Source organism: Lynx rufus, unplaced genomic scaffold (assembly GCF_022079265.1).
Source record: "Lynx rufus isolate CCGP_SWC_20201006 ecotype Redwood Valley unplaced genomic scaffold, mLynRuf1.p SCAF_4, whole genome shotgun sequence".
Classification (NCBI taxonomy): Eukaryota; Metazoa; Chordata; class Mammalia; order Carnivora; family Felidae; genus Lynx; species Lynx rufus.
Genome location: NW_025814856.1, coordinates 65,372,320 through 65,515,486, shown reverse-complemented (window position 1 = coordinate 65,515,486; position 143,167 = coordinate 65,372,320). Strand labels below are relative to the sequence as shown.

The window sequence follows — 143,167 nt, the reverse complement described above, 5'->3', positions numbered from 1 at the left end:
AGAAGGAGAACAAAAAGGCTTACTAAGACTCTCCTAAAATTCTACCCCAGTGGAGGCATCAAGATATAGATATATCTTCTAAGAAATAGAGAATTCAATATAGCATTTCCTTTATTGGAGTCAATGTGCTAATTTATATAAAACACAGGACACAGTTTATAATGTGCTAGAGAAAATATGACATTTAAAAACATCAGGGAAACAATCCCTGATAATTTGATAAATGATGTTATCAGCTTAAGATAGATGAGCTCTAAGATTAGCTATCAACTCAAAACAGGAGAAACCATATGCAAAGCTGAATTTTTCATGAGCAAACAGACCGACATACTTTCTGATGGAAACATGAGGTGCAGGCCCAGGGTCAAAATATAAAACAATTGGAATTGACTCTGTTGAGCATAAAGCTCTAGAAAATAAAATCCTAGGCACTAGAATTTAGGAATCTTAGTGTTCCTTGTCTCTTCTTTACATCCTCTGTGTTTTATGTCATGAGGATAATGTTTCCTGCATGAAATATCATGGTAAGAGGTCAATGAGAAATATGTATTTGGAATGATCAGGGACATGTCAAAACATTGTTTCTTTTCGTCCTTCCACGCTGCCTTCCTTTTTCCCCTGTATTTTTCTTCAAGTATTATATGAAACTTCTTGATTAGTATTTGGAGAAATAAAGTCTTCAGAGTCAGAAAACTTAGCTTTGCAAACATCACGAGACTCCAGTTAGTTTTCCTTATGGATCCCTTGTGATAATTCCCACATGGAATGGATCCCTGCAATAAATTCCAAGCTGGAATTCTCATCACCGATTTTCCCATTCCCAACCATTAGAGCAATCTTAAATTAAAAAAAAAAACACACATTGTAATGCACATAAGGAATTTAATTATTATAATATACGCTCCCTGACGAAAACTCAAGAAGTACACATCACGGGGAAGAGAACACACACAATTCCACCACCCAGAGTGTTTGGACACACTTCTCTCCTGGTCATTCCCTCCATGACACACAGAACACATTTTTATGTAGCTCAAATTGTACTGCAGACACAATTACCATTAAAATTTAACAACATGCTGTAGGCAGAACTCCACATACCTACAAACTCTTTGGGGTTGCGTAGTATTCCACCGAATGGATGCACAAGGCTTCATTCAACATTAGTCCTCTGATGTTGGCCTGTTGTGGAGGACAAGATTGTTGCGTTTTGAGAAAAGTCTGATAAGAACAGCAGTGAGCTGCTTAGACTTCAAAGAGGCTGACAACCTTAAGAAGAGACCCGGAAATGCATTCTCCTCAGCACCTGAGTTAGAGAATATGGCGTGTTTCCCATGAATCAGCAGCAGCAGTGTCACGGGGGGGGGGGGCACTCTAGACCCATTGAATAGAGTACCTGAAGTTTAACAAGCTCCCCAGGTGATTCACATTCATGGTTTGAGAAGCTATGGCTTAACCAACAGAGGAAATTATGTAACCGGGTGATGCTGGGAGATATTTTCAAATGACACACAGTTGCCTTTGAATAGGATTCTTGAAACCACTTCCAGTATATTGTTCACCAATATATCAGGCTAGATTGAAGAAATAGGGTTTGAGTTTTGAAATATCTCAAAGTTGGATATTATGATAGAAGGTCACTGGAAATTGATTTTTCATCCGTCAAATCTTTTAATTCTGTGTTTTGTGATTTATAACATAGCTTTGTATTTAGAAAGCCTCTTTCCAGACAGATATGGGATACTTTTCATAGATCTTATATTTATATGTACATTCTGAGTCAGAGGACCCAGCTGACCTGTGTCTACACTCCAGACCCATAGACTCTGTGTTATTTTGAGCTGTGAAGTTTGTGGTAATTTGTCAAAGAGACTCTGGCCTCTGGAAGTGGACTGTCACAAACACCTGTAAAGGGGGGGAGTGGATTTGGAAGGGGACCATGTGGGAGGTGGACAGAATTTTGAGGAGTATAATAAAGCCTGAATCACCTTGAACAGACTACCATGGGAGATATGGATTGGACATTGCCACTGGGGACTCCATGTCAATGGAAGTGAAGAACATGTTATTATGAACCAGAAGAGGGGGATCCTTGTTATGTTATGGCAGAAAGTTGAGCAAAATTATCTCCCAAAGTTCCATAGAAGGCAGGACTCATGAGTGACTGTGTAGCTAGAGGGATTTCCCAGCAAAGTGTGGGGAGGCCCACAGGGTAAGAAGAGAGGGAGGCCTCTGGTCAGCAGGGAACTGGAGGCCGCCACATAACTTCCCGAGAGGAACTGAATCTTGGCAATCATGTGAATGAGCTTGGAAGTGAATCGTCCCCCAGCTGAGCCTTCGCATGAGACCCCGGCCCCAACAAACTTGAACCTGTTCTTATGGGATACCTTGGGCCAGAAACCCCTGCTGAGCCACACCTGGATTCCTGAGCCCTAGAAACTGTTGGATAACAACTGTTTCCTGTGTGAGGCTAAGTCTGGGGATCGATTGTATGTAGCAATGGAAAACTAATAAAGCCAGTAAAATGACATTTCACATAGGCCGCCCGGGCCTTTGCGGAAAAGACATGCTACCACACCAACAGCAGCAGCAGAGGCAACAAATAGAAAATACAAACTGGAGAGTCCAGGGAGGAAGGGAGTCACTATTTCAGCTCAAGCAATAACTAGTGCCATCTCCATAATGCGCCTGAAGACGTCCCAGGCACGTGACTTGACACGCGAATATGGGCAAAGTTCTTTCTGTTAAGTTGTGGATTCGCTCTTGATTCACACCTCTCAGGATGGGCAAGGGCACTTGTCTATAGTTTCCAAGTTTAAAATGCTATAGAGATGTTTCGTGTAGGGCAAGGCATGTAATCAAACATGTGCAGACCGGCTCCCGGCGAAAACTCAGATGACGTCAATGTGGTAGAACAAGCACTTAGGTACCACGTTGGAAATCGTCTGCTGGGGAGACTGGATGATGAACTCTTTGCCCAGTGGTGCATAGAGCCGCCCTGCCAGTCAGCCACCCTCCCCGTGTGGCGATTTAGCGCTCAATTAAAATGAAATGAAATAAAACATTCCGTTCCTCAGTTGTGCTAACTCCATTTCAGTTGCTCAGTAGCGCCCGTGGCTGTGGATTCTACATTGGCCAGTGCAGAAGTAGAACGTTTCCATCACCACAGAAAGTTCTACGTGACAGGGCTAGCCTAGAGAATGCCGGGATCTGGGGGGGGGGAAAGAGGGAAGGAAGGGTAACACAGAATGTGAAAGGAGATATCACATGACACGGGGAATGCACCAGGTTTCTCTCAATATTGTTTTTTTTTTTTAATTTTTTGTTAAAGTTTATTTATTTATTTTGAGAGAGAGAGAGAGAAACAGCATGAGTGGGGGAGGGGCAGAGAGAAGGAGAGAGAGAGAGAATCCCAAGCAGACTCCACATTGTCAGCCCAGAGCCTGACCTGGGGCTCGAACTCACGAACTGTGAGATCATGACCTGAGTCCAAACCAAGAGTTGGACACTTAACCGACTGAGTTGCCCAGATGCCCCTTCTCTCAATACTGTTAAAGGTGACAATGGCGTTTAAATGGATTTTTTCAAATAACTCATGAATTATCTCCATAAAAGTTTTTGAACACTCTTTCTATACCACTGATATTTCGAATTCCTCCTTTATTAGTCTTGGGGGGCTTTGTGCAATCCCTACCCTTTGGCACTGGACTCCTGGCCTTTCACCATGAGACGATTTTTCTTTTTTGAGGACCGAATGGACTTTGAATGCTGCCCTGGGAACACGTGGCCCCACAAGCTGGGGTGGCTCTCGGCGCAAGAAGCACGTTTTGTATAGCAAGGATGAGACAAAGCGAAATAAAAACAAAGTAGAAGACAAAGCCTGAGATGATCTTTGCTTTTCCACCCTGTCCTCCGAGGACAGAAGAGTGCGCGAGCTCCCGCCTTGCGATGTCCCTCTTGGCGTAGAGCAGATGGTCCAGTGTTGGAAATTCCCTAGGATCTGGTCTAGCGTAAGGCATCAGTCTCCGGAACCATTCTGTTAAATACAGTGAAAAATGATGCTGGCTCCTTTCCAGAAGGAAGGCGGCCACCTAGCACGTGGGCTCTGGTCCCTCCCATAAGACCACAGCACATGAAGCCCCAGCCGCAGCGGTTGACAGGGGCCAACGGAGAGAAGCTGATGTGTGTCACATCCCTGCTGCTGGAGCTCGCTGGCCATAGGCTCCACGGGCCGTCCTGATGGCCCCGCCTCCTCGCACCCCATCTGTCTCCATGTTGCAGAAGCTGTTGACCTCAAAGCCCAGGATGCTTCCCCCCCGGTCCCTGATCCCGTTGCTCCTGGCCCCCAAAGGACCCTTCCCTGTGCCATAGAAGGTCTTTCTTCTCTGCCTGGGGAGGCTACGGAGGGAACAGTAACCCCCTTCAGGGCAAGCCTGCCCCCCAGACCCCCGGCCAGGCCGTGCTGGAGGCTGAGGGGTGGCTCGTCTCCCGCTCGTTTCGGGGTGCGTGTGCGGGGAGCGCTCCCACTGCTCCCAGAGCAAAAAGGAGGGTCTGCATCAGGGGACATTTCACCATCCACCCCAGAGGCAGGCGCTGCTGGTGTTTCCCGCTTCGCCGATGTCAGTGTAGAAAGTGCCCGTCACCCCTGCTGTGTCGGTAACAATTAGCTGCGTCATATTAGCTAATGTTTACTGGGTGCCTACGATGCTGTAGACACCTGCTAAGGAAGGTCCTTTGTGTGACTTGCTTGATTTAATCAGCACGACCACAGGCCGGTTCCATGAGTTGGAATGATTGTGTCAAGGCCTGCTTTTCAGAAAGTTGTGACATGACTGACGAATATTGTATTCGTCCCCAGGGCTGCCGTAACAAATACCACAGACTGCGGGGCTTAAAACAACAGAAGGCAGTCCCTCACCGCTCTGGAGGGCAGGTGTCTGAAACCAAGGTGTCCGCAGAGCCACGCCCCCTCCAAAGGCTCTAGAAGAGAATTCATTTCTTGCCCCTTCCAGGGTCTTGCGGCTCCCGGCGTGGGGTAGCAGCACCCCGCTGTCTGCCTCCTTCTCCACGTGGCCCTCCCCTCCGTGTCTGTGTGCCTCTCTGTGTCCCCTCCTCCTCCATAAGGACACCCCCGGTCTTTGAACTGAGGACCCACCCAAAACAGCGTGACTTCATCTCAAGATGCTCAATCACACCTGCCGAGACCCTATTTCCAAAGAAGCTCACATTCTGAGGTTCTGGTGGGGACAATATTCAACCCACTGCACAATCATAAGTCTGGACTTATCAAGGGATTGTTTGATCGATTGAGGGGATCAGAAGGGTGTGAAGCTGAGTCAAGGGGCATTTGAAAGGCTGAGGATACATATGTAGCCAGGAAAGGAAGGCTGCGGCAGGCTTGCTAGATTAGGAACAAAACTCGTTGGCACACCATCTTCCGTCTTCCGGCTTGCATCGTTTCTTTTTTGTTTTTAATTTTGTTAATGTTTCTATTTAGTTTTGAGAGAGAGACAGAGCACGAGCAGGGGAGGAGCAGAGAGGGAGGGAGACACAGAATCCAAGGCAGGCTCCAGGCTCTGAGCTGCCGGCACAGAGCCCGACGCGGGGCTCGAACTCACAAGCCAGGAGATCGCGACGTGAGCCGAAGTCGGACGCCCAACCGACTGAGCCACCCAGGTGCCCCTCGGCTTGCATTGTTTCTGATTAAAAACATATGTATTCATCTTTGGTCCTCTCTCTATAATATTTCTGTCTTTCTCTGGGTGCTTTTAAGATTTGTTTTTAAGGGGTGCCTGGGTGGCTCAGTTGGTTAAGTGTCTGACTTTGGCTCAGGTGATGATTGCACGGTTTGTGAGTTCAAGCTCCACATGGGGCTCTGTGCTGACAGTGCAGAGCCTGCTTGGGATTCTCTCTCCGTCTCTCTCTCTCTGCCCCTCCCCCACTTGTGCTCTCTCTCTCTCTCTCTCTCTCTCTGAGTGAATAAACTGAAAAATTTTTTTAAAAAGATTAAAAAAAAAGAGTTTAAGCAATTTGTTATTGTGTGTCTCAGTGTACATTTTATCATGATTCTTGTTGACCTATAAACCCTGTGGGTTTGTAATCTTCACCAAATTTGGACAATATTCAGTTGTTTTCTCTTTTCTACAATTTTGGCTCCCCCATCCCCCCCACCCCCCCCTTTCAAGGACTTCAACCAAATATGTAATAAGCTGCTGAAGTTTGGACTCTCTTCTTTGTATTTTAGTTTGTGTAGTTTCTGTTGCTATATTTTTAAGTCCACTAATCCTTTCTTGTGCAACGTGTAATCTGCCCTTAGTCCTAGCTAATTTTTTGGTTTTGTTTTTCTGTTTTTTGTTTTTGGGTGTGTGTGTGTGTGTGTGCGCGCGCGCGTGTGTGTTTATCCCACACATTGTAGTTTTCAGCTATCAAAGTTTTATTTGCATCTTTTTTGCAATATTGTAATTTTGTAATTGGCTGTGTCCACGGACACTGCACAGCAGGGGGCAGAACCAGGGTACCTGAGGTCAGAAGGCACCATCTGCTCTGGCCTAAGGATTATTTTGAGCCAAAGGCGATTGCGCAAAAGTAGCTCCAGGAGGAGCTGTCCGCCCTCCCCCACCCTCCCGGAAGCGGAGCAGAAATTCTCCGTGTGGAGGCGTCCTCCCCCTGCCTGAACAGAGAGCCCTTATCTGCCACCGCTTTCCCCCTGTATTTGCTGCCTTACAAATCACTGCCCCTGAAGTACGGTCTCCCTCCTTTGTCTTTCACTTTTCTTTAAATGTAGGTCCCGGGGCACCTGGGTGGCTCAGTCGGCTAAGCGTCCGACTTCAGCTCAGGTCATGATCTCAGGGTTTCATGAGTTTGAGCCCCGTGTCATGCTCTGCAATGACAGCTGGAGCCTGCTTAGGATTCTCTCTCTCTCTCTCTCTCTCTCTACCCCTCCCCGGCTCTCGCTTTGTCTCTCTCTCTCTCTCTCTCTCAAAAATGAACATAAAAAAACAAAATAAATGTATCTTCCTTTGTCTGAATGGCACAACCACCCACCCCCCAGCCTAGCCATTTTCTTCTTTTTTTTTCCATGCCATACAAACCTTCCAACACCAAATAAAATTCTACACCTTTTCTCCCGTTGCTCTATTGCCAGTTTATTCCTAGACCCAGCCGCTGAAACTAGGATGGCAGAGAGAAATGTTCTCTCCCCTGCAAGATTCAGCGATCTCGGCTCCAGGAACCTGAAGGCCAAGGGGTGAAGGGTCAGTGGGAAGAAAAATCATGGTCTGAGCTACATTTTTATTGAGTGTGAGCTTCTGAAGCTCCTCGCCCAGCTCAGGGCATAGCTCAACAGAGGTCAAGGTGGCTCACCAGGTAGACACAGGTTAAGAACATCTGTCAAGGTCAGCAGGGTCCTGGGCCAGAGCGAGGGCAAGGGAGATCGCTCCCCTCCGTGTTCACACAGTTTATGCAAGGATTGATTTCAGGAGGCATAATGGCTGAATAACAGATCTAATGGGTAATTTGAAAATCAATCCACAAGCAAAGGATGCTGATATTTATCTGGTAGCGGGCTGGTTCCCATTCTTTCCTGGCTGAGCAGGTGGGGTACGTTTCCTGCCCCAGGACTCAGCTTCTCTGTCCCACAGTCGGGGGAGATGGGCTGGGTGTGGAAGGGCTGTCCCCTGGCCCCAGCCTTACCTCCTCCTGGAGACAGAAAGAAGACTGTCCGTCCGCCCCCACATTTGTTCACCGCTAGATGGGGAACTTCTCCTAGCTTTCCCCCAGGGCTCCAGAAGTCCCTGGAGAAGGTAGTGCACATCCCTTTGAATTTAGATACCATTTTAAGGAATTATTTTTTCTGACGTCCAACTCAGACGTCAGAAAACATTCAGTTCATGAATTTGCTAAAACCTCAAATTTTGGGTTTCTTCACTTTTGTCTTTTTTTTTTTTTTTTTTTTTTTTTAGTGTACTGCCCTCAAAAAAAAAAGGTTAATTAATTGGACTTTCAAACTGCTCTGGCCTGTATTAATCGCTAGGAGATTTCCAGCAGAAACTTCACTGATGGTGCTTGTTCCTGCATAAACCGAAAGTGACTGGGGGTGTATGCAAGCGATCTCACTGGGTTTCTCCTTCTGAAACCAGTGCTACGCTGTATGTTCACTCACCTGAGTTTAAATACATGAATGTAAACAATAAAAAAGTAAATGGTAAGTGACCGGATCCCTTTTAAATAAGCTGTTCTTTCCTGGGTCAATGGGACTTGATGAATGGGCGGGGGGCGGGCGCAGGGGAGGGAGGGAAGCAGCTTCCTTGCAGCCTGCGTGCTCTCGGAACTTGTTACCTACGAAATTTCTATTCCCAAGTCCTGAGCGCAGAGATAAACACACACAAAGCGGCTGATTACCTCTAGAACCTCGTGCAAGTACTTTCTTCGCCTACCACATCTCACTGAATCCTTCCTTTTAGGAAGCGAGCTTTTTGAAGCTCTGGTTTGAAGCAGAGGAAGGTGAGACTGAGTTATTGACCGGTGGGTCCCACTGCAGCCCAGCGCACACAGAGGCTGGGATGAGGACGGCCTCGACTTCCTTTTTGTGGCCCTGCGTGTGTGACGGGCGTATACACAGCCTTGTATTTTGCAGCGGGGGCGCAGGGAAGAAGCCCCAGGTCAGGTGGAAACTTCCAGAGCTGCGTCCCGACAGTCCGGGGGAGGAGGAAGCGGATGATCTGAGCTGGCATGGGTCTTCAAGCCCAGACCAAGGATGGCTTGCCCTCCCGGGGACTGGAGCGGGGAGGGTCCCGAAACCCAAACGCCTCCCGGAGCCTGGCTGTGTGAATGTGTGGAAACAGCGGCTTTCACAAGGAACATTTCTCTGAGTGCAGAGGAAATGAGGCAAGCAGTTTATTTAGGAGAAGCAGAAGCAAGAGGAAAGTGATTTGCCTTCTTTTCCTCTTTTGCTCCTGGGAGGGGAATGATCCTGCAAGAATGTACCAGCAGGGTGTAGCAAGCCCTTCCCTATTTGCTGGAAATCCCTCCCTCCCTCCCAGGCTCCTCAGTTTCTGTTTTGCAGGTTGCTGCGCCTGCCCGCCTGCCTGGAGGGGACTGCAGGTCAGGGTGGCACCCTGCCAGGGCTCAGCCTGCAGCAGCACAGGGTGGGGGAATCAAGCGGGTCCGGCCTCCAAGGCACAGGGAGGGGTGGGGGGAGCCGTGGTCCCCACTTAGCCAACACCTTGGAGGCAGCCGGGAGCCTGCTTTTTACAAAGCACATGTCCTCAGGCAAATGTCATTTCCCTGGTGGCCAGAGTGGTCTCCAAAGGGGAAGTGAAAGTTGCTGCATAATTTGAATATTGAAGGCAGCCTTCAGGATTCGGTACCGAGGGCAGGCTTCATGGGGAACAAGCCAGGAGCGCCCGGTTTACTTGGGGAGGGAATCAATGTTTGTCAGGGACCACCCTGTTCTGGGTGCCTGGCTGGACGCTGGGCGGGGCGGGGTGGGGGTGGTGCTGTGGATCAAGGCTGGCCTGGGGGGGTCTCATCATCTGTCTGCAGTAGAGTTTCCATGGCGTGGGAAGGTTCCACACCCGCGCTGTCCAACACGGTAGCCATGGCCACATGTGGCTCATTGAACACATGGAATGTGGTTCTTGCCACTGAATTTTCCATTTTCTTAAATTCTAATGAATTTAAATTGAAGGAGAGCGTCTGAGTGGCCCAGTCGGTGAAGTGTCCGACTCTCGATCTCTGCCCAGGTCATGATCTCATGGTTTGTGAGTTCGCGCCCCGCCTTGGGCTCTGGGCTGACAGTGCGGAGCCTGCTTGGGATTCTCTCTCTCCCTCTCTCTCTCTCTCTGCCCCCCCCCCATTTTCTCTCTCTCAAAATGAATAAATAAATAAACTTTAGCCACGTGCCTAGTAGCTACTGTATGGAACAGCGGTGTTCCATGTAGAACCTTTGTTTGGGGACCGAAATAATTGGGCTGTGACGTAGGCTCCGACATCTCTAGCCAGTGGGGGTGCGGTCGGGGGGCTTGCGGGTACCCAGAGTGTCTGCCAGTGACCAGGTCACGGAGGGTAAGAAACGATTTGACTTTTGGTTGCTTCACATGCTTCTGTACATGAGTTCCAGCCCAGGTCATGGAGGTGTGGTGACAGGTGTGGCCCCCCGCCAGCCGGGGGACCCCAGGCGAGCAAGGTCCAGGGCCCCGTTTCATACAATCCCTAGGATAGGAGGTAATGACATCTTTGTCTACGGCCTGCTGTCCACACTGTCCCTGTGGCATTCTCTGCTCTGTGCATCTGGCACCCTTGGAAATATTCATTCAGCCCTGGTGTCTCTGTGTCTGCTCTCAGCCACCCAGGGGGAGGCCTGTTCTCACCCTTCGTGAGGAAGGCCTGGCACTGAGCCCCTGGGGTGCACTGGAGATGACGGCGGACTGTGGAGCACTGCCTTCTTCCCCCCCCCCCGGATAGCAGGGCAGCATGGAAGGTTCTCCATCCCGGCCTGTTTTCCTGCAACCCTTGGTCCTAAGAACGATTTAGATCAACAGAAATGCTGACATTAGAACGTGAAGCGAGTGTTTAGAATGATTTCACAAGCCTGCCTTGAGCCCCTACTGTGTGCTAAGTTAAACGTTCATTAGCCGCCCCCCTCCTCCGGGGGTTGGCAGGTGGTGTGGTCGGTTGTGGCTTGGTAAATGCACTTTTTAGCACTCAGAGATCTGCTCCGACTGGGGAGGTTTAGCTGTATCCTTAGGTTGGGCTAAGGATTTTGTGAGATTCTAAAACGCAGGGTATGTCGAGGAAATTCTCTCGGAACCCCAATTTGTCCGAGAGGGCCAGCTCTTGGCCCCTTGCGCTGGGCATCTGTTTATTTTTTAAGTTTTATTTTTTATTTACTGTGAGAGAGAGAGAGAGAGAGAGAGAGAGAGAGAGAGCAATGAGGGGAGGGGCAGAGAGAGGCAGACAGAATCCCAAGCAGGGTCTGTGCTGACAGTGAGGACAGATAACTTGGCTGAGACTGAAAATCATTACCTTGTATCGACAAGTGCACGGGATGCATCTTTTTTGTTCTGTGCAGATTTTTTTCCCCACTCAGTTCTCTACTACTTGTGATTCTCTTTCTGAATCATTAGTCTTTCTCAACACGTCTCCACTCCATCATTCAGATTCGGGCGCGCCCTGTGGATGTGAATTTTCAAGTTTCTTTATCATGTTTTTTCCCAAAACAGTTCCGTCTGCCTGCCCACTCCCTCCCAGCCTCCCAACATGCAGTGTTGTAAGCAAGATTTACATCACCCAAGTGAAACAATTTTCAGGGTTCTTCCTCATCATTGCTGGTTGCCAGAGGTGGGGGCGCAGGGTGAGGAAAATGGGAGAAGGGGATCAAAAGGTAGCAAATTCCAGTTATAAAATAAAGTAGCTACAGGGTTGCCCTGCACAGCATGGCGACCATAGTGATCAACGCTGTGCTGTATCGGGTATCTGAAAGTTCCCAAGATAGTAGGTTAAGCGACTGACTTCGGCTCAGGTCATGATCTTGCAGTTCAAGAGTTCGAGCCCTGCATCAGGCTCTGCTGACGGTTCGGAGCCTGCTTCAGATCTTTGGTCTCTCTGCCCCTCCCCTGCTCGTTCTCTCTCTCTCTCTCTCTCTCTCAAAAATAAATAAACATGAAAAAAATTTTAAAAAGAGAGATCTTACAAGTTCTCATCACAAGAAAAAAAAAGGTTAACTGTGTATGGTGATGGATAAAAAAATATGAGTCTGAACCAAAAAGGCTGTACTGAAAAACAGAAATACAAATAATACCTAAAAGGTGCCCGGTCGTGGGGAACTATTTGGAAAACAAAGAGTAATTGATTAGTGTAACTGATATCTTTCCTGGCCCTTAACATTCAGCATATTATGTTACTAAGAGGTTCTATAAACTCAGTGTTGGTGTATTGCTTTTATTTTGTTGCTGTAAATTGCGTTATCCTGGGTATTCGGGATCTGTGAACGCTGTGTGACGTGGAGAAAATGCCCTGTCCTGTCTGAGCCGTAAGGCTCCGTATCTGTCGGTGGGTGCAGTGGGACCTTGCAAGAATCACAAGAGAACCGTGCCTGGTTCTCAGGCACGGTCCCAACTCAGTGCATTTCTTTCCCTCTCTTTTTACCCCCAAGTGTTTTACAGTTCATGTAATGGTATTTTTCGCCCAGGCCTGAACCAGAAAACAAATACGGAAATGGTATACTCCTCCTTTTCAAATGCCCAAACCGATACAGGCCCTCAGTGTGTGCTGAATCACCCAGGCCCTAAATCAGGTCCTACTTTTCTTTTCTTTTCTTTTCTTTTCTTTTCTTTTCTTTTCTTTTCTTTTCTCTTCTTTTCTTTTCTTTTCTTTTCTTTTCTTTTTTCTTTTCTTTTCTTTTTTTCTTTTCTTTTTTTCCAAATTAAAAAAAAAATGTTTATTTATTCTTGGGAGAAAGAGAGACAGAGCACGAGCAGGGGAGGGGCAGAAAGAGAGAGAGACATAGAATCCAAAGCAGGCTCCAGGCTCTGAGCTGTCAGCATAGAGCCCGACACGGGGCTCAAACTCACAGACCACAAGATCATGACCTGAACCGAAGTCGGACGCTTAACCGACTGAGCCCCCCAGGTGCCCCATTTTTATCAAATTTTTAATGTTTACTTATTTATTTGAAAGAGAGTGCAAGCAGAGGAGGGGCAGAGAGAGAGAGAGAGAGAGAGAGAGAGAGAATCCCAAGCAGGCTGCATGCTATCAGCATGATGAGGTTTTGGGGTGATGGGGATTCAGAGCTGATGGCCAAGAAAGAATTCTTGACATCTTTGGTGCAAAAAAGTGATTTTATTAAAGTACGGGGACAGGACCCGTGGGCAGAAAGAGCTACATTGGGCTTGTGAGGAGTGACTGCTTATATACTAGGGAGTTGGGGGAGGTAAAGTCAAGAGGAGGTTTCTTAAAGGGATTTTCACCTGTTAAAGACTCACAGATCACTGGAGGCCTAGCTGTTGTCAGGCTAAAGTTGTTTTCCGTCTAGCAAAGCATTAGGGTTAAGCCAGTAGGGAACTCCCTGGGGCGCCTGGGTGGCTCACTTCTTCAGCTCAGGTCATGATCTCCTAGTTTGTGAGTTTGAGCCCCGCGTCGGGCTCTGTGCTGACAGCTCAGAGCCTGGAGCCTGCTTTGGATTCTGTGTCTCCCTCTGCCCCTCCCCTACTCATGCTCTGACTCTCTTTCAATAATACATAAACGTTAAAAGCAAATTAAAAAAATAAAACAGGCTATTGATAAGATGGCCCTTTGCTTTTGTAACTGTACTAAGATATCTGTAAACTGATAGAGGCTTTTATCAGTTAACCATTTCTTTTTTTGTCCTTTCCTTTGTCCTTGGGCAGCCAGCAGAGCCTGAGGAATCTCACACATATCCCACCTGTTGGGGGGGCGGGGGGACGGGGGTGCTAGCCTGTGCTTGGCTCTCAGCCTGCCTGCGGCTCCCTCTTCAAGCAGGGAGCTGATGCGAGGCTTGAACTCATGAACCGTGAGATCATGATCTGAGCGGAGATCAAGCCTCAGAAGCTGAACCAACTGGGCCACCCGGGCGCCCCAGGTCCTACGTTGCGGAGTCGGGTCGAAGCATAAGGAAGGGGAGGTAAGTAAGTGTCTTGCCTCTTTTTCCTGCCAGAAAGAGAATGAGACTTACTTATGTCCCCCGTGTCAACTCTGAAATGCCCCTGCTTGCTGGCTGTGGAAGACAAGTCCCTGAACCAATTCTGCTCTCATGGAAAGACCAGCTTCCAGAAGGCAGGAGACCGCCCATGAGAGCATCCTTGTGTGGCAAAGGCACCCACTGGTTCCACGGGGGGCTGGAGGAACATTGGGACCGGGGGCCTGTGTTCTCTACCAGGCCTGGGGACATCCCCGGGATGGGGACATCCACCAAGTCACGGAGCCACACCTGCGTCTCCATCCCTGGCACAGGGCCTGGCGCTGAGGGAATAGCCTTGCTGGGCAGCGTTTTGACCTCAGCACTGGGGCATGGCCAGAGGGGCAGGTCCTCGGGGCAGGGACGGCTGGGTGTGGTTCGCCAGGCCCTCCTAGAGTGACGTGCATAGCGGCAGTAAAAATGGGGCGGTGGGGATTTAGGGGAGTTAAATCCATTTTCAGGAATCCGGATTAAATACACTACGTTGCATTCTTCTTGGAGCCTTTCTGATGCTACCCTACAGCCTGACTCTCTGAAAAGCTCCAGGAGTGTGGGACTCTTCCGGAACCCCTCTGTCCCATTCTCCTTTTTATACTGTGCATAATGGGCTTTAGGAAATATGGCTGAAGGGTGACTCTCTGTGACCTTGAAAAAGGCCCTGGGCTTCCCTGGCCTTGGTTTCACTACCTGAAACCCGTGCTCACACCCATCTCTGCCCCTTCCTCCACAGCTGTCACTTAATGTTAAAGGTCCGGCAGCTCCGGGACCAGCATGGGGCTCACTTTGCACCCCTCTCCTGGCCCCTGCTTAGCTTTGACGATGAGGGGACCCTCCTCCGGCTCCACTTGGTCTTCCTGCTCCTGCTTATCCCCCAACCCGCACGGGGCTGGCCAGGGGTCGCAGGCCCAGAATGCCGTCCTGGGACAACTCAGCGGCACTGTGTTCCACACTCTGGCCTCTGCACCTGGACTCATGCTCTCCTTTGCCTTGGGCTTTCTTGCCTTCTCTCTTCACCCAAATAACCCTTCCAATCTTTCAGTGTCCCTGGGTCCACGCTGATTTTCTGCCGGCTGGATCTGCCCGGTTCTGAGAGCCCACAACTGCACGTGGGGACTCATCTCTTTCCCCTTGCATTTCTATCCACTTGGCCTCACGTATTTTGACGCCTTGTTGTTTGGCACATGCATACACATTAACGGTTATGTCTGCTTGGAGAACTGGCCCATTTATCATTATGTAAGCCCCCCCTCACCCCGCCTTTGTCTCTGATAACTGCCCTTGCTCCGAAGTCCGTTCTGTCTGAAATTTTAATACAGTGACTCCTGCTTTCTTTGGATTAGTGTTACTGTGGTGTCTTTTTCACCATATCTTCCTTTGTAGCTTATTGCCTACATCTATATCATCTATATCTAGGTCTAAGTCTGTGCCTATATCTATTATCTATATCACAATCATCTGTTTATTTTAGAGAGAAAGAGGGAGAGACTGCAACTGGGGGAGAGGAGCAGAGGGAGAGAGAGAGAGAGAGAGAGAATCTTCAGCAGGTTCCATGTTCAGCACAGAGCCCAATGCAGGGCTCGATCCCATGACCCTGAGATCATGACCTGAGCAGAAATCAAGAGTTGGATGCTCAACTGACCGAGCCACCCAGGCGCCCCACATGTCCTTATGTTAAAAAGGGCTTTTTGGTAGACAACATGCAGCTGGGGGCTTGCTTGTGGATCCACTCTGATAATCTCTGTACTTTAATCGCTGCATTTATCAGTGGCACTGAAAGTATTGGTACAGTTGGATTATTGTCTACCACACTCTTACTGTTTGTTATGTATTGGCTTTCTTTCTTCTTTCTTTCTTTCTTTCTTTCTTTCTTTCTTTCTTTCTTTCTTTTTCTCTGTCTCTCTTTTTCTTGTCTTCCACTCTTTCTGCCTCCTCTGGTTTTAACTGGATGTTTTGAATGATTCTGCTTCTTCTCTTTACCCTGGTCTCTCAAGACTTGACTGAGATGCACTTGGCCCAGGGGACCCTGGTAGGCCTGCCTTCCCTGCCCTCAGCCCCTCTCACTCCACATCAGTGGCATCCCCTCAGGAATGCTCAGCCTGTCCCCTGGATGAGACACCCCCGTGAGGCCCCCAATGCAGACAGGATCCTCCTGGAGAGCCTCAGGGAGCCGGGAAGCCTGGAACCCGGGTCCCACTGCCTCCTGCTTTTCTCCAGGGAGAGTGACACTGGCCCTGAAGCAGGTGGAAAGACGAGAGGGGGCTTCAGGAGGAGGAGTCATGGGCTGGGGGTCCCAGATCATCACTGAGGGCAAGGTCTGAAGGTCCACACCACAAACCATGCACCGTGTGCCACTCCCGGAGCTGCGAGGGCCTGACTCTGCTTACAGTTGGGGTGTGGGGGATGCACCCTCCAGAAGCTCACAGTCCGATGGAGGAGGCGGGCACTTAACACCCAGTACCAGGAGAGCCCCCAGCACCACCCCAACAAGGATTCCAGGAACACAGGGGCCTGGACTTGAGGCAGCTCCAAAGATCAGCTCAGGACAACGGGCTCAGTCTTGTCACACGTCTGGTTCGGCGGCGGCCACGTGGAGTCGGGTGCTGGTCAGGCTGGATGCTGGTCCAGAGAGTGTGGACTTGATGCCTAGCCCAGCCTCCCCGCTCCCACACGCTGGCAGCACTCTGGATGCCTGAACTCACGCTGGATGTAAACATGCAGTCAGTTTCCCTCTGGGTGGCACCCAGCAGTTTGTAAAGGCATCCCGATGCGTCCAGGGATAGGACCGGGGTGTGGGTAGGGGTGCCGCCATGGGCCTCATGAGGGGGCAGGGCCCAGAGAGGAGGAGGCCCTGAAAGGGGAATCAGATGAAGGCCCCAAAACCACAGACCCTCCTTGCTGTGGGGCCCAGCCCGCCCTCGCCCACAGGAAGCGGGAGGGAAATGTGTTGAGGAAGCTAAGGCAGGTGCCGGGAGGGCCGCGATGGCCCGGAGGTGATGCCGCCCCAGGGCAGGGCTGGGGGGGCCCTCCAAGGAGCCCGGGCCCGCCCTGCTGGGCGTGGGCGTGAGTGCCTGTGCCCGGGAACACCCAGGGAGGGGACCCCGGCGCGTGAGGCCTGGGGAAGTGCGGTGTGGATGGGAGGGGGCCCGGGGCGCACCCACGAAGGGACACACAGAACATCTCGGGACAATTCACACACTCAATGTCACATCTAGTTGGTTTGACAAAACATGGGAAAGAAGAAGTGAGATTTGTTAGCTGTACCCAGATCCATGCAGTTCACTTCAGGGGACAGTTTTGGTACCAAATTATCCTTGCTATGCAAATTTCCTCCCCAACCGGCTGGTTCCCGGTCGTGCAGGGGGACCTCGGTGGCTGCACCCGCTTCCCGCCGTGCCGATTCACCGGGCAGCCACAGCTCATCTGCTGGGCGGCCAGCACCCAGCTGCCGGGGAGGAGGGACCCTCCGGAAGGCTCCTGGCGCAGGGAGGGGACATTGGAGACGAGGGCGGCCAGGCTGCAGGGCTCAGGGTGGTCAGCCTGGTTCCTGTCCTTGGCCTTCCCAAAAAGTGGAAAAAGCAGGGGACCTCACCGTGCGGTCTGTTCCTTTCTCCCTAAGACAATACTGCCCAGAATTTGGCATTTTTAAAGCACTGGTCCAAGCTGAGGCCCAAGGAGCAGTGGATCCTCACTTCCCCTCCGTGAGGTGCTCCCTGAATGTCCCTGCGAGGGTCCTGGACCCTCCTCATTTCCTCTGCCTTCATCAGACCGGTTGGGGCCTCTCCTGCCCAGAGAAAATCTGGGATGCTGTACGCAGCTGGCTTTCCTTTTCTCAGCTCGTCAAAGCCCCTGCCCAGCCTCCCGGCTCCCTCCTCAGGCACGTGGCCCATCTGTCCCTTTCCTGACAGTCACCCATGTGCTGGTGACTCTCAGGTCTCGGACCTGTCCTTACAGCTGACCCGCTCTCCTCATCCAGCCGCTTAGATAAGAAGAAACCACGCCGCCCCTTCAAGCCCTCTGCCCTCTCCTCTTTCCTCCTAATGGCTCCTATAGGAGCTGAGACTTGGAGTGCATGCCTCATTATTCCTTCCGTGAGTGATGGATTAAATCATCCCAAATAGAGGATTGTGTAACCTGTGTTCATTGAGCACCGTCTCCATCCATGGGGCTGCCATAACCAGATGTCACAGGCTAAGAGGATTTAGAAACAACAGCAACTACTCCCCACCGTTCTGGAAGCTGCGGGTCTGAAATCAGGGTCGGACTGAGGGCCCTCTTTTGGGTCACGACGTCACGTTGTGTCCTCACCTGGGGACAGGAATCTCTCTGGGGTGTGAATCCCATTCCTGAAGGTTATTGTTCCAGCACCTCCCAAAGGCCCCGCCTCCTCACGCCGCCATCTTGGAGGCTGGAGTTTCAGGCCATGGACTTGAGGGGACGCCAACACTGAGTCCGCAGCAGCATGGAGTCTGGAACATTGATATTCCGGGTAATCCTGTTAATGCTGAGGATGTAGCAGTTAGTTAAAAAAAAAAAGAAAAAAAAATCCCAGGTGCTCCTGGGTGTCCTCAGTTGGTTAAGTGTCTTGAGCTCAGGTCATGATCTCGTGGTTTCGTGAGTTCGAGCCCCACATTGGGATTCTCTCTCTCCCTCTTTTTCTGCCCCTTCCCCACTTGCGCTGTGGCTGTCTCTCTCTCTCTCTCTCTCTCCAAAATAAATAAACTTAAAAAATTAAAAAAAAAAATCCCAAACCACCTAGTTCATGGAAATCACATTCTAGTGGCAAGAATCCAAGCCCTCCCCTCTTTGCTTTCCTCTTCTCTGGACTCTGTCCAGTGTCAGCACCTTGACCCCTGCCAGGTGACCACGTAGGTCCTCCCGTCCCTGGTTCCTACAGCATCTCCCTTCCGTGCCTCCAGTGGTTCCCTATCGGCTGCTTGGTCGCCTGTATGCACTCGTCCGGAGGCAGGAAGTGAGCACACCTCCTTTTGCTCTGCTGGGGTCCCCTGTGCCCTGTCCCACGGGGCAGGGGCTCTGTCCTTCCTGGGGTGCAGGAACTCAACTGCTGCCTGCATCCAGGGGACCAGTTGGTCTAATTCAGGGCAAGGGGGGGGTGCAGTGGCAAGACAGCCATGGTCAGGCACTGAAGCTGTGTCCTCTAATCTAGCTTTTATGGGAAACACAGCAATGTATTTTGGTTTTCCACTCTCTGATTCTTATCTCTGAGTTGTTTCAAACTCAAGAGGGGAAAAGACAGACATTCATTGTTCTTTCTTCCTAACAAAACAAACCCAAAACATAGGTTTGGGCTGAAGGAGAGGGTTAAGCTGTAACTACCTTAGGGAGAAACAGGATGGGGAACCAGCTTAGTCCGGTTTGGGGGTGCTGGTTCCACACCTGGGGGATAGACTCCACGCAGACCTCCGGCTCCAGAATGATCACGAGTGGGTCTGCGGAAACTGCGTTTTTAACAACGACCCAGGTGACTCCAAGTTACATTTGGGAATCAAGGTCAGGGGGGAATCCTTGGAAACACTGGCGCAGGGGGAAGGTGCAGGTGGGCAAGGAAGACTTGAGGCAGCTGGGGATTGGGAATTTGGGTTAAGCACAGGAGAGTGCAACAAGGGGACAGGAGCTTGGCTGTGGGGCGGAACTGTTATTCTCAGAGCCAAGGGTCTCCCTTGCCTCCTGTTAGAGGGCTGGAGGGGCGGGCTGTTTGGGGAAAGGCAGGTAAGAATGCCATCAAGCAGGTGACATCACTTTGGCTCCAGCCCTGCTGCTCCTGGTTCTGGGGCCGAGAAAGCCCAAAGGCAGAGCGGTGCCCTGGCCTGTGGAGGAACACGGGTTCCCTCGCTGGTGGCCCCAGAACCCCGCCCCGCGCGTCTTGTGCCGATCGCTAGGTTCCTTGAGTTTCCTCACTCTGCCTTTGGAGTTGGGGGGGGCGTGCACAAAACCCACGACTTATGGAAAAGCCGAAGGGATTCTGTTCCTTGAGAATCCACGTGCTTTTTGATGAGGACGCACGCTCCACCAAGGAGTCACGAAACGTCCAAGACATTTGATTTTGACAGAAAATATGACTATTTAGCAATGGGATCAGGGAGCACCCCCCAATCCTGATTTTCAGCTCCCCCCTTTTCACACTGACATTTAAAACATAGAAGTACCTGGGGGTCTCAGTCGGTTGAATGTATGACTCTTTGCAAAAAAAAAATTATTTATTTTTGGGAGAGCACAAGCAGGGGAGGGGCAGAGAGAGGGAGACAGAGGATTGGATGAGGGCTCTAGGCTGACAGGCTGACGGCAGTGAGCCTGACTCGGGGCTTGAACTCAAGAACTGGGAGATCATGACCTGAGCCAAAGTTGGATGCTCAACCGACCGAGCCTCCCAGGTGCCCCAAATGTCCAACTCTTGATTTTGGCTCAGGTCATGATCCCAGGGTCATGGGATCAAGCCCCACGTTGGGCTCTGCACTGAACATGAATCCTGCTTGGGATTCTCTCTTTCTCTGTGCACTCTCTAAAATAAAAAAAAAAAAAAAAAAAAAAAAAGCAATGCAAATTTTACATTCACAGCGCTCATCGGGAACAGAAGTGAAGTGCGCAAAAGCAGTAAGTTCTAGTGGGGAGTGATAAAATGCAGCCCCGGGGACTCCCCACAAAGACACAGAGGGCGGGGGACTCCAGGGCTGCCCTAGGTGTGCTGGGAACAAGGGCAGGGGCATCAGTGTTACATCCAAGCATCACTTCCACTCAGCTTCTTCTGGATTCTCTGCACCTGCTGCCAGCTCTTTGCACCTTGCTGCACCCCACCTGGAATCCGGTGTCCTCCAGGCAGACCCCACGAAGGGGGCACCCCGCCCTGGGTCAGCCTCTCCGGGGTCAGGAGGACTCGTCATTTGGGCCCATTGAGTGAATGCCGCCCACCCGTGGTGCGTGGGGACCAGGGGAGGACACATGGACACTCAAGTGTCAGTGCCAAAAGGATGTGCCGAGAGTAATCATTCTTACCACGGTCGGAATAAAGCGTCGTGAAAACCAAGAGACGGAGGCAATCACCCTGCTGGTAGCTCTTGAAATCGAGATTTGAAACCTCACCCTCACCCTGTGGCCACAACGGGGGCTCCAGGATAAGCCTGCAAGGTGTGCAAGCGAGGGCCGGGGAGGCCCGGGACGCATTAGTGCCACGGACGCCTTTCCTCTGGATTCCCGCAAGTTGTGTTCATTAGGCTTCCTAAGGACAAGAGCTGCACAGATGTGTGCAAATCTGTTCCTCATTCTTGATTCCCTGCATCTGTGATCACCAACAAGGCACGGCCGTAAAACAGTGGAACCGAGTGGTTCATGCTCTTGTGGCGACCTTGCCCGAGGAGGCTTCCTCAAGATGCTACCCTGTCAAGTGCTAGTTTTGAAGGTCTCCCTGGGGGACTGATGCCAGGGCCTGATGGGAAAGAGCACAATCTATTTCACTAAAGTTTCACCTTGTTTGGATTACACGTTCTACCGTTCTACCGTGTAGGCCTAGTTACCCCATCGTGTTTGCTAGGTCTGAGCCCATCTGATGTCGGGCTCTCTCTCTGAAAGGGGCAGATTTTCTCCCAGAGCATCTGCTGTAACTCAGTTCTGCTGCAAAGATCAGATGAGCCTTCTGGCACTGCCTGGCTCTGGCCTAAGGGTCAGAACTGTGACAGGTGGCCACCGATGGTCAGTCACTGTCCCCTTGTGCCTTCGTAGCCATGGGCCCACCCCCAAAGGCATTATGCAGCGGGCTGTGAAGAGCGGGGGGGTTGTGGTGGTGGTGGTGGTGGTGCCATATTTGTTGCCCACCATTTCCACCCGGCCTCAAATCCACATTCTGAAGCCAAAGACGGGGACTCAGCATCCCAGGCAGAGCGCAGCTGCAGACAGGAGGCAGACGCTGTGCTGAGCCTGCTCATCTGGGCTGCAAACACATCAGATGGCCATGATCCCATGGTTCCCAACTGGGGCTGCGGCCGCCTGCCTGCTCTGATGGGCCGAGCGTGTGGTTCCCGGCCGCTCCCAGGTCACGGGTTAGGACAGACAAAGTGTTTGTTGCATTTATTGTTCTACCACTACAGAAAAAAGCATTTCAAAATGTGTACAAAAGTATCCTCTATCCCTCCAGGGGCACGCCCCTTGTTCACAGCTAAACAGAAATAATTTAACATCACCAGAGAGGCGGATAGCAAATACAACAGCATTTTTTTCTCATTTACAGTCCTGTACACATATTTTCCAGAATGGTGGACGAAGACCCCAGGCAGCACTGGCTACACACACAACATCATAGAAAAGTGTATTAGAAAGTATTTAAAACAATATTGCATATTAATTTCTGGCTACGTCTGTTCACAGTGAATGCCACCACACCAAGACCACACCAACTGTGGATGTGCTTCCGTTTTCCCAAGACTGAACATCTTAAATAAATCTGAGTTTGGTTCATTTTTTAAGTAAAACACACACACACACACACACACACACACACACACACACTGAACTGAATATGACAGCTATCGGGATTTTTAGATAGAGCTGACCCTTCATTATTGCTGAAACTTAGGAAGTGCAGGATAGAGTAATACTTTGCTTCCCAACCTATGTAAGTCCATTAGATGTCGCTTTTGTTTTGGCAAGAGCATGAGGCTCATCAGGGTTACACAGTGATGAGAACAAACAAGAAAAAAAATCCCCACAAAAACAGAAAGAACCCCCCCTCCCCCCCCAAAAAAAGAACAAACTCGAATGCCCATAACAGTAGCTTTCTTTCTCAATGAAGACTCTAAGATTTCATGTGGTGGGTTCTACATTGAAAATGGAACACTCTGGTCTCTGAAGTGACAGGCATACGCCCCTTGGTGACGGATGAAGAAAAGTCACAATTCTTTTTTAGTGACTCTTTGGACAGGGCAGCGTGTGCTCTAAGGCATACGGCACAGAAGGGACCTGGATAAGGAGCAGGCGTCCAGGCTTTCGGTCCTCAGAAGCTCAGAGACAGAGGGGCAGCGATTTCTTACCATAACCCACACATCCACCCGCGAGAGCGGCGCTCTTGTCTCTGACGTTTATTTTCAAATGCGGGGGCACGAAGCCTAGGCACACTTCAGAACACAGCGGTTCTCGAGACACACATTCACACCATCCAGCAGCAGAACAGACCACAGAACAGAAAAGGCGTGAGGTCATGCACAATCCTACGTTGCTCGGCTAGAAGAAAAACGTGAACGGCTTTTGGTACAGAATATGACCACCTTCCTAACGTAACTTAGTTACCAGCTGACATTCTATGGGACCGTTACCTCCAACACAATAATCTGAAAGAAAAACGGTGTTAGCATAGAACACCACAAGAAAAGGTGTGTAAATAGATGGTTACATTGGCTAGAAAAGGCAGTGAGCGGAGGGGAAGCGCTTTAGAAAAGAACATTTGTAACTGCTATTTACAGTTCTGGGTTAAGCTTTGTTTGAAGCCACAGCGAGGAGCAGGAGTGAGAAGTTTTTTTGGGGGGGGGAGTTAACTCCTTTCAACCAACTGGCTCTGTGGGATGATGGAAGGGAACAGGGCGGGTCTGAGTGGCCCCAGCAAACAGGAAATTTGTGTCTCTCTCACTTTCTTTGTGGCTGCGTATGGAACCGCCCGTGCCCCCTATCTGTCTCTACAGCACTTTACCCAGGGCCTTTGCACGCCCCTGCGTCAATGCATGTTTCTTTCCAGTTTCAAAACACCGTCCCCGTCCTGTAAGCCAAGAAACGTGTGACTCAAGGATGGGTGTGGACTTCATCCTCTCAGCAAAACCCAAATGTGCACAGGAAGGTGGGATAAATTCATTTCTAGAATTTGCGATGAACACAGAGGAACACGGGGTCAGGGGCTACACGGCGGAGGGGGAAAATTCTTCCAGCGTGTTTCTCTTTGGAAGGCTTCCCCAGACCTTGGACTAGCTTAGAACGAGAGCAGCGGTTCTCGACTAGGGAGGATTTGCTCCCCAGGGGATATGTGGCAACATCTGGAGAGATTTTGGGGTGTCGAACGGGGATGCTACGGGTATCTGTTAGGTAGTGACCAGGAAGGATGCTAAGAACCCACAGGAGAATCCCCCACCACAAAGAACTGCCCAGCCCCAAATGTCAAGAGCACCGTGACTAAGAAACCTCGATTTAGACTAAATGCAGAGGGGCCAATGGACAATTTTTCCTCTGTTTTCTTTTTCCCCGTGTTCACCTTGGCTCAGTTTTGGCGAAGACACGTAAAGGTGTGAAACCGTGTGCTCTCATTTGCCTAGGTGGTTGGGGTCATTATCCTTAACGACAGGATGAACCTTGAGGGTGACCCCTCTGGGTTGGCATCTGAATCACCAAACACTTCAGCGGGGCTCCCGTCATGCCTGAGGAAGGTTCTCCCTCTGCCACCACCTGCCTCTTTCCCGTCAGATCCCGCTGGCTGGTTATGCGATCGCTCCTGACCGTTCCACATTCCCAGGGAGAAGGGACACGGGGCCACACATCATGTCCACGTGCAGGCACACAGGGACTGCTCTGTCCTCATGGGGGAGTCTCAGGCTGTTTCAAAGTTTGGTTTCCAAGGCGTGGGTCCTGTGTATGAACAACGTCTCCTGGGCCTTGCCTGTCACGTTCCCTTGCTCTGAAAATTAATGACCATCCTGAACCCTGCTTTCGTGGATTTTAAAACCTGAATGATGCAGAATGAGGGCAGGGAAAGAAACTTACTGACAAACAAAACAACGACATAGTTGAAGTGGGGTCTAGGTTGGGCCTCTGAAGGAAAGGCAGGCTTCTGCCTGTCAGGGGAACCAGCCAGGGAAGCAACGGGTGTAGAATTTGGAATCAAGCCTTGGTTTCGCGGTAATTTGACCCTTTGAGAGGTTCAGAGGAAGTAAGGTCCAAGTTTTGGGATGGATGTTAGAAACATAGTGATAGACTCTGGGCCATGAAAGGCACGGACTGGAGTAGGCAGAGGGCAGCGGTCTCCACACCTGCCTCCAGGAATACAGTGTTCAGACTCTTCTGCTCGCCCGCCAGCCTTGGAAGGCTACCTCGGTTTTGAAATTGAGAACCAGACCAACAGGCTCTCCGGCCCCTCCCTTTGTCCGAGGAGTCCAACTTTCCTCCAACAATTTGCCTTTTGTGCGGGCTGTGACTTACAACATCTCTTAGAAACTGCAGGCCTCCAGCCCTAGACGCACACGGCCAGAAGCTATGACTTGGGTTTCTAGACCCTGCTGCGTTGGGAGGGGGGGGGGGGCGCCTGGAGGTCTGCTCCCCGGCTCATTCCTTCCTGGGCTCTGACCTGTTTGTATCAAACTTTCTCTGAAAGTGATGAGTCTTGTGGAGGGGGGCGGGCGGGGGGCTTCCAGGAAGCCACAGCTAGAGGGGACTTCAGCTCGCAGTCTATGGCAAACATCTAGGAAGAGAGCGGTTTGGGGGGGGGGTGCTCCAAACGTAACCCTGCAACTAACCATAAAAAAAAAAAAATCACCTCGTGTTCCAAAGCAAATCAAACGCCAACCGACTGAAAACTACAAAACAAAACAAGAGAACCACCGAGAAATCAAAAGCACAAGGTTCTGGTCCAGTCCGTGCTGCTGGCGGGAGGGCCTGTCCGCCCCTCCCCTCCCCTCCCCCCACCCCCACCCCCACCCCCACCCCCGCGTGCTTCCTCTGCGGGCCGGCAGCCGCGCGCGGGGTTTAGCTCATGTGGAAGCGGTGCTCGCCCCGGGTGATGTGGGACGAGAACTCGTAGCGGTCCTGGCTGTGGTAGCCGCACATGTTGCACTCAAAAGGATCACGGAAGCCGTGACAGCCCATGTGGATGGTGTACATGACGTGGTCCAGGAAGAGCACCCTGCAGTGTTCGCACTTGTACACCTTCATGGGCTCCCCGCCCGCGCCGATCACGCGGCAGGCGTCCTGGGAGCCGTCGGAGGCCGCCCGCAGCACGTCGTAGGCCGCGTGCTCCTCCTTGATGGACAGGCCGTTGCGCGCGTGGGGTGTGATGTGGTTGGTCAGGTAGATGAGGCCGCCCCGCTGCTCCTCGGCGTTGCTCTCGGTGTCCGTCGAGTCTTGGCAGCTGTTGTTCGGGGACGCCTCCCTCTCGGAGGACACGGACTTGGCCTTGGAGAGCAGCAGCAGGTTCTCCACGGCGCTGTCCTGGGCCGCGTGGTTGGACCTCGGGGGGCCCTCCGCGTGGGGCTTGTGGAGCTGGTACATGGGGCTGATGCCCGGGACGACCTCCGAGCTGCCCGGGGGCGTCTGCACCAGCGGGCGCAGGGACTCTGCCCCCAGGTAGCTGATGGCGTTGTTGATGGCTTGGTCCATCACGTGGGTCTGCATCATCTCGTTTTCCTTCTCGTAGCTGGCGCCGCCGTCGTAGGGCATGTCCGACAGACACTTGTCCCCTGTGGGAGGCGGGCGACAGTCAGTGAGGCCACGTTACCTCTGCGCACCACGGGGGCGGCTGAGATCTACAGCAAGGGGGCGCTCCCCCCCCCCCCGGGCACCGCCCCCCCTCCCCCGCACATCTGGGTGTCCTGGCGCTCAGGGGGACGCGCGACTCAGACACCTCCCAGATGGACAAGGTGGAGGCCTGTCTGTGGTCACCCAGCTCAGGGCCCTGCTTGGAGTCAGCCCTTAAACGCACGCCACCCACCACACGAACCCGTGAACCCAAGTCGGCGCACGTCAACAGAAACAGCAGAAACCGTCCAACTAAATACTAAACCAGCACTTGGGTCTTTTACTATGAACGTCACCATATTCAGTTTAAGATGAAAACTTAAATGACGTATTTTTGATACAGTGTTCTAAGTGATTTGCAATAGCTGGTTAATTTCTCATAAATTTATGTAATTACCATAGGCGAGTGTATCATTATTCACAAGCGTGTGTGATATGCTTGCTTAAAACAGTGTTATGGGACGGGGTTCTGAATTCATAACTTCAATACTCAGAATAAAATTTGATCAAAAGGTAAGATTTCTGGTAAGATCTATAGAAAGCTGACTTCTGGCTCGGAGAGGAAATGGACGCTCAGAGTCCGGTGTCCACATCCTCCCTGGTCCCGGTTCCACTCGCCTGTCTGTCACTGGCAGGACTAGAGCCGTGTGCCACATGGGTATGTGCGGGGAAGCTGGGCACACAGCAGGGGAGTAAAGGGGAGGGGGTGTGCCATTCGCCTGTTCTTTCCAAAAATTTCCGAGCATGAACGATGCTCAAGGAACCACTGCCGAGGACTCTGGGTGTGCGAGCGTCCCCTCAAGAAACTTCCAGTCTGAGAGCGAGCTCCCTCCCTGGGGATGGTGAACCCTGAGATGAGCTTGGGCTTCCGAGCAAACATTATCATGAAGAAGTAAAACGAACTGCCTTGAAGATGCACCTTCTCAACACACTGGTTATAGGTTCAGTACGAAACCGTGGCATAATGAGCAAAGTCGCTGTCTGCACTCTGTCAGGGCTACTGATTTGCTTTCCGTTTGCGTGCAGATTTATGGATAAATCAAAGCACCGGAGGCATGCCTGAATTGTTTACATTTTACCCCTCATTCTGTTTCTTTTCTTCCTCCAACACATCTATGCTGAGCATTGAGTGTCTACTGGACTGGACAGGAGGGGCAGACAGGGGAGCTAGTAAAAAGGGTCCCCATCCTCAACATCTAACAGGGGACACAGATATTAAAACACGGCTGCAAAAATGGTGTATCCCAGGCAGAGAAGTTCTAGGAAGCAAATAGAAGGCTTGGGTCCTGAGGGCTTCTGACCTAGAGTTGGCCGGGTGAGTGGGGCTCTTGTCCCACATGGGGGGCAGCCAGGGGTCCTGGCCAGAGCCTGGGTGTGGGGCAGGGCGGGGGCGGTATCTACCAAGCAGAGGCTTTGTCTAGAGGAAAATGAGAAGCCCCTGAAGGGTCTGAAGGAAGGGCCCTTCTCAGTAATGGACAGGAGTACAGGTTGTGAGGGGCAAAGGTAAGTGAACTCAGAGACTCCCTTAAGAGCCCAGGGAATGGCTGCTGATGGCCCGTGAGGGCGGTGGCGGGGGAGGATCCCACACCTCCCACACTGACACCTGACATCAAGGTCTCCTGCTCATTCTTAGCAACAGGACAATAAACCACTTAGTAGTTCAAAACCTTAACTAATCTTTCTTAAAAACATTTTCCGACCACGGATGATTGTCCAGGGATATCCCCCATCATGCTGTAGAGTATCTTGGGGTCTCATTTCTTGCTTGCAAAAGAGACTTATCATAAAACAGCCCGCCTGCATTCATTCTAATCTACTGGCGGTCAGGAGAGACACGTGGCCTGATCGTGGTGAAGTGCGATCCTCAGATTACAGAAGGAAAATTTGCTGGTGGCCGGTCACACCCTCTGCAGAAACTGAAGAGAATGGATGGAATCTCTCCACAAGGTGGGCGGGAGGGAACACGGAAGTGGTGTTTATGCCCATTAAAAGTTAGAAGAAATAACTTGATAGCATTTTTGAATCACGTTTTGAGGTCTTTGTGTTGAGGTGCTAAATATCTTCTTGGTCTAATTCTAGAACAGAATGGATCCATTCTGGCTTATGCGCCCCCATCTGTCCCTCTACCAAACCCTGGTAGGGACAAGATGGGGCATAGACTTTGAGGCCAATTCAGATACATATCGAAGTGCTTATAGCCCCATCAAAAATGGTGTTTTCCCGCCTAATCATCCTGTTTCTCCCCAAAGTTGTGGCTCTTTGGTTTCCCAGGCAACCACTGAAATCCATTGTTTTTAAAACTTGGTCTTAACAACAAATGGATGTAGGAAAAAACCCATATATTTCAGATTACTGTGGCATATTGAAACTATCCACAGAATTTCTCTTCCCTAATACTCCACAAAGTGAGAAAAAGAAAAACCCACGCAGTTCACTTTGGCAATGAGCTAAATAAAAAAACACATTCTAATGAAACACATAGTTTTAAAAAAAATCAAGGAGCAAGGAAAGAAAATTCTGGCGTGAGACATACAGTAAAGGGTGGCTGCTGATCTCACTTCTAAAAACCTCAAGTATGAGTCAACGAAGTCCTCAGGGTTCTCCCCAATATCCTCTTTTCTGTAGGGAGCCAATTCAAATACACATCCTCTTCCATTTCTGATCCCACAGCAGTGGAAACCTCTGCTAGCAAGAACCAGGTGAGTGTGAGGTTGGCTCTCTCGATAGGAGTGAGGTCTTCTAGGCGGTAGCTGAGGGGAAATGGCCCTAAGCCCCTAGTGTCCTTCTGTGGGGCTGGGAATCATGCTCCAGCCAGGTATAGTGAGTGGTAGCTGGTTTAGGGCATTTGACCAAATCTCAGAATGAGAGAGAGAGAGAAAGAGCACACAGAAAGTCTTTAAACAAAGACTGCACTTTGCCTCATCTGAACTCCTCCTTCCCCCCTATCCTTGGCATTCTTTCAGGATTTAGAAAAGTCGATAGCTCTCACAGGAAAAAAAAAAAAAGCCTCACATACAGTGGGAAAAATGTCCAAACGTCAATCAAGCTCTATCAGCCCAAGGAGAATAAGCAAGTGACAAGAAATGTCATGATCACCATGAAAATACTTTCTAGCAACTCAAGGGAGGAAAGGAAGTAAAACAGACCAATAAGCCCATCCTAGGAAAAAAGCTCAACTCAAGGAAGAGAGGAAATGTGTCAAAATTACTTTGTGAGATGGACTCCATAAAAAAAAGCGCTGAAAGACAGCATGCTAAAACAACAGAAAAGAGGTGAAAAAAGGTTTCAGATCTCAAGAAACAAAATGAGGTCCATTTATCACAGAATGAATCCATGGATTAGAAGCAGTAACAGAACATAACCTACTAAAAATGGAATGACTGACAGAGGAAAAACACAAGGTAATAAGTGTGGAAAAATGTGAAAAAAAAGACAAAAAATAAACTGAAGGAAATGCTAACAGATATGGAGAACAAATTATCCAACATAAGGACAACTGGTATCCCTGGCCAAGATTGCAACAGATGGAAAAAAAAAAAAAAGATGTCTACAAGGAAGATTATTTCTCAGAAATAGAAAACAGGGGACTCCCCAGATTAAAATGGCAGGAAAGTTTTTATTCAGAATGCAAAATACCAAGACACATCCTAGTGAGGCTATTTACCTTTTAGACTATTTAACTTAAAGAACTCTTCAGGTGTTCAGAAAGAAAATGGAAGTCACCTTTAAGAAATAAATCTCAGACTGGCCTTAGACATCTTCACGGCAGCATTCAACTAAGCAATGCCATCATGGCACCACACAAGGTCAAGACAGAAAGGCAACAGGCAGACATCCTCAAACACATGGCAACTGTGGAAATGGAGCATCTATAGGACCTCCTTGAAAAAAAAAAGTTGCTTGAAAGTTAAGTCCAATCAGTCAAGTGATTAATCACAATAAATAGACTGAGTTGGGGCTTTGAATCTATTTAAAGAGAGAGTTAACGAAAAGTAGCTAAACTTCTGTGAGAATTAGGATTATGGGAATAGAATGTGACTATTAGGAAGCAGGACGATGTAAAAATAATATAATTGAACACTGGGGAGTAAAATTGTGTCTTTATTTCCCAAAGCTGTGAGTCAGGAGATACTGCGTAAATGGAAGCAAATGGGTTAAAAACCCGATGAAGCTCATGTTTTTCATGGTGCAGTGTATCTTTTTAATCTTAGATTAAGTCCTCTAGAAATATCTTTCTGCGAGAAAATGTTCGTTTGAAGATTGGCTATGCCTCCAGTTTTATTGGGTTCTTGTTCACCTCTTAAATTTAAGACATTCACACAAATGCTATTTGCGTTTTGAAGTAGCATGTGTGATATGACAGAATCTTTACGGAAGTATTTATTCCACACCTGTCTATCAATACACCTGTTCATCACCCTAGCCCCCCACATACATACATATGGATAAAAAAACTTTTAGAATAATGCTCAGCTACTCTTAATATTGACAATTTCTGGATGTTGGGTTTTTGGGGTGATTTGAAAACATTCATCTTTGCCTTAAAAGTCTTTATATTAACCACGTGTCACTTTCATAATGCAACATGGTTGTTTTTTACTTCCAGAGAAAAGAAACTATACCAAGATAGTTATAACAGGTAGAGAAAATGTTAATTATTGTTATGCTCCCCTATTTCCTCTCCTGTATTTAAAAAACTTCCCCAATCACCAAACAGACGAAGAACACAGCCTTGCTGTGTAACGTGACCATCCCCTTTCTGATGGGGCTTCATCAATCCTGTTGTCTTCTATCTGATTATCCCGGGGGGTGAGATCTTTGGTGACACAATGGTGAGCAATGTTCCTGGCAGAGTAAGTACTTACACTCAGGCCAAAATTCAAGGAAAAACTTTTAACCATCGATCCCGTATCCATTAAGCAAAATTATGGGTCATTCGGAGCAATGTCCCTGTGAAAATCGTGGCATCTTACAATTTTAAGGTGCTTTCTCAAGTTTTGATCTTTTGATCAAAAGATCAAGGATCTGATCATCCCTTTTGATCTTCAGACTGGCACTGGGAGGGATGCAGGGTAGGAGGCATCACACCCATTTCACAGATGGGGACACTGAGTCCAGGGATGTGCTCAAAGTTGCCAGCCAGTCACAGCTGGAGCTGGACCCTGTCCCCAGGTCTCTTGAATGTCAACCGGGAGGTCTTTCGACTGCACCACCACTGGCCCGTGTGTATGATAACGAATGATAAGAACCGCACTCCTACACACTTCAAGAATTCCTATAAAGGATAAACTCAGCATCTAGAAGTTAAGAGGGACCCTAGAGACCCATCTTTTTCTTTTCTTTTCTTTTCTTTTCTTTTCTTTTCTTTTCTTTTCTTTTCTTTTCTTTTCTTTCTTTTCTTTTTTAATTTTAGAGATGGAGAAGCTGTGACAAGTTAGGAGCGGTTGATTAAAATTCCATTGAATGGAAGTGAGGACAAGGTAGGCATTGGGGGGCAAAAGGAGGCGTTATTTTAAATATGCTGAGTTGGCTCAATCACCAATATTTCTTGGTTTTCTTGGGAAAACCCATAACAGCATGCACAGCTGCTCCTGAGCCCTTCCTTCCAACCTCCATGCTGCTGTCCTTACCCTACCCGTCACGCTTCTGTGCCCCCTCCCCTCTGGGGACTTCTTTCTAACCTTTGCTGGGCTTGATCAGAGCTTTTTTTTTTTTTTTTTTTTTTTTAACACGGAAGCATCTAAATCTCAAGACAATGCCTAACTTGGGGCCTCCTCCCAGGGGGCTGCAGGGGAGGCTCACGGTTAGTCTGGTTTGGGCTGAAACCTCCAAAAGCTAAAACAGGTTGCAAACATTCATTGCCAAAGTCCTCAGCGGGACTTCTCCAGGTTCCCAACCTGAAGGAGAAGTCAGACACAGCTGGTCAGGGACCAGTCACGATCCTCAGGCACGCTTGCTACTGGGTCTTTCTTTGCTCCGTCTCCCCTCATGGTGACCTGGCCACTGTCCTCTGCCTCGCCCACTGTCCCCTGCACACTGCTCACTGCTCACTGTCTGTGAACGCTGAGTTCTCACCTAGCACAGTGCGACCTGAAATCCCACCACAACAGCCTAGCCTGTGCTCAAGGACCTCACTGCCCTTCTGCTCAGGAAATGCAGCATCTCTGTCATTCTCCCCGACTAAGAGCTCGCATTCGTGTGACTCCCCACATGGCATCTCTGGCCAGTGGTTTGCAAAAGTGTTTTAAACTGAATCCTTCTTTCCCCCACCTATGACAAACCTCTGAAAACCTCATCAAAGCCACAAGAACTCGGCCTCTCCTTTGTCCTCCCCGCTTCCTGCTGTCGCATCTGTCCTCTGGAACCCCAGGCCTCATCAACCGTTAACCCCATTCTAGCCCCATCCTTCCCCAACACACACTTTTTACATAGGCTCCCATGTGGCCCCCACACCAGAAAGCCCTTGAAAATTAGCAGATCAAAAACAGAACTTTTTTTTCCAGAAACTGGCCTTATCATTTCTATAACTGGCATCTCCCTCTAAGAGAGTCACCACGACTCACGGCTTCCACTCCCACCACCTGCCCTGGCCCCCACGCCCCTGTCACCAAGACTCCTCTCTGCTCTGTCCCCTCCCTCCCATGCCCCCATGCCCCCACTGTCCCATCCTTCTGGTGCAGTCAACCTTTGCATATGTGGTCTCTATTTTCCAAGGTATGGCGCCCATGAAACATGTCAAAGCTCTCTCCCACCTACTGAGCTGAGGGTGCATTGCTCACCTCAGCTCTCAAAGACCATTGATTCCGTGGCCAGAGCTCTCCGGGAGAGCTTCCCTGAGGGTACGTGAATCAGCCCAGAACAGGTCCTGCTCCTCAGTCAGCCCGTGTCTTCCATCCACCCCAGCCACCAGCATGACCATTTCCCTACGCTTTCATCTGTCTGTTCAGAATCCTCTCCCCTTCTTCCACTATGAACAATGTGCTGAAGTCCTATTCCTCCATCAAGGTCACTATCAATTGCATGAAGCTTTTATTAATCATCTTCCTTTCTGGCCATGACCCTCCCCTCATGGTCTCTTTCCTGGCCATGACCCTCCCCCCATGATCCTCCGTCCTGGCCATGACCCTCCCTCCACGATCCTCCTTCTTGGCCATGACCCTTCCCCCATGATCCTCCTTCCTGGCCATGACCCTCCCCCATGATCCTCCCTCCTGGCCATGACCCTCCCCCCATGATCCTCCCTCCTGGCCATGACCCTCCCCCGATGATCCTCCTTCTTGGCCATGATCCTCCCCCCATGGTCCTCTTTCCTGGACATGACCCTCCCCCCCCATGATTCTCCTTCTTGACCATGACCCTCCCCCCATGGTCCTCCTTCCTGGACATGACTCTCCCCCCATGGTCTTCCTTCTTGACCATGACCCTCCCTCCATGGTCCTCTTTCCTGGACATGACCCTCCCCCCATGGTTCTCCTTCTTGACCATGACCCTCCCTCCATGTTCCTCCTTCCTGACCATGACCTTCCCCCCCACGGTCCTCCTTCCTGGACATGACTCTTCCCCCATGGTCTTCCTTCTTGACCATGATCCTCCCCCCACGGTCCTCTTTCCTGGACATGACCTCTCCCAGCATTCTCCTTCTATATTATCCTTATGATAACAGCTGAGTTTCACATTGAGACTTTGTAAATGTTCTCACATCCATGATGTTAACTAATGTCCACAAAACCCTGTGAGGCACACAACGAATGGAACCAAGGTTAAGTAACGTGACCAGCTGACAGCATCAACACGTGGCTGTGTGCAGACACTCCCAGGTTGGGCCCCCAGCTTAGTGCACTTCCACTCTTAAACCAACCTAAATAGCTATCATTCTTCCCGCACCTGCAGCATGAGGCCTGGCGATGGTTACTGGTGCATCTATCATCTACACAACAGCAAGGTCCTAGAGGAAAGGGACACTTCGATCTTCCTTTTATACCTCAAAGCACCTGACACAGGTAGAGATTCAATGGTGAGAACAGCAATCGTGGCTGTGCCCCCTTCTTTTCTGGACACGTCTCATGGGCTGAGTTGCTATGTGATTCAAAGTAGCCCATGTAAGGAGTGTTATGAACTTCGTGTGAAAAATGAGCTTTCGAAGTTCAGCAAGGCTGCTCGGGCAGCGGGTGAATGGGCTGTGTGGAGAGCCCCTGGCCACGCTGGACCCATGTTCTTGGCTCCGAGCACACTGACCCGGCCAACCCTGTCCACAGGCAGATCTCCTGGGTGCCCAGGAGGCTGCAAGACCACATCTAGGAAAAACTGCCAGGAGAGGAATTCATTTTTAAGAAGTCTATCAGAAAAAACTCCAGGGGCACTGGGGTGGCTGAGTCAGTAGAGTGTCCAACTTCTTGGTTTCGACGCAGGTCACGATCTCACAGTTTGTGAGTTCGAGCCCCATGTTGGGCCGACAGCACAGAGCCTGCTGGGGATTCTCTCTCTCCCTCTCTCTCTGCTCTTCCCCCACATGTGCTCTCTCTCTCTCAAAACATGTCAATAAACATGAAACAAAGAAAAAACTCCAAAATATTTAAGAAACGTGAAGCCTACCAATTTTTTTGCTCTGTAAAAAATGAGCTACTTTTTCTTCCTTCTACTCTCAACTAATTTGCACCTGAGCCGACAACACCCGCACAGTTGTTCGTTAAGAGACAGCAAACGTTTGACTCTTACCAACAAATTTCTGAGGCATAGAGCTCTTACGTTTGGCGACGTTACTTGCTAGTCTGTCCAGCACGAGGGATCTCTCTGATCCTATCTTGCACAGATCTTCTGCCATCTCACTGTGATTAGCTTCTTCTTTAATGACTAAAGTCAAAGACAGTTAGAGAGGCCAGTTTAGAAAAGCTTACAATGAAAGGATTCGGTCGCATCCAGCATTAAATCTGACATTTGTTAAGCGCCTACAAGAGCCAGGCCCTTCGCAAGGATTATTGCTAATCTCCCCGGCAGCTCTTTCAGCCGGGACAGAGGCTGCCCACGGCCACCTGCTAATGACACCTGCCGGCCGTACGTTATCTCCCGAGGCCAAAGGAACAAACACCATCCCTGTCACCAGAAGCGGGATGGGATTAAGCAACTGTGTCCCTCGGACGAGTCCTCTTAACTTTTCCAGTGCCCCCAAATCCACTAACTCAGTCAGTCCCGACACCAGCCTGCTGAGGAGGATCAAAGCACTACCTGTCAGAGCTAGAAATGATCTGAGGTTCCTACGCCATCGACAGGCACCGCGAAGGGATGTGCAGAAGGAATGTGGCCGCCCAAGATGCTACAGCGAATCCGGGCAACATGGGGAGAGAACCCAGAGCTCCTGATCCCTGAACACACAGCAAACTCTGGGAAATCAAATAACACCTGCAAACTGTGGGAAAAGCTAGACCCTGGGGGGCTAAATGTTGATGGAGGGAGTATTCCTAGCTGACCTCCATTTTTTCCATTTCCATCTTTCTTTCCATGGTTGAAGAGACAACTTTGTCTCCTGCAGAGTCTGCCTATATTCTAGTTTTTACAGTTGGGTTTTTGGGGATAGAACGTTCATGTCCCTGCAACGTATTGTAATATACGAAGAGCTGAAAATGCCAATTAATTACATTCCAAACAGTTAACCAATCCCTCTGGCACCACTTCTGAATGGTCCGCTTAAATCCCACTGCCCTATTTCTCCCTCTCCTCCTTCCCCAGATATGACATGCTGATTTATCACAGGATCTATAGGATCTTCTGTTACTATTCTCAATTTCTATCTATTCTCCCAAAGAGCCCCACGTCATAGCTACATTTTAACACAGCACGACACATTACTTTTCCTTTTTCAACCATGCCAATTCTCTCATCTACGTTTCCAGATACACTTCACGATATTCCAAATTTTATGTTGGACCCACGCCTTGATTCGGGAAGATTCGTGCCCGCAGTGTCTGACCCTCCCCCTCTCCAGTGTTCCACGTTTGCTTTCTTGCCTCAGCACGGTGTGGTAGCTTCCTTCATTATGCCCTGCACATTACCTGCTAAGATGATTTCTAAGTATTTTATGTCTCCATTGCTATTATGAAGGCCGCTCTGGAAGCCTATATTTCAAATTGGTTATTATCGCCGGTATATGTAATTTTTTAACATCAGAAATGCGTGTTTCCTGCTCAATGAGCAAACATAATAACCCACACCCTGACTGGTATGAAGGATACACACAAAATCCATGAAGCCCAATTCCGGGGGTGTGCACATCTGACCTATGGATTCCACATGCTTGCCCACATGTCCGTCCTTCTTGGCCAAGCAGAGCACTGTGGGTGTCTTCCCTGCCCAGGGCCACAGGGCCTCCTGAGACCCTCGGGGTCATCATAGTGAGGGACAAAGGAGTCCCAGACTCCCAGATCAGTGGCATTTCCCTGCAAGAGCTTGTAATACGATCTGTGTACCTGAATGATCATCTTCCAAATGCTCGAGAGAAACTTACTTCATCCCTAAAGGAAGTTGTGACGGATGACCAAGAAACCTTTAACTAACTAAAGCTACATTCAGAAAAATTAAACTCTCCCACATCCTAGCTGGGCTAGGCTTTGCTTTTACCTAATCCCAAAGAATGGCCCCAACCTAAGGGGATCGAAGAGGGAAGAGGGTGTCTGGGTGCCCACGGGAGCACTGAGGGGGCTGCTCTCCGGCTCTGTAGGGAGAATGGGGCTTGAAAGACACACAGAAGGCACAGGTTCGACCAGCCCTGGCACAGCAAAGTGACCAAGACCCCCCCTGCCCACACCTCAGCAGCCCACTGCCTGCCCCCAGGATCCCAGATGTCATCTTGCAGGACTCTGACTGAAGTGCTTTTATGGATACCTTCCACCCCCTGGGCAGCGCTCACCACATGCCTGAAGCCTTCTTATCTCCTGAACACAGGGACATAAGGACCTATCACTGCGGTATTCCAAATAATCTGATCACCCAAGGGAAGAAATTAGCATTTCAGGGCTGCGTTGACTCTGCCTATGGGGTAACGTACATATGGCTGACACACAGGCTCACTGACATGGACAGCCCGTGGGTGACACGTGTCTGCATTCTCTGCCCTCATTTCTGCCAGGTTGGCCGGGCAGGAATTAGCACTCCTACTTGAGAGCCCGGGGTCACATTCAAACCCAGGTACAGAGATGCAACTTGAGCCCAGGTCTCAGGGACCGCCAGGAGCAGCCCGCTGTGATCTCCCAGCGTGTTTCTTCGGTAATAAAATAGCGGAGAAAACCAATGCGCTCTGTCTGTGTCTCCTGTTCATTCTGTCTTCTCGACTCCATGTGTATGGCTCTAGAGGGACATTCAGATCACTGTATTCAAACAGGTCAGTACTGTAGGTAATAAATTGCAGCAAATATCTGTTGGGTCGACAAATGGCTTATTTGAACATGGATCCGTCCATTCTGGAAACATACATTTCAAATTGGTTATGATGGCTGGATGTGCAATTTTTTTTTTTTTACATCAGAAATGGTGTTTTTCATTAAATGGGCAAACATAAGGGCTCACATCCAGATTTACGTAAAGGATACGCACAAAATCCATAAAACCCATTGTCACCGGTCTCTCATTTGACCTACGGAGCCAGGATGCTTCTTCACGTGACCCTCCTTCTCGGCAAAGCAGGGCACTGTGGCCCTTACTTCCAAGGCCCGTTAATTTATTTTTGGCAGGAAAATACAACATCTAAACAAAGTTTAAATTTTATTCTAAAGGAGCGCCATCATCTCTGAACCTGTAGACGCCATCTTGGGGGTTGGCCACAAATTGGTGACTAGTACATGATTATTAGGATTTTCCTATCTAGTCTCACCTGCTCCAGTAACCCTCCATACCTCTCCTTTCTAGAAACAGACACCAGACTTGGAAGAGAGCTAAATGATAATTCAGTGGGATCTTCCCATTTTACAGGTGACAAGAGTAAGGCTTGCCCAGAGAGGTCAATGGTCAGCCCTCAGATCCACAGCTAATCGGTGAGGCAGGCAGTGCTAGAACCACAGAGGTGCTGCCACATAAAACGTTGCCCCTTGATGCCCCAACTATCTGACTCTTGGGCCTCCGTTCATTTATTTTTTTAATTTTTTTAAGTTTATTTATTTATTTTGAGAGAGAGTGAGCAGGGGAGGGGCAGAGAGAGAAGGAGAGAGAGACCCAAGCAGGCTCCACACTGTTAGCGCAGAGCCCGACATGGGGCTCGATCCCCTGACCCTGGAATCATGAGCCTGAGCCGCAATCAAGAGTCAGATGCTTAACCGACTGAGCCACCCAGGTGTCCCAGAATTCCACTCTGACTGTTTGTCTCTCCTGTTCTCACCTGTCCTTAATCTGAATCTCTTGCCCATACCTCATGCCTCTCAACTCTCCATTTCACATGGTTAAGAGAGTAAGTTTTGTCTTATGTGTATTTCACCACAGTAGAAGTACGATAAGCGATCACACAAAATTTAAAATCACAAAAGCGACCCGAGTATTCCCTGGTGGATTTCCTTTATGAGCCATTCATTAAAGCCAGAAAGCTGAGTGAGATTTAACAAACTTTCGACCCTTAATTTCACTTCTGCTTCTGGGTCCCGTGATGATTTTTCCAGCGGTGGCGTCAAATAAACCGCGTTTGTAAGGAGGTCGGCTTCCATTGACCTATTCAGACATTTCTTACGTCTTAAAAGGTTAGAAAGGTGCCTTTTATGACAGCGCTGTCCCTTGGAGTAAATTCAGCCTCCTTCGACACCAGCGTGAGCGTCCTTCACTTTACATTTTCTAAGATCGGAGTCAAGTGCCACAGGGTGATGTGGTGCCTCGGGCACCAAGGCTCATAAGAAAAAAGCAGCCTTTCCTCCAATCCTGTGATAGCCGCAACCCTCTCGACTGTCAGGGTTTTGCCAAGGAGCTCACTCGTTCCAGACAGGTGCCGAAACGGATGAACGAAAACCCAGCCTGAAAGCTTTCATTCGATCAACTTCATGAAAAGAAGAGTTTTTAAGACAAGATTTCACATCTTATTTTGAGGACTAAGCACAAAGAAGCAATCGATACTCCTGGTTTAGTTAAAAAAAAATTCCCCAAACCAAGAACCGCCCGCCCCCCACCCCCGGCAAAGTTTCTGGGGTCACTATTCTCTCAGACACTTCCCCAGCTTTCAAGAGGGAGGGGTTCAAGGTCAGGCTCTCTCTGGTGAGATGAGGGCTTCAAAAGTCGGGAAGCACGGAGTGCTTCTGCCAAAAACGTCCCTCGGTCGGGGCGGTGGCGGCTCGCACGCCTGGGTTGTGCACCCGGCGCTGTGTGCCCGGGGCCCTTCTTCGCTGCGTGCCGGGAGGGTGAGCCAGCGCTTACCTGGGTACAGCGTGCCTGGAAGGCCCATGCTTTGCAAGTAGTTGTGGCAACGCTCTTTATGTTCCTCTAAAGAGCTTCGCTGTTTATAGCTTCGGCCACAATATCCACATTTGTGAGGTTTACCAACTGCAGAAAACACAATCGAGTTCAAGACCCCAATTAAATACTGGCCTTGGTGTGATGGGAATTCATGCAATACAATCATTACCGAAAAAGGCAAAGAACCCCTCCCCTCTTGAGAGCTAAAGTGGACTCAGTCAAAATTGCCAAATTTAAAAATAGGAATGCCCAGGGGTTTCGCTGAATGTACCAAGAACTCGTGTGACTCTGGTTTCACCTTAATTTGCCCACTGTCCTAACTCCCAAATTCTCTTCTACTGAAATCACTGTTCTTTAACTGGAGGAAATGGGCCATCACCATGTGATCGCATGGGCACCACGTGGGCGGAGACGTGAGGGATGTCCCCGGTTGCCTGGAGGATACACAGATGCTCCCCTAAAGTCAGACTCGTCCATGTCTACGCTGCGGGCCAGGTCTGGCAAGACACTGGTGACAGATCTAAATGCACCCAAAGTGCATTCAGTTCCAGGATGCTAAACTGGATAACTTGAGGTCTCGAAGATACCACAGTGGATAGTGATGTGTTAATGAAATGAGCATTTGTTTCCAAAATGTATTTTCCTGTTCTAGCTTCAAAAAGCTCTGTGTTCTCCCTAAAAGCTTAAGGATGGCGTGGTCTCTGGATCAGCCCTGACCAACAAAACTCACTATGACGATGGATGTGTTCTTCATCTGTGCCGTCCAATGCGATAGTCATTGTACTGTTCAATATGGTGGCCACCCGTGAACCACTGAGCATGCAGAGTCTGGCTACAGTCACCGAGGACTGAAGTTTTGATTTCATTTAAGTTTAATTGACGAAACTTAAATTTAAATGCCACATATGGCTAGTGGCCACTGCTTTAGGCAGTGCAGTATCTATAATGAGGTTAGTTCCTCCCAAACTTTATGGAGCGGTATTTTAGGGAAAGAAGACTCACGCCAACAAATTCATATCGTGCCCAAGCTTAATGACTTTCATAGACAGCGCTTTAAGAGACGAGATAAGTAAAGTATCTTTATTTACGTAAGGAATATAAATTTCCATCCGAAGACCAGAATCTTCTCCTACTTCCTTCTCATGTTGTTAGATTTCACATATCTGAATGTATTATATAAAAATCAATACCATCCAAATCGGAATGCTTGGTAAAATGGTTCAACCAAAGCTCGTACTGGTTCCATCTCTTCCTTAGGTAAACAGAAGCAATGGTTAGAGAAGACTAAGACGAAATGTAAAATTTGACCTTTGGAGCATTTCACAGAGGAAGAAAAGGATCCATCCCTACCTGTAGAAAGCATCGTGTCCCTAACACCGGGGAAGTAACCTGGAAATGCACTGTGTTGCCTAAAATACACCTTGAAGCACAGCCCAAGATTCTGAAGGGAAGAAAGTCTCTAGCTTGGCTTGTGACTTCCAAAGAAGGCGGTGAGGAAGGAAGGGCCTCCTCTATCCTGCCAGACCGCCCCACCCTGTATCAATCTGGGACAAAGCTATAGTCACATCTCGCCACTGATGTGTCGTTGGCCTTTGGAACCTCAAGCCACCACCAGCTGCCAGAGGAAACTGTGAGATGGATCACGGTTTCAGTGGAGTTGGGAGGGAGGCAGTGGGCCACTTCACTGTGGCCCCATTTGGGTTTGCAGATGAAGAACGAAGTCTTCATTTTATTCTAGTGAAGTCCTCTTATGGAGCCTCCATCAGCATCTTTTCCGAGAGCTGTGTGGCTCCCTCAGGTGGCGGAGTCACCAGCAGCCCTGGGTCAATGGTATCGTATTACCTACTTGCTCATCAGCGCATCCGTGATAGAAACAAGCTGTCCAAAGTCTACCACGCTCCTGCATAATTACTCAAGTAACTGGCCGTGCTTAGAGCAGGGGACCGTCATGCCTCGAAGGACGTCAGCGGGCATGGAACCAGAGTGGCCTAAAGTACTGCATTGGATGCTCCAGACTTCACAGTAGGAAGGAAAGAAAAGAGAGAGGCATCACTTCAAGGTTCAAGGACTGCCGTGCAGGTGAGATTTCGGCTGCCAATCAGAGTAACTGGGGATTATGAGGACACGGTTGGCGTCGCCTGAGGATGAGTCTTGGTGTCTTCCACCTACGTGGGGTCGTGGTTCCTACCGCCTCAATGGGGTACTGTTGGCAACCGTGCTGATGTCCACTTGACCTGCACGGATGACGGATGAGAAGTGCCTCTGCCCTAGACCACCCAGACGGTCTGCTCGTCACATCCGAAACCTTATCATTTCCCTGCACACCTTCCCTTCTTGGCGGGGGGGGGGGGGCGGGCAGCACACAGGCTCCTCGTTATTGACACAGGTGAACACTGAAGAACACTCACTGTCGCCCTCCTGTCCTCCGGTTTGGGGTGGGCCATCTGTTCCCCCTGTCCCCTGCAGCACAGCCCTCCCCGCCCCCCCCAACAGGTTCCAGGCCCCCCTGGGGGGAATGGGTGGCTTCGGTCCCACCATCACCCCCTGCTGACCTCAGTTTTGTACAGCTCCTCTCTTGGAAGATTTTAAGTTTTCTAATTAAAGAACATTTGGGGGATCGGCATGGAGAGGAGGTGTCATGTCTGGACCCCAAAAGGGAATCGGCAGTCCCAGGGCCCCTGTGACCACCTGCTTCGCCTCCTCGTGAGCTGCTGCAGGTACCCGCCGCCCCCTCCCCCAGCAGAAAGACTATGAAACGCTGGCTAAAATGCGTCCCGCGCCCCCTTCTAGGGTCACTTACGGATTGATGCGTTCGTGTGCAATGTGTCTGAAGGTAAACCTTAGAAACTCACCTTCCACTGTGGACTCTAGCCCCTCCTTCTATTGGAAGTCTCTCCTGAAACCTCCCGCCCTGCCCTGGAGACCGGCCGTCCCCTCCCTGCGCTCCCACCGTCCCCTCAGAGGCTGGCGTCACCACACTTGCAGCACGTTGGTGCTTCGCTACTGCCCACCTGCCTCCCCCACAGAGCGTGACGTCCCTGGGCGCTCAGTACATACTCATGGGCCACAGAACGGGGCACAAGGAGAGGCCACTAAAGCCTCACTATTAACTACACTCCTCACACCTGGGAGGCAGCATCCCTACCAATGGGGACAGTGTGGCCCTGGCGAGGTCTGGAGGGAGCTGGTCTGAAGCCTCTTCCTCCCCCAAGTGGCCTCTTAGCTGAGGCGTGACTGGCTCCTGACACGAGTTACACAGTCGGGCTCACTCAGGGCAGTGTCCCCCTGGGGAGCGGGGGGACAGGCGTGTCCCCAACCAGGACAGAGAGCGGTAGGCCCTTCTCGCGTCATCGCTCAGCTTTGCAAAGTAACTATGCCCGTGACCGCCGCTCTGCGTAAAGCAGTAATACGAGCGACTTCGCAATTTCGATAAAGACATGTACTTGGGAACTTTGGGGACACGACCCGCGCGCCCCGTGGAAAGCACACGGCTGGCAAAGCCGCTTAGAAAAGCCTCACTTACCTGTCGAAACACTCTCTGTAAATTGGGACTTCTGTGCGCGCGCGTGTCATTTCCCACCCACATCATCTGGTTTAGGGGGAGTCAAACTCGGGGACGGGGGCACGGATGCCCAGGGTGTGTGGGGGTGTTCCCCCCCCCCCCCCGGGCCGGGCCGGCCTGCAGGGGGCGCTCCGGCGCGCGCGCGCGCGCGCGAGCGCACACACACACACAGACACACACACACACACACACACACACACACACACGCGCGCGCCCAGTGGACCTACCGGAGTGCGTCCTCAGGTGGCCAGTGAGGGCGTCCCGCCGGCGGCACGCGTAATTGCAGAGATGACACTTAAAGGGCTTCTCCCCAGAGTGCAGCTTGATGTGCCGAAGCAGGTTGCCCTTCTGCGTGAACGAAGCCCCGCACTGGTTGCACTGGAAAGGCCGCTCGCCTGGGAGGAGGAGAGGGGATCGGTGAGAACAAAACTCTGCGCGCGCCCGCGCGCGGGGACAGGTGCAGGACCCGCGAGGAAGTTGCTTCCCACGGGGGCCCAGTGACTTCCACCCGCTGCAGGTTTGATAGAACACGAGGCTTTCAGACTAAACCTGCCAGTTCCTTAACGCTTCACTGGTTGGGTCAATTTGATCTGAAAATCTAATTTTTTTTCCCTAAATCAGAATGGCACATCACAATGCAAATTCAAACTCATTTAAATAAAGTGACTGCAACATTTTGTGATGAAGAGCCACTCTTCCTGATCAGCAGTTTTGGAATAAACCAATATCCAATTTTGCGTGTTGTGGCATTTGGTGGGGTTTTTAATGTGGCTTTTTTCAAAGGGTCTTTAAAATATGCCACTGAAGCAAGCAAAATAAAAAGGAAACTCATTAAAAATGCATTTCAGGATCACAAGTTCATTTCAGCGTTACATTCTTATATTTAAATGAAAGGCACTTCATTATAACTGTTATAATAAGTTCTTTTCATTTACATTTTCCCTGTATTTTCCCTTTCAATTTCTTCTCCATTACCTGTCTGTCCCTACGCAGGCAAATCAGGAAGGAGACAGACAGAGAGAGTGTGAGGCTGAGAGAGAGAGAGAGAGAAGGAGAAAGATTGAATAAAATAAGTTAAGAAAGAGAAGTCCAAAGACAAGTCCCTAATCCCCCCCCCCCCCAAATGGTAGGGCATCTAAGCCAGGGCCACATGGAGGTCTCTGGCTTTTTCCTTTTTTGCTTTCCTCCCCAAATCCTGAACCCGTGAAGCTCTCGCTGGCCTCTATGCACAGAAGATAAGTTGTATTTTCAGTACAACTATTCTAAGAGATGCACATGACTTGCTATTAGGAATTCTGGGGATGTTACAGCTGGAGTGGTGGCCAAGAAAGCATGGGACCCTCTGCTGGATGTGGCAGTGCCTGACTGTATGCGGGGGGACCCCACAGAGGGACACACGCGGGCATCTGTGGGAAAGAAACAGGCTACTGAGCAGTCCTGGGGCTCGGACTCCCTCCCGCTCCAAGCTGGTGACCATCTTGCTTCGTTCTCGTGTTAGAAGAAGAATATACCTGTCAGGCTTAAGCACACATTAAAGCTCTTTTGGAAACAACTGCTTTTTCTTTTCTTTTCCTTTTTTTTTTTTTTTTTTTAGAAGAGCTCTATGCGACCACAGTATCTGGTGTTGAGATACCATGAAAAAAAAAAAAAACTTCCTGGTAACGGGTTTCTTTTTTTTTTCTTAGGAAAAAAGACCGTGCGAAAATGCGTCTTTAACAATGTTCCCAAATGATTGATGTGGTTTGGGTGAACGAGACAGAACTCTGACCAAAGTAGAAGCATGTCCGGTCCTATGAAAATCACCACCAGCTTCGGCGTAAAAGTTTACACGGGCACCTGGATGTCATGATGGTTATTGCTTTTGTTTTCAGGCAGGGCGGGCGGATGTGCTAGTCCAAAAAATGAAACTAACGTGTGATTTTTCATTGCAGGCTGGGGGTGGGGGGGGGAATGCTGCTACCAAACAGGGCGTATTCGCTATTTCCCCAAATCTGTATCTGGGTCGCACTTGGCTGGGCAAAGAGGGTTGAAAGCCAAGCAGGTGAGAAGGTGACAGTAAAACCAACCAGCAAGAATGAAGGAAATCCCTGAGATACAAGCCCGCGCTGGGTCAGAAGATTCCAAGAGCTGGTGGCCAGGTGACCCTGAGAAGCGTCCAGGAGCATCTGATGATCTATCAGAAACACTTCTGGGCCGTCGTCACCCACGTGCATGAACGTAGATATTTTAACTCCGAGCAGGTGCAAGGGAAAAGAGGAGTCAGTGGTCCCTGGGGGCCGGAGACCCGGCAGGGTGGAGCGGGTTACGTCAGGGTGCACCTTCAGCTGGACATTCCGGAAAGGCAGTCAGTAAAGAATGCTCTCGCCACGAAACTGCTTCTAATAAGGGTGGAGGACTCTTCCTGGTGGCGCGGATGTGTCCTGGCATGACCCAAAGCTAGCCAGCTGTGTGAGGTACCCCCTCCATGCCGATGAGGCTGGGGTATCCTGCGGTGGACATAGGAGGGGCAGGTCATTAAAGCCATGCTTCCCTCCCCGCCCTCCAGCCCCCTTCTGCAGAACAGGGCGGGAAGGAAAGAAAGGCGGCCGTTTCTTCAAGAGTGAAATCTGTCTTCTAATGTGAGTCAGTGGTTCTCGCGTCTCTTGCTGAGCCTGGCGTCTTAATCCCGCTGGCCGGCTTTCCTTGGAAATCTATTTGTTTCTGATTGCCTGGGCCGGCATGAATATGTAACGGGGGGCATGGAGACTCGGAGGGAGCGTTCTCCGAAGTGACAACACAGTGTTCAACTCAAGGCAGTTTCCCTTTGGAGCTGCTAACAGGAAGGGGGGCACCGCCCCGCTGCTGGACGGCAGAACGCGGTGCACGTTATTTGTGTCTCTCTGTTCGCCACTGTCAGCTGCTTGCCTCCTGTGGGTCCTTCGTTCGTGTGGTGTAGCTAAGTGAGATCAAGGGTCCCAGGGCTGGATGTCTTTTATGTAGTGGGATCAAGATTTTATTATCCTGAACTCAAAAATTAAGTTCATCTCAGTGACTGTGCAGATGTGCCACTTTAGGGACTCTCTGGAAGAATGTTTGAGCCCCCGGGGAGCCTGGGTGGCTCAGACGGTTAAACGCCTGACTCTTGATTTCGGATCAGCTCGTGATCTCAGGGTTCGTGGGATTGAGCCCCACGTTGGGCTCTGTGCTCACAGCCTGGGATTTACTTGGGATTCTCTCTCTCCTTCTGCCCCTCTCCCCTTTGCATTCTCTCAAAAGAAATAAATAAACATTGAAAATTTTAAGTGTTTTTTTTTTTTAAAAAGGATGTTTGAGACCTTTTGTACAACTTAATGGGTAAAAAACAAAGTCTTCATGGATGCTTCCATCAAAATTTAAGAGGGTCTACCAGAAGAAGGTAGATTAGGGACGCCTGGGGGCTCAGTCAGTAAAGCATCTGACATCGGCTCAGGTCATGATCTCCTGGTTTGTGAGTTCGAGCCCCCTCGTCCGGCTCTGTGCTGACAGCTCAGAGCCTGGAGCCTGCTTCAGATTCTGTGTCTCCCTCTCTCTCTCTGCCCCTTCCCCACTCGTGCACTCTCTCTCTCTCTCTCTCAAAAATAAGCATTAAAAAAAATGTAGGTAGATTAAAAAATATACACCTGAGCTGCAAGAATGAACACATGCCGACTGCAACCGTACCTTGGAGCAGATCGTAATTTGCTGCTGATGCACTGAGCGTTTTTGTTTTACAGATGGGAGCAGAGTAGGCCCGAGACCGTACCCGTAACCATAACTCTGATGCTTTTCTTTATTGTTAAAGCTCCCATCATTTAGAATAATAACGCTGCATATTTGCATGGCGGGGTTTCCCCTGCCTGGCATGCCTCTTTCACAGCACTCTCCCCTGTGATTCTCACATTCGCCCTAAGGTGTTGGCGGGGAAGGCGCTGCTACTACGATGCAGTTAACATACAGAAACCGAGCAGCAACACTAGGGAAGGAAGTGGTCGGGTCAGCCAACAGTTCAGACAATGGCACGAACAGCCCCTCACCGAGGTGGCGCTATGGGGCGCAGGGCGGGGAGACTGCCCCTGGGGGCTGCCATTTATCGGGCAAGGGAACCCTGGGGCGCCTGGCTCCCCTGGCCGTGGGCAGGTGCAGGCCTTGGCTTCCGGGCGGAAATCAGCAGGCTGGGCCCGGGCTCCCGCGTGAAGAGCCGTCTGAAGTGGCAAGGCTGACGGTGTGCTCCTGGCCGCACGTCCTGCCGTCCACGGATGTGCCGGGTCTGGGCTCCAGCACCCCGCGCGTCCTCTGCGGTGTGCCCCAGGGTCTGCATCTTGGCGTGATCTCCCGGTGATTACATGGCCCCGGAGTTTGAGAAGCCTTGCCCTTGAAGCAGTGGAAACGTGGAGAGTTCAGGCTGGGACGGAGGCCTGGCACAGCCCGCCTTTTCTAACGTCATTCCGCTCGGATCCCAGGAAAACGGACACCTTTCTAGCACGTCTAACGTACCGAAACCTAGTTTGCCCAGTGTGTTTCTGGAACTCCCTGTGACCCTGACCTCACATTTACGGGGGTGGGAATACACTGTGAAGACAATCCACGGGCTTACTGTTTCAGTCTGGTTGTTTGTTTAGTAAAAGCCAAGCCAGGAACCATAACATCGGTGGTGTCTCTCTGTCCCTACTTCTGGAACGTACTCCCTCCGTGAGGGAAGCGTGGCTGGGATGTACCTGGGTGCTCAGCGCTATCTGTGGGAGCGGAAAAGGCCGCTGCTCCTCTGCATATCCAGACTTGGCAGGTTTATTCATTAAATGCAATTATTCTTTTTATCGCGGCCGGCAGTCATTATATTTCGGCAATTTAGTATGCCAGAATTTGATTCATTTATCAAATATTTATTTAAGAGAATTTTCACTGTACGGTCAGGCTTTACATGAATTAGCAGGAAAGTAATTCATTTGTGAGGCCCTCTTCCTCCATCAGGAATGTATTAACATGGGTCCCGGCGTATTCTGTTAAGTGTCTATCACAGAGTAACCTACCTTCACTTTAATTTCCACCTCATTACAAAAGGGGAGAGCCTGACTACTCTCACGCAAGCCTGACTTAGGGCTTGACGGGAGGGGTCCATCTTGCCGGATAATTTGAAAATTAAGGGACGCGTTAGGAAAAGCAAAGTTTGCTTAATTTCACAGGTCAAATTTTCTTTTTTTATCGAAGAGGAACGTTCACCGAAAATAAACCTCTTTTCTGGCTTTCCAGGGGTCTTACAAATAGAAGGCGTCACTTTGGAGGCTGCCCTGATACAGACGTAAAACTTACGACTGGGCAGAAGTCGGCACTTCCTCCCAAGCCAGCTACTTTGCTCTGCGGTTCTTCTGAATTCCCGCTTAATTTCTGATCATCGCCTATGGGTTTGGCCCCGTTTGAGACTGACACAAGGCTGGAATTTGCAAGCCGTCTTCCTACTTCCCTAAGCTGTCTGATAAAACCTAGGTGACTCCCAAGCAAGCATTTCAAGTGTTTCCTTCTCCTCCTCTTGTGGAGTGTGGTGACCGATGGCTGGCTTTATGGCGACCCACCAACGCCAACCCCTGGACAGCGAGGATGCTGGGTTCCTATGTTTTCTGTTTAAACTCTTGGGGACCGCTCAAGGTGGCAAATTTATGGTGTTTGGCACGCCTTTCGGCCAAAGAGGAACGTTTCTCTTCAGTTCAAAGGACACCTCGTGCACTCAGTGGAAGAGAACATGTGACCCATCAAGGCTGTCTGGTGCCATTACAGGTGACTCCACAGTTGTGGTGGGAAGGCTTGGGGCTGGCCGTCTGCCATGACCGAGTATAGGGAGGGGGCAGAACTACGTCCCCTCTCCCCAGTGTGAGAACATCTTGTGACCTTGGGCACAGCCATCAGACACTACAACGTCCTCACTTTTGGACACAGAATTCCACCTTCTCTGACGCCTCCAAAGCCTCCAGCAAACAGAAGCTTCGACAGGAAGTTCTTTACCAATTGGAGATGGAAACTCGGGGCAATGGACCATCGTTGTTCTCAGGCTCACCTGCTGGCGGATAAGGCTGCCCGAGAACCAATCTGAACTCTGTGAAAGACTGTCTCCTGCAGCTTCTCTGTCACTCCCTTGCGTTTCTAAAAACCAAGCTCTGTGAGTTTGAATTTAAGAAATGCACGGCGCCTGGGTGGCTCAGTCGGTTAAGCATCCGACTTCGGCTCAGGTCATGATCTCGTGGTTTGCGAGTTCAAGCCTCGCGTCGGGCTCTGTGCTGACAGCTCAGAGCCTGGAGCCTGCTTCAGATTCTGTGTCTCCCTCTCTCGCTGCCCCTTCCCTGCTCATGCTCTGTCTCTCTTTCTCTCTCAAAAATAAACATTAAAAAATAAAAAAAAATTAAAAAAAAGAAATGCACATTTTGGGTCATCCCGGGAGGCTCAGCTGGTTAAGCAGCTGACTCCTGGATTTCAGCTCAGGTCAGGATCTCACGGTTCATGAGTCCAAGCCTCACATCAGGCTCTGTCAGCACAGACCCTGCTTGGGATTCTCTCTCTCTCTCCGCCCCTCCCCTGTTCTCGTGCTCTCTCAAAATAAAGAAACTTTAATAAGTAAGTAAATAAATAACAGTAGTTCTAGGAGGCATCTTTGTTAAAAAAAAAAAAAGAAGAAATGTAATTTTTACTCGTGGTTTCTCGGGGGAACCTCCGAGGAGTAGATTTCAGCGGGTCGATCTCTTTGGGTTTTGTTCCGTCTTGCGTGAAGGGTGAGCTCATCTGACAGGAGCCCCCTAACAGCACAGCGCCTGCTACTTGGCTTAGCGGTGGGACCTCGGGCCCCAGACAGAACTTTCCAGGCCGGGAACGCTCCCCCTGTGTATAGATCAGAATTGGTGCACGTTTCGAGGTGGCTGCAGAAAAACAACACTACGCTCGGGAGACGGGTTCCGAACACTCAGCCGAGAAAGGGCAGATGCCTCCTGCCACACCCCGCGGACCTTTCCGGGCCACCGAAGGAGGGACTACGCCAGGCCTTACCAGTGTGGCTTCTTTTGTGGACCATGAGCACATTGGGGCCGATGCAAATTATCCCACAGACATCACACTTTAGTTTGCCGTTAGGAAGTCGAATGCCTCCAGCTCCTGACAGAGCTCTGCTGCCTTGGCCACTGTGGGGGCCATTCATTTTCTCTCCCGCGGCATCAAGCACTCGTAAATCCTCCGCACATTCTTCCCCATTCACTTCACAGGCCCGCCCATTCTCTTCATCACTCTGAGCCTCTACTTTAACATTACCGGCTGAAAGAAACAATACAGGGGCCACTCAGTGTCATCGCAAAAACAAAACAAGACAAAAACAACACAGCAGCAAAAAAGACACCACTTGCAAGCGGAGAAGGTTCTCGAAGGTTCTCGGCAGCCTGGACCCCGGGGAAAGCCCAGGGCTGGGGTCACACCCTGCTCGCCTGGGGCTCTGGGGGAACCCTCTGGGCCCATGGGTGGGTGGGGAGGGGGAGAACCTGTCACAGTCACGTGATACGCCTCCTGGGTTGGGCAGGCCAGGGATGGGGGTAGGGCGAAGCGGTCACGTGATGCGTCTCCCGCGTGGGGTGGGGAGGGGCGGGGAAGAGCTGGCCACGTGATATGCCGCCCGCTGGGGGCGGGCAGAGAACCAGTCACGCGACATATCTCCGGGGGCAGGGGAGGGGGGGCTGGGGCAGACTGGCCACCGTGATATGCCTCCAGTGCTGGGGGGAGGGGCGCTGGTCACGTGACATGCCTCCTACGCTGGGTGGGCGGGCAAGAACTGGTCATGTGATGTGCCTCCGGGGCTGGGCAAAGTCCCTCCTAAGCGGTTATCAAGCCTGAGAACCTCGTTCTACTTAACGACGCCACCTTTCCGTGTTCCTCGTGTTCATAAACTCTGAACAAGGCTCAGTAAACCCACGCTACTTCTGGCCACGGATGCCGGAAGGAGTTCTCAACCGGTTTTCTTTCTTTGGCACGTGATCGTTCTAACTCCTTTGGGTTCTTGACAATAATAAAACCTGTGCCCTAGAGTAGCGCCACCGTGTGGCACGTGTCTCCGGGTGGCTGAAGGGGTCAAGTCGTTTGTAAAAGTGGCAGATCTCATTGGCCTTTCAAAGGGAGCGCCCTGTGTGAGGGTGAAGGGCTCATATTAACCAACGCCCTGACCACTGTTTACTCTGTAGTAGTGATCCCTCTAAGTCACATTTAGGGTGGTGATTTCTGTCATTCACACGTTTTTCTTGGTAAAGAAAATCAGAGGCATCTCGTTTGTCATCCTGGGAAACACAGCCTGATGATGAAGGTTGTTGATGGTAAGTCCATCACCGTAATCAGTGGGAGAAACCGCGGTGACCCTGAAAGCTAGCGTCTCCATCATGGTCTCTATAGGTTAATAAGAGCAGGTAGGATAATTCGGCCAAGTACAAGAAACAATGGCACAGATAGATTGTAGTCAGTACTATGAAATCTTTGATCGATGTTTAGAATCACTGGGTCTCCAGGCGTGGTCCTTGGACCATCAGCATCAGCGAGAACTTGTCAGAAGAGCAAATTCTCTGGTCCACCCCAGATACGCTGAGCTAGAAACTCTGGGGTTGGACCCAGCACTCTGTTCTCATGAGCCCTCCTGGAGTTTCCAACGTACAGTCAGGTCTGAGACCGTGGTTTCAAATAATCAACCTAATTCATAACACGCCAGGTTCATTTTATTCAGTGACCACTGTGAATAAATCGAGAGCCCGGACTCTGAGGTCGACATTCCTGGCTGGGAACGTCAGCTCCACCCCACTCATTGGGAGTGCTGAGACCTTGGGCGAGTCGCACACCTTCTCTGTGCCTTGGTTTCCTCATCTGTCAAAGCCAGAACGATCAGCATTGGCCCGCCGGGGGCGCTGAGAGGACTCTCGTCAGTAGTAAGCCCAGGAGAAGTCGGCTTAGGATGGGGACTGGGTGTGACAAGTGGGAAGCACGTTCTCCACAGAGCTGTCTGTGGACGGCTCACCCCAGTAGTATCTGTGACACTTCCTTTGTGCCGGGCACACAGCGCGTCACTCGCTCTGGAGTAGTTAGCCCTCACAGTGACCCCGTAAAGGGGGGTAATGCTACTCTCCTATTTCACAGTTGAAGAAACCCAGGCACAGAGAGGCTGAACAGCTTGGGAAGGTCACACAGCTAGCAAGTGGGAGACCTGGGAGGTACTACAGGTGGCCTGCCTCCAGCGCCCACATCCCTAAACTGCCAGACCACCAAGGTTTTCCCATTAGCTCTCTGGGGACACAAATGAATACATGGAACAAATTAGATGGAACGTGGGCCCGAGCCCTCATTGTGGATTTTGAGATCCCAGGAGCGAGGGAGTATCTCCTCTGATCAGATCCCAGCATTATGTCCAGTCAGAGGGTGTCTCACATGTGTTTCTCTACAAGACTCCGAAGATCAGAGCCTCAGAAGCACCCGAGAGGCCCCCTGCTGACCTCTCCCAGCTGCCAGAGAAAGGGACCAAGTCCCACCGACTCACCTGCACAAGGCAGGCAAGGAAGGGGGGTGCCACCAGGCCTTTTGGCTTCTGAACTCTCTAGAATCCGTATTCCTAGGCACATGCTTTGAATCCTCTGAGGTGGAAGCTAATTCCTGGGGTCCCATTATCACTGAACTCTGTGCTAGAATGCTCTGGAAACATGACAGTCAAGTTTCAAAGACTTCTGAACTCCTTAACCTGGGATGATGATTATTATTTTTGAAGTTTAGTTATTCTTGAGAGAGAGAGAGAGAGACAGCATGAGTGAGGGAGGGGCAGAGAGAGAGAGAGAGAGAGAGAGACGATCCCAAGCAGGCTCCACTTGCAGTGCAGAGCCTGATGCAGGGTTCATGAGTTCATGACCTGAGCTGAAACCAAGAGTTGGATGCTTAACTGACTGAGCCACCCAGGCGCCCCTAACCTGGGATTGTTTTTAATCACCCAACTGGTGGTTTTTTTTTTTCTGTTTTTTTTTTGTTTTTTTTGTTTTTTGTTTTTTTTAAATGAGATTGGGGCATTCCAGAGCTTGGTGGAGCAAATTATTGTTGCTGGGCAAGTTCTCTCGCCAGTGGCGCTGAGACACAAGGGTGGCGGTCTGGGCACCCGTGGCTGGAAGGAGGAAACCACAGGATGGAGAAGCATGGGGATAACCCCCTCAGCACTCGGCTCTGTCTCACACAGTTGGAGGCAACCTCTTAGACAGCAATGACCTTTGCTTTCCCAAAAGTACAGTTGCCAGGAACCACGACTTATTTTACGTTGTTAAGACAGACAGGTATTTCTGTGACCGTCGGGTGTGCTCCGTGGCTTGTGCTGTTGATGACGGGGTGGGCCCTTCCCGGTGAGGAACAAGAGAACGGGAAAGCCTCAGGGTGACCTTCAGGGTGACATCGGCCACAGCACGCCACTTGCAGCCAAGGCAAAGCCAGACCAGGAAGGAAGAAGATGAGGATGGCACGGCGGGGGAGGGGCGGGGAGCACAGCGTGGATGTCACCTTAAATGCCACAGAGGCCCTCAAGCCAGCCTGGATACCAGGCACTAATCTGACTTTCTCATTCCTGTTACGCCATGTGACGTTTCCTCTAAGAAATGTCACAGAACCAAAAGAGCCAGGAGGCTCAGATGGCATGAGCGCCTGTTATAAACCATCCTGAGATTCTGTGGGCCCCAGGTACGATTTTCGGTAGATCTGGGCAGCACCGGTCGAGGCCGAGCTCAAAGACTAGATAGAATTCAGGATCCTGTGATGCTGCAGGCTGCTGGAGAAAAGATCGCGGACAATACCCTCGATCCCTGGTGGCGAGCTCAAGCAGCCATGAGGGACGGGAACTTGACAGGGTTCCGTGTAAGCAGACAAGGTACGCGTTTCCGAGTAGGAGTCGAGCGGAAGATGCAGAGTGTTTTAGGGCTGGAAGCTTGCCAGAACTTTGCGGCCACATTCTAGGCTGCATTAGGACAGGAAAAATCCATAGGGACAAAGAGAGAAAGGATGCCTGATGGGGGAGGGGCCAGGGGCACAGGTGAGAACACAGACCGCAGGTGGACACCACCTTCGGCCAAGGGCAGGTCAGAGTCACGCACAGGTGAACGTTCCCTAAATATGGGCGAAAAGCTTTCCTGTCTTTCTGGACAGATGCAGACTGCGTGCTGGCCGCACAGAAGAGACGGACGGACCTCTGTTCACCCGCGGAGGGTGTCCATGAAACGGGGCCTCCCTTCTGGCTGGGAGGACACAGGCAATACGCCTATTACACTCAAGGGGTCAGTGCATAAACCTGTCTTAATAAGTCACAAACACACCGATCTCAAAATTGTGATCTACTAGACATAAATGTACAGTCCAGTTAAAATAGACCTTTAAAAAAACACAAACTCAGGATGGGGCTGTTGGCTTCACTTATCTAAGTGTGAAAGAGGGGTTTTGGTGTTTTGGCTCAATTAGTGATGTGGCCGGAAAAAGGAAAAAACAGAAGATGCCGCCTTGGGGTCCTGCACGCGGTGAAATCCGGAGTCCCCTGCCCTGGCCAGGCCATAAGCCTCCGCTAAAAAGGGCAGGCACGGTCTGCAGTGGTCAGAAGGAAGGAAGTCAGCGGGGGCTGAGCACACTTGGGGCGTCCATGGGGCTGGACAAGCTCGGCCCAGGGAAACAACACGCGGGGCTGGGAGGCTGAGGCTGAACAGAGAGCAGGGGGGCCTGGGTGGCCCTGGCACCACACGCCCAGAGGTGGTGCCCAGGGAGCAGGTTCCTTCTGCAGGTGGGCTGGGGGAGGGGGCACCTGTGTGGACAACCTCCGGGTGCATGCGCACAGGAAGACCTGGGAGGTCTGTGTGATTATTGCGTTTGTGAGCCCGCCATTTTGAATTCCACAACCCTGCAGAAGTCAATGGCACCAGTAATTGTTTCCCCTGATGAAGCATTCATGACAGATGAATGGCCTTTATTTAAGCTGTTACAACTCCTGGCCTGGAGCCCACCCAAAGGGTATGCACGAGTCCTACTCCACTCCCTTGAGAAAAGTCAACTGGAACGGGAGAGTCTTCGTTTTCTTCATGATCTCCCTTGAAGGACACAGGTCGACCGGCCCAGTGAGTTCCCTGAAATAGCGGGTCTCCCCTAGTTTGTATTTCTTGTACTTTGCTCCACTGCACGGATGTTGTCTCTAAGTTAACCAGGGCTCCTGCTGACTGGCTGTCCCTACCCTGAATTCCTAACCCACGCCATCTGTTCCATTTTCTTGGAGCTGGAACTGCTCATATGCGTCCTTATATCTACGAAACGCTACGGTCTCCCTCAACGTAGGGATTATACTTACACGTATTTTGCAACTCCTTCCCCTACCACTCAGAAAAATGTCGAACTCAGTAAGGTACTGAACTGACCCGATTAAATACAGAACAAGAAGTGGACGTTCACGTGTTTCTTTGCCCCAGAACGCGCTGGCTCAGGCCTAACCCTGAAGCTCTTTCGTGGACTACGTACCGCACATGGACAGGCGCTCCATTTTATTATTTAGTAAACGTGACATATATTAAGAGCTGATGTCTTCAAATCTCGAGTCAAGAGTTACCTTCTCAGATGCTGTTTTAAATTAGGAACACTTAAAATATTATAGTTATATATTCTAGGGGTCTTGTACATTATTAGTAACACAGCAGTCCCAAGAGAGACTCCAGACCCCTAAAGTAAGGCGGACTTCAGCGTGGGGACAAGCTTAGCACTGAAGAATTCGGAGAAGCCAGGCAACTCAGGGTCAACGGAGCCCAGAGGCTCCATCCACTGCCAGGCACTGAACGTACTCATGAATGATTAAAGCATTTTAATGCACAGATATAACGTGCACTGGTGGCACCCCCCCTCCCCCGCCCCCCGACAAATGGGTTCTGTTTCCTCTTTGTTGCCTTTTCCCTTTTAGAAAGTGTCTTGGCATTTACCAGTAATGTAAAGGTTTGGTACTCAGAGTGTGCCTTTCCACTGTAAAGACACCCTGAAATTGTTCCTATGGTGTGAGTTTAGGCCACGTAAGCCTGGAGCCCTCAATATTTTAAATGGGAAAAAAAAATGGGAGAGAGAAATAGACCTGCAACCAGTGACTAGCAAGCCAAAATCAAACGGAATAAAAATATTCACGACAGATCTGGAATGAGTGCGATGATGCTAAAATTTGAGGGGTGTCTGGGTGGCTCAGTCGGTTAAGTGTCTGACTCTTGGTTTCTGCTCAGGTCATGATCTCGGGGTTCATGGGTTTGAGCCCCGTATTGGGCTCTGTGCAGACAGCGTGGAGCCTGCTTGGGATTCTCTGCCTCCCTCTCTCTCTGCCTCTCTCTCTCCCTCTCTCTCTCACACACACACACGCAATAAATATTTAAATGAAAATAAATAAATGAGTAGATAAATAAAATTTGAGATGAAGAGGAAATATATAGATGCTTCTGTGCTGCCTCGTAAAAAGTGATTTACAAAAACTTTTAAGCGTTTTTAAGCTAATGAAACCACTTATTATAACTTCCATCATTTAAAACATAAGGTTTTTGGGGCGCCTGGGTGGCGCAGTCGGTTAAGCGTCCGACTTCAGCCAGGTCACGATCTCGCGGTCCGTGAGTTCGAGCCCCGCGTCAGGCTCTGGGCGGATGGCTCGGAGCCTGGAGCCTGTTTCCGATTCTGTGTCTCCCTCTCTCTCTGCCCCTCCCCCATTCATGCTCTGTCTCTCTCTGTCCCAAAAATAAATTAAAAAAAAAACGTTGAAAAAAAAAAACATAAGGTTTTTTTTTCTTGCCAAGATGCACAATTAGATCCTTTTAGGCCTTTAAATGAAGTCAGGGAGAGAGAAAAGAGAAAGAGTCTGAAAAAAGCATGAGTTACAAGCAGACTTACATCCTCCTCGGGTGACTAGGAACACAACAAGCTGGGAAAGAGAAGGTAGAGGGGGGTCAAACAGGTTGTATTTTTAATTTTCAAGATGGAAGAAAAAAGGAGGGGACGTGGGATGAGGAGGGCAATCTCCACCCTGCCCACCAGGTGGCGGTGTTGGCCAAGAGCAGCTGGGCTGCTGTTTGGGTGGGGCCATCCTCAAGGACAACAGCCATCTGTGTGGAGGAGGAGGATATTTACAATTTGGGTACGTGGGAGGGGGTGTGGAAGAAAGAGACCCGCATACCTTGTGAATCCATTTGCATAAACAGAGAGGCATATATATCAAAACATACATCATCTACCTTCTAAAATCTCCAAGTAGCATGGGTCTTTAAACAAGCCAGGTTTTACTTACTGAAGTCTTCACCAAAGGACCCGCTTCAACACTACAGCGTGCTTGCCCCTAAACCTTCCTCAGATTTCATGAAAACATTCTGAAAAACCAGAATGTATTTCCTTACTCTTAAGGGCATCTGACGGCTCAACATTGCAGCCATGTGACTGTTCCAATCCTAAAATTGACAAGACTTCTCTGTGCTAGCACCTTCCTGTTTGACGTAATTGTATGAACACACACACCCTCGTGCATACGCATGCATATAAAGACACATCCATACATATAGAGCTCGCAGAAGTCCATCTCTCAAGCTGTCGTTTTAAAGTTGAATCACAGGGAGATCATCAGTAGAAGAAAGATCTCTATAACTTTTCTACACTGGAAAAGCAGTCAATTTCCACTCCGGGTTGTGAGAACAGGGTATGGTTATGTGGCCAGTGCTAAATCCTTCAGGTATCAAAGAGTTTTGATTACCAGGATGTCAGAAACTTACCTTTAACGTTACTGACACCTTTCAGGTTGAGCCCGGATCACTAATTGTTGCAGTACTAACAAGCACGACCTGTTTTCTGACGTTGCTTTAAAACAGGAGAGAATTTACTAACGCACGTTCTCAAGGCTTCAGTCCTAAGGGGGGCAACCCGTCTGTGCTCCTTTCAATATTCGGCTCCCTGTGCCTTTTTAAAAGCACACCGCATTCCTTAAAATACTCCTTCGGCGATGCTGCCCTAATCCGTCTATCGTTCACTGACTCCTAACAGCTAAAAATGAAATTAACATCTGCTTTTGGTTTACCAGCTCAGATCAGGAAGGTTCTGCAGGCACAGACTCCTAACTGTGTCCGCTCAGGCAGCGAGGCACCGCAGACTAACGGCCTCAAAGCCCTGCCAGCGTGCTCTTCTCGGTTCTGAAATGAATACTTCAGAGCCACGGAAGGAGAGCGTGCATCTTTCTCCGGTCCGACAAATTCGTAAAAGTTATCATGAAAACACGCTGGGCTGTTTCATGGGGACAGGAAGTCAGGCCATTTTATCATCACACTCAATAAAAAGGAGATACTCATCACATGAATGGCAACGCTGTTTACCAGCATGACTGGAGTAACAATTCAATCAGTACTATTGTTCCTTCTACCCTTACTGTTACGGCCACAACAAGAGGAACGTCCCATAGCGTATCTTCCAATGGTCTTAAACGCTCCATATGCACGTCCTTGTATCGGTGATGTCCCAGGTGGTTAATGAACAGGACGGTCAAGATGTAGCTCATTGGGTCAAGCATGAAGGAAGGTGGTGTGGACACATGCATTCACAACATTTACGCCATGGAAATGGAGGATGAGGTGAACACGCGTTTGTTTTCTAGAAGCGAAGCATATACTTACGAGAGAAAGATTTGGGAATGAGTGCCTGAAAATCCCTAAAGCCATCGGCCCCATATGTAACTGCAATAAAGAAGGAGAAAGAAAGCTGGCTTTTGACAGTGTTCACAAGATGCAGTCAGAGTTTAAAAGAAAGGGTCATTTTATTTCTTTTAAAAGAAAGCACGCTTGCTCGAAACCCACAGTTGGCTACTCGTCTGCCACTCTCAGCCTTCGTACAGGCCACTCAATGGTAACACGGTGCTGCTTGGAGGCAGGACCACAGCGCAAGGCATGTTATCACCTAACCTCTGCTGTGCCAAACATCTTAGGGGCAGTAAGAAAAGCGGTGTGCTTCTTAGCGGGCTGAGCGCATGGCAGATTTTCTTCATTCGGCTTTCAACATTTTCTTAGAAAGTGTTCGTAGAAAATCAGCAATGTTCACACCGCACCCTGAGTGGGGAAAAATTAGTGTTTTCCCCCACCTCAGAATGAGCTATCGATTTCTGTGGGTATTCCTTATCAGCCGCTCTCATAAATGTTATCAGCGCCTCAGATCTTCAAGTCCTTGCTCTGTGTTTGTAGGTCAGAGCTTCCCGACATGTGTCTATGTCTGAAGGCTTAGCAGCTGCCACCCACGCACACCCATGGAGGCACGTGTGGAGACACGTGTGTGCGCGCACACACGCACACGGAGTTTTCTCTCCAAGGGGGGCATCCCGACGTCTGTCAGCGTGGCGAGCACAGCCTAGCTGCTAAATTAAACTTGTTGGAGCAGCCACCGAATTAGCAGAGGCAAGACGATGGCATCCCCACAGGAAACAGACCTCCCGGACATTGCTGGAACCCGTTTCAGCTTCCACACTCCTCTGACTACAGACCCTCTCCGTGCTTCCCGTGAAATATTGACTAAAATACTGGGATAATGGGCAAGCATCGTTGGAGAGAGACTTTCAAAGGTGCTCCTTGAAGTGACCACCTTATTCATTTCCTAGCAAACCCTCAGCCTCATTTACACTGTCCCTTGACGGTCTAAACCTCACAGAGACCGTCACTGTCACATGGCCCACTTGGAACAGGCAGGTCAGCGGTGGCTTGCCCGGGCGCATGTGTGCTCGGTGTCCACAGCCAGCCAGCAAAATGAGGCCGATTTTTCAGCGGGCTCTGCACTGAGCTTCGACTCTCTGGGTCACCTTTTCCAATCTCTGGCTCTCTGTGCGCAGGGGTACAACCATCTCAGGTAATGGGGGTATTTAAAGGGCAACGTATTGCCTTTTGAAAACGGGGGCATCACCATATGTGATAGAAGACAGATGAAAAGGCATCGCGGCCACACGCCCCGAGATATTGCTCAGATTGCTGCTTTGGGGCCTCAGCGTGACGCGACTGGGAGGTCAGTTTCCCCGGGTGTCCTCTTAGGACACAGCTTGTCTGCATCAAGATGCGACCACAATTCAGACGAGCTTTATCATGTCTGTCCTTCATATTTGATTCCCTAAAATGGACACCAAGTTTAAAAAACAGAACACGGCTGTAGCTACAGAGTTACTCTACTCCCCCCCCTAGGAAAGCTGAGCCGATAGGAGTTCGCGCTCACTCACGCACCACACGCGTTTGTGCACAACCAACTTCTTGGTTCAGAAGGACGTGGCCTCCTTATGGACGGTAATTACGCACAACAGGAGAATATGACACTCACCTTGTCCTGTCCTGTCCAGCCTGGTCCTGTCCTATCTGGTCCTATCCTGTCCTGTCCAGTTTTGTCCACTTTTGTCCTGTCCAGTCTGGTCCTATCCTATCTGGTCCTATCCTGTCCTGTTCTGTCCAGTCTGGTCCTGTCTTGTTCTGTCTGGTCCTGTCCTGACTGGTGCTGCCTGGTCCCGTCTTGTCCAGTCCAGTTCTGTCCTATGTCTGTCCTGTCAGGTCCTACCCTATTCTATTTCAGTCTATTTTCATGGAAGGCATTCACTGGGGGTTTTGTAAATGCCAGGTACTTGCAAAGTACTTTCCATAAACTGCCTTTTATCTTCACCACCATCCTACGTGGCAGGAACTATCACTAGTTTATCAGAGAGGAGACTGGGGCTCTGCAGAAGTTCTGGAACCTGTCCTCCTGGAGATTAGCATGTAAATGCGCAAATCTGAGACTATATCTAATGAATGCATTACAGCCAGTATTCCAAACACACATTCTCCCTGTGCAGGAAGGGCCTTTGAGAAGCTGTGTTTTCTCTTCCATGGTGCTTGAGAGGCATCAGGAAGGGCGTTACCACAGCTGCACACGCACATACACACTTAGGTGTGCACGCACACACACACATACTCACCTGCCCATGGGAGTCACAGTGCATTGATCAATAGTCCCCCACAAGATGAAATGAGTTAACAACGAGCGATTTGGAAAGCGCGGCCCCCCGGCACTGCCCTCCGTGTGGCTTCCCCACCCCAGCTCATCCGGGCCCCGTCACAGTGTCTCATGAGTCCCTCTCCTCCCCTGAGCAGGCTGGTCCAGGGGTCATGCAATCAGATGGTGCTCATGTCTCCGGTGGGCGCTCAGATGGGCCACAAAACCCTCCTTCTCACTCATGCGGGCAGATGTCTTACAGGTGCAGACCTGTCCTGCCCCTTATCTCAGTGCTGCTCGTAAGCCTAACACTCGTGGCAAAGCAGACCTTCTCGATGGTGCTAGAAGCCCATGGGAGACGGGAAGTGATTATCTCCCGATGGGCTTTCAGGCCCGTCTTCGGTTCCTTAGTAAATTCCACCCCAAACTTTAGGCCGTTGTTTTACAAAAGGGTACAGATTAAAAAAAAAGAAAAAAAGACTCTTAAGTTTTCTGAATGTCACAAAATACATTTTTCTTGTCAAGAACAAACTGAGTTCATTTGGTTAGGAGTTTTCAATTCACCACATTGTCACTAATATTTTCAAAGAAAACGCTGTGGGTGCCTCAGATTCTGAATTCTATTCGGATTGCCAAATTGACAAACGTCCTGGAAAAACAGATTAAATGCCCACAAACCACACTTTTCAGTTTGCGTTGGGTCGTGCCCGTAAACTTCTCATGATGTTGTCAGTTCAGGGAGACATTAAGACAGACCTGAGATCTTCAAAACAGGAGGAGGAAGTCGGCTCTACTTTCTAGCCAAAGGACACTGACAATTTTCTGGGGAGAGTAAACACGTTTAGATTTGTATTTAGAATTCAGAAATACGCCGGAGTCTGACTTTTATACGTATTCTTCCAATCACATTAGCCTGTTGGGCACGGTCGGATCATTAGTGTGCTATTCACTGGTGTCAGTGTGGTTTGCAGTGACCTTTGCAAGGCTTACACATCTAGCGTTTCCTGTCCCTGCGCCAGCCAGAGGGTCCCCAATCGGGACGGTAAAGAGAGGCAAAGGGCAGGACCCGGTGACCGTCACTGGAGCGCAAACAGCATGGCCGTGCTCCCGCTAGAGAACTAGTTAACCTGAACAGGTAATTTTCTTGACATTTGTCCACACCTACGCATTCCCAGGATGGATATTTGTTTCTTAGCCCTCCAGGTTCTACCAGGGGAGGAGAGAGTGCCAGCTGATGTCTCCTGACTGCTCCAATCTTACGGAAGAGGGGGCTGAACTGCAGACAAGCTTAAAGTCTGACCCACGGATGGAGAGCCGGGGGCGGGCGCTGGTGTGAGGTCAAACCACCTTCTTTCCAGGCTTTGAGGGCGCTGGGGCTCAGGCGATGGGTGTCTCACTCAGCCCTGTCCCCTGCATGGCCCCAGCCATATGCCACGCACCAATGGGCACACAAAATGTTTGTAAAAGAAGGCAGCAGACATGCACCAGGCCCTCCCGGCTGTGGGAAATCACCTGGGCTCTGTCACCGCCCGGCTACCCAAATCCAAACTCAAGGGCTTTCTCCAGACCCAGCTAGCTTCCTTCTATCCCGCCTGTGCCCATGGCGCTCGGTTCTGGATTCCCCAAGTTCTAACGCATGTGGGGGTCTCACCTCCACCCTGACCTTCCCGCCCACTTCTCCCGAGCTTCTGCAGGCTTTTCTCTTCCTGCTTTCCAGTCACGTCCCTTCCCAGCACCGCCACCCAGCCAAGGCTGCCTCAGCCTTTGCCACATCCTGCCAGCACTTCCTGTCACCGCCTGGCACGGAGGTGGGTATACATCCTGTGGTCCTTGCCTTCGGGCCCCTCTTCTGGTCGATCTTGCCCGCTGCCCTGAGACGGTCATGCTAAAGCCTGCCTTCCTCCGCTCACGTCCACTCCCCAAACTTCCACTGGTCTGCACCGGTACTGTGAGGCAGAGATCCCGAGTCCTGGGTCTAGGTCCCTCCAGGACCGGTCAGCAGTGACAGTGACTCTCCCAGCCGATCATCCCATTCAGATCATCAAAGGCACGCACCTGACGGAAACATGCAAGGAAAATCAAACCTGCCTCATTTGCAGATACCTTCACTCAGCTGTGCGTATAATTACCTCCTAACTAAAGAGGGAGACGCAGAATCCGAAGCAGGCTCCGGGCTCCGAGCTGTCAGCACAGAGCCCGACGCGGGGCTCGAACCCATGAACTGCGAGCCCGTGACCCGAGCCGCCCAGGCGCCCCCTGAGCCCAACTTCTGTGCCCAGATTAAGAGGCGACAAGTATTTTCTTCCCTTCCTCCTGCGCCTCGCCTACAGTGTTCAAGGTACTCATCACGGGACTGATGAGTCAACAGACTTTACTACCACTTTCTGAAGACAGCCATCCGATCACGTAAACGTTTTCAGAAGTTCACGCACCTCCAGGGAGAAGCTGCCACGTATGTGGCAGAAAGCACTGTGTTTCCTGGGTCGGTTGTGCGTGAGGCTCCCGGGGCACCCGGTGTATCGGGGAGCAAGCTAGGAACGGGGGAGATCACTCTTGCCGGGGTTTGTTCCAGGCTGGACCCTCCTGCAGTTCACATAACCGAGCACGGGCAGACCGGCTTTCACTCTGGATGGGTCACTGGGCTCCTGCTGTGTGCTGAGTCCTATCAACTCATGGGGGGGGTGTGTGGCTCCTGGACAGTGGGGTGCAGGGGGCTTCAGGTCAGAGGCGTGACTGGTGCTCGGCCCTGCCTCCCATCAGCTGTGCGGACCGAGCGCTCAACGCGACCAACTCTGAGCCTCGGTTTCCTCACCCGCCAAGTGGGAATAATCGTATCTATTCTGTCTGGTTCACGTGAAGATTCAGGCGCTTGGTGGGCCGTAGCTTTTTTTCTCGGTGGAAAGACATCGGCAGATAAAGAGAGACGCGTATCTCATCAACAAAAAGATTCGGGGCTTCTGGGATCAGCCGTGGCCCACTGACAGGTGCCAACGCGGAAAACCAACGCTTTGTGGGACCTGCCATGACCAGGACAGATGTCCTCAGGGAAACTGCTCTTGGCACCTTGGAATTTTGAGTCTATGCAGGCTTTCGTCCCAAATACTCCTGTTGGGTGCTCCCGTCTGTCTGGGAAAGACCCTGACCGTGTTTCAGGCGAACTGCCAGGTGGTGGGACAATTCTGGTTGCTTCTATTGGGACCTGACTGCGATGGGCTGAAGTCCACTTTGCTTTACTTCAAATTGCGGCTGTCAGACCTGCCTTCCGGAGCAGATGGCACACAGAGCTGACCACCGGAGGAAAAGCCAGCTTCCGACCCTCTCTCCCTGCACACGGCACAGCCGGGGACCTCTCCTACTGTGGTTGATGTTTTCTGAATACACTTGTAATGCCGCACAGTGAGCTAAGTAGGAGAGAAGAAAAGCTGACTCACAGATCTGTAGTTTAGAAAGGGGAAAACAGGAAGCAAAGACTTTCTTTCCGAAGGGTCCAAGGGAGAATATGGCAGGTTCAGGCACCATGATTCTCTTGATGGGATGCTCCGTCAGAGTCGCCGCTTTGGTGACCCCGCAGCCTCCCGTCACCCACCCTCTCGGACACAGTTCATCACAACCTGGGGATGAAACACTCACCAGACTCAAGGACAGTTGAGGGATAGTTATGTCCTCCTTGCTTTTTCTTTTTTTTTTTTTAATGAAAAAGTAACTTTTTTTGGTAAAAAATAGATTTGTTTCTTCTTTTTTAAATGTTTATGTATTTTGAGAGAGAGAGAGCAAGCACACAAGGGAGGTGCAGAGAGGGGGAGAGAGAGAGAGAGAGAGAGAGAGAGAGAGAGAAAATCTCAAGCAGGCTCCACACTGTCAGCACAAAGCCCGACACAGGGCTCGAACTTACGCCCCTGAGATCATGACCTGAGCTGAAATCAAGAGTCGGACGCTCAACCGACTGAACCCCCCGGGCGCCCCAAGATTTGCCTGTCCTGAAGACAGCGGGTATACACAAGGGTCAAGATGAAATTTTCTGAAATTCACCTCCAAGCCCTATAACAAATCTAGAGAAATCATGAAGGGGAGAAAGTGGGGAGGTGGTGATAAGAACACAGTGCGAGAGTGTGACCCAGGCTTACAAAGGGAGAAGGAAAGGGTCACCTTGGGGCCTGGAAGAAGGGCTGAGGGAGGTAGGAGGAGTGCACCAATACTGACACGCCAGGAGGGTCCCGCCATGAGCCGGGGGATGAGCGAGTGTGGGGCCCCGGGCAGAAGTGATGACGCGAATGTCCTTTCCCCTCCCGAATCTCACAGGGAGGGATGTTTGTATCACACAGGCCAAAACAGGAAGGGAGGGACATTCTACAAAGCAGCCGTGCCAACGGGCGGTGGTGGCCACCCAGGTGTCTCCCTGGCCAGTGGATGCGTCCAGGTCCGGGCAAGGACAGGGACACCGGGCGTCCATCAGCCGTCCAGGCATGCGCTCCAGCGGACCTGGCCGCACACGTGTTCACATGTGGTTTTCCCGCTGACACGGTCTTACTGAACCCTCGCTGCCAGGCGGGAGGAGAGCACGCACCGAAATGAGGTTCTGCAGAGTAAAGCAAACAAGCGCCACTGATTGTCCCCAAGGGTGGTCGCTGCGGGGGCCTTGAATGCAGCAGGGAGACGGCAGGGGACGCTGCTGCCTGCTGAGAAAGGGGGAAGGGCTGAGGAGGACAGAATCAGCATTGTCACCTTCCTCCAGGAGTGGACACGGCCCCCCGCCAGGCTCGGCAAACACTCTTGGCCATTCCCTCCCTTCCCCGCGGCTGGCACCGTGTCAAGCCCCAAAGATTCCAGGAGCCCGGGCTCTGCTTCAAGGAGGCCACAGATAAAGTAATCTTCCCCGGGACACCCAGAGGGTGGGTCCCCTGCTGGCCCTCCCTTCCAGAAGCTCTGAGGGGTCCCTGCCAGAATTCCAAGCAACAGGTGACTCAGCAAAGGCACAGGAGGGTCGGGAAGAGCGGCTCGGGGGCTGGTGAGCCCCAGGGTGTGGGAGCAGGCTGGCTGTCGTCAGATGGGGGCCGGTCCCTACGGGCAGTGCTCGCGGGTTCCTCCTCGGGGGCGCCCGGCGGCCAGCGTGCTGCAGGGGCAGCGAGGGATCTCATTCCTGCCTTTCCCCCTTCTTCCTGTCCTCCGCCCCCAAACACACTTCTCAGGCAGTGAGCCTGGGGCCGGGGGGTTGTGGGCAGGAAGTGCGAGACACCTTCGCCACCTGCAGAGGAAGACGGGGGTCGAGGGTGGCCAGGGCTGAGGTGTGCAGGTGGGGCGGACGCATCTGGCCCGCGTGCCGGAGTGCACGTGTGTGTGTGCGCACGCGCCAATGGCACAAGGGTCACTCTTCTTGCACACACACTTAGAAAGGCAGCTCGGAGACCCGAAGCTAGAGCGCCGTCACCCACGGTGACTTTTACGGTCAGAGACGGCAACACAGGCCGGGGGGGCAGCAGTCCCCGCGGCCCTCGTTACTCAGGGGCATGTCCGGTGTGCCAGCCCAGCGAGCAGGCTGCGGACAGAGGATCGGGAGTCACACCCGAGCCCCTGCCGTGTTTGGGACCCACGAAGCTCCTGCTCCTTCCGTTTCTGGGCCAGCAAGCAAAGCACTCCCCTGGGGACCCAGGGGGGGTGGCGGTCCGGACCTCTCATCTGGATGGGAAACTCACACAGAAGCGATGGGAAGGCACAAGGCAAGTGATGTGGCTACTTTAAGCCTTTTGTAAGTAGCGTTAACTTACTGCGAAGATCGAGATCCTTTGCAGGCTAGGATTATTTTTTTATTATTTAAAAAATTTTTTTAATGTTTATTTTTGAGAGAGAGAGAGAGAGAGAGAGGCAAAGCACGATCAAGGGAGAGGCAGAGAGAGGGAGACACAGAATCAGAAGCAGGCTCCAGGCTGCGAGCTGTTAGCACAGAGCCCGACGCAGGGCTTGAACTCACGAACCACAAGGCCATGACCTGAGCGGAAGTCGGCCGCTTAACTGACTGAGCCACTCAGGTGCCCTGAGGAGCGCCCTACTGTCTTTTTTTTTTTTTTTTAATTTGTTTTTAACGCTTATTTATTATTGAAAGACAGAGGGTCAGAGCGTGAGCAGGGGAGGGGCAGAGGGAGAGGGAGACACAGAATCCGAAGCAGGATCCAGGCTCCGAGCTGTCAGCACAGAGCCCGACGTGGGGCTTGAACTCACGAACTGTGAGATTGTGGCCTGAGCTCAAGTCTGATGCTTCATTGACAGAGCCCCCCAAGCGCCCCTCCTAAGGGATTCTTGAAAGCTCCCCCTTCCCTGCCCCCTTCTCCTTGATCTCTCTCTCTCCCTATTTCCTAACTTTTAGCACTAGGCTCCGTGACCACTAAGCATATGGTGCTTTATCAGTGCTCACAAGGACGTCTGGGGATATTATCATCAGTGCTGGTCCCAGGGCTCGGGCTCTGACCACCCGGAGGGGAGGCGGAGGTAGGTTTGGGAAGGACCTGCTTGCACCCTCCTTCCCCCACCCCTGCCCCCAGAGGCGCCGGGGGCTTGAGAGACCATCACTGCCTCACCAAGTCTCAGTCCCCTCCCATCTGCCACCGGACTCAAAGGTCCCGTCCCGTCCCCACACACCGGGAGGGCAGAAGGCAGTGAGCCACAGAGCAGAGATGCCGGAGGCCCCACGGTGTCCCTCTGGGATTCGCTCATTACTCAGTTCATTACTCATTACTCCTGCTTCCCGGCACCTCGGCCAAAACTGCACAGGTCTTGGGAAGAACCTTCGAAGATCAGGCTCTCTTCCTGGTAGATGTCAGCTGCTTCTCAGGATTCGAGTGTCTCAGAAAGTCCTGGGCTTCACTGAAGCGAGTTTCTTTGAACCGAGAGGGGTTCCTCCCTTCCCCTCCACTCTGTCGTTTTATGATTCAACACTGTTTACCCAGAAGCACATGGAAAGGACCAGCGCAGGCCATGCTGGCTCCCACGCCACATCCAAGCGACTACACAAGCAAGGTCCACGTCGAGGCTGCTCGGCTCCCGCGGCTGACCCCACGCCCTCGTGAGCGGCTACCCCGTGCCCGCCGCCATGTGGCACGCTCTGCATACGACAGTGCTTCCGATCTTGAAGCAGCCCCGTGTGGCAACTGTGACCTTAGTTTACAAAGGAGGGAAATCGGGCCCCAGAGGCCACCTGCTGGGACGGGGCAGAGCAGGGACTCGAACCCACACACTTCACCCCAGAGCTCGTCTTTGTCACTCCAAGGCTGCCCTGTGTGCCCACCTGCTTTGGGAGTCAAACACATCACAGCGACTGAGATCAGAATGCCTGGGTGGGGCGAACCCTCCTGGATAGCAGTTCAGGAGCTTATGACAGGAGGCCGCTGGATGGAGCCACCCTGCACGGCCCCGGAGGGCAGAACCACCCCGCACGGCCTCGAAGGGCAGAACCATCCTGCACGGCCCTGGAGGACGGAGCCACCCTGCACGGCCCTGGAGGACGGAGCCACCCTGCACAGCCTCGAAGGGCAGAACCATCCTGCACGGCCCTGGAGGACGGAGCCACCCTGCACGGCCCTGGAGGATGGAGCCACCCTGCATGGCCTCGAAGGACAGAGCCACCCTGCATGGCCCTGGAGGACGGAGCCACCCTGCACGGCCCTGGAGGACAGAGCCACCCTGCATGGCCTCGAAGGACAGAGCCACCCTGCATGGCCCTGGAGGACAGAGCCACCCTGCACGGCCTGGAAGGACAGAGCCACCCTGCATGGCCCTGGAGGACAGAGCCACCCTGCACGGCCTCAAAGGACAGAGCTACCCTGCACGGCCTCGAAGGACAGAGCCACCCTGCACGGCCTCGAAGGACAGAGCCACCCTGCATGGCCCTGGAGGACGGAGCCACCCTGCATGGCCTCGAAGGACGGAGCCACCCTGCATGGCCCTGGAGGACGGAGCCACCCTGCACTGCACGGCCCTGGAGGACGGAGCCACCCTGCACGGCCTCGAAGGGCAGAACCATCCTGCACAGCCCTGGAGGACGGAGCCACCCTGCATGGCCTCGAAGGACAGAGGCACCCTGCACGGCCCTGGAGGACAGAGCCACCCTGCATGGCCTCAAAGGACAGAGCCACCCTGCATGGCCCTGGAGGACGGAGCCACCCTGCATGGCCCTGGAGGACGGAGCCAACCTGCATGGCCCTGGAGGATGGACACATCCCGCATGGCCCTGGAGGACAGAGCCACCCTGCACGGCCTCAAAGGACAGAGCCACCCTGCATGGCCTCAAAGGACAGAGCCACCCTGCACAGCCTCGAAGGGCAGAGCCACCCTGCACGGCCCTGGAAGACGGAGCCACCCTGCACAGCCTCGAAGGGCAGAGCCACCCTGCACGGCCCTGGAGGACGGAGCCACCCTGCATGGCCCTGGAGGACAGAGCCACCCTGCACAGCCTCGAAGGACAGAGCCACCCTGCACGGCCCTGGAGGACGGAGCCACCCTGCATGGCCTCGAAGGACGGAGCCACCCTGCACGGCCCTGGAGGATGGAGCCACCTTGCATGGCCTCGAAGGACAGAGCCACCCTGCACGGCCCTGGAGGACGGAGCCACCCTGCACGGCCCTGGAGGACGGAGCCACCCTGCATGGCCCTGGAGGACAGAGCCACCCTGCACAGCCTCGAAGGACAGAGCCACCCTGCACGGCCCTGGAGGATGGACACATCCCGCATGGCCCTGGAGGACAGAGCCACCCTGCACGCCCTCAGAGGACCGGTGTATGTTCCAGGCACTGCACGCGTTGGGTGCAAAGCCCCAAGTGGGTCACAAGAGCCATCTCCAGGGGAAGACACAGTCTCTGGCTGCAGGAATGTGAGGGTGAGCAGAGAAAGGCCCACGCGAAACCCCAGCCCTGCCCCTAGGGAGTAGAGCGTGAGAGGAAGTCCTCGTTCTCAGGGAGATGGTTGTGTCCACCGTGGGGACAGCGTGGTTGGGGAGGGGACACAGGTCTGGCTTCCAGGAAGGGCAGCAATGCAGGGATGGCGGTGTGTGTGTGACAGGTGGTCCTCCCCACTGCCCAGACCGTGGGGCTGCAGAGGGGGACGATGGGGCAGCCGAGATGAAGTCGGGGGTCCCTTGGGGGAACGGGGTCAAGGTCAGGATGGAGGTGGCCAGGGGCAGGGGGACTCTGGGCAGAGGACACTGTCCCCACACCCCACAGACAGAGGGACACTGGGGGCCGTGGGGTGGCCTGGAGGGAAGAGGCTCCCGAAGCAGAAACACGCACCTGCAGGCTCGCGGCCTCAGGCCCCAGCTGGAATCCGGCCGCGGATGGGAAACTCCAGGCTTCCGAGGAAAACCATCCCAGCGATCGCCGGCCCTCGGGTTTCCAGAAGCCCCAACTTCTGCATTCTGTCCGGCCCTCTGTCCACACCAGCTCCCCTCCTCCCCCCTCTGCCCCCGTCCAGATGCCTCCAGGAGGCAGGGCCCGAGAGCGCGATTGTGACACGGAGGCATGTGTCATATTGTAACTGGGTTTCCACATCCTCCTGGCTGAATTGTAAGCGCCTAGAAGAGGAACAAGGGCGAATAATGAAATATAGGGATGCAGGAAAAGAGGAAGCCACCGAGAGACACCAGGCCAACCGAAATGCGGACACTTACGGAGAAGTGACAGAAAGGGAAGCAGGAGTCAGGAATTGCATTCGGTGGCTGGGCCAGGCGCACACACACGTATGCACAGATGCACACTCACAGGCACAGACTCTCACACTCACACGCCCAGGCGCACAGAGGCAGACTCTCACACGGACACACACTCACAGACACATCCACACACACGTTATACACAGACTCACGCACACTTATACACACACACACATATACACAGACGTGGACACTCAGATACACACAGACTCACACACATATACACAGACACACACATGAACACTCAAATACACACAGACTCACACACACTTATACACACTCACACACACTTACACACATATGCACACTCATAAATACAGACTCACACACGCTTATACACACTCACACACATATACACAGACACACACATGCACACTCATAAATACACACAGACTCACACACACACATATATACACAGATACACACACACTTATACACAGACACAGACTCACACACACATATACACACACATACACACACACATACAGACATGCACACTCACAGATACACATCGACTCACACACACACACATACGCAGACACACTCACAGACACACACACGCTCCCAGATACATGCTCTCACACACATACGCACACAGTTACAGACTCTCAAACACACTTACACATGCATATGCACACACTCATACAGAGACTCACACACAGATGCACACACATGGATACATACTTACACAAAGACACAAACACAGACACAGACTTTCACACACAGACGCACTCACATACATTCACACAAACGCATATTCTCTCACACACACACACACACACATGCGCACATGCATATACACACTCTACACACACACTCACAGACACACAAACATATACACACCCACCCACATATGCACAGATAATGCTCTCACCTGGACATGTATACACTCACTATATATACACACATACATATACACCCCCATACACACACAGTCTTACACGCACACATTCTCACATACACAGACTCACACACGCTTACACATACACACTCACACACAGGCACACATATTCTCACACAGTCACACATACAGACCTCTACACATACACACACACACTCACACATACATACCCATGTACTTCTATACAGCTTCACTCAGATACACACACATATGGATACGCACCCTCACAGAGACATGTACATACACTCACACTTACATACACACTTTCACACAGACACACATACTCTCGCATACACAGTCACACACACTGTCTCCTATATGCATACAGTCACGCTCACGCATATGTGCACACACACATACCATCTCGCGTACACACAGAGTCACATGCTCGCACGCACACTCACACATGCTCACGAGCCTTTCCTCATCAAAGCAGACTTCTGCAAGGCAAGGCTGTCCTCACCCGGGCCCCAGAACAAGGGACCAGTCCGGGCCGCGGCCCAGCTGTGTGAGGAGGTCCCATCCCCGCATCCCCCGGATGTCTGCCCTCAGTGGTGTGAGGTCCAGAAAATCCCTGGTAATTCTAGGGGGCCATGCTGTTACTTCTCTCTGCCACTTAAAAGGCTGGAGTAAAACAGGGTGAAATTTCCTTGCGGCGTAATCGACACTGTAATCTTGGAGCTCAGACCAAAACGATGGAAAAACGAACAGAAAACGTTAACGACATTCAGGCAGATCCCCTTTGGGACTAAAAATACCCTTTCAAGAAACGAGAACAGACAGAGAGGAAAAAGCACGAAACTTAGGGAAGAAGGAGAAAGAAGTTGTGAATTAACCGGTTTGTGGTATTTTCTGCGTGTGGAGATAACCAGCAGGACTCTGGGTCAAACGCATTCCCGCTGGAGGGGCGAGGAGGTCGCCGAGAAAAATCCTTATCTACCGTTTTCACAGGCGTGTGATGCAAGGGCGAGGGCCCCGCCGAGGGGGCCTCACCTCCGAGGCCTCTGGATTCACATGGGAAGCTCCCTCCAGGCACAGGTTTTAAAACGAATGCCCCCCTCTTCCCTGTTCCCTGGCGTCCAAGAGAAATAGTGGCTACTACCCCCAGGAATTATTACTGTTCTTGCAGAAAAACTGCTGCTTATCTCTTGAGACGTTACACGTGAATAGAACCTTCCCGGGATCGTTTCTTTCCATTCATTCTTTGCAAGCGAGCACAGAACCGTTGCTATGAATTACAAACCAGAAAAGGCTCCGCGCACGGCCCGTGGGCAGAGCTCGGACGTGCGGGCAGCTCAGGACGGCCCTGCGCATCCTCCCTCCCGTCCTGCTGTCAGGCCTCCCCGGGCCCTGGCCGCTGCTTATGTTCTTCAACCCTTCCTCACCGCCTGCTGATGGCCTGGACCCTCTAGATGCTTCCCCCTCCCTCACCTCCTAGAAGTGAGCTTCTGTCTGACCGCAGGGAGAGCGCCAGGGCTCAGCTGTTTCCCTGAGCAGAGGCCGGCTGGTCAAATTTCCACCGACAGAGCCGACTGCCAGGGCTGTGACCCACCCTCCAGGCTTCCTGGGTGAATGTTCTAGACGACACTCTACTCCTCACCCATGGTTCCTACCCCAACGTGACGCTGTGGACCCTGCAGTGTTGGCGCCCAGGCATGCCACGTAAAACCAAGCCCCTGACGTTTTCCTCCACACGTAAACCTGAGTCTTACCGAGCACCTGTGATGCTGTCGCTCGTGACACCCACCGAGGATGGGACGTCCGCCCCGTGGCCACGGGCCTGCCACCAGGGGCACTGATGGCTGCCGTGTGAGACCCTGCCCTGTATCAGCAAAATGGAGGTGGCCAGTGCTAGCCAGCACGGGGAGCTACCAGCCTGTGATTCCAAAATGTCCCAGTTCTTTTTTTCCCTTCAGCTTTGGCAGCTTGGTTTCTCAACTCTGAACCCTGTTTCTTTCTTTTCTTTCTTTCTTCCTCCCTTCCTTCCTTTCCTTCCCTTATCCCTTTCTTTCTTCCCTTCCTTCCTCTTTCTTTCATTTTCTTTCTTTTCTTTCTTTCTTTCTTTCTTTCTCCCTCCCTTCCCTTTTCCCTTTCTTTCTTATCTTTCTTTCTTTCTTCCCTTCCTTCCTCTCTTCCTCCCTTTCTTTCTTTCTTTCTCTTCCCTTCCTTCCTCTCTTCCTCCCTTTTTTCTTTTCTTTCTTTTACTCTTTCTTTCTTCCTTCCCTTCCTTCCCTTTTCCCTTTCTTTCTTTTCTTTCTTTCTTTCTTTCTTTCTTTTTTCTTTCTTTCTTCCCTTCCTTCCTCTCTTCCTCCCTTTCTTCTTTTCTTTCTTCTTTCTTTCTTTCTTCCTTCCCTTCCTTCCCTTTTCCCTTTCTTTCTTTTCTTTTCTTTCTTTCTTCCCTTTCTTTTTTTCTTTCTTTCTTTCTTCCCTTCCTTCCCTTTTCCCTTTCTTTTCTGTTCTTTCTTTCTTTCATTCTTCCCTTCCTTCCTCTCTTTTTCTTTCTTTCTTTTTTTCTTTCTTTCTCCCTCCTTCTCTCTCTTTCTTCCTTTCTTCCTTCCTTCCTTTCTTTCTTTCTATCTATCCAAAAAATGATACACAGTAGCAAAGACCTCACCTGGGCACCACACCACCCCTCCATCCCACCTGCAGCCTGTTGGCCACCTTTCATCTGCTGTGGGCAGGTGTGCCCCGTGCACCCCATGTCAGCTGCTCAGCTGTGCCATATTCTGTCTCTCTGCCCAGGGCATTGGAGGCTCCGGGAAAACCTGTGCTGTGCACCAGCAGCTCCCAACCAGGACCCTCACCCTCCACGGGGCAGCCCTTGGCCAGTGGGGGGTGCCGTGCATGCCCCCTCCTGCATTCTGCCCCCCGGAGGCGGGGGAGGGAGCTCTGGTGGGATGGAAGCCTGGTCCCCCACAGCAGTGGCAGGTGCATATCTGCATGGGTTTTCCCTTGTCCCTGCTCCCTTGTCTCTTGGTCCTGCCCCCCACCAGGCTGGAGAACAACCCAGCACTTCAGAGTCAGGAAGAATTGATCGAGAAGCATCTCGCACGCACAAATGGCAAACCTGGGGTTTTTGAGCCCCCAGTGACTGATACACCAGTGTCTGCAGATGCTCCGGGGGAATTCTGCCTTCTCTGGACCCTATGTCATTGAGGTTTTCTGTTTGTTTTGTCTTGTTTTTGGCATAGAGGTTTTTTTTAATTTAATTTTTTAATATTTAGTTACTTATTTAACTGTTCATTATTGAAGGAGAGACAGCGTGTGAGCAGGGGAGGGGCAGAGAGAGAGGGAGACACAGAATCCAAAGCAGGCTCCAGGCTCTGAGCCGTCAGCCCAGAGCCCGACGCGGGGCTTGAACTCACAAACCGTGAGATCATGACCTGAGCCAAAGTCAGACGCTTAAATGACTGAGCCACCCACGTGCCCCAGTGTTTATTTATTTTTGAGAGAGAGGGAGAGAGGGAGAGAGAAAGCATGCAAGGTGTGTGGGGTGGAGGCAGAAAGAGAGAGGGAGACACAGAATGCAAAGCAGGCTCCAGGCTCTGAGCTGTCAGCACAGATCCTGACCTGGGGCTCTCTCACGAACCGTGAGATCATGACCTGAGCCGAAGTCAGCCACTTGTCCGACTGAGCCACCTGGGCGCCCGTGGCATTGAGTTTTAATACAATTCCTGCATCCTGCATCTGGGACAGGCTGGGTCCCCAGGCCAAGGGATCGCCTGCCTGGTAACCAAGGTGCCGGGAGACGTATGTAAAGGAAAGTTTTAGGAACTTGCTGGTAGATTCAGAGATTCACTAACAAGAGATGCCCTTCAATAAAAACGACACAGTAGAAGACCGATCGTGGAGCCAAAACTGCATCTACCGGCCCCCGGCCATCAGGCTGCTCCCAGCCCCAGCCTCAGTTTCCCCACATGAAGACACCATACCTGTCCCTCCATTTGGTGACTTCAGAGAGCCCCAGCTGTCATGGCTAGGCTGATGCATAAAAGAAGGGGGCAGGCCTCTTTCCCTCCCGTCCCTGACAAGCCTTAGCACAAACACTGCAGAATCAGAGCCTCGAGTTCAGGGAATGAGCAGGAGACTGGACATCAGGCCCGTTCCGGGGAGGCGTGGTGGTGTGCCAGGGCTCTGGAGGCTAGGCCTGCCCGTTAGGGCAAGAGTTGTGGCGGACGGGATTAAGGGGAAAGAAAAGCAGGTTTCTCTGGCTCTCTATTTGGACAAAGTGGAACTGCAAATCCCACGGGACGGGAGAGGAAGAGTGTGGGCTCCAGGCACATTGTCGGTGGCTCCGTGGTTCCTCTGGCCTCCAGACCTCCCAGCTTCTGTCTTTTATGATGAGATCCTACCGTAAGATCTAAGCAAGGAGAAGAGGTGTGGGAAGGTGTGATCTTGCTTATTGAAGAGCAGTATTTATTTGGGGGCAACTGGGTGGCTCAGTCAGCTATGCATCCGACTCTTGGTTTCGACTCAGGTCACGACCTCGTGGTTCATGAGTTCGAACCCTGCATCAGGCTCTGTGCTGGTGGCACGGAGCCTGCTCGGGATGATCTCTCTCTCTCTCTCTCTCTGCCTCTCCCCCCCCACTCTCTCTCTCTCTCTCTCCCAAATAAATTAACTTGAAAAAAAAAGAGCAATATTTATTTTCAGAACACCGAGTATTAAGAAAGTTCTAAAAATATATGAGGGGGGGCGCCTGGGTGGCGCAGTCGGTTAAGCGTCCAACTTCAGCCAGGTCACGATCTCGCGGTCCGTGAGTTCGAGCCCCGCGTCGGGCTCTGGGCTGATGGCTCGGAGCCTGGAGCCTGTTTCCGATTCTGTGTCTCCCTCTCTCTCTGCCCCTCCCCCGTTCGTGCTCTGTCTCTCTCTGTCCCAAAAATAAATAAACGTTGAAAAAAAAAATTAAAAAAAAAATAAATAAAAATATATGAGGGAAAATGTACAGCGTGTGGAATTCACAGAAAGTTTTGCCCTCTGCAATGACAAAATATTCATATTTTGGTCACCAATTACTCCAAGGTTGGTCGCGGTTGAGGGCCAAGTGAAATAAAATGTCTAATAAAGTAACAATAAGACATATTTTTGCACATTAGATCAAGAATTGTCATCAGCTTTTCCCATTTTGGCTTGAGGCTCTGGGTTTAAGTGATAGAAAGAAATACAGTGTGAACTTAAACTGGAAGGGTCCTAAAGATCAAAGAAATGGCAAATGTAATCCCTTTGCCTGATTCTGAGCTGCTAAACTTAAAGAATATAGACTTGAGGGGGCGCTCGGGCAGCTCAGTCAGTTGAGCATCTGACTCGTGATCTCAGCTCGGGTCATGATCTCACTGTTCGGGGGTTCGAGCCCCGCGTCAGGCTCTGAGTTGATAGTGTGGAACCTGCCTAGGATTCTCTCTCTCTCTCTCTCTCTCTCTCTGCCCCTCCCCTGCTCATAATCTCTCTCTCAAAATAAGTACACTTTAAAAAATAGAGAGACTTAGGGGAATCATCCCGTTGATATTACACTGACTCAGAAGTCAGACATCCACCTATACCACGTGGTGGTAACGGGTCAAGAATGAGAAAGTAAAACCAGCCTCTGAGGCAACCGACAAAAAGAGAACTCAGAAGCCTTTGAACCAGATTCGCGCGTCTACTCACGGGTGAGTCCCTGTGACACTCACGGGCCCTCACCTCGTGCACACTTTTGAAAATGATTAAATGGTTCTTTCTTATCCTAACACCCAGCAGATTAGAAGTTGCAAATTAGAAAGTTGAGGCCGACACTGAAAACACTATGCAACCAGATAAGAGAGCTCGAGAGCCAGGGTCATTTAGGGAACAGAGATAAGGTCCACAGGGGCGCTGACTTTTTCCAACAGTGAAGCACAGGGCTCAGCCCACACGGCCAGACAAATGCAAGTCTTATTTCTGGCCGCAAGAGGACTACCTCTTGGCCATCTGGACCGAATATCTGGAAGTCAACAGGCCGCTGCACTGGCGGCGTGAGAAATGTCTGAGGAAGGAAGGAATAAATAAAGAGCAAATGAATGAACGGAGAGCACAGTCCTTCCTGCACACAGGGTTTACAATTCGCCAGATGTGTGCACACAGATCACCTCTCCGGAACGCCGGAGTTAGTATTTACGATAGCAGACCTGAGCTGAGAAGAGAACGTTGAAATGTTTTCAAGATATTCTTGAAAGAATCTCAGGGGGTCAAGTGGGTTCTAGAAAGATCCCTCATCCCAACGGGTTAAATATACCAAAAATAAAATGGGTAGGTTTGAGTAGTTTAGAAAATGTGGTCACGAAGGAATGTTCCCTCCCCGCCACATGCTAGATGAATAAGTTGGTGGAGGTGCCCTTGAACGTGAACCATGAGCGTGCATGTCAGACTGAGTTCAGATCACTGACCAGCTTGCTGAAGGATTTCACTTACAATGGGGACAGTGAATTTTGCCTCACATATCCATTTCTGGGCAGAGAAACTGTGGATTTTCATTGCAACTGTGTGCCAAGTGCATAAATCTTAGGTAGGGGTTAAAAGGGTTTGGTGTCGACTGCTTCCAGGGTTTTGCTGCCGGGCAAGTAGATATGGAGGAAATACAGAACATTCTGAGATTAAAAACAGGAAATGGGTGAATTCATTGCCCCTTCTGGGAAATGATGAAATGAAATGTGTTTCAACCTTAAGGTGTAATCATGCAAAACTGCGTTTATCAAGGTTATTAAGACATATGATTTCTCATCAAGATAAATGACTTTTTAAAATTAAAAAAACCAAGGGGCGCCTGGGTGGCTCAGTCAGTTAAGCGTCTGGACTCTTGGTTTCGGCTCAGGTCATGATCTCTCGGTTTCGTGAGTTCGAGCCCTGTGTTGGGCTCTGCAATGACAGTGCAGAGCCTGTTTGGGCTTCTCTCTCTGCCCCTCCCAAAATAAATCAACTTAAACAAATAAATAAAATTTAAAAGCCCAACTAATATACAGGTTCAATCCACCCCACTCCCATAACATAAAACTACAAAGAGCTAGATGCTTGAGGATTTTCTAGTACTAGACAATTAGACACGAAAGCAAGAAAGTCTCTAATGAACAACTGTGATGTGGTGAGTATCTCAGTGATCTCACATTGCAACTTATAAAGTTGAGAACTGGCTGTCTTTGTTCAGAGCTGTGCCACGTGAGCTGTATTAAACAATGAGAGGCATTGTGCTACAACCCCAACCCCTTATGCTAGAAAGCACAACTGTTTATTTTTAAAAGCAAGTCTTCAACAACAAGCCAGGGAAGCCCACTGTGTCCTCTGCCTGCTGACGCCCAGTGGCACAGGCAGGGCCCGCGGCGGCAGCACCGAAAACCCAGCACGCGGGGATCGTGGCCCCAATCGCTCCGCGTGCCCACGGATGCCTTTTCGCAGACTAACACACACAGCGGTTGTACAAATCACACCAAAGATCTCCGTTTATGAGTAACCCATGCAAATGAGCGGCAATGAAAGAACAGAAAATGATGGGAAATCTGACAGCACACATGTTTTCACACTTCGATGACACATGTCTAACGGTTAAGAACGGAGGCAGTTATCTGCGTGTGATGTAAGGCCATCGTCAGAGTCTACTGGGGTAACATGCTATCGTGACCCAATAGACCTTGCCTCTGGCCTGCCTCCAAGCCCTACCCGGGGGTTCTCTATCCAGCTGCCAAATCAGCCGTGAGCAAACCCTCGAAACCAGGAAGAAGGGCCAGGGCACGTATTGCTGGTGGGTTCACCCAGTTCCCAAATATGGCATCCGTGCCGTGCAAATTAACGGGATATGATAGTGGTAAGGAGGTATGGATGTTGCTGTCTTCTTGGGAAGCACAGACCCGCCTTGGTGGCTGCGCCCTGCAACAGAAGGCCTGAACCGCTCCCCATGCATCCCAGGATCTCCCACCATGCTCCTCTGAGTAGGGGGCATCAGCATGTGGCCACATGGTCACTGACGGTGACTCAAATCCTGCCCCCGCCCCGGGACCACCCCCTTACTGCCACTGCTTCTCACACCTCTGCTCAGACACCTCAACAGGCCTGGGGGTCATTTCATTTGTTTCTCACATGGGTTCTTGAACCTAACTTTCGTATTGTCAAACTTGCTGCTTTCTGAACCAATGTGGAAAATAAATAGGATACGTTGTCTTGTTTCCAAAGCCTTGACTCAACCTTTGCCTGGAGGGTGTCCCTATCTGCCCACCTGATTTCCTACAGATTCTGTAACATAACTTAAAATATACGCATTAATGCCCTAAATGTGATTGGGTTTCAGGTAGGGAAAAACACGAAAGGCAAGAGGAGAAATGGTTGAAATTGGCATTCATTTGGGGGGATGCTATTCCCATGACTCCTCCCATTCCCCACACCCATGGCCATGACTGCCTATGGAACACATCCACTGAAGGCCTTCTCCAAGGTCAGCCCTGCTCCCAGAATCTCCCCTGAGCCCACTCAGAAACCCGGTTGCCATGGCACTTCCTTGGCCCTCAGTTGTGTCCCCCCAACCTGTCCCTTTCTCCCATCCATCTCTAAAATTCTACCTGTGCTTGAAGGGATAGAATACACGTCATGTCTTCTAAAATCCTACATAGGTTCCATCGGGGGCGCCTGGGGGGCTCAGTCGGTCGAGCGTCCGACTTTGGCTCAGGTCACAATCTCGCAGTTCATGAGTTCGAGCCCCACATTGGGCTCTGTGCTGACCACTCTGAGCCTGGAACCTGCTTCAGATTCTGTGTCTCCCCCTCTCTCTGTTCCTCCCTCACTTGTGCTCTATTTCTGTCTCTCTCTCAAAAATAAATAAACATTAAATACAATTGAAAAAAAACACTGATTTTGCTCCTTCTCTGTTTGTGGGTTTTGGTACCTCCAACCACTGCAGCATTTTGTGTGTCCTGCTCCCTGAGGAGGTCCCCCCAGTGTGCCTCCCTCACCCTCTTTGTTCCTCACAACGTGCACAACAAACGTTCCAAGGATGGTCCAGCCTGGCTGGCAGATATCACAATCGAACTTTTCTACCAGTGTCCTAATGCCATTTAGAATTCCAGGATGTTTCATTATATCAGTCAGCTAATATCACTCTTTGGATGGTAACAAAGATCATAAACACACAGGCTTCACATAAAAAATGGTAGCAACACAGCGCCAAAAGAACGCAAGACTTAGAATCAGAGAACTTGAATTTACACGGGTCGTGTGATTTGTAGATCAGTGAATTGACCTCATTAATTTTATAACCAACCATGAGCTCAAGATGGAGGCCCAATGACCCCAAGTACCCACTGCCATTTTAGGCAGTCTGGGCACGGGGACCTTCTTCACCTACAAAGCAGAGAAAGCGCTGTGAGGACTAAGTTGGATAAGCCATGTCACCACCACCACTGTGCTCTACCTCCCTCCAATCCGTTATGAGTTAAGAGCAAAGGCTGTTAGCATCTTCAGCACATGAGTCTGGTGTGTTGTGTTCAACCACTGGGCACCATCGCTGCGTAAGATAGCAATCCGCTTACTGGAATTCTTTTGTACTGACTGTCTCTGGTTCTGTTTGCATTTATTTACTTTTTCTCATGTTTGCGTTCAGAAGAGTGGCCAGCTTTCCACCACACGCGGCACAGCCGTTGGTTCAATTTGCTCATCCCAGAAACAAAATGGTGGCCAGGCTCGGTTCTCCAGTGGGCGGAGCCTCGGAGTTGGTATGCTGTGACGTCCATGGTTTCGAACCCACCACGTTCTTGCTCTGATCTGGGTAGTGATGAGGAAGCAGCACCTCACAGAGGTGTCTTACTTCAAAGAGTGTGCCAAAATGTTCCTCAACGCACACATCCCACACTCATTTGTGTGTGCGTGTGAGAATTTTGCTAACAGCCAAGTTAGAGGGCATCTCATGAAATCACTTCTCAGCAATTCTTTCTCTTTTGTGGCTGGGACTCATATGCTCTTTTCCACGGATTCTGAAAAGTCGGCCGTGTTGTTTCCAGGAACACCAAGTGAAGATCTCAAAGAATTCGTTTTCCTGACCAACCAAACATAATCCACTTTTACTACTACGAAAGGTGCGGCCCGCGGATGGGCAATCGGCAGATTTGTCTGAAACGGGAATTCTCGGGGAAGTGTCCCTGGCGTATCACAGGGAAATCTATCACAGGGATGTTCTTTGCTCTTCCTAAATAAAGAACATACTTCGCATTTTGATCATGGTAAAAAACGTCCCTCCTTTTGATCTCCCGTCTGTCTGTGGAGCTTGGAACGTGAGCCTTCCTGACCCAAAATGCTGGCAGCGTGGGAAGGAAAATGCATTCACCACAGCAGCATGACGTTGTCGGGCACAGACTCCAAGGACTTGTCTGAACCCTCACGGGGAGAGCCATCCAGGTCGCTGTCATTGTAAAGCACACTTTCTATCTGATTTCCCTTTTGCTTCAACTTCCTGAAGTTGGACATTTACACTGAGCTTGGAAATCCTGGATGGAAGGGACAGACCCATTTGTCTGCAGGTAACATGATAACATTTCCATTTACAAAAGTAAAAATTAAACTCCATGAAAAGCCTGACGGACACAGGCGTGTGCAAGACTGGCTTTGCCTGGAATGAACCGATTCCAGACCGTCCCGGTGGAAACAGTGGTATATTTTTCTGCTTTGATGCCTGGTGTGAATTTTGCTCCTTTTAAAGAACTTGCAAAAACGTAGCTGGCAATGGTTGAGCCCCCCTATGTCAATTTCATCCTTTATTTTTTAAAGTTTTATTTATTTTTAAGCGTGGGGGAGGGGCAGAGAGACAGGAGGACAGAGGATCCGAAGCAGGCTGCACGCTGATAGCAGAGAGCCCAATGCGGGGCTCGAACTCACAACTGGGAGATCATGACCTGAGCCGAAGCTGGACACTTAACCGACTGCGCCACCCAGGCGCCCCCCGATTTCATTCTAATTAAAAAAAACCCACAGATTATCTAAATGATTAAAAGGAAAAAAATAAAGGGGGGGTGGGCACGTTTTCAGGTGGGCTTCTCCCGAAGTTGCCGTAAAAGGAGCATCTTAAGGGAAGAAGCCGTCTTATTCACGGCTGTACCTACGTCTGGCATTCCAAGAACTTAGCAGGCTGATGGGAAGCACACCCCACTGAACAAGACAGTGATAAATGCCTGATCCTACTCTGAGACCCAAATATCCCGGGCAATGCCTCAGCAGTTATGTCCGAGAAACTCACGCACGCCTTCTGAGTTGACAGTTCACGGGGGTTGTGGCTGCACGAAAACTAACACAGCTGCCTGCATGTAAATGCGTTGCATTTGGAGGAGCCGGCCCCTGTGCAAGGAAGGTTCTGTTCCCACTAGGCTCTCTGCCCTCCAGAACTAGAATATTCAAGTTCACAAACCTGGAAAACGTGTTTAATAGCCACGTTTTTACAGACCACGAGTCCCTCAGGACTACACAGCTTTCTTGCTACCTTCCATCACATCCTAAGGGCGAACGAAGCTTTGGACAAAGGTGAGCTCACCAGAGGCAGTGACCAGGGCCGGCAGAGCCCTCCGGGTGCCGAGTTTGGGGAAGGACCTGGGCACATAGCCAATGTCTGGGGAAGGGCGGGGGGACCCTCAAAGGAAGTGAAGCAAATGTAATATCGTGTTGATTTCATCCCACGTGGAGGGACCCAGGAAACGTTAGCCAGGAGGACGAGGTGTTAAGAGGGCTTAGCGTGGCTGCCTTCAGTGACCAGAAGGGCCCCCACAACTCACTGACCAGAAGGGCCCCCATAACTCACTGCCAGTGTGGCTCTAGATACAAGCAGATTTGATTTCACGACTTTGCTAATCATCAGCGTCAACCTAAGGCTGTCCCGGGAGACATGCAAATGGGCTGGCCCTTTCCCCATCAACGATGCTGAAGGACTTATGTGCTGGGCTCCTGTTAGCTCAGTGGCCTTCCTTCTGGAATGCTTTATGGGAGGGGGTCCCACTGCACAGCAGAAGCCTGGCAGTGATCAAACGCACAGTGTGCGGCTGGCTCAGGGGGTGGCGGTTGGGGGGCGGAGGGAGGCATCAGAAGCTTTCCTAAATTTTCCTTGTTTCCTTCCCGTGCAGAGGCTCTGAATCACCTTTCCACTCGGGGTACAGTGACCTAGCAGTCAGTGCACCTGACGAGAGCAGCCAGGAACTTTAATACATCAACCTGAATATTTTAGCAGATGTTCAAAACCGGGCAGAACTGTCTATGAGACAAGAAGATCGTTTATTCTAGATTTTATTTCTATAATTTTTAAAATTCCATTTATTTATTTATTTATTTATTTATTTATTTTGAGAGACAGAGACAGAGTGGGAGTGGAGGAGGGGCAGAGAGAAGAGGGAGACACAGAATCTGAAGCAGATTCCAGGCTCCGAGCTGCCAGCACAGAGCCCGATGCGGGGCTCGAACCCACGAACCGTGAGATCATGACCTGAGCCGAAGTCGGATGCTCAACCGACTGAGCCACCCAGGCGCCCCTCTGTAATTTTTTTACTATTTTACTGTTTTCCTCTCTCTACTCAATCGTGTCCTTCCTGTTTGCCATGGAAGGTAAGCTCTCAGAGCCCGTGGTTTTTTTTCTGTCTTGGTGGCCCCCGTGCCTGACAGGCTGCCTGGGACAAAGTGGGTACTTAGGAAACATTTATCTTATGAACTGATCCTTGGAGCCACTCAGTCCCACCTCCAGCTTGTTCCCCTGCATGCTGGGATGCCGATGCCACTCGACACCTGGGCTAATCACTTAGCTTCAAACCTACCATCCTATGAGGTGCCCGGGCTTCCTGGGGGTGTAGACAGTTTATTGAACTCCTTGCGGGAGCCAGTTCTCATGTGGCCTGATGCCCATGACATCTAGTCTCTCAGCCTGTAACATGTTCAGTGATTGCACGTTAAAGACAATATGGTATTGAACAACGTATCAGTAAGTACTCAGATTTATTTTTAGCTTTTAAGGCTGGAGAGGATAGAATAAATTCTTAGTATACACCTATGAACATCTTGATAAGATGATAACTCGGTATAGGACCCAGTAATTACTTCTGAGATCCCGAGATGCCGTTAATTCAGATTATTTGTCCCCTGAAGGGTGGATAGAGGGGGTTATCTTCGAAGACTCTAGACTGCAAGGCAAACCCTAATCACACAGCAAAACTGAAAAGGCTCATTTCCCTCATCTTTTCCCATTTACGTTTGACTTAAATTTTTATTTTGTTTTATTTTTGAGAGATGCAGAGCACGAGCAGGGGAGGGGCTGAGAAAGGGAAGCACAGAATCGGAAGCAGGCTCCAGGCTCCGAACTGTCAGCACGGAGCCTGACGCAGGGCTTGAACCCATGAACCGCGAGATCATGACCTGAGCTAAAGTTGGACACTTAACTGACTGAGCCACCCAAGCGCCCCTGACTTAACTTTTGAGATGACACGTCTTATTTTTCCCTCAGCTGTGAAGCAGGGCTCCCTTCCTTCTGCTAACTGTTTTTACTTGATGGTTACAACATTGACTCTTTCAGCTCCCCCCCAAGATGACTTTCTATTTCTGCGTCCAGGCTCACGAAAAGACAGCCTGAAGAGGGTTTTCACCATACACCGAACTTGGCGTTTCTGTAAGGTGGGATGTTGGTTATGTTTCTCCTTCCCACCCCCCCCCACACTGTGTTCTGTGACGGGGAAGAAACCGTAGGGGAAACGCTTACTTGCCTGTGAGGGTCTCGCAGTCTAGCTGAACCCCGTGGGCAGGTGCACAGTAGCCCCTCCCCCCCGCCCAACCCCGGGCAGCTTACACCAGATGCTAAGCCTTGCACCACAGGTGTCTTTACGCTTTCTGTGCCTCTTGTGTCGAAAAAGTGAAAGAATTCTAGGCGTGCTTAGAGGAAGTTAGGTAAACATTCTGGGAGTTCTAAAATACGCTTCCTAGAGGGCAAAGAATGTTGACTGCATGGGTTGGCCGTGTGTAAAGAGAAGGAGCTTCTAAACATGACCCAATGACATCATCAAGATCCACCGGAAGGGACAGAGACATGAACATGGAGGTTGGCAAAGGGCTTGGTCTGTCCGTCCGTCCGTCCGTCCATCTGTCCATCCATCCGTCCATCCATCTATCCATCTATCCATCCATCCGTGAGGAAATGCATATGGTAAACACGCGGCAAATTTTCATCCCTTCCAACCCAGGTAGGTAGGTTAGCAGACTTTAAATTTTTTTTTAATGTTTATTTATTTTTGAGAGAGAGAGAGTGCAAGCAGGGGAGGGGCAGAGAGAGAGAGAGACACAGAATCCGAAGCAGGCTCCAGGCTCTGAGCTGTCGGCACAGAGCCCGACGCCCCTAAATAAACATCTTTTTAAATGTTTATTTGTTTTTCAGAAGAGAGAGAGAGAGCGTGTGCACGAGTGTGTGATCAGGGGACCGGCAGAGAGAGAGAGGGAAACACAGAATCCCAAGCAGGCTCCAGGCTCTGAGCTGTCAGCACAGAGCCCGACGCGGGGCTCGAACCCACAAACTGTGAGATTATGACCTGAGCCGAAGTCGGAAGCTTAACTGACTGAGCCACCCAGGCGCCCCCAGGCTAACACACTTTTAAAACAGCACTTTCTACATTCTGCATTTAGGAAAACCGCAGGACGCATTCAGTGTGTTTTGCACATGAAGGTAGTGGGTGGTTAGTCTGCCCCGCATCACGGCTGCAGTGAGGCTGAGAGACCAGATTTAACCCAGACCTTCTGCTTCAAAACCTTCTACGATAAGCTAGACTCATCATCCAGAGAAGTTCTTTTAGGGTGAACCTTTATGGCAGCCCTGAAAACAATTCTCACTGCTTTATAATTAAAATTTGGTGGTTTTTTTTTTAAGATTTTTTTTTTTTTTGAGAGAGAGAAAGCACAAGCAGGGGATGGGCGCAGAGAGAGAGAGAGAGAGAGAGAGAGAGAGAGAGAATCGTAAGCCACATTGTCAGGGCAGAGCCCGATGTGGGGCTTGATCTCACGAACCAGGAGGTCATGACCCGAGCCGAAAATCAAGAGTCAGACGCCCAACCGACTTGAGCCACCCAGACGCGCCCTAACTGATGGCAGGTAACCCCTATCTAATTCGCTGAACAAGCAGCAAAAAGCAAGAGTTAGTGACCTGGAGACTCGTGTGGCTCTGACTCTCAGTTACCTACCACACAGGTGCATGGGACCCGAGGGTACCTGGGATGGCCTTGCCTCTGGCCTCTTGAAATGGTCTACTCCTGGGCAAAAGGTTTCAGCCACTGGTCCCTGGACCCAAGGAACAGAATTCTGATGAAACTGTACCAAGATCAATGTTGAAAGAAAGGAAGGAAGGAAGGTCGGAAAGAGGGAAAGAGGGAAGGAAGGAAGGGAGAAAGGGAAGAAGAGGAAGAGAGAAGAAAAGCAAGAAAGGAGGAGGGAAGAAGGAAGGGGGGAAAAATTAAGAAAGAAGGAAAATAAAAAGGAAGGGAAGAAAGGCAGAGAAGAAAGCAAAAAGGATCACCAGACAGGAATAGGACAATCAGAGCCACAAGGCTGAATCTGTGACTCTGTGGGTCCTGGCGTGCTCAGGAAACACAGCAGCCACAGGAGGACACGCTGTCTCCCGAAATGCAGGAAGGACAGCAATTAGTAAGCACGTGGCGTCCTCGTACAGGAAGGCTGGGGTCTGGGCTGCACGCAGCGAGGCAGGGTCGGGCGCCCGAGCACCCCCTGGCCGGGCTCTCGGGACATGGGTGCTGAAGGGGGACATCAGGCTTCCCTACAGGCAGATTGCTGCTGCCCTTCCTACTAAAAGAAATAAAAAAGCCTTCCCTTTACCACCTCTGCTCCCATCACTTCATCAGGCTGCAGCAGTATCTTTTAGGAAGTTATTGAGAAGCTTCATTGTACCCAATTTTTGCAAACAATTTCACAGATGCGATGGTGTCTGTCTTAGTAGCTTTATGCCTGTCCTCAAATGGTGTGCTCGTGGAATGTGCTTCAGGTCTATAAAGCAATTGCCTCGTTTCAAAAAGAAAAAAGAAAAAAGAAACCCTCAAAACAAAAAGGACTGTATTTCTGTCTGTACGGAACTCAGTCACTCGGCTTTGGAAAACGAACTGGTTTCTGCACGTTGACAGACTGCCCTGTTCTCGTTATTTTAGAGAACTTCATGAGAGGCCGACCAGTCATCTCTAGTTAGGACAGAGCTGGGGTGCCTGGGTGGCTCAGTCGGTTGAGCGTCCGACTTCGGCTCAGGTGACGATGTCACAGTTCATCGGTTTGAGCCCCCGTGTCGGGCTCTGTGCTGACAGCTCAGAGCCTGGAATCTGCTTTGGATTCTGTGTCTCCCTCTCTTTCTGCCCCTCCCCTGCTTGCTTGCTCTCTCTCTATCTCTCTCTCTCTCTCAAAAATAAATATTAAAAAAAAAAGACAGAGCTACATAAAATAAACCAGACTGACATAAAAATTGGACTGGACCTAGATTTTCTCTAAATCAAATGGGGCCCAACACGGAAGAGCCAAAACAAGCAAATTTTCACCTTAATCGGGGAGGACAATTGAGAAAATGTTTTGAAGAGAAAACTGACTTAAACGCTACTTTGGAGCAGTGATAAATGACCAGCTGTTGGCTAAATTTCAGTAAGGATCAATCTGAAAAGGTTTTCTATGACAGGTAGCACAGCCCTTTCCAGAACTCTGGACATCCAGCAGGTGGCCCCTGGCCAAGGTGGCTTCTGAGTGTTCAAAATGTGGCCACTGTGAATTGAGATGTGTCATATGTGTAACACATACTGCGGTTCAAAGACTACGACCAAAGAACAGTCTAGTACTCACTAACGATGGCTTATGTCGAGTGCGTGTTCGAATAAGAATACTTGGGGTGTGCCCCGTCCAGTCAGGTAAATTAAAATGGATCTCGCCTGCGCCATTTTCTTTTTGAATGAGTCTACTGGGAAATTGAGAATTATGGCTGTGGGTCTCACGCTGTTTTCATCGGACAGTGCTGCCCTAGGACATCTGATTCCTACATTTCACGAATACATTCCAGGGATGCGGGTTCTTGCTCATCTGTGATACCCCTGTTCCCAGACAAGGACTGAGAGCTGGCACGTGTCAGAAGGCCCAGAGCCCGGCTGTCTGCCCAGGATCCAACTGGAAAGAGCCACACGGGACATCTAGAGAGTGTGCCTGTGTGTGCTGTGTGTGCCTCCAGGGAAGCCTGATCTTAAGGATGAGTTTTTAGGAGACACCCCGTCAGTAATTAAAAAAAAAAAAAAAAAAAAACAGCCAGTGAAGGGTCCTGGTTGGCTCAGTCAGAAGAGCACGCAGCTCTTGATCTCAGGGTCGTGAGTTCGAGCCTCACGCAAGGCATGGAGCCTACTTAAAAAAAACTGTAGAAACACCTACTGAAACAGGAAGACAAACACAGAACTTTTAATGCTGGCAGCTCCAAAGTTCAGCATGGGGACTGTTTTATTAGCGACAATGGCACTGCTTTGCAGTTGTGAGTCTAGGTAGTGTTTACAGTGACAAAATAACTCAGTTATCTTCTCGGGGTTAAAACCACTTCACTCAAAACCACAGCCTTCTCTACCGAGCGTGAATTTCACCGAAGACAGATTCCCCTGTGACTCCAGGACGAAATAAGGGGTAGCCACACCAGAGAGTCGTTAATGGTCATTATGGAACACGATGGCGCGAACCCGGGCCATCTGAGCGCTCTGGGGGCCCTGGCGGGGTTCTAGATCGCTGGCTGCACAGCGTGGCGATTGTGAAAGCAGGATGATTCTGCCGGGCTCCAAGAAGAGACAAAAAAAGAATCGTCGAGCCGCCTGCCGGGCCGTCATAAAAAAGTTCTTTTCCCATTTCTGCAGGATTTCGTTCTGAAAAAGAGAATGGCTACCTTTGCCACGCGCTCTGCAGCAGGGAGCTGGCTGGAGGCCTTCCATCGATCGCACCCGCCCGGTGGGGAAAGACACCGGATGTTCAGGGCTTCACCGGAATCCTGCCCGGGTGATTTCAGTGGAAATCGACAGCCTGCAGCCACATCCCCTGTGGGGGAAATACTCTCCTGGCAGGCAGTCTTGCAGAGACACACCCAAGGCCCGCTGCTCAAAGGTCCCTGCAGCTCGCTCCCTCCCCTAAGTAGGGCACAGAGGGCTCTTTGGCTAATGGGACTGCAGCACCCAGCAGGTGCTTTGAGGCAGGAACTTGCAAAGAGCGTCCGCGGGGCTTGGGACAGTCGGGTTTGCCTCCGGTAATGTCCCCAGCTGCTTGCATATGGCCGAGCCCTTGCTGAGAAAGTGTCCCTACTGAAGCCACTGCACGCCCAAGGACAATGGAAGGGGTCAACCCCCAGATGTCTGTACAGACACCTCAGGGTTGTATGTAATCCAAGAGAGTCAGTCACCGAAACTTTCTTTTCAGAAGCCCAATCCCGAGTTTTGAAGGATTTGGTGAGGCTAGACGCTTTCCTGGAAAAAAGTCACTGTGATGCAGTCACCTATTCCTGTAACGTGGACAAGCCTTGCTTTGCGTTTGAAAGCCCTTCAAGCCAAAATAACAACAAGAGGAATAAAAATATCTCATCGGTTAGGCACAGAAATGCTTTTTTAAAAAATATTTATTCATTTTTTTGACAGAGAGAGAGAGAGCGAGCAGGGGAGGGGCGGAGAGAGAGGGGGACACACAGAATCCGAAACAGGCTCCAGGCTCTGAGCTGTCCACAGAGCCCGATGCGGGGCTTGAACCCATGAACCGCGAGATCATGACCTGAGCTGAAGTCAGACACTTAACCAACTGAATGCCCCACGGAAATGCTTTTCTAATCACACTCCCAGCAACAAAACCAGCATGAGAGGGGGGCATTCTGTGTATTAATACAGAGAGGCCAGCTCTGTGTGACGTTTCCAGGCTGCGACCTCAACGGCAGAGTCACCCGGAACCAACCCTTTGGTTGGACGCACTCGTGTTTTCCCCTCACCCCTCTTCCATAACCCGCTCCACAAACACCGGCTCCTGTCCCCACAGCGCTCCACCAAAGCATCTCCTGCTTTCGAATGTCACTGCAGCTGGATGACATTAAAATAGAACTTAAGCCAGTGGCGCGCAGGTAAACCAGCTCTCAAAAAAGAAAAAGAAAAAAAAAAAGCCCTAATTCGTAGCACTTGCCGATTTCTGTGGTGGAAATCCTTCCAACCGCAGCGGGCTTCAAGCTACCAACAGTTGAACCGGAGCCTGGAAGCTTCTCTGAGCCTCTAACAGTTGGTATATTCCTGCTGGCCCCGGCACACCACGAACTTGAACATACTTTCTAAGTTCCCTACTCGTCTGTCAACCGCTCCCTGCCCCGCCACCCCCAAATCCTAACAGGCTGAGGGTTTGAGCAGATCTGTGGTAATGCGTGCCCTGTAGTTTCTGCTTAGACTTGGAAGAACGCAGGGCTTATCTGGCAGGTACAGTAGCCTGGCCCCAACCACTGTTGAGCTGTGGAACCAGTAAGACGGCTTCCTGGGGCCGCCAGCCTCACTGAGCCTTTTCATCTAATTGAAATGGTTCTGTGGAAACTTTGCAAGGCAATGGTTAGGGCTCTGCTCTACTTAAACCTTTCTACTTTTTGCATAAAAGGAGGGGAAGCTTGTTTTTTTTTTTTTTTTTTTTTTTGAGTTATATTTACACTTCCCAAATCAGAAAATGTCCTAACCAGATAGGAGGACAGGTGGCGAGTGGTAACCACAACTCAAAACCTTTTTTTTTTTTTTCCATTTCTTTCTGAAACCCCATATAGGAGGAAAGTTAACGAAATGTCGGTTGGTTGTTTTATGCCCAGAGCTCGGTATTCTTTCAACACAGATGGAACAGAGCAGAAAATGAAATTGGGACCGGACCACCTAGGACATAAAATGCTGTTGATCTATCTACCCTGGTGCACACGAATCCATTGCCTTGGGTAAATCGATTGGGTACGATGTGATCCTGAATTTGTCAGAATAAAATGAAGATAAACACTGATTTCTATTTGTGAAAGGAAACTTTTTTGTTGTTTGTTAAAAATTTTTCTTTAATGTTTATTATTGAGAGAGAGAGAGAGAGAGAGAGAGAGAGTGCAGGGGAGGAGCACAGAGAGAGAGGGAGACACAGAATCTGAAGCAGGCTCCAGGCTCTGAGCTGTCAGCACAGAGCCGGACGCAGGGCTCGAACTCATGGACCACAAGATCATGACCTGAGCCCAGATGAGATGCTTAACCAACTGAGCCACCCAGGCGCCCCTGCAACTTTTCAAAGTGAACATGCACTTTTGGAGACATGAAGCATGGTTGGAAACGCCAGGGGCAGAGTTCTTCAACCATCTGTGGCCCAGTTTTTCTACAGGAATTCCTTTTGCAAAAGAAATCCATAGTCAGGTTCCAGAACCTACTGACTACATTAATCAGCCCAAAGTTGCCCCAGTGAATGTGCTCAATTGTGTGGGGTTGACGTGTTCAGGCTCGAGGGCAGGGCTTGAATCCAGGGGCTCGCCTGGGAAATGTGTGGAGACATTTATCGTCAGGTGTGACACCAGTGGCTCACATCCCCCAGCGGGAGGGACAGTCTCAGCCAAGGAAGGCGTCTCTGCCCCGAATACCAACTGTTGCCACTGAGAAACAGTGACCTAAAATAATCCACAGGGTGGACCCTGAATTCAGACAAAGCCTTTAACTCCTTCCCCTTCACTTCCTCTCTCTGGGGTCCTACCTGAGAGAGCAACTGCCTGTTCCCTGCACTCATTTGGTACACGCCCCGCAGGCCTACTCGGTGCATGGGAGGTCCAGGTGTTGGGGGTACAGACTGAGCAAATCCCAGAGGAGTGCTTTCTTTCTGAGTGGTGGCAGGCAGTGCTGAGAACAACAGCAGGGTAGGGAGGTACGGACTGGCGATGCCATCCAGGGTGGGCTCAAGGAAGGCCCTCTTTTCTGGCGCTTCTGGATGGAGACTGAGGGCAGTGAGGGAGAAGGCCACGGGGAGCATGCTGCAGGCCTGGATGTGGCCAAGGCAGAGCCCAGGATGGCTCAGCCTACCTCCCCTGGGCCTCCCCTTGGGCTATTCTAGTTTAATCCTTCCTCTCCACCTGCTCCTTCCTATTGGCCTTCAAATATACATTCATATTCTCCTCCTACAGATCAACCCGCAGGTAGGGCAGGCTTCCTACCCTCTGCTCACCAGTGCTCCCTGATGCTTGGGCTCAGGTCTCCGTCCTGCTGAGCTATTTTTAGGGATCCACCACTGATCTCCCAAAGGCCCCGTCCTCCAGCACCGCTCACCCTTCTCACCCTCGATATCACTTCTTCTCGTAGTGGCTTCTACACCATATTTCTCTCTAGAAATTTCACCTGAATCCAACAGCTCATTCTCTGCCTCCTTCCTTGCCTTCTCTCCTAGACAATAACATGCCTCCTTTACACCCATCCTGCCTTCCAGAAGGTTCCTTGGCTACCAACTGCCATCACATGTCTAGTTGACCCAACCCCCCATGTATTCCCATTCCGCTCAGTGGAATGACCGCCTTCCAGTCATCAAGGTGGAGGCTGCAGTCACCTCCTGCATGTTCCACATTGAGTGATGCACAAATATGGCGGCCACCGCCCTGCCTCCTTCTGCTGCAGTCTTCACGCTCCGGCACAAATTGCGTCTCCCTGTCAACTGCCCCCAGGGCTCTCTCCACCATACAGATCCAGCACGATCATCCCCCAGACTGTCACTCTGGGAGGGGTCCCATCCGAGCATCACGCCTCACTCCCAGGAGGAAGCCTCTTCACCCGCGCTCTTGCCTTCTACCCAGCCACCACTGTTCTTCAAGTCCAACGTGGCTCAGCTCTCCTACCTGCTCCAGCTTCTACTTGGGGAGTCCTCCCCAACCCTCCTCTCCCCTCCGCCCAGCTCATCGAGGAGCAAGTCTTCCTTCCCTACATTTTTGTGCATCACTGTGGTGCATTTGGCCACGACCCCCGGTGCATTTGGCATCATGGCATCAGCTCGGCACAACGAAGGGCTCTGTCGGCATGAATGTTATTGAATGGGAGGTCCTAAGATCCGAGAAGCCGAGGTCTGAGCAAACAACTAAGCCAGCATCAATGGTATCTGCACAAATCCCAAAGTCAACCCAGCAGGGGAAGCCTCCTGTGGCGGCCGTGCGGTCTGAGCAAACAACTAAGCCAGCATCAATGGTATCTGCACAAATCCCAAAGTCAACCCAGCAGGGGAAGCCTCCTGTGGCGGCCGTGCTTTGGATCGTACCTTGAGAACCTCCGGGACGTTGTGGGCATTTATTCGTGCGCACATGCAGTCCATACGGGCCCTCACCGGACAGTTCATAAGGGACAGGACAGCACAGAGCAGCACAGCAGCCCAACATCCCCACACACACGCTCCTGACCGGTGCCCCTCCACGGAGGCAGCGTAACGCTCCCACATTGTCCAGTCCGGGCTGGACTCTTCCTTGTCCCCTGCTCTCAGCCTGGGAATCTAAGGGCCTTGCTAGACTGACCATGTCCTGCTCTCTCTGCCTCATTTCTTAAGGACGCTGGGCTTTGGGGGAGGTCACTCGTATTAGGGTCTCCCTGCAAAGCCGCCGGCCGCGAGGTGTCACTGGCACACGCCTATCCATCCAGGTGCCGCGGAACATCTCATGGCGAGCCCGGTGGATGGAAAGATAGCGATTACCCGGCAGTGGCCTCTGTGGATGACCGTCCACCTGTGAGCCGCCTGGCCCGTGGTTTCCACATGACAGCGGTGGGCAGGGTGAGTCCTGTCAGCTCCCGGGGACGGGAACGGTGTGAATCCACCTGCCAGGGCCAGCAAGGAAGGACACAGCAGAGCCAGGGATGGCGTCCCAGCCCAGAGATGTTCCTCCAGGGGAACTGTGAGTTCTTGTCAAACACCACACAGGAGACACACACACACCGCAGTTTCATTTTTTTCCAAGGAATGTTCTTCAACGTGTGTGTTCCGGTCCCGCCCGTCCCCAGGAAACACAGTAAAAGATGATGCTGGCATCACACACAGTCACTCGCCCTCCTCCGGGGCGCCACAAGCCATGCATCCTGCGGAGACCCCCACGGAGCCTCAGCGCTCTTCACTGGCCAACGACACAGGGGTGACAAAAACACATTCCAACAGGAACCAATGAACGTGTTCTATACCAGCCGCTCTTCTGAAACCCTGAAAGTCTTGGGCGGGGGAGGCAAACCCACTTTCGTGAGGCCACCTCTCATGTTTGGGGAGTTTCAGGAAAATGGGAGTCTTTCCGACTGCAATCATCGAGGCTTGGAAACGTCCTGGGGACAACACGTCCCTCTCAGGGAGGCATTCCGAGACGGGGACAGTGAGCCACAGGGGAGTCATGCAGAATCTTACGGTTTTGCACCATTGGAGCCATTGCACGGAACGCACGGCGAGGTGAACAAGAATCCAAGTGACAGGCTTTCAGTTTTGCCTCAAAGGACAATGAACCCCCCAAACCCAGCCAGCCAGCCACCAGGAGTCGTGCAAGCAGCTTCTGGCCTTGGGACTGCTTTCGCAAGGGTGTATCCCATCTGAAGGCGCTTGAGCTCGGCTGCAGCCAGCGCTCAGATGCTGTTAGATAATTTTCCTCCCTCACCAAACTGGGGTTTATCGGTTCAGAGGAGATGCATTTCACAGATAAAAACAACTTCCTCTAACTGCTGATTAGATAAGGAGGCATAGCATCCGCCCTCAAAAGCCGGCGCCCAATCTCCAATTAGACCAAAGCCACTGCTTTCTCTCTCCATCGGGAAAAACTCTCTGCACCGTGTCCCCCTCGTCCCCAGGCTGCCGAGAAGCCTTCCAGGCACACAGCCACCTCTCGGCGCTGCCTTGGGATTCTGCCTAAACTTGAAAACGAAGGGTGAGATCGGGCACCCTGATGGACCAATTAAAAGCATGTGACTCTTCCAAATCTGTCCTCGAACTCATGACGCAGTGAAGGGATTTTTACTTTGCATACATCAAAAAAAAAAAAAAAAAGAAAGAAAATTTATGTCTTCACATCCTTGATCATTTTCCTGGATTCAAGGGAAAGGGGGAAAAAATCTAGAATTTGTTTCTCCTTTTTTTTTTTCTTTCCATTTTTGCCAGCGTGTGAAGCAGCAAACCGTGGTCCAAGGGACTCGATGGAAAGCCAGATTAGCTTCGAGAAGGCCACCCGGGGGGTGCAGAGCTGGGCTCCAAGCACCACCCTGGGACGTGACACACTGCCTACTGGAGACAGGTCCTGAAACAAAGCACCGACCCTGGGGTGGGGTGGGTCATGCAAGTGAGCAGTGCAAGAGAAACACCTTCCAGAAGGAAGCAGCGGCATGCGTAAATACACGTTCCCGCCCCACATTCAGGCCCAGAGTAACTGGAGAGTGACTGGATCCCCACGATCTGCTCACGTGGCCAAGCCCTCAGGGACAAGCCTTCAGCAACCCCCGTCAGTCTCCAGTCTTCGGCCTTCTACTGAGTCAACTGCTGTACGTTTGCTGACTGTCTTCCTCAGGGACAGCCATCTCTACTCCCATCTTTCTTCCCTGACTCTGGTTCCTCCCTTCCTCCTCTGCTCCGGCCCCCAGGCTTGCCTCCCTGCCAGCCCTCTCCATTCACAGGGGAGGGGCCTCCTCCATGCCCCGCACCTGCCTGGCAGGGAGCCAGCCTCCGACCCCAGGCCAGGGCCCCCCTCCAGGCCTGCGCGCTCCCCCAAAGCACCCTAGGGCTTGAGGAGGACCCGTGCCTAACGTCGGGACTCGGAACCCTGTTCACGCGAGGGGAGGACAAGTCAGCAAAGAAGGAAGAGGCGAGGGGTCACTGAATAAAGGGGGAGAATAGGGAAGCTTGTAGTTTCTTTCCGAGCAAGGCTATCTATCTGCCTTGTTGGATGCTAATCCCTGCCATCATTCCTACGCGAGATGCGTAGGAATCCTAGAAGCCCCTAGAAGAAATCTCGAGCCCCAGTTTTCCACATCTCTCGCCTGGCTGCCATGGTGAAGTGGGTACACGTCAGGTTGCCCGAAGCGGTCACTGAGTATACGCTCTGTGTTACGTGCTTTCACACACAACCACTTCAGAGAGGTGAGACTTCTCTCATTTTTAAAGAGACCACTTCAGAAGCAGAAGCTATCGTCCCATGAAGAAGACGACATCCCTCCCCGCCTGGAAGTTCTCCTCTGTGTCCAACTTCAATTCTCCAAGTTACATTTCACGTCTCTGTTACCTCTTACTCGGGCCCAGAATAAAATGGAGGCACATAAGAGCTGTAGCCATACTCCTGTGACATCTGGTCCCCATCTCTCTCTCTCTCTGTCTCTTTAATCCAGGAGGCCATATTTCTACATGGTCCTCCAGGGTTCCTCCAACACTGGGTGAAGGAATGAAATGTAGAACCTCTGGGGCACCTGGGTGGCTCAGTCGGTTAAGCACCTGACTCTTGGTTTTGGCTCAGGTCATGACCTCACATTTTATGAGTTCAAGCCCCGCAGCGGGCTTCACCCTGACAGTGCGGAGCCTGCTTGGGATTCTCTCTGCCTCTCTCAAAATAAATAAATAAACTTAAAACAGTTTTTTAAAAAAAAATTAGGGTTGCCACTTCTCTCCACTGGGCGGGGTTGGTTTCTACCACTCCCCACCGATTTGTCCGAGACTAGGGTTGAGATTCGACGTGTCTACCCCTGAAGGGCAACATTACTGGAAGCCATGGCCCATGGTCTCTCTTAAAGCAGAGCTGCCAGGGGGCCATTATCGCCAAAGAGTTTGCACCTTTGGGGCATCTGGCCATTTGTCCTTCCACTTGGGTCGGGCAGTGGCCAGCGCCCCCGAGCTCTCTTCTAATTCCTCTATTTGGGTTCTATTTTCAGTTTGCCTATTCCTTGGGTCAATTTTTTTTTTATTATTATCAATAAATTGTCCTTCTGTCCTCGGGGCCCCAAACGTTACCTGTTTTCTCTTTCCCTTCCCTCCAGCAGACCAGCCACAGGGCGGTCTTTCTGTCTCATCAATCTTTACAAGATCTGCTTTGCACAAATTGCTTCCTTTTTCTGCTTTTTAACTGTCCTTTTTACGTTCTGCCTTTGCCACTCCGTCTTCAGCAAAGTAGGTTTCTATTTTTTCATGTAACCCTGGAAGCCCTGGAAATGAGATGAGTTTCACCGCTGTTGCCTCTTGAAAATGAGGAAACAGGCTCCAAGGTGGTGAAAGTCTGGCCAGAGGCACACGGCCGGCCGCGGAAAGGCTCGGCTTTGGACGTGAGAAGCATCCTCTCTGACTCTGCAGCTTTCCCCCTGCGCCACCGGCCCTCGCCACCCCTTGCCACTCCTTCTATGGGACCAGCGCTCAACAAAGACACTTCACTCCTTTGGTGAAGGGAGGGGCTGTTTCTCACTTCCTGTTGTCTGCCCTCCAACACCCCTCTGCTCTTCTGGCTTCTTCCCGTGGAGCTGATGACACAGGGCTTCAAACGCACCTCCCCCATCCTCCCATCTACAACCCCCCGGGGTTTTTTTTCCATCATCTCCTATTGCCACTTGCACACTTAATTTGTTTAACGCCACGTATGACAAGTCACTTCCAGAAACAACCTATCAGCACACGCTAATGCTAGTTGGTTTCCTACAAAAATCCTAACGCATGGTTTCTAAAACTCAGATGCCGCGGAGAAGAACCGACTGCCTCGATGCCTCCCTGCGCTTGGTCTTCTGGAATTCTCGCTCTCGCTAACTGCTCCTCAGACCCCTCCCCTCTTGCGCATTTGAGCGGCTTCCACGCTTCTGCATTTCTTGGCTTCCTGGCAGCGATCCATAACCGGCTTTGACCTCTAGCCCCTCCAGGGGAGCGCTGGCTCTCCGAAACGGCGTCTCGGCACCCCCCTTCCAATGGCTCTCCCTGCCTGGCCCTGTTACGGCTACAGCAACCACTCTTTACAAGCCAAGCCAGAGAGGCTTTCCAGGTGTCTTAAATTTTACAATTCTGGAATTCATCTGTCACAAACTTCATCCCAGTAGGAGAAGCAGATGAAAAAATCCTGTCGCACGTGGCAAGGGACCACTGGTGGGAGACCACAGGGAACTACGGACCAGCCCCAGTTCCACACCACACCTGCCCAGGGCACACTAGCCTCTAGAGCTCAAGCCTCAGCCGAGCAAACCAGCCTGGGAAGGAGTCAGGAGTGCCCGCCAGCAGCCTGGTGGCCTCGTACTAGGGAAAGGTCCCCAGCAACTGGAATCTGACAAGAGGTGCATCTAGAATATCGTGAAGGCACCTGTAAGGAGTGTGTATTGACCTATGCCAAGTACATTCCATGCTGTCCTCTGCTCTCCGGGAATCAGCCAACTATTGGGGCAGTGGCGAAGAAAGCAGGGAGCGCTCACTGGTTAACCCACGACGACTTCAGAGTCCTGATGTTGATGTCTGGGCTCCGGGTTCATTGGAACGGTTGGTGGCAACGTAGCCACCTAATTTCCTCTGTGTCCCAGGTAGGTCAAGAGCACATGCCTGCCACAGTCCAAAGTGCAGAGAACAGTACCCACCTCACTGGCTGCTTCCAGGACGGCAGGACGGGGGTGGGGGGTGCGATGCAGAGCCGTCCCCAACATTAGCTATTCGGGTGTCATCTTTGCAAACCCTCATCATACATGTGTGCCACCACTGGCTTGAAATTTGGCTTTTTGATTTATGTCAATGTGTTTTCAAAGGAACTGCTTAGCTAGCACTGTACGTGATACACCAATACGACTTGATCTTAAAAATAAATGTGTCAACGACAAAGTAGCGGGCTCTTCTGTGTCCAAACTTTGGGAATCCCAGAAGTGATGTGGAAAATCCAGAACTGTTTCTCTTCCCACCCACTCCCCCACGCCCAGTGGCCACAGTCTAATAGGAAAAATACGTCATAAATGTACTTGTTTCCTTGGTTCATCTCGAACGAGTGGATTTGGCCACTATCCTTGTCTGTTTGCACCACGAATTGTGTAGCTATTTTTTTCTGTAAAAGAACCCTTATACCCAGAGTCTTCCTGGTTTCTAAGACACATGGAAATAACACAAAATGCGTTTCTTGGTTACTACATCAGGATGTCCTATAGAAAGATAGCTGCGGTGGTTTCCAGAACCCCGAGACCTTCACACACATCGCCGTCCTCGGCTGTGGGTGCTTCCAGAGCCTCTCCACATGGGATCCATGCCTCCTTGTTTCCACCTGCGTCCCCTACGTGACACTCTTTTGTGCAAATACATGGCTCTCAATATCACAGTTTTTTGTTTTTTTTTTTTTTACTTCCAAAAAAGAAAGAGAAAATAGGTATTCTAGGGAACTGTTGACTCATTATCTCGTGAGAACACGGTATAAAGTGTGAAAACTAGTCTTTGAGTTAGAAATTGAGTCTGATTCTGACTCCGTTTTTGACCTCAGTTATTTTGCTGAACTTCTTGGGACCTCCGTTCTATAAAACCAATAGGGGAGACCGGACTTTCCAAACGTGAACTGTAACGTGGAAGTTAACCATGGCAGGGACTGTGGAAACTTCCAAACCTCTTTATGGAAAAGGCATGTGACAAAAGGCTTTTTGTAACATTTAAAATTTTCTATTTTGCATTAAATTTGGCATTTAAGACACACAGCTGAGAGGGTCAACATAAAATGGGCAGACTTGGTTTCTTCTAAACCGAAGCTCTCACGCTAACTCACCCTACTGCCATAACGCATACAATGTATAATTGTCACTACCTAGAGCCCATAAAACCGGGTATTTCTGCGGCACCCCGAAGGCAGGAGACAGCACTATGGATGTGCCCCCATGCGGGGTGCTCTCCCACTGTGCTCTTTGGCCCCTGCATGTGAGTGTCACAGCCACGGTGACCTGTCTGTCCTCCCGCACACATGAGGGCCCCACCTTGGTGACATTTACCCCACGTCTTCCTAACATGGTGGTTGAGGGGAAACGGCAGGTAAGATGATCCCAACCGCCTGACCAAGGACTGTGGAAGGAGACAAAGGGACCTAGGTGGTAGGGGAACAGAGTGTGCCACAGCCCGCCAATGGGACGCCCGGCCGGCCGACTCACCCGCTCCTCTCTCCGACTTGGAGCTCTGCTGTCCTCCAGACGTGGTGGAAAGGTCTTCGGGGACGGGCATCGGTTCGTCCCCATCATCCGGAGTGTCACTCACCGGGGGGCTTTCCTTCCCTGGGGAGGCAAGTAGCAGCTTGAGTGTCTGGGATCGTGGTGACTGCCAAGGGTGGTGATTTACATAGATTTCTATACTATGGATGATATGGGGTGGTCTAGTCCACCCAAATCAATGGTACTTTTCAGACATGCTCACGATCACTGCTCCATGCCAGTGACCAGACTTCCACAGCCTCATTTAGGACATCTGTGTGATACCCCATCGCATGGCCACACTAGGATTTATTTACATCCTTTATTCTCTTTTTGAATGTATATGGCTTTCCATCTTTTTTCCTCTTAAACGACGCTGTGATGAACATCCCAGAGGCCAACTTTTGCACATGCTCTCAACAATCATCACAGTATAAACTCCCGGAAGTTTTGCGCCTGGGTCCAACGGCACCTACGTTCAAATTTCATTTTATTTATTATTTATTTATTTATTTATTTTTTTTTTTAATTTTAGAGAGAGAGGGGGCAGCGGGGGGCGGGGAGCAGAGAGAGGGGGAGAGAGAGAGACAGAATCCTAAACAGGCTCCATGCTCAGTGCAGAGCCCGATGTGGGACTTGATCCCACAACCCTGGGATCATGACCTGAGCCGAAATCAAGAGTTAGATGCCCAACTGCCTGAGCCACTCAGTGCTCAGGCATCTACATTTTGAAGACTAGCTCACATTCTTTCCTGTAAGCTGGTTCCAACCTACCCTCCCGCAATCAGGCTTCTTCCCACCTTCCTATTAATTTGTTTTAAAGGTCAGCTGACTGATTATCTTGCTCAGAGCTACACGTGCTGGGGCTGTTCACTGCCTTTTAGAGAGCCAGGGAATATTCTGCCAGTGGCCTGATTTGATTCCACCTGGCGGGGAGTGCAGGCTTGGAAAGAGAAGCAACAGGGAATCCGATGCCTCCTGGGACCACGATTCTCTCCGTGGAATTCTTACTTTGAAATACAGCAAAAGGATCCGCACAACTGAAAAGTCGCTTCTCCTTTGCCAAGTGCGACTCAGCAAACGAAATCGGATTTTACAGGATGGCTAGATCTATTCTGACCCCATTAGAATTACCTTTAACTAGAGGCTCCCCCACTGGGGAACCCACCCTCCCCTCCGACTCCCAAAAACCCAGCGCTGGGAAGCCATGACTGGTAGAAAACCCTCTTGTTTCCCTTGAAACTGAAGCACCTGTCCCTTCCAACCTTCTAGACACAACTTAAAACTGGCTTAGGCAACACAGACCACATGCACGAAACAACGCTGATGCAAAATAACCCATCAGAGCGGCTGCAGGACCCCGGTGGAGACGAAGACCTTCAAGGAGGTTAACAGAAAAGTGGAAGGCGGGGGTGACACATTCACTGGCAGGGCTGGTGACCTGGCTTCGCAGGCGAAGGACATCCTCGCAGAGCACACAAATGCTTGGCTGTGGTCGCTGCAGTTAGCATGTTTTCACACAGAGCATTACTGGGTGTGTCTGGAGAGCCAGTACAACCCGAATCGTTAATGACGGGGTGGGCGAGGATGTCCCAACAGAAAGCCAAAGAGAAACGGAGGGCAGGTGCGTTCCATTGAGCAGGAGAACGCAGGAGGGAAACGGGCCAGCTGATAACTGGTTTCTCCTTATGACAGCCAAGAGCAATGGTTTTCAGACTCTGAGAACGGCAGGGGGTGGTCAGAGGACAATTCTTCTCCTCCTTCTTCTCCTTCCTCCTTTTCTCCTCCTCCTCCACTTCTTCCTTTTCTTTCTCCTCCTTCTTTTGCTAAGACGGATCTTACATGGAACTTCGATATACAAAACCAATCTTCTGCGTGTAAAGTGGGGACACTGCAGGGTGGGGAGGCTGGAAGGCCACCTGCCTTCTCAAAGACCTCCTGACAAACCCCCCAGAACAGACGGTGGAGACCCCTGGCTGAACCAACGGACCCAAAGGTTAAATGTGCATAACAGAGTGAGCGAGGCAGTGCGCACGTGTGTCCTTGTGATTAACCAGCTGTCGTTATCATGGGGTGGGTGTGGGGGACTGAGGAACTAATCTTTATGCACCTGTTTATATTCTCCGTGATATCTCCCTTTGAGATATCCCATGATGCTCTCAGAAGAAGAATCAGGACTTACCCAATGAAGGAACGTGGTCTCTGATGCTACAGGAAGTGCAAGTAACTCTCGATGACTCTTTTGGTCCCTTAACTGCTCTGTTTATTGGGGAACAAGATCGACCACACGACACTGAAGACGCTCATATAACAGATGCTCCCCCTACGAGTTCTGTGGGTCTGGTCGGGCTCTGGCACTGAGCGAAATGCCAGCTCTCCAGTGCCCGTCATCCTGAGTCTCAGCCCTCCCACTGTTTCCTGCATGGGGGAGAAAATGCCACCAAGAGAGCAGTGGGGATGATGATTCTACACGGGACAGACAACCCGGGGAGAAGGCGCAGTAAACACTCACCCCTGGTGTATACAGTGGTGCACAAAGTCAGACCTGGTGGCGAGCAGAGGGGGATATGTTCACCTCCCCCCCGAGGGCTCTGCTGTCACACGGCCTGGACTCGCCTTCACTCACTGAGAGTTTTCAAGAGGTGGTCCAAGTCGCCTAAAAGCCCCCAAAGTTTGGGCGGCCGCTAAGACATGAATCACTCCCACAATCCTTTGTGCCCAATGGTCCTTAGGTTCTCTCCCTGTGGGAGGTTTCTACAATGAACACTCAGCGCTTTGTGAAAGCCTTCCTGTTAAGCAAAGCTTTTTGTGTGGGTCGCTTTTAACCAAATTTGCCCGGTTAGCCATTTAAAACGCAAAACCACGGGAGGAGTATAAAAGGTACACAACTAAGGTCATTAGGTCAACACATCCCAAACATTAAGGCAGGGTGACCAGAAGTCACTTGAACCAGGATATCATTCCAACAGAAACATGGCATAAGTCACCCCTTCAAGACAGTAAAATGAGGCTAAAAACCTGATTTTGGCCTATCTCCCACGGCTGGTTGAAGATGGAAAAATAATGTGTGTGAATGCTAATCTATCCAAGAAGCTTAGGGAACCTGTTCTGCACACGTCAGCAAGCCACAGAAACACGAGGTCCGTGTCGTGCCAAGTGCCTGTACCTCTCCTAAGTTCACGCTCAGAGACACGACGGCACATAAAACTGTCCACGGGACGGTTATTATTTTCATGGAATCATTTAGGAGGGGAAGTATAATTTCACTTTGCTAGAAAAATGAAAGAAACTTCTTACCACTTTATATTTAATCTTCCTACTGCTTCTGCTTTAAATAAAGCACAGGTAATCTGTGAGAAGTGTTTTGGGCAAATTAGATGAGAAAATTGTATAATTTGCCTATCAGAAGCCAGTTAATTTAATTTCTCAGGTAGATTATAATTCATCCAACAAAGGTCTGTGATTCCCCATCTCACGAATGCAAGAGTGGTTTTTTTTCAATTTTTTAAAATGTTTATTTTTGAGAGAGAGAGAGAGAGAGGGAGGGAATAGGAGAGGCACAGAGAGAGAGGGAAACACAGAATCCGAAGCAGATTCCAGGTTCTGAGCTGTCAGCACAGAGGCTGACGCAGGGCTCGAACTCATGAACCACGAGATCATGACCTGAGCCGAATCAGACATTTAACCGACTGAGCCACCCTGGCGCCCAAGAGTGGTTTTTATATACAATGACCCAGAGGAATGTAATTCCTGGGAGTAAATAAAAATTCAGAATATAGATTCCCAAGTCTTGAATAGTGAACAAGCTTGCAACCCAGCACGCTGCCTGGCTTCCTGTGAGACTTCTGGTCACTCACTGAAATTCTCGAGTCTCAGCTCTGCAAATTGAAAATGGTAGCTGGGGGGCGCCTGGGTGACTCAGCCAGCCAAGCATCCAACTTCAGCTCAGGTCATGATCTCACGGTTCGTGGGTTTGAGCCCCACATCAGGCTCACTGCTGTCAGCCTGTCAGCACAGATCCCGGAGCCTGCTTCAGATTCTGTGTCTCCCTCTCTCTCTGCCCCTCCCCTACTTGCGCTCTGTCTCTCTCTGTCTCTCAGAAATAAATGTTAAGAAAATTTTTTAAAAAAAGGAAAAGAAAATGGTACCTGTATCTTCACCACCGGGTGCATGTAAAGTTGAAAAGAGAAGAATGCTTGGGGCAGTGTTTCCTAAAGGTAGACATTCAATCAATGTGATTTACTATGAGGCACATTTCCGCTCACACACTTCAGTATATGAGGCTCATTTCCCTAAGCAGATTATGTATGCCTGTGGACAATACTTCTTTCCCTGTTCCAACAAACATTACAAAGACCATTAAGAAGACATCCAAAGTAGCTTTAGGGTCATAGGAGCCCGAGGACCCTTAAATGGCGACTGGTTCACATCCCTCATTTTGCAGAGGATGCTATGGTGGTCCAAGAGGCAGGAAACCTGTCTCAGGTCCCACAGTTGGGGACAGAGATGAGGTATGGACACAGGGCTCACCATCCCTATTCTCCCACGGGCTGTCTCTTCTCTTAGAAATGAAAGCAAAAAATAATGCATAGCCACAAAAATATTTTGGAAAGATTGCCAAAGAAGGAAGACACACACACACACACACACACACAAACAAAACCAAAACCAAAACCAAAACTAAAACCAAAAAAAACTTTGCCCAAAGAATGAATGACAAGTGCCCTATAGTTAGGGAGAGCCCGGAGGTGCCTGGGGGACTCAGTCAGTTAAACGTCTGACTTTGGCTCAGGTCATGATCTCACGGTTCGTGAGTTCAAGCCCCACATGGGGTTCTGTGCTGACAGCTCAGAGCCTGGAGCCTGCTTTGGATTTTGTGTGTCTCTCTCTCTTTCTGCCCCTCCCCAACTTGTGCTCGCTCTCTCTCTCTCTCTCTCTCTTTCAAAAATAAGTAAACATTAAAAAAAAATTTTTTTTTTAAGTTAGGGAGAGACTGCTCGTGCAGACTGTCTGCTAAGCCTGTTCAGTAACCTGGTCTCAAATCGTGGGTGTGAGTCAGTAACATTACTGAGTATCTACTCTCAACACCCCATTGACCAGGGCTCAGTCCACATTTAGGAAAAAACCCCAGCAAGAAAGAACAAGGCAGTTTGAAAAAACGTCCGATATTGAGAATTTCTTTGATTTTCAAGTGAATATTTCACAGATACTAGGCTGACTCCTCATGGCACCGCCAATGCTGGAACATTTTTGAACCCAGGAACCTGGCAACTTCGTAGGGTTCAACCTGGAAAGTCTATGTTTTTTCTTTCCTGTAGACAGAACCTGACATTGAAGAATTTTATGGGAAAAGAGGGTGATTCACTAACATGTTCCTCAGCGTATCGAGAATGTCAACTCCCGTTTGACTAAGTGTACATCCTTATTCCACAGCTAGCTGTCACTACTCTCAATTTCAGAAATGGACGAGAAAAAGCGATGTGATTAGGTGTGAATTGGAGAACCAGCAAGAAGCAGAAAGTGTCCTTCCCATCTTTCGGGAAAATGGCACAACCCTTCAGATGCTCTGCTTGCTGTTTAGAATGCTGCCGGTTACACCATTCGTGTTTTGGAAGGAGCATTTCCTCTGCTGAGTGTATACAGACTACATTTCAGACCAGATCTGGAATCTTCTCGACCACAGAGGCGTTTCCTTTTTCAGGCCTTCCTGGGCCACGGGACTCCCTTCATTCTTGCACCCCTCCCCCAATGCCCACTTTCAAAAGCCAGCAACCAGAAAACCTGAGAGTTTTGCATCATGGTAAAGGGCAAGAAAACAGTGAGAGGAAAACGAGGCTTTTGATATCGTTGTTGACAAGATATGAGACAAAACACTCTGGAGACGCCCACCCGGGTCGGGGCCTTCAGCTGTGGCTCTGGGACCTCAAAGGACAGAGGCTTCATTCATGTGTCACCTTAGAAGCTACCTAAGTGAGGGGTGCCTGGGGGGCTCAGTCGGTTGGGCGTCTGACTTCGGCTTAGGTCATGATCTCATGGTTTGTGGGTTTGAGCCCTGCGTCGGGCTCTGTGCTGACAGTTCAGAACCTGCTTGGGACTCTCTCTCTCAAAATAAACAAATAAACTTAAAAGGAAAAGAAGTTACCCAAGAGAAATCAGAAACAATGAAAGGGTCTCTTCGCCTATGGAAGTTTTTAACATCCTGCCTTTTTGACAAGCTAATTCCCTCTCCCTGAGGCCTCTGGCAATCCTGGGTGGGACCCGCTTCCCCAGGCCAATGGGAGGCTTCCAAGAGCCAATCTTTTTTTTTCTCCCTCTCTGTTGTTTCTGTTGTTGTACTCCTGTTTCAGAATCAAAGAATGTGTCTGAGAGACATAAATGCAAACAGACCTTAAAGACAGCAAGATAGTAGATATGAAGCCTATAAGGATGTAAAGGCTCCCTTTTCTTCCTCCACAGCCTGACCTTCTTCCCATCACCAAGCTCCAGAGGGGAAGTCTAGATTGCTAACTATCCCTCCAGAATTTTCCTCAACATGCAAACATGTAGATTGAGTGTGTGTGTGGTGTGTGTGATTTGTTTTCATTTCACAGAATGGATCGCGCTTTGCGTACTGTCTTGAACGCCGCTTTCACTTGGGCACGTGTCTTGGGCCTGTTCCAGTATGAAGCTTTTGCATCATCCTTGTTCACAAGAGCGGTTTGAATCAGTGTGCCCGTGTGCCCAAGTTTTTAGACATTAGCATCAGCGCTGCAGGGAGCGTCTGGGTCAACTCCCTGCCCGCTCGTGGGTGCAACTCTAGAAAGAACTCCTTCAGTACCACGTAGTTCACACAGGGAAATGCCAAACTGCCGGCCAGTTCTCACTTCCGCCCACGTACGTGACGCTCCTGCACGGCTGGGCCGACAAGCTAGCCTTGGGCTTGTTCTCAGTAGCCTGGGGAGTTTAAGTCCACGCTTGCCAAGTGACGGGATGACAGGAGGAGCTGGGCCAGAGGAGGCGGGAGACGTCTGGGATTGCGGCGTGAACTCGAACCTTCTCTCCTGCACACTCTCCGGTGGGCGAACATCCACCAAGTGGGGCAGCAGTCACACGTTTGGTCCCGAGACGCAGAATTCAATAAAAACTTGTAAACGGGTGGGGGCAGGTCAGCCAAGCCGCCAAGGACAGGCCATTCTCCCATAGAGGCCAACCCCGGGATTGGCCATGAACCTGGCAGGTTCTAAAAGGTAAAATACTGAAAACCCAAAGCCCAGACACAGGGCCAGACAGAGAGTGGGCTTCCCACGCCTAGGAACACGGGAGCCACACAGGCTTTGCCAGACGGGCTGATGGGTCATCCTGTCCAACACCACCTAGCGGGACAGTGTGTGATAGGCCCTTGGGCCTCACCTCCCAATACTGACCACTCCATGTCCTGGGTCCCCATGATGAGAAGAGCCACATCCAATATGGCTCAAAAAAATGTTGAGCAAAGGGGAGCAAAGCTTAACAGATACTCTAAATTGTGTTTTCCGGCTGTCTTTCTCCCGCTCTCCCTCTCAAACACCACCCTTGGCATGGGTTTGGGGTCTAGAGCAAATCAAGCAGTCATTTCCTTCCCCCCACCCTCCCAAAGAGTATCAACCTATATGGAACCCTTTCCAGGTTGCTCTTGGATTTCATAGGAAAACTAATTTTATCTGGGAGATTTTTCTGTTGAGGTTCTCAAACTGGGATGAACTCTAAGAGTTGGCAGAAAACACGGACCCCAGTTCCACGCTGGTCTTTCCTCCGGCAGGAAAGCCTGTCTTCCTCTCTTGGGAGCTTGGCGAGCGCCTGGGCTCCTGGCACCCAGCGGAGCCATCCTCACAGGCCCCCCATCCAAGTATATCCCACAAGGGTCTCACCTGAAACTCGGGACATGTCTCGACTCTCATCAGCGTCCATTGTCCTCAGGTTATCTGAGAAAGAAGAGGAAGGGATTTTAGTTTAAAGCAAATTACTAATAAGATATGAAGAGAGCGAGAGAGAGAGAGAGAAGCTCTATGCATTTAACAACAAGGTTATCTACCAAGAAGAATGCATTTTCCTCCTCACATACTTGCTGGAGTATCAGACTGGCACAGACCTTGATCCTTTTAAAAACAGCATTACAAAGATTGATAAAAATATCATTACAAGCACAGGAGGACCAAATTTGTTATTTATTGTTAATTTCCTACTGCATAATAACCCAAAATGCAAACTGACTGCAACAAAATTAAGCAGAAAATTAAATGGCCCTGGGTCATTGTAGGCACAGAATTCATTCTCTTGGCTGATCCATAGTTATGTTCTTTCTAATTTACTGAGCATGCATCGATGAACCTTGAGTCAGCTTGGTGACACGCATACACTCAGCAATCAAAAAACGAAGCAATTTGCTGAAGAATGTCTCATTTACCCAGGCAGGGCTGCATATCTGAGCGGCTCTCGTCCTCCCTCCATCAATAATGAATACACCTCCAGCCTGGCAGATGGGCAACGCGGCTGCTTCCGTCTTTGTCCCCACTCTTTCAGGGATCCTGCCTCAGACATCGCCAGCGCGCTCACGCAGGAAGTGAGGCTCACGAGGGCAGCAAGACGGGGCTGGGGCAGCCCCCAAACCTTCCTCTTTGCTGACACATGGCTGGGCTCCTCAGATTGGTGTAGGAAGAGAAAACCAAGCGGGAAGAGCCGTCCTGGAGGGTGACAGGGAAGGCTCTGCCAGGCGCACCGGGCAGGGGTCAGCCCCCGTCAGCCCTGGCCTGACCTCGGAGGTCTGGGGAGCCCTAGGAGGGGACACCTGGAGGCCCCTTGGGTAGGAAAGCTGTGGCCACCAGGAGGGGACCTCGACCAAATCTGCTCATTTACGCTCTGCTGGACAGCTCGGGACAGAGCCTTCTCTAAGCAACAAACGGAGTCTATCTGATGAGTCTAAATGAGGCCACCTCTGGTTCGGGGGGGACCACACCTCTGTCTCTTGGGTTCAGGTGTGTGGATCTGAGCCGGGAGGCCAGTCTTCAGCCGACCTGGACACTGATGGAGAATTCAGGGGACCTTGCCCTCTCCAGTTCAGCTGAGACTACGCAGGCAGGGGCAAATTTAGGCGTGCAGATCAATACATAGATGCCTGTATGGTTTGCGCAGAATCCATATTTTCAATTTCTATAGTATCAGTACTAGTCACGAAGAAGACACGAATGACTATCACTTTTTTTTTTTTTTTTCTGGACGGGGAGGGGTTTTCAACCATTTCTGAGAGCCACTGAATGGGTCTGAATTGTGACAGGAATTTTCCAGGCCGGCGTGCGGTGCAGGGTTACTGCCGCTGACCACAGAAGGGAAAAAGGCTCGTGGCCCACGTGTATTTCAGCCCCAAGACTGAGGGCCCACAAGCAGGCCGGAACCAAACACACGGGCCCCAGAAGCAAACCCAGAAGCAAACCCAGAGCGTCTAAGGCGCCACAGTCTTCCATGTTAAAGAGGCAAAACTCTACGATTCTTTGGAAACCACCAAGATGACTACGTAGAAACAAGATGCACACGGTTGAGAAAAATCTCGAATCTTTGTACAGCATTAAGGTGAGGTCCTGTTTTCTGAAGGCGAGTACAGTGTTTTATTGTGGAATCACACAGACCAGTCTTGAAATGTCCCTGGCATGAGTGGGGGACACCTTGTTGTAACAAATACTCTTCTAAATAAACACCAGTCTAGGTGCCAGAGACAGATTCCTGATACAAAATTAAAAAAGTATGGGGGCACCTGGGTGGCTCAGTCGGTTAAGCATCTGATTTCGGTTCAGGTCACGATCTCACAGTTTGTGGGTTCGAGCCCCGTGTTGGGCTCTGTGCTGACAGCTCGGAGCCTGGAGCCTGCTTCCGATTCTGTGTCCCCCTCTCTCTCCGCCCCTCCCCTGCTTGCACTCTGTCTCTGTCTCTCTCTCAAAAATAAACAAACATTTAAAAAAAATAAAGTATAGGGGCACCTGGGTGGCTCAGTTGGTTGAGCATCCGACTTCGGCTCAGGTCACAATCTCACGGTTCGTGGGTTCGAGCCCCGAGTTGGGCTCTGTGCTGACAGCTCGGAGCCTGAAGCCTGCTTCGGATTCTGTGTCTCCCTCTCTTTCTGACCCTCCCCTGCTCTCCCCCCCGCAAAATAAATAAACATTAAAATAAATAAGTAAATAAGCACTAGTCTAAATAAATCTTGTAGCAACTACTAGTCTAACAACAAAATTTGTAGAATGTTGATTTAGAATCTTCTTGCTATGCAAGTGATCCATTTTTTTCAACTTTTTTTTCCATAAAGGCAAGAAAATGCCCATAACTCCTACCACTTAGGACTACTCAGTTTTGTGAGTCTGTGTATGTGTGTTTGTATACACACACAGAGCACTGGACAAAAACAGGACACTAAACTTATTCCAAATATACTGCTGTGAATTTTTTTTTTTCATTTCATCCTACACCCATTTTTGTATTTTGCAAATCTACATCAACGCCCTCATTTCAATGGCTATGCACAGCTCAGCTGTGGGAACTGATTTATCCAGCATCCTATTGTAGATTCAAGCTATTTCCAAGCAAAGGACAGACTGTTTCCCAAAGCCCCATAGATGGCTCCCCACCTTGGCTCTCAGGGAGAAGGTGTCCTCCCTCATGGTGGCGGCAGAGAGGGAGACCCTCTGGGTTTGAGGCCAGGGCCAGAATCCATTCACATCAGGTCCCCTGTCGTGGGTCTGGCGGTTCAGGCAGGAGGTGTGACAGGTGCCACAAAGCAGAAAACAGAGGGTCTGAGGCCCAGACCAGGCTCTGCTGGGCCGGAAAGGTCTGCCCTGGGCAGTCACCTCACCTGTGTGTCCTGTGTGTCCCCTCCAGGAGGCAGCCCCATCCCAGCAGCCGTCTGCACACTCAGGACGGCGGGTGTTCTGGGGGCTGGCGACACTGAGCAGAGGACGGGGAATCTGTGTCAACACGCCTGTTTCCATTTTCGCTAAATGTCCACCCCCACCCCCCCCACCCCCACTATGTGTAACTCCACTGGGTAATCAGCACCACCTAGATTTTCAAACACAGTCTGAATAAATCCTACTCCGCGTGGGCGTGTGGCCCCCCCTTGCTCGGGACTAATGTCGGCTTGTTACCACTGCTTTGACCTTCTTGACAATTCGGGGACAGGGCCCACGCCCCGTGAATTCTGCAGCCGGGCTTGCTTGCCATCACATGGGGAGGGGGACATGGGGGGACTTGACCAGCTCCCTCAAACTTCCCCAAAGTCCAAATTTGCATCTCTTGGGATGGAACAGTCGTGACTTTTTTTTTTTTTGGTAAAAGTGACTGTTTTCAGGCAAAGATCAGACAAATCATTCAGCGATGGGAAACTGATGTGAGGGCGAGGAAATTCCGTCCCCTCCAAGACCCGAGATGACAGAGGGGCAGCTGGGGGGGGGGTGGTGCGTGTCTAGGAAGGGGGGGCGGGGCTCTGCGCTCATTTTCAGACAGCTTCCTGGCCGTCTACTCCCACATGGACGCTGTCTGTGTCCAGCGTCAAGTGCAAAGCGGAGAGCTCGGGCTGGACAGGGTCTCCGCCACGAAGGAGCTCACGAACAGAAAGAGGGGTTCATCACACAAGCGGATCAACAACTTGTTTTCGGGAACCGGCACCTACACAAAAACCAGGATCGTAGGTCTGCGGAGGGAGAAGCCAGAGGGAACGATTATTTCACAGAAGTCAACTGTGATTTTCTACTCCGCCCGGGGATACCCAGACACCGGAACGCCTGAACCGATCGACGGCAGAAAACACCACGGCGGCAAACACCCGTCGCCTGGGCAGTTCGCAGGGCCCTGAATGCTCTTATTGTGTCTTCGGAGCCAGTGGCTCTGAATCTTGCACAAGGGGAAACAGATGCAGAGATAAGTGGAGGCCAGCGTGACAGCGACGTCAGGGGCTGTCCCTCCGGGGGTGGGGGGCAGAGCCTGCTGTCAGAAGCCACTGCCCACGGCCATCTCCCTCTCTGGAACGGTCACTGAGCCTAACAACGCTTGCTGTCTCTCCCTCCTTCCCCTTCCCTCTCTGTGTCTGTGTCTCTGTGTCTCCCAGGTCCCTCTGCTCCAACAGGACTTGCCTGGTTTCGGTTTCATGGAGTTGGCCTATCAGCGACTCTAGAAAGCAGGGGGTGCAGGGGGGCAAACACAAGGGCTGAGAGACGGAGCAAAGGTGGCCCAGCACATTTCTGCTCCTGCAACCAGGCCAGGGGAGACGTGGCCTTACAGCTGGGGCCACCCTGTGAAGGAGCCCTGGGGACGGGGAGCTTTGGGAACACCCCCCCCCCCACCTTGTCCCTTGTCCTTCTTTCCTTCCTCCACACCCACGATGGACTGGGGACCTGGCTGTCCCCTGGGAAGATGCATCCAACCGCCCTGGGCGGTCGTGGCTCCTGGGCCAGGAGCTGGGCAAGTCTCCAGTACTGTCCTCATTTCCACCTGCGAGCGAGCAGGTGGCCCCAAGAACAGCCCCGAGAGCCACAAGGAGCCTCAAGGGCCACTGTCACGTGTGCAGGGCTGGCTGCGGTCCCCAGCCCCGTCCTCAGCCTCCTGAAGTGCCCCTTCCTTTCCCGAAGATGAGCCCCTCCCTTCACATCATTTGCTCTGAAATCGCTGTGCTCGCCCATAATGAAGTCAAAATGAAAAGCCAGCTGCCTGTCCAGAACCACAACTTGATTCCTTTTCGAGCAGCCCGAAGTCATGGCTGTTCCAGCACGGCTAAGCGCACAGCATGCGCAACTGGCCGTGATGAACCCCGGTGGTCACTCAGCATGAGTCTGCTCCCCAGGTTCACACAACTCCTCCACAAGCTTTACAAAAAACCCTCAGTTCTCTGTGGTTCAAGCAACGGACACAAACTAAAGAAAATGCCATGTCTGCGCAGCGAGAGGCTGTTAATAAGACTGTCCTGCCTGTTTGCAAGTTGCCAACGGAGTAAATCTTAAAAGCCCTCGTGGCGCAGAACAGAATTTTTTTTGGAGCCCTGTGTGGCGACGAGTGTTCACTATGCTTATCGCGGTGATTGCTTTGCAATATGCACAAATATTGAATCGGTATGTTGTCCATGGGAAACGAATGTAATGCTACGTTGCAATTATGCCCCAATTAAAAGTGCATCCATACATAAAAACAATGCCTTTCCCCGCCCCTGATACACAGAGGTGACTTTCTGCCCAGTGCCATCTCACGACATTTCTCGAGTACCTTAGATGTGCCAGGAAGAGGCAGTAAAGGAATGGATATGGCTTTATCCAAGCAACTGACTACGGCATTTAACAGGCCGGGAGCGGGCACCTGGTCTACCTTGTCCACCGTTTTATGTGTCTGGCACAGTGTTCGTTTGCTAAACGTGTACCTGTACCCTTCGCGATTACACTATACAACTGTAATCATCGCGCATGATCTGTATACGATTTCCCTTCTATAGATGAGAAGACTGAGGCTGATAATGCAGCAGCCCGCACGAAGGCACCCGTCTAACACAACAGCGGAGCTGACCCGAACCCACAACCTCTCCACGGAGACGCGTTTTTCACTCCCGCCCGGGGCGAACCACAGAGCCCGGGCTCGTGGTCCCAAATTTCAAACGGACAACGGGCAAGGAGTGGATGTTCCCTGTGTCCTAACAGGAAAGAAGTGTGTCCTTGGTACTACTGTGCAGGTAAAGGCAGACTCCATCCCACAACTTCCACGGTGAAGTCAAATTCTGCTTATCGCATAAAATGTATGCTGTTGATCTTTGTTTTTTCCCCCTCCTGAAGAGTGAGATTGCATTACACTTACATTTGGGGGTTATTTCCTTATCAATGACGCTTGTTTTGAAGGGGGCGGGTGTGTGGGGAAAAACGGGCCAAGCCTATAATCTATTTAAAACGCCTTAGGTCACAGACCTCTTTAATAAAACCCATTATCCCTGCCCAGAGAGAGCCCTTTCATTTTCAGATGGGTAGATTTTATTTTTGCAAATCTATCATATCACTGTGAATTACACTGTATCGTAAAAAAAAGAAATGTTCCAAGAGAAAGCTAAAGCAATCTGCGAGGTCTTTGTGTCTGGTCAGGGGGACCTTATAGGTTTTCCTAACAACTTGACAAAACAGGTCAGGAGAGCATAAAAACTTCTGGGCACTCTTATTTCATTTCTGATTCTTTTCATTTTTCAAAAATTAGCTGCCAATCTACACATTTTCATGATTATTCCACAGAGTATTGCTGGCACAAATAACAATGAAAAACAAGATTTCAACAGGACAGCAGGGAATCCAATTTGGCTTTCACCGGGCTCCCCCCTCCCCCATATTTAACGGAGCCACAGAAAACGCCTCCAGCGGTACGTTCTACTGTGAACCTGCTTTTTTCAGGGCAAATAACTCAGATGTGCAACTCTGTCCTCACATACCTCCCCCGCCTTTGGGGCAGGAACTGGTATGCAAAAGAGGAAGGGGGGGGGACCGAAGAAGCCTTTTCAAAATACAGCTAAAAAGCATGCTGTTTGAAAACATTCTCAGCAAGGAGATATTTAATGCAGAAGGGAAAAGAACACAAGAATACTGCTAAATGTCATCATGGAGCCACCTGTCTCCAAGTGAGGTATAAAGAACGATGAGAGATGCTGCATTACATTAGAATTTTTTTTTTTTTTTTAAATAGAGAAGGCAGAGTTAGAGGGACGGTTCCCTGCACTCACCCATCTGCTCTCAAAAGCAGGTCCTGCACAGGATTTCTAGGGGCCTTAGAAGGTTCTGGCATTGTGTGATTCTCCTGTGCAGAGAAGAGACTGTAAAGGATCTGGGAAAGAGGCTAGTAAAGAATGTTCCAGCACTAGACCACAGGCTCTCAAACTACTCCCAACCCTGTTTATGTGGCAACCATGGCAGAGACATTCACACTCAAAATTTACATTCACTTTTATAGGACTTTTCCTGATTCTGACTGTCCTCAGAAGCCATTTCCTAAGCAGCTTCCTCAAATATAAATGGCTTTTTACACTTCGCTTCATCACTTAAGTAAAAAAAAAAAAAAAAAAAAAAAAAAAAAAAAAAAAAAATCTAAGTTTAGAATCATTCTCTTCTACCCTCTTCCCGATTTCAGAAGACCTTCATGCATGGCCAGCGACGGTGCAACAAAAATGAGATTTACACCTTTAAAAAAATATAAAAACTGCCCCAAAATAATGATGTGCACCGATATTCCCAAGAGTGCTGATGTCTTGTCATTTCTTATTACAAAGTGATGAAACAGAGGAGCATTTTCCTGTTCCTATATTGAGCCCGCCCCTCCCAAGTTATTTTTTTCACTTAAAAAAAAAAGGATCAATACAAAGTTACAATGTTCACTAAGTGTTTTACTCAGCAATGTCAGTGCTGTCCTCACAAAGAGAACAGTATCTTCTCTGGTCCTCTTAGCAGTGGCTTTAGTTAAGGTGTTAGTAGATCATTTCATGGACACACGTCGAACCTCAAAATGAAAACCGAACACGCAAATCCACTTGTGCTGTATACCCATAACATTCCCCCAAATGGTAACACTACAAGTCCGCCAGACTTTTTTACATTGAAGGGCTTGTGTGAGCTGCCTTGGCGAAAGATACATTCCACTGAGACCCAAGGAAGTACACTTAGACAAATCTCCCCAGACACGGCCGGTTGTTTACAAATACACCCACATCTGTTTATTTCCAATAACTGGGAGCCACTGCTGATTTGCCCGCTGAGAACATTCTGGTAGGGACTGTAACCTTTTCTCGTTTCAGGTTAGCCTCTGCTGTCTGGGTGGGAGTGAGACAAGATCTACCAATATACATAGGAACCTGGAGAGAAAATGTGTTCCGGAGCAAACACATCAAGGGACTCGTGGTTGCCCAGACTTCCAGGTACCCCTTATTCCTTGCGATGGAAAAAGGCTGCTTGGCCCAGAGAGAGGGGCTGTTTCCTCCTGGCTCCAGGGAGGAGAATGTAGACAGCCTGCTGACTGACTCCCTCCACTAAAGCCACAGAGTTTCCGGGCCAAAGGGAAATTCTCTCTGCAAGAAGACACACATTCTGAGCTCCTCCGTTCTTTTTGGCAACACCCACAAATCATCAAGTAAAATCACTTAAAGTGAGGCAACTTTGCGAGAAGCGTTAAAAAAATCACCTATGTGCCCACTTTCCCACTACGTCCACACCCCACAGAATGTGGATTCAAGACCCCGGTTCCTTGAACCCTAGCCTGCGTCCCGGGAGCTGCAGGACTCCAGAATTCACCTCGCTCCCCCAACCTCAAACGGTCTCCGCTGAAGTCAGACCAAGCCGTTTCTGAGAAGAGTAGAAGGGGGAACACACATATCAGTTACTTGGTGAGAACGACTGCTTTGACAATCCACCCAACAATTACAGACAAGAAGACCGCTCAATGTTCTCAAGTGGCCTCTTCAGTTGGATCGAGTTTGCAAGGGAAGTTCTAGATGTCCATTTTATTCTGGGACAGACCGAGAGCTCGGTCCCAGTGGGGCTGTAACCCAGACGTGGGTTATATGCCCAAGAGCCCCGCACAAATGACGACGTCCATATGAACACACACACGTTCCTGGCGGGTATCAGGCCCAACCAGGATTGCCTAGAGCCCAGTCTGTAATCCACAACCTTTGGCCTACAAGGTCCTCATGCAAACCCGGGTGTGGGGTGTCATCAGTAGAACCTCACAGAAGCTTACAACTTCCTCCTCTGTAGGGCTACAAAGAAATCGGCACGTCCTTATTTATAATTTGGCAGAAAATGCTCATGTCTGTCAGACAGCAAAACATAGGAGAGCTAATTTTGAACAGTACAACCAGATTTTTCTGCGGCCCTTAAGTAAGTGTAAATCATTTTCAATGCTTTACTTTTAAGTATTTTGTTTGTTGTTATTGTTCAGCAAGTTTCCTTTCTTTTGCAGAAGGCTCTCCTCCTCCACATGAAGCTGGAGGTTCCTGAAATCCCGGGAAACACGGACAACTCCAGGCAGCAGGAAGCCCCGTGTAGAAAAGCCCTCGAAATTTCCAAATGAGTTTTAAAAGGGAATTAATTGCCCTATCTCTCTAACAACCTCCCATAATTAGTGGTCTGATTTCAGTTTAATGAAGTGGGATACACAATTTATCAATATGGTTCCGCCGTGGATCTCTTTGCATATCACTGTAATTTTCCGCCCTACACAAAACTCAGCCACAAAGGAGGAGAAAAAGGTCAGTTTTTCAGGCTAAAAGTGGGGCTCACACCGGGGGGTCGCTGGCTCTCTCTCCTTTCCATTAAAAGCCCTGGAGGACATTTCAGAGTGTCTCAGGAACAAGCTTATAAAAGATCAATTCCTCATTTTCATTTCTCCTGAAGATTCTAAAGTAAACATTCCCCCCCCCACCCCCACCGACCTTAGGGCTAAGGAGGTATCTCATTTGCTCTGAGTTTGCCAGCGAAAATCTGACTCAAGGACCAAAAAGCTCCCCCCAAAAAACGGACGGATCAATGTCCATGGTGGAACTCTTAGCTTTGGAAAGGAGTCGGACCCACATGGCTCAACCTGCAATTGTTCCAAATGACCAGAAAACGCCTTGGAGGGTTGATATCGGCGCGATCTCGAAAATGGAGCTTAAAGTACCACCTCGGTATGGATAAGAGCGCTTAAAAATACTTCATGCCGCTCTTTGTCAGTTGTTTGTACAGCCTCTGCAAGCCACCCCCCCCCAAGAAAGAAGCAAGACGGAGGGAGGGCAGGGAAGGAGGGCAGAGGAAGGATGCTGGGTGCGCCCTTCACATCCCACGGCCCCCCGAGCCCCCCGGCCTGGCAGCTGGGCACCATATCCATTACGCTAACTTTTGGCGCGAAAACGGCAGGAAGAGAGTCAGATTTCCTTTAGCAGTGAGCTGATTGCCAGAGAAAAATGAATCATTGCACACTTGAGTGAGAAAATATGAAGAAGGCACTTTCCCACTAATTAGGGCCCATTCTGGGCAATCCGTTAAGCAGTGGCCCCTGCGCCACGAGCCATCAGGAGGTGGGGCACGGGAACACCCGAAAGCAGCGCGTGCAAATGGTGCATAATGACGCTCTCCATCACCCCAGACAGGCGGCGCAGGGGTGCGGGGCAGGGGCTGGGCAGGGGCCACACCGGCTCTCCCCCTGTCTATGCAAGCGCAGCAGAGAAAGCGTGGGGCACTCACCGGTGAGCGCGTGCCTCCCAGAGACCTACGGGCGCTGCCTTTTGAGGACTGGGGTGGGGTCTTCGGACCCTGGGCCGCGTGGAGTCCCCTCGACTCAGCCGCCTAAGAGGGACCCTGCTGTCCCCCGGGGTGGCGGCCCGTCTCCTCCACCACCGCCTGCACACTCCACTGGGGCGGAGAGAAAGGTGGGACCATTTGCCAAATATGCAAAAAAGGAGGGAAGATAGTTTTCTCTCAGGAAAACACGGGCAGGAAGGGAGCCTTGCGCTTCCTGTCCTGACCAAAACGGGTTCAGAGATTATGAGGACGTCTGAGCTGACAGGCTTGCGGTGGAAGATGGAGGGAGCTCTTTGAGTCAACAGGAATTGAAGGCTCCCCGAAGGCAGAAATGGCTACATGGGAGAGGGGAAACAGGGCCAGACCTGCGCCGGGCAAGACAGAGGCCCCCAGGCCTGGCCGTCTGGGCTTTCGCCACGTCTGACAGAGCATCGCGGGCGGGTCACTGGGGGCACCCGTGGCAGCGGCCTGTTTATCACAGCAAAGTCAGACAAGGACAAAAAGCCAACGGAAGCCTGTAGGCCGCGGCCTGTAGGTGTAGGCCTCGGCCGGTGCCCCGCGGGCCCTTCTCAGGGGTGACCCCCCCCCCCAGCGACACACACACAGAGGTGGCCCTGCCCCCTCTCCCCACAGGAACTTCTGCAAAGCGGCTTTGGGTTGGCTGCCTCTCACTCGTCCTCGTCCCCACGCAGCATCTCACGCCTCACGTTCCATCACGTCTTAAAGACATTTGCCAGAGTAGCACACAACGTTTAAAAACCGCGTCTGAGGAAAGCTATGAAAGCGACAGCCTGGCAGGGCGGGTGTCACGGGAGCCACAGAGAGAGGAGCCGGGTGCAGAGTTGCTTCTCAAACTGCACAGAGCACCGCCGCCCCCTCGGGTCTCCACAGGGAACCAGCCACGTCGCGGTCGCTGGAGTTGGGTCTGGGGTGTGAGAGTCCCCAACGGGCCCCGCTGCTATTTCCTACCTTATCTGACTTTGAAGCTTGTGTGTGTGTGTGTGTGTGTGTGTGTGTGTGTGTGTGTGTGTCTGCCCCTCCCCTGCTTGCTTGCTCTCTCTCTCTCTCAAAAATAAATAAAAAATAAATTAAAAAAAATATCAACAGACCCACCCCAGACGGGGAGTAACCTTAAGCACCGGGGGCCAGACAGAAGTAGCATCTGGTCAGAAGCCCGAGGCACAATCCCCGGGAAGGCCTGTGAGCCTCACACATCACAAGCGTTGCCAGAGAACCAACAAGAGGCGTGGGTTCGTTCTCCGTGCCGGAGCCACTGGGGGAATCTCCATTAGAATAAGGCAACGGAAACCAATACTTATTTCGTAGCGAAATGATTTCATAATCACAAAGCTTAGAAGATGGGAAAAACGCACACGAGCCATGAAACGGTGTTATCCTTGACGGATTCTGGGTTCACTGCAAAGCCGTAACCTGCACACACAGTCTTGGGCAGACACCCAAAGTACTGACATCGTTTACGTCTCAACTCAACAGCATAAAGAGGAAAATCCATCGCGCTTTAGTAAAAGGCAAAAACCAACCGAACAAACAGAACCGAAAAGGAGGGGCTTTATTACTCACGTCAGGTCTGTGTGATGTGAAAACTCTCACCCTGCCCCTATGCCTCCCTCTCCACGCCAGCTCTGTGTGTGTGTGTGTGTGTGTGTGTGTGTGTGCATGTGCAGAGACTCACAGAATTTATTTCCTGTATCTGTTCACACACACCTGATCTTGAAGCACACACGGGACTCGTGTACGTGTGGGGGTAGGGGCATTTCATCACATGGCATCCACCATGTTCCCCCAAATTTCCAAAGTTTGACATGTATGTTGACAATGTGCAACTGCATTACCTAAACATGAGACACACAAATCCAAATCAAGGGGGGGGATCCCCCCAAAACAACCATCATCCTCGAACGCTTCAGTCTCTCACCAAGCGACAAAGACACGGTGGCTCCCAGCACGCCTGAGCTTCAGACCTCTTGGCCAGGAAATTCACCAAGCTCTCAATGTCTCAACAAAGGAACCGGTGCCACGGACGGCCACGGTTTACCTTCCCTGACGAGGCTGTGGACCAACTTCTCCAAAGCGTCCAACATCACACATGCACAGTTTTCTTTACAGACCCGCCAACTCATCCCACGAGACCGCACTACTGGGCTATTAAGGCCACCAGGCTCCTGAATTCCGAGGAGGTATAATTAATTCCTCAAGGTGCAGCATTTCACTGAAAACGCTGGTGAATTAAACAAACAAGCATGCTGGGATTTACAGAGCCCCTGCCTTCAACTACCACCAGGAAGCAAAACGGGAAGATGGCACGGCCACTGAACTCAATAACACGGTCTCACATCAACCCGGGTGGACTTTAAGACCGGGAAGCACGTTTTTGTTTTTGTTTTTGTTTTTTTGCCACGTAAAAAAGGTATCAACACATACGTTCCTGGAAAGTTTTGAAATCACATACATGATATCAAGCCAGAACTGTATGGGATTTGAAGACGTGACATCATTATTTACATGTCTGCGCACAAGTTCTGTTTTAACACATTCTGCATATCCTATGATGTAAGCAGGTAATCTTCCTGCCACGGATACTTGTCACTGTTTAAAATTTTAGCCACGTTGCCAAATAATCTGATTTGTCGCCGAAACAATTCTGACACACGGAATACCGAAACATACTCAAACGGCAGCTTTAAAATTCCATTTGAAAGATGAGTCCCATTGACCCCCTCAAACGTCTCCAAACAAAGAAAGAAATCCAAGAGGCTCCAACCGTTTCCTGCTGGTTTCTTTCTCCTCTCAGCTCAAAACCAAGTGAACCCATCTTTGCAACCGTTTCAATTTCTATGAAAGTTGAAATATTGTACACATTGCATATCTTCTAATTCCATAAATTTTTCTCCTTGAACAGGAGTTGGTTTGGGTGGCAAGTAGATATTTTCTTCAAGAGAAGTTTGAGTCTCCAAGTTCAAAAACAAGGTGTCTGGGAGCAGCGATGGGGGTGGGGGGAGGCAGGGGAGGGGAACAAGCAGCACGCTGGCTGAGCCAAGCACGCTGCCTTGAATTCGCTCTGGGCCGGCTGCAGCCCGGGGCGGGGAGAAGGAAAACAGTGTTGGCAATGCCTGTCCAGACGCTGCGGACTTTCTGCTCTCCACATGTCACACTCTGTGCCTCCAAATTGGAAGAAAAAACAATCTCATCGTCACTAGGTTCCTCCGGAATCACCGAGGATCCTTGACCTTTTTTTTTTTTTTTTAAATACATTTTCAAATACACCCACCAGTAACCTGACGCCTTCTTGCCAGGGCGTTTGGAAACCTAATCGCCAAAATTGCAGTCAGCAAAGGAACCACTAACTTTTCAGACCGGGATAATTCTTCATTTTGCCGAAAGCAAGTTCAGACGCGATCTAAAGGTTTTTCAGGACAAGCAAAAGGCTGGCCCCTCAGAGATCAGGAGAGAAAGCTCTCCCTGGGTGACTTTATAAAGCCTGGCTTCCGTCACCTCTAGGCACATATCAATTTAAATGCAAGGGGCGCTGGACCGTCCTCCCCGTGGTGACAGCGGGGCGGCTCACGAGTGTCCCACGCCGGCCTGGCCCTGCGCCTTCGGTCACCGCACAAGTTGGTGGCGGAGGCTTTGACAAAAGTCAGCGCTCTCCCTATCCCCAGAAAGGAGAGGCGGACCTGAGCGAAAGCAGGGGTCACAGCTCTTACTGCCTTGTCTTTTCATTCTCTACCTCTGTTGTTTTTAAGCCACCGGCTACTCTGAGTTTTCCTACTGAAATTCAATTGGAAAACACTCACGTGGACGTGTGCGTCGCACTTTGGGGGCCGAGACCGATCCTCGGGCGCGAACAGCAACCTCGGGGCCGGGGCTCCCTCTGCCCCGCCGGGCTCGCCCGGGGCCGGCCGCCTCGCCACCTCCAAGGTCCCGGCCGGGCTCGGGCTCGGCGGCGCTGCGCGGGGACCCGGGGACCGTGGCCGCAGTCGCCGCCCCGGGCCGCGCACGCACTTGTTAGAGCGCCCTGCTAACTCGGCCGTCAGGCTCTTCCCAGCTTTCTTTCACAACGACTTCCTGAAGTTGCTCACTCGCCCGGTTCCCCATTTCTCCGCCACCCTCCCCCCCACCCCCCCAACCCCTCCTCTGCCGGCTCCGACCCGGCTTTCGCGCTCGCTGCCGGCCGGCCGCCCCGCGCGCACAGCGCCGCCCACGGGCCGCGCACCTGGGCCCCCTCCGCGCCGCGCCCCTGCGCCCCGCCACCTGCGGCCGCCCGCGCTCCGCAAACTTTGGGGGAGGCGCACCCCTGCGGCCGACCGCTCCGCCGGCCCGCAGCCGCCCCGCCCCGCGCGCTCCGCCCTGCCCTCGCCCGGCTTGCTGCCCCGGAACGCGGAGCGGGACCCGGGGGGCGCGGGGCGCGGAGCCGGGCGCTCGGCCTGGCGCGGAGGGGGACTCGGAGCGGGGCGCGGGTCCGGGCGCGGAGAGGAACTCGGAGCGGGGCGCGGGTCCGGGTGCGGAGGGGGACCGGGAGCGGGACGCACAGACGGGCGCGTAGCGGGACGCGGACCCGGGGCGCGTAGCGGGACGCGGACCCGGGGCGCGTAGCTGGGCGCGCCGCCTTCGCCCCAGCCTCCGCCGCCGGGTCGCCGGCTCCCGCGGTGCGGTCCGACCGCAACTCCGGGGCCGCGCGCACAAACTTTGCCGGGGCGCGGGGCTGGGTCCCGCCCCCCCCCGTCCCCACTCCCACCCCCACTCCCACTCCAGGGCCGCCGGGGCGGCGGCGGGCGCGGGCCGTACCTGCTGGCGCCGCCGCCGGCTGCAGCCCGCTCGCCCGCGCCGGGCCCGCTCGGCGCGCCGCCGCCACCCCCGCGCGCAGCGCGCCCCGGCCCTCCCCTCGCCGCCGCGCTTCCTCATTCCAGCGCCGCATCGCGCCGCGGCCCCGCGCGGCAGGTGGCGGCCGGCTTTCTGCGCCCCGGCCCGGGTGGCGGCATCGGCCGCGGCGCCGCGGGGCCCGCGCTTAACCCTTGGGGACCCGGCGCGGGCGACGCGCGCGCGGGGCAGCCGGAGGCGGCGGCGGGGCGGGGGGTGCCGCTCGCCCCGCCGCGGGGACTCCGGGGACCCGGGACATCGTGAGGCACTTTCCCCGGTGTCTGGGGTGGGGAGCGTCCGTTGCCCGCCCGGCTCCACGTCCCTCGAACTGGGGCCACTGGGCTCCCCGTTTCCGGCTGCGACCCCGGGTGAGGAGTGCCCACCCGAGGGGGTGGGAAAAGTTGATCCTCCGCAAGTGAGGGGAAGGTGCGATTCATTTTCCCAGACAACCAATGGAATACCTCTCGTCTCTCTTCCCTCCCACCTGCTCAGGCAGAAGTTAGGATCGCGCCTTCCATCTTGGTCTGCGTGCACACCCAGGTGTGACAGGGCGGCCGCGGGAGGAGGTGACAGCGAAGGCCTTGGCACCTCAGACCCCCCCCCCCTTCCCCGAGCCCCGAAGCGCGCGAGGAAGGCGCTGCTTGTGTCTCGTTGAGACAGGAATGCGGGCTCTAACCGCGCACCTCTTGACGCCCGTCACTCTCATTAGCCGGGCCCCACCCGAGCGGGAGCCAGGCGACAATGTGCTGTTTGAGCAGAAGAGGGAGAATCGTGAATGCAGGCGATTTGTCCCCATCCCTCTTGGGTGTTAAGGGAGGGATGGAGACCAGCGAGCCGCGGGCACTGCCCTTCAGGACTTGCAGGGGCTCATCCGGAAAGGTACCCCTGCACGGGAGAGAGGAGATCCAGTGCAGATCCTGGGGAGGGCCAAATGATGCCTTCCTGCAGGAGAGTGAGGAAGTGCGCCCCTGGGCCCGGAGGGGGCTCGGGGTGCAGGCCTTGCAGATGGACAGAACAGCACAAAGGTGACAGGTGGAAAATGTCACTTTGGGCAGTTGAGTGGGGCAGGGACTGGAGACCACCAGGGAAGGCTGTGGCCGGCCTGGCTGAGGAGGCTGCTGGTGGCAGGGCCCAGGCAGTCGTGGACCGGTTTTGCCTGGTGCCATCTCTGGGAGAAATGTCCTCTACCCTCCACGAACCCCAGGCAGCGGGACACGTTCTTCCTGGACCACTTCCGCAACTCCTACCACTGAATTAGTGCTCAGAGAAACTCTGAGATTCTGAGCCCAGAGCCTGTTAACTCCCCCTGCTTAGAGTCCAGAGGAAGTGGAGCTAGTAAAAAGGTCCATGGCTTTAATCCCTAGCCCACCCCTTACCTATATGACCTTAGGCAAGTCACTGAACCTCTGAGCCTCATTGCCTTTATCTGCAAAAGAAGTCAATGCCACTGCATTGCTCTTCATTGCAAGAGTCCTTGTCAGGATTCTATGAGTCAATAGACATAAGGTTCAAAGCCCAGGGAGGCCAAAAATGTAGTGGAGAGGTTAGAGGATACCTCTTGTTCTTAGAGGCACACAACACCCTTAGCCCCCAGTGTGTCTCTTTAAATGTGTGTCATGGGTCCCCAGGAGTGGGAATCAAGAACTCAAGCCAAGGCATTTCCTCCTGGGGCAGAAGAGTAAGAGGTGAAGGACCCGGATAGTTGATGCTGTGTGGTCTTGGCCGAGTTCCTGAACTTCTCTGAGCTTCCATTTCCCCGTGTACAGCTGGGTAGGAATAAGGTAAGCCGCCTCACAGGATTGTTTGTGGATCGTGTGTTTCACATATGACAGTTCTTGCCGTCTGCTGATAGCAGAGAAAGGACTCTGAGTGGTCACTAGTGTTCATCGTGGGCCCTGCTAGCTACCAGTGTCTTGTTGAGTTGGAGAGCAAGCTGGGAAGAACCAGGCTTCATGGTCCACCTGCACCCCCGCCCCGACTCCAAAACAGGTAGAGGACAAGAGTCCTGCTGTGACCTGGGCTCTGTGGGTAGACACCAAGGCCTCGGAGAGGCTGCTTAAATCATCAATAAAAGCACGTTGGAGGGAAAAACTTAGCAGGGGAAATTGAAACAGGTGATGCTTTTTTTAAAAAAAAATTATAGCTCTAAAGTCATTTTGTTTCTTTAGAATAGATACGTAATAATGTTGCAGCATTTAACGAAGGGCAGCCTAGTTTATTCAGACAATAACTGTCAAATTAGCAATTTTTCTTCTTTTGCGATATTACCAAAAGAACAAAGAGCCCCTATAGAATGAATCACAGACTACTTACTCAGAGCTTACTCTAATAAGGGAATCCTGCTATGGGCACTTTTGTTCTGGCAGAGACTAGAGACGGTTCTAAGGAGAATGAGTTTTAAGCAGAAGACGGACGGTTGATTCGCACTTTCATTTCTTACTACCTGTGTGAGTCTTGGCAAGTTACTCAACCTCTCTGAGCTTCCGGTCTGTCCTCTGCGGAGCATACCAACTTAACAATGGTGTTGATGGAATGAGGTGAAATTAAGTGAGCTGGTGTATGCAATTTGCTGTGGTTATAATTGTGTCTTGCTTCCATTAAAAAAATATCTGTTAAACGGCAAAGGATGAACATCCCTTTTTCCTGCAGCCGTTGGGAAATAGCAGGAATAATCCTGAAGTAACAGGAAAAGTTGTTCATATAAAAAAAAATTCTGTCGTCTTTCTACAATGCTGAAGTAATGCAGAACGCACACAGTTTCGTCTGTAAAGGAACAGGAACGCGAACGAAGGGACCAGGACGTGGATGGAATTTTTGCAACAAGGACTCTGCTTCTTTGGTTTCTTGTCCCTACTTTTCACCACCCCCAGCTTCTGCTTCTGCTGTTTTTGAAAACCAACAGTTGCTGGTCTGGGGCAAGATCCTTGACCATTTTTTCCTGAGGCTCACTGCCTTGGGTTTGGCTTTTTCTAAGCACAGAAGGGTGGCTCCCACTCCTTCTGGAAGGGAAGGAGCAGGACACAGGGGCCAGGACTGCCCGGCCAGCCGCACGGAGACCCTGCAGGATGTTCCGTTTCCTGCCACGTTTAAAAGGCCCTCTCTGGAGGCTCCGTTGCTCCTGGCTTTGAAACCCACAGAAATTCAGCAGCTCTCCTCATCGTTCACATTTCTGCCTCTCGATCTGAATCGAGGATGTGTCGCAGCTGACAACCAAATTCTTCCCACTTCGTGACAATTCCTTTCGCTTTATTCCCCTTGGAATTTGTCAGAAGACACTTAGATTCTCAAAACTGGTGACTTTTTAATCAACACCGTTTGGTTGGAAGAGACTGAAAAGCAAACTAGGTCGGATATAACGACTTGGAGAAGAATAGATTTACCCAGAAAGCTTTCTGATGAAAAGTTGTTGAAGATGTTTTGGCGGACTACAGGAAAAGCAGATCTTGATCTGGCCTGAACAGATCAGAATAAAGACAGAGGGACGGGTCCGCATCCAGGCGATTCCACCGTGTTATAGGAGCAAGATTAGAACAGGATTGTGGAGTTCTAAGTCTGCTCGTGGCACATCTCCATTCACTTATTCGACGAGCATGTATTCAGTGACAGCTACCGTTACAACTGGTATTTGAGAGGCAGGAGGTCCCAATAAAGGCATAACGTGTGGTCTTATCCTGAAGGGGCTCCAGCCCAGTAAATCAGAAACAATTGCATTTCCATGCAAAACGCGTCATGGTCAACTTGAACACACAGCCTGTGGACACACAAAAGGGCAAAGCCACTAAGTGGTTGCTAGATTTTTTTTTAAATGTTTGTTTATTTATTTTGAGAGAGAGAGAGAGAAATAGAGAACAAGAAGGGAAGGGGCAGAGAAAGAGAGAGAGAGGAGAGAGAGAGAGAGAGAGAGAGAGAATCCCAAGCAGGCTCCGTGCTGTCAGCACAGAGCGGGGTGACATGGGGCTCTGTCTCGCGAACCCTGAGAGCCTAAATAGAGAATCAGACACTCAACCGACTGAGCCACCCAGGGGACCCTGAGGTGCTTGATTTCTAAGTAGTTAGCCTGGGAGACAAATCTTGGTCAGGTTTTTTAGCTACGCCCCGTGCCCTATCCCTCCAAAGACTGATTCCCTTGAGACATCCTTCTCCAATCGGAGGCAAGTGTTTCCTGCTTGTCCCCTTTCAATTTTTTATTTCCCGTAAGGCCGGATCACCTGTCCTGACAGCATGCATCTTGGTGAAGGGACCAGATGGGCACTTCCAGGAAAAGACTAAGGTTTATGAGCAGGCTTTCCAATCTGTAAAGTCTACCAACATGGAGTCTAGTTACTTCTCTACTGGTCTAGCAGCTTTCTCTTTTGGGTGTTAATGAATCACAAATCTTTCCCGTCTAGTCTCGAAAGGAAGTGGGGTCGTTTTGGAGAGGGGGTTGAGGTGGAGGGCCCTGCGGTGGGAAGTGTCCTGAAAACCTGGGTGTCTCTCCCCTCTGCACACAGGGTCACCGTAGGAACCTAGCTGAGTCACCCCAGTGCCCTGAGCATCAGGTTCAGGGAAAAGAAATCCCGCTGCATGGAGTTGGCACGGGGCGTAAATGAGAGCACGGATGTAGGTCTTTCATCATGGTATGTGGTCATCAGCGTTTGACTCCCCCGCCTGTATTTCCATCAAGGTTCTTAGAGTGACATCCAGCAGAAAGCAGGCGAGACGAAAGGAGCATTGCCTGGACGATGTTCCCACATTCACAGCTGGGGACGGACCTTGATCTGGTTGCAAATAGATTGTTTCTCTGCTCAGAGCGTTTGCTGCCAGGCCCGGCTGGTTCCAGGAGCCGTCAGTGGGTGTCTGTCTCCTGCTTTCAAGTTTCCAAAAACTTCCACAAGCATTTCATTTGAACTTGTTGATACGGGTGAAGTGGATATTCAGTGGGCCACGTGTGCCTGGGTTTGCCCTGCGTCACTGGCCTCTCGGCCTCCTTCCGAAGGCGCAGGAGCTCCCCGGACATCATCTTTGGGCTGACGTCTGCGGTTCTGATCTCCCCTAGAATCAAAGACTTGTGCATCTTTCAGCCTCCTTGATAGCCTGACCTGCGCATCTATAGCTGGCTTCTTGTATTCACCATGTCCCTACCCCGAATCCCCTCAAACCTTTCCCCTCAAACCTGTGTCACTGCATCGGATCCAATAGCAATGGGAAATTGCCAAGGTCAGGACTTTGGGGGCATTCTTGATGGCTCCCTTCTTCCTCCCCTCCCTCGATCAGGACCCTCTGCTGGCTCTGCCTCCAACAGGTGTCAGTAACCCAACCTCCCGACTGCACTGCAACCACACGGGTCCAAACTCCGCCACCTTCCGCCTGCAGACTGGGGGGGGGGGGCTCCGAACAGCTCTCTACTTCTGTCCTTGCCCCTCGTAGTACGCAGGGAGGGCCTGAGGAAAAGCTCATCAGATCATGCACTTCTCCACTGGACTCAGGTCCAGCCACTAACTGTGTCCTTTGCTCACTGGTCTCCAGCTGCTTGGCTTGGCTTTGCTGGTCCTCAAGCACCGGCTATGGCTCACGGCACCTGCCGTTCTCTGGATGCCTGCCCGCCTGCCCTCTTTCCTGCTTCGAGTCTTTGCTCAAATGTCATCTCAGCTCCGGGACAGTCATGGCCCACCCTCCATAAAGGCGTAACAACACTACCTCCACCCAAGCATCCTCTAAAAAGAGGATGTCTTTGCGTTACATTTTTTTTTAATATGTTTATTTTTGAGAGAGAGAGAGAGCGAGAGAGCGAGAGAGAGAGAGAGAGACAGAGCAAGAGCAGGGGAGGGGCAGAGAGGCAGAATGAGACACAGAATCCAAAGCAGGCCCCAGGGTCTGAGCTGTCAGCACAGAGCCCGACACAGGGCTCGAACTCACGAACTGTGAGATCATGACCTGAGCCAAGGTCTCAGATACTTAACGGACTGAGCCACCCAGGCGCTCCTTCTTTACATTTTACACAGCGTGTATCTTCCAACATGCTCTATTGTTAACATTTGTTTTGTTTACTCTCTGTGAAGACAGAGGAGTTTTTTTTTTTTTTTGGTCTGTTTTGTTTTCTCAGTGCCCAGAACGAGAACATTCAGTGGATATTTCCACTTATTGGTACCACACTTGAAGGGTTCATCGGACTGTTTTCTAAATCAGGCAAAACAATTTTGTTTAAATTATATGGCAGGGATGCCTGGGTGGCTCAGCCAGTCAAGCATCTGACTCTAGATTTGGGCTCAGGTCATGGTGTCACAGTTTGTGGGCTCGAGCCCTGCATCAGGTTCGGGGCTGACAGCGCTGAGCCTGCCTGGGGTTCTCTCTCTCTCCCTCTCTCTGCCCATCCCCCACACGCTCTCTATCTCTCTCAAAGGAAAGAAACAAACTTGAAAAATTATGCGACAAGGAGCTGTTAAGCTGTTTTTCTGATCTGCGTAGGAAGTGTGTTTTCCTCATCGTGTAGCTGGACGGAGTCACGTTCCCTTTCTGTCCTGTCTGGGGCTCTCAGCTCATTCGCATAGTCATGCTGTTTCTTCACCTACGGAATGCTCCCTGAGCAGTGATGGGTTCAGCACAGAATGTCCTGCATTTCACTCCTTCCTTGGTCTTCCTTAAGTGTAGTTCACTCCTTTCTCGTGCATGCACGCTTCTGTGGACTTTCAAGTTATTTTTCCGAAGGAAGCAAGTGATGACTTAAATCCGTAACGCTTCGGATTCATGATGAAGTTTCCTTCATCCTGTTCTGGTAGTGTGGGGGCAATTCTCCAGAGGGTGTTGATGCTGCTTTATTTCTGTAGGGTAGGAACGCAGGTTATAGTTTAGTTAGGCCAGGAGTCAGGTTGTTGTTGTTGTTGTTTCTTTTCTAAGTGGATGTTTTGGAAATTCTTTAAAGATATAATGTATTCTGTAGCTACTCACGGCCTAATGGCTATGTATTCTTTTAATATTTACTCATAATATTCTTATTACTTGCAGATATGTTTTTCTAATGAAGAAAAAGAACTCATTTTTCTATAATATGCATCTCAGAAACTGGCAACTTTGTTTCCACTTCAGAGCTCAAATACACAATTTCCTTTAGCTTAAACAGTTGCAATTAAACCAAAGGGTTGCCTTTTCATTACAATACCCCTTTATTTTCTATGATGATATCTCATAAACGTTTTCCACTGAGCGGCTTATACTCGATCTGTTGTAGCCAATGATCCTGCGTTTTGGGAGAAGGAATCCTGTTGTCTGAATTTATAGATGGTAGCAAAGCCTGCTGTTAGAAACAGACTGTGCAGAATGAAGACCCCATCCTTTGGTACAAGTTGAGATAGGGGATTGGTGCGAGTTTCGGACGCAAGTGACTACGGTTGGGGACACGTTCTACAGCCATCCAAGGATGACAAGTGACTAACCCCGCGGCATTGAACCAAGGGACGTGGCTTCACGGGCCGAGCTGTAGAGCACAGATGTCTTTTTTGATCATTCCATGTTGTAGATCAAGGTTACAGATCACAGTTACAGTAGAACCTGTATGCCGGTTTAATTACCTTCTTATTAGATTGTAATTGGCAAGGCAAACATCAGTTCCGTCTGCTCTGACTCCTCGAGCCTTGAAGAGCCCCTGTTGGCCTCCAAGGGCAGCTTTTGCCCTTTGATTCCAATGCCATTAAGTCCGTCAGACAGCCAGAGTGTTGTGCCACATGATTGATGCTGTTTGAGCCTGACTACCTGATGTAGCAGAGTTTCTCAGAGCAGATCCAAATGCAGCGATCGATAATCATACACTTACAAGTTGTCTCTCCTGCTACAGCAGTGCTTAAGTAATCATCACCAAAATGCCCCGGACCCATCTCTCCCAGCACATATTTCTTGTACATTCCCGGAGCTCCTGTTGAGTTCAGTGAGAGCTCCAGGCGCCCAGGGTGGCAGGGCAGTGGCACACGGAGTACTCACTGATTTATATTTGCATGGCTTTCGAGCTAATCAGCAAAAAGAGCTCATCGATCTTCTCTTCCCTAGGAAGTTGGACCACATTATTATTCTTATTTCGTGGGTGAGGAAAACTGAGGGAAAGGAGCTTCCCAAAGTGAGGAGACTGGAAAGAAAGAAAGAAAGAAAGAAAGAAAGAAAGAAAGAAAGAAAGAAAGCTGCTTCCTGATGACCCCAAAGTAATGTGTGACATCTGACCTTCTACCTGATGGCACTGAGCATTTTGATGACTCCACAAAGATGGCATTTTAAGGAGACGCTCGCACCAGTGGGAAACATTGCCACTCCATTGTGAGGGTTCTATTTTACTCTCTGAATCATTTTTTTTTCCTTCCAGGAAGGGCTTGCTCGGCTGCTTGAGGTGGAAAAGCCAACAGGACCAGGTTCTTGCTCAGGCCCCCTCTTGATCGAGTCAGAGAAGTGCCCGAGGTCACTGCCCATGGGGTGGCCAAGACTCGGCTTCCAAAGCCTTGTAGTCACACCCCACAACACAGGCTGACGAGCGTGGGCATGCCTTGCGTCCTGGCTTCTTCCAGGATGGGTTTGCACTAGAATCATTTCCTAGGTATAATAAATTTAGGAGCCTCCCACAGTGGCACTGACAGCAAAGGCAAAAACTGTCAACCCACCCGCCCCCCTCCCCCACCGTGATGGAAAATCTTTCAAGGTTTTCCCAGCAGTGCATTAGAAGCTCTGTAAGAACCCACTGTTGTGCGCGTTTTGAGATTTCACGTCTTCCATTAACCAATTCTGAGACAGAAGACCAGTGTCTGTATTTCCCATGTTGTTGAAGTACCTTTACATAGACTTTAACCCACTTGCTAAATTGCTTGAATTTGTCAAATGTACAAAAGGGTCTACTCCCCGTTGATGGAGTAAAAGTAGGTGTTTGATTAAGTAGATAGTTAGCTATGCTTTTTCCCCACCCCATCTGGATATGTTAAGGGGGTATGTTTGAAACTTAGCACTCACTTCTGCCTTTCAGAAGGGGAGGGAAGAGGGTATTTAACAAGGTTAATAATGACAGAGAGAGGAATTGACACCACAAAAGAAAAAGAATCATTCCAGCATTTCATGACAGTTCAAAGACAGATGTCGTTGGCTAAGTGAGAATCTCGTCGACGTGGGGGTAATATACACCTTATATGCATATGGCTTTGTGAAAGCAGACTGTCAAACCGGTGAGTGTAAGGTTGTCAAATATGAGACATAGCTGCAGAAAACCCGGAGAACTACTTACTATTTATTTCTTCTCTTAAAGACCCACTCCTGTTGTCTTTTCACAGACAAAAGACCAAGTCCCTGAAGGACCAAGGCAGGTCAAGGGTTGGATGGGATTGAAGTTGGATTGGGGCCTCCTGAGGACATCAGCTTTGGCAATCTTTTGTCTCCTGGAGTATGTTTTTTTCATCTTAATTATATGCGCGCTGTTCTCTTTTGTTTCCGTAGACTTTAGCTCACCCAACAGGGCCACATCTAATTCCATCTTCCTGGTGTTCATGATAAGAAATTCTAGAATTGCAATTGATGAGACCTCAGACTGAGCAAGCTAGAGTCCAAGTCCCTCGGAAGTAGTTTGATCATGGAAGTCAACCCTACCAAGGGGATTTTTGGCTCTGCCATGGAATAAGGTGCTTCAGAGAGGCGTTACTGGCCTTCTGAGCTATGGCAGAGGTTGGGTAGATGCAGGGCGTCACTAGTATGAGTCAGGAGACCTTGATGGGGTCATACATCTCCCCCCACACTTGGACGAGTCCATTAATCCCCCTTCCTAAGCTTTGGCATCTTCATTCATGAGATGAGAATGGTTGATGAGATGATCTCTATGACCTCTCCTAACTGATATCCCATGACTTGACTTTGGCTTTGGCAGTGGGTCTCCGTGGGCTGGCAGGGAACCAAGAACAGCTTTGGGGAAAAGCTTTGCTGGCCATTGACCCATGGTCTCTAAGTAGACCCTACCTCTGTGTTTCAGTGCCATGGCCTCCCAGAAGGTCCCAAACACTGAAGACTAGCTCTTTTGAAGGTGGTCACAACCTATTATAGCCTCAAATGGCCACAAACACAACCGCTAACTCCGTCACCTACTAACCCGTAGTGACTCACCCCCTTTGGCCAAACCTGAATGGTTTGACTTCAGGACTGTGTGAAGGGGAGTAAAGAAGTTAGGGATTTGCCTAACTTTGAGCAAAAATAAAACAGAGAAAGACCCCCCCGACTGATCTGTGCAATGCCCTCACAGAGAAGTTTCCTGTTTCTTGCCAGTGGCTGGAATGTCCTGGAAGAGGCCTCCTGAGCAAAAGAAGAGGGATGCCTGGTGCAGACCAGGACTCTTGGGAAAAGCTCTTTGCTGCCTGAGCAAGGGCGAATTAAGGAAGATGTGTTCATATAGACTAAAATAAGTGTATTGATAATAGGGGAAATCCTGAACTCTGCTGTGAGTTAGATGGTCATGGTAAGTGGGAACTGCTTGGGGGAAAAACCCATGACTTCTCCAAATGCCTATGTAAATACCTACAACGTTGAAAATTAGCAGGAAGGCCTTGAGATCTCAGCGCACACTGTCACTTACAGTGGAAATATGGAGCTGCTACTGGGGGGTGGGCAATGAAAATAAGAATCACAGCCTCCTTGAGGTCGAAGGCCTACTGCCATCTGATGCTCAGAAAAGAGAACATGAAAAATGCACAGGGAACAGCTGCGTGAAGCAAAAATCTGGAGGAAAAGAGAATCTGACAAGAATTATAGAAATGTGGGGCACCTCGGTGGCTCAGTTGGTTAAGCATTTCACTCTTGATTTTGGCTCAGGTCATGATCTCACGGTTCGTGAGTTCAAGCCCTGCATTAGGCTCTGTGTTGTCAGCCCAGAGTCCACTTTGGATCCTCTGTCCCTGCACCCCCCCCGCCCCTCCCCCACGTGTGCACTTCCTCGTGCTTCTTCCTTCAAAAACAATAAATAAACATCAAAAAAAAAAGAATTATAGAATTGTGGTCAAGAAGCTATGCAAAGTAAATCGATGAAATTATCTATGGTTAAATAGGCAAAAAGGTGTAAGGAAAATAACCCAGGGAGGAGTATGTTTTGAAATGGATATATGTTACCCAAAGGAGTTTTACATGGTAGGTGATGTTTTCTTAGTCTTAAATGTGGATAAGTCAGGAAAATAGCATGTAGTTCTGTATCTAAATGTCCTTAGTAATAAAGATGCATCCAGATGTACTTATGGGTAACATGAGTTTGGCTTTAAAATACTCCAGCAAAACAACCAAAACAATAATATAAATAAAAAGAACAGTTGAAAGGTGGAAGCAGGTTGGCAATATCTTAGCTAATTATCAAATCCGGGTGGTGGTTCTATTGGGATTCGCTAAATGATTATCTCTGCTTTCATGTATATTTGAAAATATCTGTGATTGTGTTTTTTAAGACAGAAAGAAAATGAAGACTGCAATTTAAATATCAGTGATATTTTGAGATAATATTTGCAGTGGCTTTGAAGGAAGGGTTACATTTGCTCACATACAAAGAGCTTTACAAATTTATATAAAAAAATACAAAGAAATAGCTCAGTAATGGGCAACGCGCAAAGGACTCCATTATACAATTTACAAAAGAAATACAAGAGGCCGCTGAATGCAAGAAAAGTATTTAACCGCAGTAGCGGTTCACAAACTGAAAACTAAAATAAATTGTGAGATATGACTTTCTATTTATTACACCTCAGAGATTGTCGTGAGCGGGGAGGAGAAATTGGGGCTTGCTGGTGACACTCACAGGGCAGTTTGGAGGCCAGGTAAGCATTACACAGCAATAAAAAAATTGCGTAAATGTGCAACTTCTCTCATATAATTTCAAGGAATGCATGCTCAAGAAATAGGGGTGTGTGTGTATGTGTGTGTGTGTGTGTGTTAATGCTGTTCATTAGAATGAGGCTTTCAGAAACAAAAACTAAAATCAAGTTAAACATGGGGACACCTGGGTGGCTCAGTCCGTTGAGCATCCAACTCTTGATTTTGGCTCAGGTCATGATCTCACAGTTCATGAGTCCAAACCCTGCGTTGGACTCTGTGCTGACACCGTGGAGCCTACTTGGGATTCTCTCCCTCTCTCTCTCTCTCTCTCTCTCAAAATAAATAAATAAATAAGCTTAAAAAATCAAACTAAATGCTCATCACAAGATAAAACAATGTTTGGCGTGTTCATAGAAATGAGTATTTGGGGACTCTAAAAGTCAATGGTGTATGTCTATTTTCTGAGATGAAAAGTTATCAGGCACACTTGAGTGAAAATCCAAGCTGCAGGTTAGTTTTAAGCATTTCACAGGTATCCATAAGGGGAAAGAAAACATATAATAAACAGAGACTGTTTTGAAAATTCATTTAAATGTCAGAGAGAAATGAAGCCAAGAATGTTGGAAGCAGATATTTTGATAGCCTGATTATTAACTTTATTGGGAAAGCAAAAAACTAGATTTACTGGTAAATAAATAAATAAAATCCACAGTCATATGCCAGAAATATTCTAATATCCCACATTGGTGATACGAATCAAAAATTGTTCAGATAAATACAAATTTCTCACCAAAAAAATAAAAAAATAAAAAATAAAACCCAGAGCTACAGAGTTTAGCAAGACACGTGAAAATGTCTCCAAAAGCTTTAAAGAAGAATCTAGCACACATCTTGAGCCCCAAGATTTAACACACATGTACGGGGGTCAAATTAACTGAAAAACAAAGTAGATGTACTTTCCAACCACTATAGCAAAATATTTTTCTAGAATATGAGATGAAGTTGAGAAAACATCACAACTCCCTGCTCCCACAAAGAAGCTTAAAACACAGAGCAATTCTATTTTCAAACAATGGAAGGGCTAATGTCTGAATTATAACTGACCAGTGAAACAAATTTAAATTATGCTTTGGAAGCATTTGCCTTCTTTATTGTGGCCAAGTACACACAACATTGACAACGTAACCAATTTGAAACGTACAAATTAGTGGCATTAAGTGCATTCATGATGTTGTGCAACCACCACCACTGTCTGCTTCCAGAACTTTGTCATCATCCTGATAGCAACCTCGTACCCATTAAGCAGTGGCTCTCATTTGCTCCTCCCCCAGCTCACAATTTAGTGGCAACCCCAAATCTGTTTTCTATCTCCAATAATTTGCTTATTCTGGAAGTTTCCTGTAAAGAGAATCAGACATTTTGTGCCTGGTTTCTTTCACTTAGCACAATATTTTTGAGCATAATGGCGTCCATGTTGTAGCATGTTTCAGTGTTTCATTGATTTTTTTATAGCTGAACAACATTCTACCATATGGATATTTTGTTTACCCATTCATCTGTTGATGAAAATTTAGGTTGCATCTACTTTTGGTAGCTCTATGTTTGTGTATCAAGCTTTCACTTGAAAACCTGTTTTGAATTCTTTTGGGTAGATTCCTAGGTGTGGAATTGCTGAGTTATATGGTAATTTTTCATTTAACTTATCGAGGAACCATTTACCATAGTAGCTGCGCCATTTTAAATTCCCGCCAGCAATGTGTGAATGTTCCAATGTCTCCAGATCCTCCCCGATACTCATTATCTGCCATTTTTCAGCTAACAGCTATTCTAGGGGTTGCTATGTCTCATTGTGTTTTTAATTCGGGTTTCCCTGATGACTGATGATGGTTAGCATCTTTTTGTATGGTTTTTGGCCATTTGGATGTCTTCCTTGGAGTAAGGTCTATTCAAGTCATTTACTTATATTTTTAATTGGTCTGTGTGTCTTTTTGTCATTGAGTTGTAAATGTTCTTTATGTAGTCCAGATACTTTATATATTTTGGGTATCCACTAGACTTTATATATTTCAGTATCCAGAGTTATATCAGATGCATAATTTTCAAATATTTTGGCCCATTCTGGGGTTGTCTTTTCACTCTCCAGGTAGTATTCTTAATGCCCAAAAGTGTTTAATTTTGATGAAATACTACTTACCTTCTTTTATTGGCTGTGCTTTTGGTGTTGTACCTTAATGTCATTTTCATGGCATTTTGAGACATTCAAATCTATCCATAAGAGGAATGTTTTATAATCCATAATTAATTACTCAAATATATTTTATTTCTCCCAAACAATTTCATATTAAAGTATTCTTTTTAAAAATGCATGCTCGGAGTGCCTGGTGGCTCAGTTGGTTGAGCATCTGAGCTTGGCTCAGGTAATGATCTGACAGTTTGTGGGTTCAAGCCCCGCATCAGGCTCTGTGCTGACAGCTCAGAGCCTGGAGCCTGCTTCACATTCTGTGTCTCCCTCTCTCTCTGCCCCTCCCCTGCTCGTGCTTGTCTCTCTCTGTCTCTCAAAACTAAATAAACATTAAAATTTTTTTTAAAGTAAAAATGCATGCTGTTCATCCATTTGGTGAAAACAGAAATTTAGTGTAAATTTAAGAACTTGGGACCTTTTCATAGGTTTTATTTGTTTTCTTTAAAAAATTGTGAAATAAGGCACGCAGAGAAAGACAGATACCATATGTTTTCACTCTTATGTGGATCCTGAGAAACTTAACAGAAGACCAGGGGGGAGGGGAAGGAAGAAAAAAAAGTTAGAGAGGGAGGGAGCCAAACCATAAGAGGCTCTTAAAAACTGAGAACAAACTGAGGGTTGATGGGGGGTGGGAGGGAGGAGAGGGTGGGTGATGGGTATTGAGGAGGGCACCTGTTGGCATGAGCACTGGGTGTTGTATGGAAACCAATTTGACAATAAATTTAATATTTAAAAAAATAAAATAAAATAAAATAAAATAAAATAAAATAAAATAAAAATAAAATAGCTAAAACTAAAGGTTTCTATGTTGGGAAGATCAAACGTGGGCTAGAATTGGAAAGAAAGCAACTAAAAAGGACTTTTGAAAGTGGAAGATGATTTTATTCAGTGCGATTAGATCCAATGGCTTGTATTCTCTGATACTTAAAGAATTAGCAGGGGTTACATGCTGAATCATTACTTATTCATTGAGGGAAACAAAAAAACAGTCTCTAAATTTTAAAATAGATTTAGGATGATTCTTTTTTTTTTTTTTAAGTTTATTTATTTTGAGAGAGAGAGAAAGAACATGAGCAGGGGATGGGCAGAGAGAGAGGGAGAGAGAGAATCCCAGGCAGGCTCTGTGCTGTCAGTGCAGAACCCAATGTGGGGCTCAAACTCATGAACCATGAGATCATGACCTGAGTCGAAACCAAGAGTCGGTTGCTTGACCGACTGAACTACCCAGGTGCCCCATGATTCAGGATGATTCTAAAAAAAGATAGTGTGCTTTATAATATTGATTCTTGGGCTAGAAGAATAGTAACTAGCTGTTTTACTAATACAAAGTCAAACACTTGAGCTCATTTGTTTTCAGTTTTATAAAATGGGGATTCAACTTTACTTTTGGAGAAAGCTGACCCACAATAAAAACTGACAAAGGAGCAGGGTAAAAATTATGTAATAATAATATTATGATTAATAAATATTAATAAATATCAGAAACCGCATTCCCAGTAGGATAAAAAAGGATGCAAGTGAAATGAAAAGATGTGAAAAGATAGTCAACGCCACCTGTAACTAAGGAATTGCAAATTAAAACAACGATGAGGTACCCCTACGTTCCCGTTTGAATGACCAAAATCCAAAACATTAACACCCAGTGTTGGTAAAGATGTGGAGAAGCAGGATCTCTCACTCACCTGCTGGTGGGAACGCAAAGTGGTGCAGCCACTCTGGAAGACAGTTTGGAAATTTCTTGCAAAACTAAACATACTTACCATACAATCCAACAATCACGATCCTTGGAATTTCTCCAAGTAAGTTGAAAACGTAGGTCCACACAAACACCTGCCCATGGGTATGTGTAGAAGCTTTATTCATACTTGCCGTAACTTGGAAGCAACCAAAATGTCTTTCGGGAGGTGAGTGTTTACGTAAGCTGTGGTCGACACAGGCAGCAGAATGTCGCTCAGCACTACAAAGAAAGTTGCCGTCAAGCCATGAAAAATCATGGAAGAAACTGAAATCGTATTCCTAAGTGAAAGGAGCCAGTTTGAAAAGGCTAGCATATGTATGCTTCCAACCACATGACATTCTGGAAAGGGCAAATATATGGAGACAGTAAACCAACCAGCTTGCCAAGGGTTGGAGGAGGAAGGATGAATATGCAGAATTTAGAGAATTTTAGGGCAGTGAAACTACTCTGCGTCCTGCTCTCTATCATACTCTGTAGGATAACGGTGGATGCAGGTTATTATACATTTGTCAAAATCCATAGAACACACAACACCAAGAGTGAGCCTTTGACTATGGACTTTGGGTGAGGACGACATATCAATGTAGGCTCATGGGTTGTAATGAATGTACCACGCCGGTGGGGGAGGTAAATAGCGGGGGAGACCGGGCATGAATGGGGACAAGAGGTTTAAGAAAAATCTCTGTACTTGCTAATTGATGTTCCTGCTAACCGAAAAGTGCTCTAAAAAAATAAAATCTATAAAGAAGCATGCAAGCGGTAGGTCTGGAGAATGCCACAGGAGGATTATTCTAGAAAAGTAGGTTGAATTGGGCTTCCCAGAGTAGGTGACAAAATGGTGTATCCTTGTGGTTTGGGCTCCCTACCCTCAAATTAAACCTGATGAAACTCCAGGAATTAAGGGAGAATTAACAAAAACTAGCAAAGGCATGAGAATCCCTTCAGGAGACTAGGGGCTGTCCTAAACTCATGTGCAAGGGGAAGATGAGTGGCTGAGGTTTGGTGAAGGAGCACCAGGATGAGAAATCGGCAGAAAAACCTTTAACTTCTCCTTTTGCCTTCTGCTCACAAGGCTGTTTCCGCTTTCTGCTTCTTTTCTTTACTGCATAAGGGTCCAGACCACTGATGCCCTATCTGTTGGGTAAGATCAGGGCAGAGAAAAGGCTGATGGGTGTGAGATGTTGAAGGAAGCAGATGGAGGGCTGGGATGACCAGTTACTCTTAGGCATTCAAGTTTATGCTCCTCTGAGTCTGGAACCCCCAGACTAGAACATTATACCCACAAGACTGCTCCTCCAGTATTGCCCCAGTCTTTGGGAGGGGGTCCTCAGATTTGAGCACATATCTACCACACCCGGAAGGTTTGGTAGACCTTAGATTGCTGGTGTCCACTCCAGAATTTCTGCTAGGTCTAGGGCGAGGCCAGTAATTTGCATGTCTAACAAGTTCCCGGGTGCTGCTGACACTGATGTCCTTGGAGAACCACCCGCTATGGAAGAGTCTCCTAGAGTATCTGAAAATAGATGTTTAGTGCTGTTGCTCTGCGCTCTCTTCCTCCCTTAAACTCTTGGGACCAATGCAGACTAGGACCTGCCTTTCCTCAGTGCACATGAGTAGAGTAGCTGAGTCCCCCTGGACAGTAAACTCACCAGGTTACATATCCATGGAGTACAACTACTTCCAACAACAACAACCCTGAAACCCACCTGAAACCCACCGTTGTGTGCCCAGAGAAAGAATGTAAAATTTCCCAACTCTACACCTTGTTATGGTCTGAATATTCATGCCCTCCCCCCACCCCACATTCATCTGTTGAAGCCCTCCCCTCCCTGTTGTGGTGACATTTGGAGGTGGGGCCTTCGGGAAGCGGGAAGGTTTCCGTGAGGTCGTGGGGGCGGTTCTCATGATGGGATTAGCACCCTTAAGAGAACGGGAAGAAGAACTCTCTCTTTCCTCTGTGCGAGGACGCAGCGAGAAGGCAGCTGTTTACAAAGTCAGGAAGCCAGTCCCCACCAAGAATTAAATCTGCTAACACCTTGACTTCAAACTTCCAGCCTCCAGAACTGTGAGAAAGAAATGTCTGCTGTTTACGGCCCCCGGTATGTGGCGTTCTGTTAAGGCAGCCTGAGCTAAGATGCATCTCATCTCCTCTCAGGGCCACATCAGCAGGTGCAATGAGGTGGCCTCTCAGATCCACAGCTCCTCCTAACACTGTAGGCACAGCCACATCCCAACCTGTTTCCTTCTCAGAGGCCGGATACTGAACACAGTGAGATCTCACCTCCGTCGAGCATCTTATCAAGTCCTTTCAGCATTTTACCCGATTGTTCAGAGTTCGGATCATCACCTCTGTTGTGTACGCCCAGAAGCTGGCCCTGAAACAAGGATTTATGAGCAGGTGGTTTCTCTGGAGATGATCCCAGGAAGCCGTGGTGGTGGAGTTGGGAAGAGAGTCAGGGAAGGGAGGGAAACCAACACTGGCGTGTTCATGAGCAGGTAACCCCTGTGGGCAACTGAAGGTGAACCCCAGGGGGGTCTGGGGTAGGGGGGTGATACAGTATACAACACACTTATGTTCCACCTGAAGGAAACTAGGAAGTTAAGCCATCGACTCACATCAATCACTGATGGAGGGCTGTTCCCCAGAGTAATGTTTTGGCACTTCCGTCAATGGCCGGTGTGTGTGTGTGTGTGTGTGTGTGTGTGTGTATGTGTAGGATCAGTGGGAGCCAAGGGGATTGGAGAAGCTCACCCACATCACCTTGCTACCTTATCTTCTCCCAACCCTTGGGGGTGCCTGGGTGGCTCAGTCGGTTGAGCGTCCGACTTCGGCTCAGGTCGTGATCTCACGGTTCGTGCGTTCGAGCCCCACGTCTGGTTCTGTGCTGATGGCTCGGAGCCTGCTTCAGATTCCGTGTCTCCCTCTCTTTCTCTGTCCCTCCCCTGCTCGCACTGTCTCTCTGTCTTTCAAAAACAAATAAATGTTTAAAAAATTTTAATAAAAATAAAATAAAATAATTTCTGAGCCAAATAAGAGCGTCCAGTAGTCCTTGATCAGACATCTCAGGGCTACGAACCCAGAAACTGCCTGCAACGGTGTCTGAATTTGTGTCTTTTACTGAACTTTCTTCAGGATGTCAAGGCAGGCCTGGAATGTACCCAGCCAACTGTTACTCCCAAGAAGGTCAAAAACCTCTGGCCTAAGCTGATGAAACACAGTCACACTGAAGTGTAATGTCTCACAAAAGCAAACAACCAGCAGCAGTGTCTTCCTGATCGGGCTTGGAGACAATGCCTGATTGAGGGGTTGGGGCACCACAAGAGGAGCAGAGAACTCCCCAAACCAACATGGCACCTGGAACTTTTAGCCTTGCGTCAAGCTCATGAGTGAAG

At 50.3% G+C, this 143,167-nt stretch overlaps 1 protein-coding gene and 1 long non-coding RNA gene across 13 annotated transcripts; one reads left to right on the top strand and one right to left on the bottom strand.

The window, feature by feature from the left end:
* Positions 1-25,373: 25,373 nt before the first annotated feature.
* IKZF1 (IKAROS family zinc finger 1) lies at positions 25,374-123,964 on the bottom strand. 12 transcript variants are annotated; one of them, XM_047097481.1, is made up of 9 exons: positions 123,945-123,964; positions 108,744-108,797; positions 100,822-100,941; positions 58,832-58,891; positions 50,190-50,450; positions 43,394-43,561; positions 39,566-39,691; positions 34,904-35,038; positions 25,374-26,130 (listed from the first exon to the last, which is right to left on the bottom strand). In XM_047097481.1, exons 2-9 carry the CDS (start codon positions 108,781-108,783, stop codon positions 25,421-25,423), a joined length of 1,620 nt encoding a protein of 539 aa, XP_046953437.1. In that variant the 5' UTR covers positions 108,784-108,797; positions 123,945-123,964; the 3' UTR covers positions 25,374-25,420. The 12 variants fall into 12 exon arrangements, with proteins under 12 accessions (XP_046953437.1, XP_046953435.1, XP_046953436.1 ...); XM_047097479.1 differs by lacking the exon at positions 123,945-123,964 and adding an exon at positions 122,954-123,233; XM_047097480.1 differs by lacking the exon at positions 123,945-123,964 and adding an exon at positions 119,082-119,578.
* An 8,099-nt stretch (positions 123,965-132,063) lies between these two features.
* On the top strand, positions 132,064-135,930 carry LOC124524866 (uncharacterized). Its single transcript, XR_006965328.1, has 3 exons — positions 132,064-132,293; positions 133,289-133,398; positions 135,728-135,930. It is a non-coding gene; the product is annotated as an uncharacterized LOC124524866 (long non-coding RNA).
* The last annotated feature ends 7,237 nt before the right edge of the window (positions 135,931-143,167 follow it).

Excerpts from the sequence above, each read along its gene's own strand:
- IKZF1 (XM_047097481.1), bottom strand. The coding sequence starts at position 108,783 with ATGGACGCTGATGAGAGTCGAGACATGTCCCGAGTTTCAG. Across the intron at positions 50,451-58,831 it reads CATTCCCAAATCTTTCTCTC|CCGGTAATGTTAAAGTAGAG; the intron begins GTAAGTATATGC and ends TGTTTCTTTCAG. Across the intron at positions 39,692-43,393 it reads CCACCTGAGGACGCACTCCG|TTGGTAAACCTCACAAATGT; the intron begins GTAGGTCCACTG and ends TGTTTTCTGCAG.